This window comes from Leucopleurus acutus (genome assembly GCF_964270905.1).
Source record: "Leucopleurus acutus genome assembly, chromosome: 12".
NCBI classification, from domain to species: Eukaryota; Metazoa; Chordata; class Mammalia; order Artiodactyla; family Delphinidae; genus Leucopleurus; species Leucopleurus acutus.
Genome location: NC_139154.1, coordinates 42,375,900 through 42,520,078, shown reverse-complemented (window position 1 = coordinate 42,520,078; position 144,179 = coordinate 42,375,900). Strand labels below are relative to the sequence as shown.

The 144,179-nt window shown below is 38.8% G+C and overlaps 1 protein-coding gene across 10 annotated transcripts; it reads left to right on the top strand.

Moving 5' to 3' along the window:
* The first annotated feature begins 38,302 nt into the window (after positions 1-38,302).
* Positions 38,303-130,719, top strand: PUM2 (pumilio RNA binding family member 2). 10 transcript variants are annotated; one of them, XM_082851832.1, is made up of 21 exons: positions 38,303-38,414; positions 59,291-59,359; positions 67,215-67,323; positions 70,757-70,944; positions 71,508-71,677; positions 74,570-74,840; positions 75,086-75,179; positions 81,862-81,987; positions 84,700-84,842; positions 86,522-86,651; positions 96,898-97,041; positions 97,158-97,448; positions 101,557-101,793; positions 116,729-116,996; positions 118,233-118,362; positions 119,959-120,087; positions 123,539-123,676; positions 124,633-124,758; positions 124,985-125,106; positions 125,670-125,862; positions 127,529-130,719. In XM_082851832.1, exons 2-21 carry the CDS (start codon positions 59,309-59,311, stop codon positions 127,658-127,660), a joined length of 3,192 nt encoding a protein of 1,063 aa, XP_082707958.1. In that variant the 5' UTR covers positions 38,303-38,414; positions 59,291-59,308; the 3' UTR covers positions 127,661-130,719. The 10 variants fall into 10 exon arrangements, with proteins under 10 accessions (XP_082707958.1, XP_082707956.1, XP_082707954.1 ...); XM_082851830.1 differs by having other exon boundaries at positions 119,959-120,093; XM_082851828.1 differs by lacking the exon at positions 101,557-101,793.
* The last annotated feature ends 13,460 nt before the right edge of the window (positions 130,720-144,179 follow it).

Sequence of the window (144,179 nt, the reverse complement as noted above, 5' to 3'; positions counted from 1 at the left end):
AACGTGCCAACCCCACACCTGCACGAGCCAATTCCTCAAAATGAATCGCTTGCCCCCTCTCCATAAATATATCCTATTGGTTCTGTTTCTCTAGAGAACTCTGACTAATACAGGGCTGACCCCAGAGGCACCCTCTGCCTGGCACGTACCCAAATTCCAGACTCCTAGAAGGAAAGCAGGGGTTCAACATGAATCGTATTGGCTGTTTCTACAGACAGTTTAGGGACAGGGAGCCACTCTTCTCAGTTAATGTGTAGGAACCCCCCCGACTCAAAATCTCTGTTCCCAGATGCCAGACAAGGGCCAGCCTGGTAAGCAGGCTTTTTTACGGATAAGCAGCAGTCAGACCTAACTCCTTTCCGTATGGAAAGTAAGTAGTTTATACTGTGGACAATAAAAAGTCTTTGAATTTTTTTTTTTTTTTTTTTGGCCGTGCCATGTGGCTTGTGGGATCATAGTACCCTGACCAGGGGTTGAACCCATGCCCCCTGCATTGGAAGCATGGAGTCTTAACCACTGGACCGCCAGGGAAGTCCCTGAGTTTTTTTTTTTTTTTTAATGTAAATATGTTATTCCATTAGAGATTTTAAAGTGTGGGTGGCATGTTATGTTTCATGTCATAAGGCCATGCTAACTGCACATGGGAGCCAGCCCAAGTAGGGGAAGTAGAGAAGCAGGCTTTGGATGAGGAGGCCCCTCTGGTCATCCAGGCAGAGTAAGGATGGAGTGGAAGGGGGAGGTTTGGGAAAACAACAGGACCTGTGAGAGGTGTCACTTCCCAGTCTGTCACCTCCTCTCCCGGTCAGTGGGAGCCTTGGAGAAAGGCCTTCTGCAGGTGAGGTTGCCATGTGCACTCTGTCTAGTCCCTGGAGAGAGCTGGCCTGCCAGGCCCAGCAGGGGTTGGGTGTGTGTCTGTATCTATGTGTCTATGTCTATCTGTATATGTGTGTCTGTGTCTGTGTGTCTATTTGTGTCTGTGTCTGTGTGTGTCTGTGTATGTCTGTATCTGTTTGCATATGTGTGTCTATATCTGTGTGTCTGTGTGTATCTGTGTGTGTGTGTGTTTGTATGTGTCTGTGGTGTGTCTATGTGTGTGTCTATCTATGTATGAGTGTCTGTCTGTGTCTGTGTCTATCTGTGCCTGTGTGTCTTCTGTATCTGCGTGTCTATGTGTCTGTGTGTTGGGGCCAGCTCACCTCCCACGCCCACCCTCCTGGGAGAGGTATGCCCTAAACAGGTCACCTGCTGTGGCTATGAGAGGAGGGGAGGGGAAGGCTGGCTCTGTGTCCGTCTAGGAGGAGGGGGAGCCCACTCTCTGGAGACCTGATGCCCCAGGGCCCTTGCCCTGCTCTCTTCCCTCCCACCACAGTCCAGACAGGGCTCCAGCTCTCCTGAATGCCCACAGGGCCTGAGGGCACACATGATCCTTACAGCTGCGAAGGATTCTGTGGGCTTCAAGGCTTTTGCTACTCAAAGTGTGGTCAGCCACCAGTAACATTAGCATTTCTTGGAAGCTTGTTGGAAACAGAGAATCTCAGGCTCCAACCCAGCCCAGGCCCCTACAGACTCAGAATCCAGGGGTCAACACGATCTCCAGGTGACTTGTTTGAACATAAAGTCCGAGAAGCACTGCTTGTCCTCACCTTATGTTGGAGGAAGGATGGTGGCCATGGGTTGATGGAACGTGTGCTGTAGCCAGGTTGCAGCTTTCCCCGGCCTCTGCTGACCATCGTGTGGTCTGGGCAGCGTCTCCCTCTGCCTCAGTTTCTCATCTATGCATCGGGGCATTAGCACTGCCTCCGTCACTGGGCTATTGCGAGTTAAGTGAGCTGTCGCGTGTCAAGTGTTTACAACAGAACCTGGCACGTGGTAAGTGCCTGGAAACTCTTAGCTGTCATTCCTAAGTGAAGGGTCGTCCAGCCTCGCCTTGCCCCACCCCTCCCAGCAACACGCGTGCACGCAGGACGGGGGAACAGCATCCCATGCTGAGACTGTCCTGAGGGAGAGCGCCCTCTTGTGGCTCCTGGAAGCTGGGTCTGAGGTGACACAGGAGTCTCTCCCTTGTCACAGAACAGCCTTCAGTTCTTGGAAATTACTCTCTGACCAAGTTTTCCTGTATTCAGCCTGTTCTAGTCCCCAGAACCCCATAATTTCTGCAGGTCCCGGCTGCCTTCCTGGGAGCCGGCCTCTCAGCGCACACGGGTTTGCCTAAGCCCTTCTTAAGGGACACTCCCAAGGCCAGGACGCTGAGCCAGGGGTGGTCTTCAGACCTGCTGGTTCTGCGGCCAGGCCAGTCAGATGGCTGCAGGGTAAGGCCCTCTGCAGAGGTGCTGCCACCAAGGTGTCTCAGGTCCAATGGATGCTGAGCTGCCCAAGATGGTCCATACAGCATGGTGAGGGTGTAAAGCACCCTGGCATCCTGGCCAGCACGCGAGGGGAGACCAGGGGAAGGCAAAGCCCTTCAGTGGGCTCCCCAGAACCATGAGAGGGTGGCCCAGCAGACCCCTCGCATCTCCATGAACCAACTACAGCCAATGTCCCTGGTGACGGGTAGGAGAGGGCAGATGGTGGCGGCTCATCCCCAATGGAGAACGTTCCACAGCGTCTTGACTGCAATTGGATTTTTAAAACTTTTGGCTAAAGTTCTTGGAATTCAAGCAAAGTAAATAAGTCCTTAGAAATAATAATACCAATGACAGGGATTATAATAATAGGATTAATAAGTAACCGTTTGAGGACTTATGTGTTAGTTACTATTAAGTTCTTGACATGCATTACCTCATCTAATTCTCACAAAAAGCCTGAGCAAGGTGTGATTGCGGCGGAGACAAAAGGTGTCTGATACTGAGAGTCTTATCCAGCTGCCACCTCCCCTTCACCCCTTTCCAGAGCAATTCTGGGTTTGCCCACTGGACCGCAGACTCTTCTTTGTGATCATTAGTGGAGAGGAGAATTGAAAGGAGCCAAAAGGCTAAGTTGATTTACATTTTAAAAGGTCCTGGAGCTTCTCCCAGAAGAAAACAACTTGTCCAGAAGGACAGAGGAGAGGTCCAGAGAGAAGCGGGTATGAGAGGAGATTGAGAGAAGAGAGATTTGAGAGAGGAGCTACCGCGAGGACAGGGCTCTGGGGAATCTGCTGGGGAAAGAGGATCTTCAGGGAATTTGTCTTGTGTGTTTTGCACTATTGCTCCTTTTTGCCACCTCTTTGGGGGATTTATATACACATTGACATTTCTTTTCAAGATTTTTTTGAGCTGGAGTTATGCATCTTCTAGAGGCAACCCAGAACTGAGCTAGAAGTGAGTCGGCCCACTTTTGTTTGCATTACACTATGACTAGCTCCACCACTCAGAGATAAGGACACAGAGATTAGAGAGTTTAAGTAAAGGGCCTAGGGTGACACTGCCAGTAAATGTTGAAACCAGCATCTAGTGAACACTCTGTGCTGGAGACCGCAGCCACGTACCACACTGGCTCAGAGGAGCCTGAAAACTCGGTGCTATTTCCAGGGTCCTCCAGCGGAGGGTCTTCTAATTGCCCAGGTCACACAGAAGAGTGACTCCAGAACCCTTGGGCTGTGAATACTGTGTTGTCCACTCCCTTCCTTGAAGTGGGTTTCCCAAATTTTCCCCTCATCCCCTTGTCCCTCCTCAGTGGATCACCTGCTCCCTTCTAGAAGCAGGCCTCTGCGTGAGCTTCTCTAACCAGGCAGTGTCTGTCTTTAAAGCCAGCAGGTGCCTGCCGTGGCTAATGAGGGGCCAGCAGGCCTGGCAGAGCGCTGTCGGAACAGGAAGTACTGCCAAAATCGTTCACTCCCTCCGCAGTCATTTCTTGAGCTCGCGCTGGGAAGACAGCACTCCCTGGAGGCGACTTCCCTTTCCCTCTGAAACTCTCCGTGACTTAAAGTTCTAGTGTCATAAAATAAAACTAAGCAGGTCATTGACACCTTTATGTTTTTACTTTATCCCAAGTGGCAGAAGGTCTGCCAGCAAAGCAATATTGAAAACCTTGGACTGTAGGAAAGATGTACCTGACCAGAAAGAAGTGGGGGGGTGAGGCTGGGAGCTGGGTGCTTTATATTTTTTGTCACATAATGATTCAAACGTAAGAAAAATATAGAGAGAATAATATCTGCCACCAGCTTTGCCAATCTTTGAATATCCCGTGTTTAGTTCAAATTATTTTTGTTCAGATGAAACTCCTGTGTACCCCTCCCCAATCCTGTTCCCCACCCTCCCTCCCTCAGATATGATGTACTTACAAATTTACTACGTATGAATGTGTCCTAAAGAATAGTTGGTGGAGTTTTGCATGTTTTAAATTTTTACACGAATAGTATTATACTTTACATAACTTCAGCAACTTGCTATTCTCACTCAATGATATGTCTTTTGAGACATAGCTATTGATCATTCACTTTACCTGTATAATATTCCACTGTGTAAATATTTACCCGTTGTCCTGTTGTTGGGCATTTGGTTTATTTCAAGTTTTTTCTGATGCAAACCATGCTGCAGTGACAAGTGCTGCAATTGGACAGGCTGATGTGTTCACGTGGAAGGGTTTCTAGGATGTCCACCTGTGTCACGGGAAGGAGCTTTCCATATGACAAAAATCCTGGGTTTCATTTCAAGTTTCGAAATTGCAGCCAAGGGCAAATGAAGTGTGCACCGTGACTCTGCCTCCTGTTTCTGCCTGGGGAGTTCCATGTCCTAGGTGAGTGACTGTGGCCCCGTTTCCAAGAATATAGTCCTGACAACGCCCTACATCCAGACTCATATATGGACCCCACATATATAGAACCCAGTGTGAATCACTTATCTTGTCTGTTTTCCCTTTTGGATTTATAGTTGGAAATATTGACATTCTGGAGTGTTCTGATGATTCATACCTAGTGTGATGGTGAGAGAGTCCGGAGGGAGGGCACGACTGTTTAGAGAAGGAGAAATGGAATTATCAGGTGGAAGTCAGGAGGACTGACATTCCATTCAGCCATTTCTGGGTAATAAACTACCCAGCAAAGATTTATTATTCTCTCAATTCTGCGGGTTCCTCTGTTGGCTTCTCCTGGGCTTGCTCATGTGGGTAATTTCATCTGGAAGGTTCGCTGAGCAGAAAGAGCTTCTGGATTGCATGTCTAGAGGCTGGTGCCGGTTGTCGACTGGGTTGCCTTGATTCCCCTTCACTCGCTCTTTCACCCTCCAAGAGGCTAACCCAGCCACTTTGCATGGTGGTCCTGGGGCAGCATTCCAAGAGCGTGGAAGCAGATGCTGTAAGGACTATTGTGGGCGGGGCCAAAAACTCACGTAGCATCACTTCTGCCAAATTCTACTGGCCAAAGCAAGTCACGGGGCCAGTTCAGATTTAAGGAAAGGACTCGTTGTCACTCCCTCTTGTTAGAAGGAAGAGCAAGCCATGGGATATTGCAAAATCACATGGGACAAATTGCTTCAACCGTCTTCGAAAATGATCTTGCATGATTGAGCAACATGGGCAGATTAGAAATCTAACGTTGAGGTTTTAGCCAGAGTCTTCTGTGTAATTTCCAAAATAGGCCACGATGGTATAATTCTCATCACCCTGGCTTTCCTGACCAGAAAGAGGTTCACTGAGGGAGAGTTTTTAAATTATTGATGCTTCTGGCATTTCTCTTCACCTGAAAATCCAATAAAGAATCTACCTTCAACCTTTGTGAATTAATTATTTAAAGAATTTGTTTTTAAGGTCTCAGTGTGTATGGTGCATTATGCTAGATGCTGGGGATACAGCACTGGACAAAACAGATGTAGTCCCTAAGTATTTTGGAACTTTTATCCCCTGGAAGGGAGACAGGTATTAAACAGTTAATTATACAGTTAAAGATTTAATTACAATGGTCTTAAGTGTCATAAGAGAAGTAAGTCATGCGAGGAAGAAATATAAGTTGGGGGCCCTGGCCTGGTGTTGGAGTCATGGGAAACTTCCTTGAGTAAGACATGTGAGCTAATTTTTGAGGAATAAGTAGGCATTATATAGGCTAAGGGCATGGGGGAGGGTGGTAAAAAGGAATATTTCAAGCAGAAGAAACAGTGTACTAGGCCCTAGAAAGGGAAGAAGCCTGCATGTCTGAGGAACTGAGAAATAAATAGAAGACAGGGGAGAGTTGATCACATGAGACAGGAGAACAAACAAGAGCCAGGAGGTCATGCAGGACCTTGAAGACCATATAAAGGATTTTGGTCCATCCTGGACTGAATTGTGTCCCCTGCCAATTCATATACTGAAACCCTAATCCCCCCAATGTGACTGTATTTGGAAATAGGGCCTTTAAGTAGGTAATTACGGTTAAATGAGGTAATATGCGTGGGGCCCTAATCCAACGTGATTGGTGTTCTTATATAAGATGAGGAAGAGACACCAGGAGACAGCATGGGCTTGTACAAGGAAAGGCCAAGTGAGGACGCACAGCAAGAAGACAGCCACCTCCAGGTCAAGGAGAAAATCCTCACTAGGAGCCAAACCTGCCAACACCTTGATCTTGGACTTGCAGCCTCCAGGACTGTGAAAAAATTAATTTATGTTGTTTAAGCCCCCCAGTCTGTGGTATTTTGATATGGTAACCCTAGCAGACAAATAAAGCATATGAAATATGGAGATTTATGTTCTTAAAAGACCATCCTGATTGTTGTGTGTCTGATAGACCCAAGGAATACAGAACGTTATTTGGGGACGTCCCTGGCCATCCAATGGTTAAGACTCCGCACTGTCAACGCAGGGGATACGGGTTCAGTCCCTGGTCGGGGAAGTAAGATCCCGCGTGCAGCATGGTGCAGCAGTTAAGAATCCGCCTGCCAATGCAGGGAACATGGGTTCGATCCCTGGTCCAGGAAGATCCCACAAGCCGTGGAGCAACTAAGCCTATGCGCCACAACTACTGAGCCTGTGCTCTAGAGCCCACGAGCCACAACTACTGAGCCCGTATGCCACAACTACTGAAGGCCACGTGCCTAGAGCCCGTGCTCTGCAACAAGAGAAGCCACCACAATAAGAAGCCCACGCACCGCAACAAAGAGTAGCCCCCGCTCACCTCAACTAGAGAAAGCCCACGGGCAGCAACGAACACTCAACACAGCCAAAATAAATAATTAATTTTTTTAAAGAAAACTTAAAAAAAGAAGTTCAGCCATAAAGAGGAGAAGAGAGATGGGCAATAGACATAGAGGGAAAGGGGGTGAAGTTTTGTTTCTTTGGTCTTTTTTTTCCAAGAAAGTCTAAGTTTGGGGTTTTTAAAGTGAAAGAAACGTAAGCATTTTAAAACTCTGATGGAAAGGGTCCCACATAAAGGTAAGTGCTAGAGATGTGCTAGAAAGAAGACCTGAGTAAAAGCATCAGGTCCTACCGGAAGAGGCAGGAGGCACTGGGGCCAACCCACAGGTGCTTTATGAAAGAGAACGAATGGATGAAATTAATGTATAGATGAGAAAATGAATTAATGAAAATCAACACCCGTGATGCTCTAACCTACGTTATTCAGAGTCTGTAGGGTGGCTGCCATCCATTTCCAGCTCACACCCACATAACCAAGGGAATCTATCCAGAAAGCAAGCTTGTTTTTCATTCTCCTCCTTCTGCTGGTCACTTAGGGTCCTCCCTACAGCCACTGGTGCAACTGTGCTGGGAGCTGTGGGGTGTCTTTCTGGGCTACCCACTTGCTCTGCCCTCTGGTCCTGCTTGCACTCAGAGATGCCCCCTCCCATCTCACTGTGGAGTGCTGCTGGCCTGCTCAACCTTATGATCTGGTGATTCTGATAGGACTCAGTTCACGATGGGCAGTGTCAGCCACATCGTCACTTGATGTCCTGTGCTCAGAAATCCTGTCTGTGCCAGGGCCCAGAAACATACCAAAAGTTGTTTCTCAAAAGGCATTTAGTTCTCTGGCGCAGAGGGCATGGCCTCGCTCCAGAGCTGCAAGGATCTTCACTGTGATTCTCCCACTGGGATCAGCCACAACTCTACATGGCATGTTTTCCCACCACCGATACTTCCATCACCACGGGGCCTACTGGACCATATGGCCCAAGTGGCAGGAGGTGCTTGTGGCTGCAGCCGGGGCCCGCTGCAGAGCCCTTCATGTTATCCAGTGCACAGGCCTGGTGCAACCCGGCCAGTCTTTCCATCCCTCTGGTGACACATGATGCCCAATGTAAGTGGCCGCAAGAAGGGGGTGAACAGGGAATTTTAACAGCTCCCCCACCTCACGTGCTCAATCCTCAGAAGCTTGCTAAATCCTTACAACTTCCCTGTGAAGTAAGGCTCAACCTCCTTGTCTTACAGACGAGGAGACTGAGGCACACAGAGCTGAAGAAACTTGTTCAAAAATGCTCCACAGTGTGAGACAGAACCAACAAGAATACTGACCAGATGCCTCAGACCAGGCAAGAGAATCTTTTAGAAACAGGGTGAGTGGAGTAGAGAGGAGTAGAGAATGATCGTGGGTGCCTGTGATGGTTAATTTCATGTGTCAACTTGGCTGGACTGTGGGATGCCCAACAGCTGGTAAAGTATTATTTCTGGGTGTGTCTGTGAGGGTGTTTCTGGAAGAGATCTGCATCTGAATCTCAGTAGACTGAGTGAAGGAGGTCACCCTCACTAACGTGGCATCGTCCAATCTGTTGAGTGTCTAAATGGAATATACGTGTGTGTGTGTGTGTGTGTGTGTGTGTGTGTGTGTGTATACACACTATTGGGGGTCTAAATGGAATATATATACTATATATATAGAATATAGACTATATAGAAATATATAGAAATAATATATATAGTATATAGAATATATATACTATACTATATATATATATACTATTGAGGGTCTAAATGGAATATATATACATATGTGTGTATATATATATATATATATATATATATAGAGAGAGAGAGAGAGAGAGAGAGAGTTGGGTCACGTGATTATGAAGGCTGAGGATACATATAATAGATAGTCTAATTTGGGTTAGATGTATCACTACGCAGCTTTATCTTTTGAAGTATTTTCCTAACAGGACTCTGCTCAATGCTGTAAGCTTTAGATGTTACCACTGTGCAGCAGTTGCTATCTATGTGTGGTTTAGAGGTGACCTTAGTCCTGAGATCAGCAGCCAGCAGGCTGGAGACCCAGGAGAGCGATGATGTAATTCCAGTCTGAAGGTCAGCAGGCTTGATACCCAGGAAGAGCTAATATTTCAGTTTGAGTCCAAAGGCAGGACAAACGGATGTCCCAGCTCGAAAGCAGTCAGGCAGGAGGAGTTCCCCCTTATTTGCAGGAGGGTCAACCTTTTTGTTATATTCAGGCCTTCACCTGACTAGATGAGGCCCACCCCCATTGGGGAGGGCACTCTGCTTTACTCAGCCTAAGGATTGCAATGTTAATCTCATCCAGAAACAGCCTCACAGACACACCCAGAATAATATTTGACCAAATGTCTGGGCACCACGCGACACAGTCAAGTGGACACAGATGCTGATGCTACTGGTCCGTGACGAGGTTTTGAAACCACTGCTGCAGAGTATCTGCCTCCCTTTGAGGTGGGGTTAGACCATATCCCCTCTGCCAGCAGTATCCTCACAGTCTAGAGGGGAGCACCCATGACTCTGGGGCAGGTGCTACAGCAGTGACCAAGCTTGACCTGTTTGCAGACCATGGGGTGTAGAGAGCCCATGGCTGAGTGGCAGGAACCCTGCACGGCCAGGCACAGGGCCCATGCAGCCCACAGCACCTCCCTGGGCTTGAGCTCCTTCTAGAGTTCACAGATAAAGCATTGCACAACATTACACTGAAAAGTATTTGTTGCTTATCTGAAATTCAGATTTCACTAGGCATCCTCTTTTTTGTTGTATTTTATTTTCTGCTCAGTTTGGCAACCCTAGTTTCTTTGTGAAACGGGGTACCACCAAAGGGGGTGTGAGAAGGCTTCAGGTGGGCTGCACAGAGAGGGTAGGGCACTGCTGCTGCTGGTAGCATAATGACAGCTTCCAGGCCATGCCACCAAGGGGGAGCAGACCTGTTTCCCCGGGGCTGCAGGAAGCCCAGCCTCCAACCCTGGATGGGGACTGGGGTTGGGGTCGGGGGGTGAGTCAGCTTGAGAGGAGGCTGGGGGACATCACAGCTCACGCCAACTACAGAAGGATGTCACTCTCAGACCAGCCCTGACACCAGCAGTAAACAGGAAGTTCCCTCCACCCACAGGCTCACTGCTCTTCTTGCCAGGGTTAAGATGATTCTAAACCAGGATTCAGAATAGTCACTAGTGCTGGCGTTCAGCACCCCCAAGCGGGATGGCCAAGCCCCCAACCCAGAGGTGCCCCCAATTTTCCAGCTCCCAGCCAGAAGAGACCCTCACACCCACCCAGTCCCCTCCCTGTGCCAGGGCCCAGACCAGAGAGAGAACTCCAAACCCGGTTTGGCGAGAGGAAGAGCTTCTCCCAGGCTGTCAAGGTGTCCAGGAGTAGAGGACGGGCGCGGTGCAGGGTGAGTGGCGCCCCAGCCCCGGGTGCTCCGTTTGCTGGAGGTCTCACAGATGCTGTACTGTGTGTCGGCACCTCTCAGTCCTACGTGGCCCTGTGAGCTCCAAGGTCATGGGCAGCACAGGGTCCTGGAGTCAGCCGTCACCCACCCTGTGGCCCCACCCCCCGTAGGCCCCATGTCAAGAAACTAGAGGAATGAGGGGCTGCAAAGGCCGGGTCAAGGGCAAAGGCCACTAGTGCTGAGGGAGGTGCGGGGCCGAGACACCCTTTGCACCGGGCCCCCTGGGAGCACAGGCGGAAGAGGAGACAGAAGCCTGGCCCCAAGGGCAAACCACTGGCCACTTAGCCAGCTCCGCCCCTCACTTGGTGCTTGGCAAGTCACTTAGCTGCACCAAACCTCAGTTTCCCTTGTGTAAAATGGGGAGATGATACTACCCCGCCTGCCTCCTCAGGCTAGTGTAAGAACCAACTACTTGTGAAAGGATTTCATAAACTTTAAAACGCTGTGAGTTAGGGCTCTCTTAGTTTCAAGTGTGAGAAAACCAGACATAAACCAGATGAGGCAAAAGGAGAGTTTACTGGTTCAGAGTATCAGCAGCAGGACAGGGAAAGGTGGCGCTCTCCTCTCATCCCTGCTTCTCTCTGCAAATCAGCTTCTTTCTCTGGCAGACTGGCTTCTCCCACGAGCCTGGAGCATCTCCCAGCTTCACCTGCCACGAGGTGCTTCCCTCATCTATTTGTGCCAACATGAAAAATGCCAAGGAGGGCTCTCATCAGTCCCACCTGGGTCACGTGTCCACCCGTGGATGCAGGGTACTAGGTTTAGCACCCTCTTCTAGAACCATATATTTGGAGATCTGGGAGCCTTGGTTCCCCAAAAGAAAAGAGAAAGGGGGAATTCCTCAGAAAGGGAGACAATAATGCAAAGGTATCTACTATGAAGGTCATGTTTTATCAGTGGTATTATTATTATCGTTGGCATCAGCCACATAACCTGGCCACATTTTTCTAATTCCCCTTATCCTTGGGCAAAAGGTGGCTAAAGGCACAGGCTCTGGAATTCAGACTGCCTGGATTCCAATTTGGGGTCTACCACCTTCTACCTGTGCGACATTAGGCAAGTTGCTAAAACTCTCTGTACCCTCATTCATAAGTGTGTGAAGATTAAATGAGTTGATACATGCAGAATGTGAAGAGAAGTGGATGGTTTCTCCCAGGTGTTCGATAAACGCTACTCATTACTATTGTCAGAAAAAAAAAAAGTGGCTTAACCAGGAACATCGCTGCTCACTTACTTCCCAGCTTTCTTCCAGAGTGCTTACAACTTCAGGAACTGCAGCTCACTAAGGACTTCCTGAGCTGTGTGGTATCCCTGAGAATTTTACAAGATGATAGACAAAGTCTCTCTCCTTCAGAAGTTCACAGCCAAGTAAGGGGGCAGACATATAAAGAGAGCGCTTTCCTGCAAGTTGGCTTGTGCTCTTCAGAAGTGGATGCAAGGTTCTGTGGGAAACCACAGAGGGCGCTGGGTCCTGAGGAAGCTGCCAGGAGGAAGCCACACCTGAGCTGAGACCCAGAGGACGAGCAGGAGTTTGTGAAGAAATGCAGTGAGCAGGGCACTGTGCTGGTTAGTCCTCAAGCTGTGGTGTCTCCGCTCCAGCCCCACGTGGATCCTCTGCTTCGTGCCGCTGGGGCTGGAGCCCTGCAAATTCCACGCCTCCCTTGTCAGGGGTCCCTGGTATGTTCTGCCAGTAGGTGGCACCAGAAGCAGACTGGCAGGCAGAAGGAGGGAAGGCGCTCGCTCCTTGTTTGGTCACTGTCCTGCCAGCTTCTCCCCTGCACGAGCCCACGGGCTGGAAAGCAGCAGGGGAAGCCTCCAGGTCTCTGCCGCCTCCGCGGCTGAGCAATTGGCAAAAAGCAGGAGCCGAGAGGCTGTGCAGAGAGCACCCAGGTAAAGCAGTGGGGAGGGAGCGCCAGAAAGACTCCCAGGGCACAACAGCAAGGTCAAGGTGAGGGTGGCCCTCTTACATAGCACTCGATACCAGCAAGGGGCAGCTGGGGGCAGGAGCCAGCGCCGGAGCGGGTCAGAAGCAAACCCCAGACCCTGGGAAGTGGGGGCCGGAGGCAGGGCCTGGGTCAGGGAAGCTATGGTGCCAAGGAAGCCACTCTGCCTTCCCAGCGCTGGCGGTTTGTTCAGACATCCCCGAGGCCAGACCCGGGGCCAGGGCTCCGAGTGCGGCAGGTTACGGGAGGGGACCGCTCTAAGGACAGGGCGCCGCGACTGCCCGCAGACAACAAGGAGCTGGCTATCCGCTGAGTGCCCTGTTGCCCGCATGGACAGAGCCCTGAGCCCCTCCCCCATATTAAGGGGCTAGGTCTTTACGAGCTCCTCTCTGAGATGCACTTCAGAGAGGGGCGTGAGAGCTATGACCCGAACGCAGGAAACGTGCACGTGTGTATCTGTGATGAACAGTGGTGGGGGGTACTTTTAGAACAGGCCTGGTAGATTCCTATGAGGTTGGTCATTCCCTTAAAACAGCTTGTCCGTGGCGTTGAAAACGTCTGTCTTCAACACTCTTATTCACTCCCGTGGCTTCCATTTCCACCTTTATTTCTAAATATGCATCTCCAACCTTGACTTGGCTTTTGAGCTCCAGATACACAAACCCCCTATCTTCACAGGAACCACCTGCAGCACTTCAAACTGAACAAAGTAAAACACCTCCTTTTCCTTCAGACCTGCCCCTCCTCCCCCTTCCCTGTTTCCGTAAACCATCACACGTTCACCAAGTCACCCAGGGGCAAACCCCAAGTCCTGGCTTCCGTCCCCCCCTCCTCACCCACAAGCAAGAAGACCAGGCCAGTCCTCCTTGCCGTATGTCCCAGGTCCCTCCACGACACTCGCACCCACTGCTACCACCCCAGGTCCCCTCCGCAGATGCTCTCACCCTCAATTCCTTACAGCACAAGGAGCCAGATTCATCTTCCAAAGCACCACTCTCCTCCCCAACGCTGCAGTTTAACTCAAGCCCGGATGCCTCACTCAGGGGCCCCCATTGTCTGAGCCAAACTGCCCTCACAGCCTCTCCCTCTCTTGACCCCATACGTACTCAGCATGGCCCCACCACACTCCCAGAGCAGGCTAGCCAGGGGCACGCTCCCATGCTGGAGCGGGAAGCCGGGTGTTGCAGACTTTACAACTGACTGCTTGCCCATAGAGACGGGGTGGAATCTCTCCCTGTCTGGGTCTCCCTCGCAAGAGGCCTCCCTCTGGGCTGCGATGATTAACAGTCGTGAGCGGCGCCAGGATCAATGAATCTAAGAGAGAGATGGGCTCCTGGAGCAGGGTCAGCGCACAAAGGCAGTAACTCAGCTTCCCCCAGCCTCACACAGTGTGTCCCTCACACAGTCCCCAGGCGCGTGGGAGGGCCCGGGACATGCGTGCACCCAGTGAGAAGTGAGGATGAGGCCGGTGCTCTTCTCCGACAAGTGGCTATCTTTCTTTTTTCTCTTCTCATCATCTAGACTTTTTTTTGGTCTTATAGCACTGAACTATATAGAGTCAGGTTCTGTGGCACTGACTAGGTGATATATTGATCTTATTATCTCTTATGTGAAATCAAACCTATACGTGCCATTTACTCTTAGATTCAGGAATTTTTATTTCTTTCTATATTTTTGAAGGTTTTCTTTAGTTTCTAACTTTGGCAGGTATATAAAAATCGTTTTAACTTTTGCCCTTTATATTGTGTTTTTGAAAGAGCAATGTATTTGCTCTTTGCTCTGTAAGTTTTGAAATGGCATTTAGATAAAACTATAAAATTCTGCTTTTTAAAAATTAATAATGTACATTTTTACCTTCATAACTTATAAAAGCTTTTCGTTTTTAAATGAAAAAGGTGTGTATATACAAATCCAAACTTTACTTTCAAAAGAATACTTCATTTTGATGTGACTTTCAAGGAAATTGTGTGCCTCTTCCATTATTTATTTAATTCTTAATGTTGTTCCTAAATATTTTATCTTTGTTCCCAAGGAGTCTGTTTCCGTGTTAAAATTAGGGCTCAGAGTGATCTGCTTAAGAAACCCAGTTATATTCTTTCATTCTTCACCTAGAAAAGGCATCCTTTTAAAGGTCCTTTAAATCAGTTAGCAACCAGACCAATACTCAGCATGATCCCGTTTGTTTTACGCACACGTTCACACACACACATATGTTTGTGTATGTTTGGAAAATTTCAGAAAAGGTTAACTGTTGTTGCCTGTAAGGAGTGAGATTTGGAAGTGAGTACATGCTTCTGTGGCTGCTGGTGTTTCTGCTGGCAAGTATGGTCAAGGAGGTATTTGTTTCTTCTGTGGTTGCAAAAACAGAAACCTCCTTGGCTGGTCTAACTTTGTAGTTGCAAAGAGATAGAGTACAGGGCGTCCAATTTTTTTATGTGAATTGCAGTGGAGGTGGTATATCCCTAAGTCAGCAGCTGGGGCAATGATTTCCTTGGCAGGCCAGTTCTGTGGCATTGTTATAGGGGAGCCAGTCCTGGAAGCTCAGTGTCCAGTTTGGCCCTCCTGCCCTTCCAATAATTTTGTAATCACCTAACTCCCTGTGTTAACTCTCTTTCTACTTCAGTTGTCTGGAGTCATTTTCATTATCTGCAACCATACCCTGAACTGACACAGTGGGTAGAGAGGAGAGTTACAAATCTCAGAGGAACTCTTCATATGATATTACCAATGTTCTCCTTTGTATAATTTACCTCCCAAGAATGAACAAGACACCCTGACCCAGATCCTGTCTTTGCACTGCAATACTGGTCCCTTCCTTGTCCTAGTTTCTCTGCCTCTTCAACAAGATATCTGTGTTCATGTATTAGTCAGGACTATTTGGTTGCAAGTGACAGAAACTGTTAATTCAATCTACTATAGGCAAAAATATACATATATTGTGTTAGACACAACCAAACAGCAAGAAGGGTTGGGATGGATCCATCTTTTCCTCTCTCCCTCAACTCTCCTTCTTTCACTCTCTGTTTTTCTGTCTCTCTGTCATGCAAATCTCTCTCTGTTAGCTTTTTCTCTCTTAGGCCAGCTGTCCCCTACAAAAATGTCATTTCGACTGCTGGTAGCTCTTAGCTCATATCTTCATAATTTGTAAGAGAAAGGAGAGGGACTTTCCTCCCCCAACTTCAGTTTGAAAAAACCCTGGGGAATAATTCTGACTGAATTAGTTTGGTTCATGTGCTTGTCCTTTGGATAAAGCACTATGTCATGAGAGAGGCTTAGCTTGGTTCGAGCAGGGTCTGTTACTGGAAAAGATTAAAGGATGCTTTAAAAGAAGTAAATGACCACTATAATGTGAACTCTAGGCTGCTTGACACACATGCAATCCTATCTTTTATATATACAATTCTAATAATGGTCATGCTTAGAAACTGTGAGTCTCAAATATAAAAAAGACCATATTCATTAGATTGTTTCCAGAACAGCTGCTATAACTTCTCTCCATGTGCCCATGCCCTCATATAGATCTAGTGACATACTGTTAAATTGGTTCTCTGAAAAGAGAAGAAGAAAAAAAAAAAGCCCTGGTTTGTAGCATTTGCCAATTTCTATGGTATAAATATTCGCACCATGGCCAATTTCAAGCTACAAGCAGTTTAACCACTAGCTTGCAAAATTCATGCAAATTTAACTATCAGCTCTCAAGGTCTCATCATTCTGTCCCCTCCCATACTACCCCAGGGTTTGGTCTCATGTCACCTCAGGTGACAATAGCAAACTTGAAGCAAGCAGAGACTTAAAAAGTGCTTGCACGTTCAAGCTTACCCTCTCTTATTCCACTTGGAACCCTGACATCAATCATGTGCATGAGGTAGGTGAATGAGCTGAGTGGTGAGAGATACAAAACCAGTTGTCCTGTTCTTCAAGCCAACAGCCAGAAATGTGGTGAGGGAGTTATTGACCGAAGGCCTCCAAAACTGAAGGAAGGCCACAGAAGCTTGCATGGGCCCAGCCGAGACCCACGGAACTATCCACTGGACCCAGCCCAAATCGCTGACCTGCAGAATCATTGATTAATTAATGATGACTATATTAAGCCACTGTATGCTAAGGTAATTTGTTACACAGCAAAAGCTAACTGATACACTTATCTTATTCCCAAAGGGAAACAACCAAGGATTATATCCAGTTGTTACAGTCTGCTGTCCAGGATCTCTTAATTATCTCTGTTCTTCTCTGTAAGTTTAAGATATGATTGAGCAACCCACATATTAAGTGCAGAATTCAATTATCTCCAAAACACCTGGTAAACAATGCTGGAGAAAAACAAGATAACAAAGTTCCTTTCAGAAAACAGAAAAGAAAGGCAAAATATCTAGTATAATGACATTTGTCATTATTTTTGGGTGCCCAGCATTTGAACTTTTTTTTTTTACATATAAGGAGTCCCTCACCTTATGAAGCAGAACCTGTATACATCCCACTATAGAAGCTAAAAAATATTCCTCAGACTCCCTTCCAGCTTCTGTGTGGGCACATGGCCTTGGTTCTGCCACTCAGATGCATTTACCTTTTGAATCACAGAATTGTGATGTGAAGAGGCAGAAAACCCATTTGGTTTGTGAGTGGTGACAGTTCTAGGGACAGTGTCCAGTGGCAGCATCATTGTGTGGGCAAGGCAAGCCTCAGGGTTTCACCACATAATTTATATGTTATGATCTAGACTATTGTCCCTGCCTTCATATCCTTCCAGCCTAACACACACAATACTCCTATCACAAGTTCTACAGAGTGTCATGGGCAATGGAGAAGCTCTGGAGTCCAACTGCCTGGGTTTAAACCCTGGCTTTATTACCAATTGGCTGTGTGACCTTGAGAAAGTTCCTTAACTTCTCTATGCTATGTTCCCATCCAAAATGTGGGGTTAACCATAGTATCAGTGTCAGAGGTACTATTATTGTTATAAAGGTTGTGGTAAGGATTACAATGAGTTTCATACATGCAAAGAATTTCACATGATGGTTGGCAAAATGTAAGCGCTAAATAAATGTTAGTATTGCTTTATTACTTAGTATCACAGTAATAAACTCCTTTTTATGCATAAATCAGTCAGTGTCTGTTGTTTACAACTAAGAATGCTGCCAGATACAATTAGTCACCAATCCAGAGTTTATACCATATCTTGCTAAACAGGAGTTATAAGGTACAGCTACTTATTAAGTTTCAAATGAGCCACTAGGTTGCCAAAGGCTCTATAGACAGGGAGGATTCACTTTGTCCAGGTCCTCCACGGCCATTGTTGGGGTCTGCTCTACCTTAACAGCTGACCTGCTATTGCTGCAGGTGTAAGGAGCATGGGGAATGTTTTGATACTCTAGCGCCACTCTGGAGCCACAGAAGACCAGAGAGGCTATCTTGAGGCATTTTGCCTAAATGTGTCATGCCAACATTTCTACATTTCTATGCTGCATCATGTTGTCTTGTACAATGGGGGAATTCTATGACCTGACGTGCTTTCCTGGGTCTTCCCCGTGGAAGTAAGCAAAGGTTCCTCCACCCTCAGATCCCCAAACATATCTGGAGGTTCTCTTATCTCTACATGACTCTTGTCCCAATACGTGCACATATGTGTTACCACAGATCCTGCAAGGAACAGATACCAAGACAAGATTAAATGTACAGGAAATTTATCAGGGGAATCCTCAGTGAAGGAAAATGGGGAGGAAGTCAGGAAAGGCTGGAAGAGGTGTCAGCCCATGATATATGCCTGACCTGGAGTGAAGGAGAAAGGCAAGGAAGGATGGAAAGTTGGGAGGAAGTTTTCAGTGCAGTTAGAAGGAAAGCTGAGCAAGGACTTCTCAGGCTACAGTCACCCTCCCAGGAGTCCCCTGTCTCCCAGGAAAGGGCCTGCCATAGTATCCCCAGCTTACTCAGTAATTAGCTGGGAGTAGCTATGAGAAGCACAGGCTCCGTGGACCCGCAGAAAATGGATTTCAGAGGAAGAAAGGACTTTTCAATACATTATACTGGTACAATTCACTAGACACAATGAGAAAAAAAGCTAGTTCCCTTATTAATGTCATTTAAAAAAATCTAAATGGATTAAATAGATCATGCAAAAAAGTTATAACAGAATGTAAAGAAAATATGGAAGAATTAAAAGACAGAAATATATGGAAAAAGAAAGTCTGAATTCTAGAAGAAAGAAGACATAGCTATGAGAGTCGAAAGTGATTCTCTCTGGGATAGAAGCAAGAGGAGTGGGAAGGAATGGAACCGAGATCTGTAATATTTTGACTTTTTAAACAATTAAATACAAATAAAGTTAAGGAAAGAGAGTAAGAGAACATTACTACTACATTTTTGACAAATCTGAAAGTTAGGAAAAAATAGATAACTTGTATGCTAAATCATTAAATAAATTAAATCGGAAGTTAAAAAGTGGGCTTCCCTGGTGGCGCAGTGGTTGAGAGTCCGCCTGCCGATGCAGGGGACACGGGTTCGTGCCCCGGTTCGGGAAGATCCCACATGCCGCGGAGTGGCTGAGTCCGTGAGCCATGGCCACGTGGCCTGCGCATCCGGAGCCTGTGCTCCACGGCCGAAGGGGCCGCACCGCTGAGAGGCCCGCGTACCGCAAAAAAAAAAAAAAAAAAGAAGAAGTTAAAAAGTTTAGAAGAAAAACAACAGCAAAAAAAAAAAGGAAACAATCTGTCAAATTTCAAAGAACAGATCATTCTAATATTATGCAAATTATCAGAGAAAAGAAGAAAGTGAAAACATTGCCCAAATCATTTGATGAGGTTAGAATAGTCTTAACCACCACCAGACAAGAACAGATCAAGAAAGAAAAATTAAATGTTGAGAATTCCCTGACTGTCCAGTGGTTAGGGCTCCACACTTCCACTACAGGGGTTGCGGGTTCAATCCCTGGTCAGGGAACTAAGATCCTGCATGCCACACGCCATGGCCAAAAAAAAAAAAGAAAGAAAAATTAAAAGGTAACCCATTTATGAATATAGATGCAGAATTTCTGAACATAATATTAGAAAATTGAATCCAACAATTTTATTTTTAGTTTCTCATTATAAAATTGCTTTATCTCACCAACCCAAAGATGTCTAAATTTCAGAAAACCTATTAATATAACTTACTTACATATTAAAACATTAAGGGAGAAAAAATATTATCTCAACAGCTTCAGGAAACATATTTGCTAGAGTTTAATATTATAAACTGGGGTTTCTCACAACCGCCTCCTTGAGTTTGATAATTTGCTAGAATAGCTCACAGAATGCAGGGAAACACTTATGCTTGCCAGTTTATAATAAAGAACATAATAAAGGATACAGATGAACAGCCAGATGAAGAGGTACATAAGGCAAGGTCTGGAAGGGTCCCCAGTGCAGGAGTTTCTGTATCTGTGGAGCTGGGGTGCACCACCCTGTACCAACCCAGGAGCTACCTGAAGCCCATACCTTAGGGATTTTTATGGAGGCTTCATCACATAGGCATGATGGATAACTCACTCAATCTCTAGCTCCTATTCCGTCCCTGGAGAACAGGGTTTGGGGCTGAGAGTTACAAGCTTCTAATCATGCTTAGTTTTTCTGGTGACCAGCTCCCACCCAGGAGCCCACCCAGAGTCACTGCATTAGAACAAAAATGCTCCTATCACCCAGGAAATTCCAAGGGATTTAGGAGCTCTGCTAACTCTTATCACCCCCTCGTTACTCAGGAAATTGCAAGGATTTTAGGAGCTCTGTGTCAGGAATAGGGTCAGAGAACAAATATTAGTACAGAAGGTGCTCCACGCACCTTTATCACCGTGGGAATTACAAGGGGTTTAGAAAGTTTGTGGAACTGGGGTCAAAGACCAAATACTAGCAGAAGCTGGGGACAGAGACCAGTATATGTATTTCTTAGTATTTCACATATACCGTTCTCCTTTTGCCCTTTCAGTGGTTTTACGGACTTGACAATTCTCTATGTTAACTTTCTACTGCTAATAAAATGGCTGTGTGGTTTCTGTCACCTGATTGGAAGCTGACAAACCACCTGGGACTTGCAATTGGCATCTGATATGAGGGGCAATCGTGAACTGAGCCCTTAACCTGTGGGGTCTGTGCTAACTCCAGGCAGTTAGTGTCAGAATTAAACTGTAGGAAACCCAGTTGGTGTCTACTGAAAATTGGAGAATTGCTTGGTGTGGAAAATCCCTCACATCTGGTGTCAGAAGTAGTGTGAGTAGTAGCAAAGGAAACAGGAGTTTTCTTTAGCATAAATAATGGAAATAAATAGAAACTTCCTTTTCTGTCAAACTAGGAAACATACAACCCACAACTCAAAAATGCATAAATGCTACCGAAAGCTGCTAAGTTTACTTCATAATCTTTATGAAGGTAGTATGTTGTGAAAGCCCCTTGGAGTAGAGAAGGGAAATGAAATGCAAAACAGCCCAGAAGGAACAGATCCCAGAAACCCCTGCATGAAAACTTGCTTTTGGTAAAAGGCTCAACTTGAAGTAATAAATCAGTACCCCTTGCATACAATATAAGAGCTGTGATAGTTAGGAGGACAGGATAGAGACCTCTTTGGGGGGAAGTGAAACAACCTAGCAACAACCAATATGAGAAAAACATTAGCAAAACTTTGTCCCCTGAAGCAAACCCCAACAAATAGGTCAACTAGAGAAATTCAAAGGCAGCCAGCTTTAATTCAAAGAGGGGAAAATAAAAACAGGCAGGGAATTGCTGCAAGACTTACCAGCTACAAAGGATCACCAATCAAGTTGCCATGAAATAGGTGAAAATTTTGACCAAACATTTGGCCATTACTTTCAAAGACTTAATAAAGAAATAGCCTCAATAAGGAAGAATGAATTTAAAAAAATATGTAGTCCCAGAGAAGAAATGGTGAGAAGACAAGAGAAAACTTGATCTTACACATTTGCAGAACTCAGAAAAGAGGTACGAGAAAAAAAGAAACATCACAGAAATCAAAACAAAAGCAGAGGAGTACAGGGGAGAGGGTACAAATACAGTGGAAAATACAGTAAAATCTTTTGAGGATAGAAAAGAAAGCATTTTTAAATAAATCCTAAAGACATTGATACACAGAGAAGACAGACAGTGGAGCTGCAGCAAGCACAGAACTGGAGTCCCCAAAGAAGGAAAACAATACCATGGAACTGGACAAATCATGCAAGAATGTTCCTGAAATAAAAGGCAACTTGACAGACTGTGCACCGGGGGAAGTGAACACAAAGTGGTCAGTATGTGCCAAAACATATTAGATATTAAAAATAAAGACACAATCCCCCTTCCTCTTTTTCTCTTTCTTTTCCCTTTCCCTTCTAGTCAATTCCCTTCTAGTCAATTCAGTCCCAAAGACATTTGGTGGCAAGAAGCAAAACAGGCATGCATGGAGGGAGAGGAGGAAAGCAGTGATGTTGGAGCCTCAGCAGAGTAAGGAGGACATCTGGGTAAAAGAGTGCAGTGGACGGAACGTGTCCCCCCAAAATTGATATGTTGAAATCCCAACCCCCAATGTGATGGTATTAGGAGGTGGGGCCTTTGTGAGGTGATTAGGTCATAAGGGTGAAGCCTTCGTGAATGGGATTAGTGCCCTTGTAAACAAAAGGGTCCCCAGAGAGCTCCCTCACTCTCCTTCCACATGTGAGGACACAGCGAGAAGTCAGCAGTCTGCAAGCTGGAAGAGGGTCCTCACCAGAACCAACCCTGCCAGTACCCTGATCTCAGATGTCCAGTCTCCGGAACTGTGAGAGATACATGTCTGTTGTTTATACGCCACTTAGTCTAAGGCACTTTGTTATAGCAGCCTGAACTAAGACAAAGAGTGACCCGTCCTGTGAGGTTGGAGCCTAAGGAGGGTGCCACGTGGGGAACAGCTGGCTTGCAAAGGATGTCACAGCCTGAGTGGAGTGAGGTAAGTGTCCGGGCTGGAGCCTAAGTGGGTGAGGAGGGCTTCCGCATGGTGGGACAGCTCAGCACAGGATGTTGAGCCCAAGCAGCATGATAATGGCACAGGATGGGAGGCAGTCCAGCATGACATGTTGTGGCCTGACCAGGGCCTGGGGCCGTGCGTACTCAAGCAAAGCTCAGAGAGCTTTGGCAGGTTATCAGGGCCAATGTGTAGGTGATAAGAAAGGCAGACAAGGAGCCATGGGTAGGGGAGATGTAAATGTGGAACACTCCGCCCCTGGACTCAGGAACCAGGGTGCCCAGCGCGGTATAGCACACAGTGCCCAGCACGACCAGGAGACCGCAGGCTGCTCAGACCATGCAGCTGGCCCCAGGGCTGTCCCTGGGGACCAACACAACTGTGGAGACACAAAGGTGCCAGAGCTGATGAGGGACACTGCATTACAGGTCAATTTCCCTCCCTCCCCAGTGTCCCACCCCCAAGCTCTTGACTGCCACCCTCTCACCCATTTCTTCTCCCCAACTCAGGACTTCAACAGCAGCTGCCTCTAGTTGATGAGAGCAGATGCTCTGAGCCTCCTGCAAGAGTTAATGATTACAGCAGCCCAAGGGCGTCTGAACCAAAGGACAAGCAGGCGGCACCTTACTGACTCAGACTTGTGTAAATGCAGGACACATGTTCCCAGGACAACTCAGCCAAGTTCCAGAAAGGAGAGGTTTTCATGCAAGCTCCTAGGATTCACTCCCTAAAGCCGTTCTTGCTGAAGAGGATTCTGCACTTAAAATGTAAACTCCAAGCAATCGCAGATGGAAAGACAGAATTCTTTGTAATGAGCAGATCAGCAAAGATATCAAGAGTTTCTCCCTGTGGGTCAGAAAACATGGGATGAGGGTCACAGGTAAGAAAGCTTCAGAATTAATGATGAGGAACATATGGACAGGACTGGACAGGACTGTTTTCATTAGTCACAGCTGGATAAGGTTTTCAGCAATTTCAGAGATTGGGTGACTGTGGAACAGCATTGTAATATATTTTCTCTGCCATGGTAGAAATGTTCTCTATCTGCACTAATACAGCAGCACTAGCTACATGTGGCTATTGAGCACGTGAAATGTGACTAGTGCAACTGAGGGTCTGCATTTTTAATTTTACTTAATTTTCATTAATTAAAATATTTCAATAGGCCCGTGTAGCTAGTGGCTACCACAGCAGACAGCGCAGCTCTACAGAATTTGTGATCATCGTATAATTGACTGCCGGTGTACTGTGTGAGTTATTTTGGTTGTTTTCAATTGTCTCAGATAATCAAAAAAATATTTCTTGTATTAAATAAAAGTCTTAGTTAAAGAACCCTTCTTAATTCGTGTTAGTCAAGTCTGCAGGGCTCTGGAGTCGCATGTAGGCATGGTACGTGGGCTCAGCTGCTAATTGTTGTCCAGGCGGTGGTGTCCAGAGTGGGGGAAGCATATGAGAAAGTGCTCCCCAACGGGCATTACTGGAGCGCGATGATGACCAGTTGCTATCTCGTGTAATGAAGAAGCTTTGTGAATAGGTAAAGTGTCACGGAGACTTCTCAGTGGAGTAGAATTCCCCAGGGATCCCATTCCCACCTACACCTTCTCTACAAAGCCTATCAGACAGAGGCCAAAAGAAGAGGTGGCGTGGTTCTCTCCCCACCAGCACCCGTGGGGTCTTATGCAGGGGAAGTAATAGAGAGAGGGTAGCAAAGACTGGGAAAGAAGAAAATAGATGGGAAATGAGGGGTAGAATGCTGTCAGCAGGAAAGGGAAACTAGTGTCTGAGGTAAGAAGCCAGCAATTTGGGGGGACTTCCCTGGTGGCACAGTGGTTAAGAATCCGCCTGCCGATGCAGGGGACACGGATTCGAGCCCAGGTCTGGGAAGATCCCACATGCTGCGGAGCAGCTAAGCCCGTGCACCACAACTACTGAGCCTGTGCTCTAGAGCCCGCGAGCCACAACTACTGAAGCCCACACGCTTAGAGCAAATTCAATAAGTCAGATTCCTACTCTCCTTCCCACTTGCCCACTCTGGGCTCCAGGGCCCTGAAAACTTCTTAAGCATTTTGAGGAGCTCTCAGGAGGTGCCTCATGTGTGCTCACAGACCAGTCGGGCAGTTACAGGCAGCGTGGACCACCTTCCCCCTGTTCTCCCTCCTGCCGGCCCCTCCAAGTCCCCTCCCAGGATCCTGCAGGGAGGGCACTCTCCTCTGCCTCAGCACCAGTGCCCCTTATGCAAATGCCATGGTTCCCAAGAACACTCTCTCTCCTTCGCGTCCCAAGCTGCTGCCTGAGGTGCCAGAGGTGCTGGGCTCCAGGCAGGAATGTCCCAGATCTTGTGAAGTATTTTACCTCCCCAGCCCTGGAGCAACCCTGCTTATTTCACCCAAATGATCATATCTCAGCAACCTCTGGCCTCCAGATAAGGTCATTAAAAAAAAATCAAACTAATTTTTAACAATCATGAGATCCTCCTCGACCTCCCACCTCCCTCCCTCTTTCTGAGGTGGAAGCCCATTCGGTAGCACCTCCCTTCAGGTATTTTGAGGCCCTCGGGAATGCTTTGCTGTCTGTGGTTTACCCTTCCTGTCACTCACTAGCTTCCCTCGCCTGGAGAACTGAGGTTCAAGCACAACCCCAGTGCCCAGACTCTGCAAACGCCAACCTCTGGCCAGGCCACCAGTGGGTCTGGATTCTCTCGAAGAACCATGTATAAATATGCCCTGAAAAATACAAAGTGTTGTGCTCAGAGCTCAGAGTGTTCTTATAGAGAAACCGAAAAGTCTAAAAGCCCGGTAGAGGGACTTCCCTGGCCGTCCAGTGGTGAAGACTCCACACTTACACTGCAGGGGGCACAGGTTCGATCCCTGGTCGGGGAACTAAGATCTCACAGCTCGACCAAAAAAAAATTAAAAACAATAAATAAATAAAAATAAATAAATAAATAAAAGCTCAGTAGACACAGCTCTCTTCTCTTGAGTCAGAGAACAGCAGTGCTGAAAGCATCCCCAGAGGTGACCCAAAGTAATGCCATTGATCTACTCGTGAGGACAGCCCCGGCCCCACTGGGCTGGTCATCACAGGAACTCAGGATGGGTTTCACGGGCCAGGCAGGGAGTGCCAAATTTTGGAAACCAGATCACATCAGCCGTTGTGAGTTCTTAGCCTCACCTGCTGTTTCAGACATCCACCCAAGTGTTTACACCCCCTCCAGCTGCCAGGGAGAAAGACAGTTATCACAGAAGTCCTGCCACTCCCAAAGTCCTATAGAACCTGAGCTAGCGCCCAGGCCCCTGTGCCTGAGGGTGAATGGGTGAGGCCAGCCCGTAAGACCTCAGCGTCGTCATGCCCTGCTGGAGAGTCTGGATCTCCCATTGCCCTCCAGGTCTTGAGGCACCCAGAGGGGGAAACTTCTGCCTGAGTCAAGACTGGCTTCTGGGCGTCAGGCTCCATTCTAAACTCCCAACATGACTGACTGGTTTATAAGGTGGCCCTCTCCTGTCTCTCCTGAAGGGGATAGTCCGTCAGCAGGTGGAGCTCTGGGTCCAGAGCACAGGGCAGCAGGTGATGGAGATGACCCTCCATCCCTTAGGGAGTTAGGAGGAGGGGCCGAGGGACCCTCATGGTGAGGAGAAGGGGTAGGAAGCTTCAGAGGCTGCCCAATGCCTCCGTGGGTCACCAGCAGCCTCGGCGACCCAGGCAGTGTTGATCCCTGCTGGAGGTGGAAAGGCAGCACTGGATACCTCAGCTGCCTCTCCTACAGCGACAAGGGGAGACAGGAGGGGGTCTGGGACTTGAAGGGGATCTGGGCACTCTCCTGAGCCAACTTCAGTCCCTCCCTATGGCCCCGTGGTCCACATCCCAGAACCTTCAGCTCCGTCCTATAAGGCCTAAAATTGTGCTTAGCACATAGCACATACGCAGGAAATATTCACCGAATGAATGGATGACTCTAAAAGTAAGACTCTGCTTACCTGTAGCTGCTGGTTTCATGGCAAAACAGGTTGCAGCTTCTACCTCCTTTGTGTATAGGGATGATGCCCCATTCCTTCACTGTCTCAGTCCCTGGTCCCTGGCCCTTAGCAAGAACTCTGGGACTGTCACAGTGCCCTCTCTGCAAGTCTCACTTGGCACGGACAGAATCAGGACTTGGGAAGGCCCCGAGATTCTCTAGTTTGGGCAGAATTTTGACAAGTCTGGACAGAATCCCGCCCTTACTCCTGTCAGACAGGTTTAGATGGCTCCATTTCATGGGGCCTGCACTCCTAAAAAGTGGCATAAGCATCTCACTTTTCCAGCTCTCCCACACCTCAGCCTCACTTTCCCGGGACAGGTGCCAGCTGCGGTGAGGACGAAAGCAGAGCCAGACCTCCTTGACTGCTTCTCTTCAGAGGGTCTGGAGGAAATCCCTATAAAAGCTTTTTCCCCAGACATGCAAGTGTGAGTAGACACCTCCCACAAGGAGTTCATTCATTCACTCCACACATATTTCTCACATGCCTTCTCCGGGTCAAGCACTGTCCTAGGAGCTGGGGTCCGGCATTGAACACAACAAAGTCCCCGCCCTCATGGAGCTTACATCCTGGTATGGGAAGACAGATCGTAAATAAACAAATAATTCTTGAGACGGTGCTACGTGCCAAGAAGAAAACTCAATCAGAGTAAGAGGATACAAAATGGCTGCAAAGAACATGAGTGACTAGAGAAAGCCTGCGCGCAGCAATGAAGACCCAACACAGCCAAAATATAAATAAATAAATAAAATTTATTTATTTAAAAACACACACACACACAAAGACCCTGAAGCAAGAGTGTCTGATGTGTTTTAGGAACAGCCCAGCATCCAGTGTGGCTTATGTAAGGGTAAGAGGAGTAGATCTGAGAGATAGCTGGAAGCCAGATCATGAATGTCATGGTAAAGATTCGGGATTTATTCCAAGTGACACGGGCAGCTATTAAAGGGTTCTGAGCAGAGGAGAGACATGATCTGACTTGAGTTATAAAAGGGACACACTTGCTGCTGGGTGCAGAATAGACTAGAGCTGGGCAAGGGTGGGGGTAGGGTGACAAGGCTTTGCAATAATCCACCTGGGGGATGATGGTAGCCTAGACCACAGTGGTCGGCGGTTATGGTGGAAGTAGTAAGAAATGGGTGGAATCTGAGTATATTTCAAAGGCAGAGCCAACAGGATTTTCAGGTAGATTGCATGTGTGGTATTAGAGAAAGATAAAAGTCAAAGATGCCTCCGGTGATGACTCAGACTGTTGATCTGAGCAAAGAGGAAGAATGAAGCTACCACGAGTAAATGCTTTCCACCCTGGGATCTTGTATTTCTCTGAAAAGGAAACGAAAATCAGGACATGCCAAGGACCTGGACTTAGTAATATTAGCCCACTGACGATGGTGACCCTGCGAAGGTGTTGATGGGCATGTAGGTGCACAAGGGGCACAATGAAGATAGGACACTGATGGGGGGCATGTGGGTGCAGATGCAGGTTAGCACACGGCACACGTGGAGGGTGACGCTACAGGTGTGCATCACGAGATGCATGTACCATACGGTACTCTAAGACAGAATCTCATTAAAGCAGCACTGAAAGAGCAGTTACTCATCTTGTTTTGACAAATGTATGCCCTAGACTTTTGACTTGAATAGTGCAATAAGATTCTCCCAGCTCTGATATCATCTATAGCAAAATCTCGAGGTTTTATGTGGGACTACGTGTAGACACCAAAAGGATTAGTTGAGAACAAAGAGCACATGCGCTGGAATGAGAACCACAATCGGTTTACTCTAAATTCTCAAAGACAATGAATTATAAATGCTGGGCAGAAGGTTCTGATCTTGGCTCCAGTTTCTTCTCACTTAGAAACTGGTGAAAGTCTGTAACTGGTGTGACCAAGAGAATAGTTTCTTCCCCTCAGGTTTCCTCCATGTCCAGCTTTGTGGGGACCATGACAAGATTGTCCCACAGGGTGTAGTTTGCTCTAGGAGGTTTACCTCTTCCTTCAACCCATTTGTTACTATTCATGGCCAAGGATTCTCAGTTTTCACTTATGTCTGTATTTCAAAGGAGGATTTGCTTCTCTCTAACATGCTTTATAAAATGCTGAATGTTGGCTCTACTTGTTAATCCGAGAAGACTGTGCAACAGGGCAGTTCTGTTTTCCCTGCCACGCTGTTTTCTCTCTGGGATCAGCCCTCTCTGTGAGCGTCAGCGATGGGAGGGATATCTTAAAGCCCCTTGGACACATGCAGCATACAGGGGACCATGAACACAGAGGGCGAGGGAATAGGAAAATCTCTTTGATTCCTCCATGTACCAACTAATAGAAAAACTCTTTTCTCCCTCTGCTACTCTCCATACTTCACCTCTTGTCACCAAATATGTCATGGGTGGGGGAGGGCGGGTTCCCACACCAAACAATTCTCCAGTTCTCTGTGGACATTAACTGGGTGTCCTGTAATTCAATTCAATTCTGATGCTATCTACCCAGGGCTGGAGCAGACCCCAGTCCCGGAAGACCTGCCCACCCTCCCCTACTGCAGATGCCAATCACAAGTCCGGGTTGTCCCCTGTGCTTCTGACCTACTGGCTATAAATCAGAGGTTCCCAGGTTCCCACAATGACCTCCTTGGTTTTGATAATTTGCTAGAGAGGCTCACAGAAGTCAGGAAAGTAGTTTACTTACTAGATTACCAATTTATCATAATGGAATACCACTCAGAACAGCCAGATGGCAGAGACGCATAGGACAAGGCACAAGGAAAGGGGTGCAGGGTTTCCATGCCGTTTCCACGTGTGCCAACCTCCCATCACCCCCACATGTTTAGCAACCTGGAAGCTCTCCAAACTCCAGTTGTTTAGGGTTTTTGGAGGTTTCATTTGTAGACATGATTGTTTAAATCATTGGACTTGGTGGTGGAACTCAATCTCCAGCCCCTCCTTGCTCTGCTGGAGGTCAAGGGGTGGGGCTGAAAGTTCCAATCCTTTAATTACCCAATTAATTGGTTCCCCTGGCAACCGGTCCCCATCTTTAGAGGTTTTCCAAAAGTCACCTTCTTAATGTAAACTCAGGTGTGGTTGAAAGAGACTTGTTATGAATAGCAAAAGACACTTTTGTTTCTCTTTTCACATAGAAGATTCCAAGGGTTTTAGGAGCTCTGTGCCAGGAATGGGGCCTACAACCAAATATATATTTCTTAGTATAAATCACAATTTCACAGTGAGCCTGCTGCACTACTAGGAAGTTTCCAATAATATTTTTTATATATATTTTTTTCTCATGGGAATGCATCTCTAGTTTAATGACAAAATGAGAAAATATAATCTACTTTCAAAATCTCCATCCCTGGCAGTCTATAAAGCAGAAGATACTAGTAGATTTTCCTAGACATTATGGACTGATGGTGATTTAGTTTTTAATTTATGAACATAGTTTGACTCCTTGACTCACCTCACAGTCTCAGAAAGCACCCCGATGGCATGCAAGTCAGACTCTGGGAATTATGGAAGTGCGGTGTGTCTGAGATAGCATAGTCTCTTGTTCCAGTTTGGCCCTTGCCTTGGTCAGAGACATTGGACAAAGTCATAGATCTCCCGGTTTCTAGGACCGACCTTCCTTATTTCAAGCCAAGGAAGCTGTTACTCTCCACTACGCCCAAATGGCCAGGATTTTCCCTCTGAGAAACCATAAAAAGCTGGGAAAACCCACCCTATCCAGGCATGTTTATATTCAGGGAAACCCCTCTGGCTCTCCCTCTAATATTCATTTGGCCTCTCCTTCAGGGGCAATGGAATATATAAGATCACAGCAGCCCTGGCTTTATGCACAAACATTTAGAGAACACAAGCAAGTAAACCCACAGCCACCACAGCTTACCCAAGACCTGTTCCCCAAACCCAAAACATACCACAATCCAGATCCCGTTGTTTAACTGCCTGTCTTGGAAGGGCAATGATAGTCAAGGTTTAGCTAACAGCGGGGTTCTTTATTTTGTACAGGCTTTAGGGCAAGGGAGTGGAATCCAAGCCTTGTGTTTCTTAGAATGCCACCAAAATCACAGAAGGAAACAGTAGAAACCACTTTGAGATTGGAAATAAAAGCTTTGGAGAAATGCTATACTCGAGACTGGATGTTTCACTTTGAGAGCAAGGGATTATTCCATGTTACAGAAACTCACCAGACTAAGAACATCTAAGAAAAATTTCTCCTCATAATTTTGAAAATGGAAAATTGTTATAAACCAAGCCACTACAAATATACAATTCCTTAAATAATTGGGCTCTGTCCTGGAAGGGGAAGGAGGCGTATGGCAGCTCTGCACGGGCTGGTCAGGACTCTTGCTTCACTTTAGCAGTGAGATAGGATGCTAACAGATCAAGCTGCTACGATAGGGCAAGCCAGGAGGCAAAGTGGATGTCACCATAGTTTGCCACCTGCAGGACACTCTTAGTTGACACAACAAGCTGAAGCCCAGGGCAATGGAACAGACCTTTGACCGGGTGTCATGGACCTTGGCAAAGAACGTTTAAGAGAATCTCTACTGAGTGACCAGAATCTAGGTCATCCAGCAAGAAATCAACTTAGTGCTGACTGAGCTCTTTCCTTCTCCCACCACGGTTTCCTCAGCCTACAGAAAAGTGGCTTCAAACTATACCCAGTACTCAAACTAACGCTTTGAAGGGAAGACACATTGGTCCCAGATGAGTGAGAACGCTATCAGAGATTTCACTGGCAGTTGCTCAAAGCAAAAAGAAAGCATGCCAGGTTTGCCCAGGATGACCTTGAGTAGCAAGAAAATAAAAGGGGCCTTTCCATTAGGCAGATGTACTACAAGGGGGGAGGGGGTGGGGTGGGAGGAGAAGGAATACAACACACAAAAGACAGCAAACCCACTATGAGAGAAACCATAATCAAAGAACCAAAACACTCCTCACAAAAACTTGTACACAAATGTTCACAGCAGTGTATTCATAAAAGCCACAAGGTAGAAACAACCCAAATGTCTATCAGTTGAATGGATAAACAAAATGTGGCATATCTGTACAATGGAATATTATTCGGCCATAAAAAGGAATGAAGTATTGATACATGCTACCCCATAGATGAACCTTGAAACATTATGCTAAGTGAAAGAAGACAGTCACCAAAAACCCACATCTAATATGATTCCATTTATATAAAATGTCCAGAATAGGCAAATTATCTACACAGAAAAAAAGTGAATTAGTTGTTGCTTAGAACTAGGAGGTATCAGGGACAGTAGAGTGATAGCCTACGGTATGTTTTCTTTTTAAAGTGATGAAAATATTCTAAAATTGACTGTCTGATGGTTGCACATATCTGTGGATACGCTAAAACACACTGAATCGTACACGTTAAACAGGCAAACTGCATGGCCTGTAAATCTGTTTTAAAAATAAAAGCCAGCAAAGTTGTCTAAAAAGAGGGCTTCCCTGGTGGTGCAGTGGTTGAGAGTCCGCCTGCCGATGCAAGGGACACGGGTTTGTGCCCCGGTCCGGGAAGATCCCACATGCCGCGGAGCGGCGGGGCCTGTGAGCCATGGCCGCTGAGCCTGCGTGTCTGGAGCCTGTACTCCACAACGGGAGAGGCCACAACAGTGAGAGGCCCGCATACTGAAAAAAAAAAAAAAAGTTGTCTAAAAAGAGACTCATTTAAACAAAAAATAAGATGCAGAAAAAATTCACAATGAAGGCATGGAAAAAGAATTTAAAAAGAAAGAAAAGAAACAGCCACATTTTCTGCAAATATTTATGCTATAATAAACTTTAATAACATGACTTCAAAAAAATTAGTTCCAGGGACTTCTCTGGCAGTCCAGTAGTTAAGATTCCCAGCTTCTGCTGCAGGGGATGAGGGTTCGATCCCTGGTCAGGGAACTAAGATCCCACAAGCTGTGCAGCGCAGCCAAAAAAAATTCTTTTTAATAGTATCTTTACATTAGCTTTACAATGGTAGTTGCACAAAATGTTTCAAATAAGAATAATCATTGTCCCTGAAGTAAAGAATCTATCAAATGTCGAGAAAAAATATTCAGAGCTAGTACAGGAATCATGAATTATAACTTATTTTGGATTTGTAACAAGAAATGAATATATAAATGTACGAACAGAAAAATTTCCCTGAAATGATAAAAAAAAACCACTTAATTTCCAAATATCAAGGTTATATTTTAATACCAGGCAAATCTGTTAGAGACTGACAGTGAGACATATTGTGGTTAAGACACTGAAGTTCAAAAGTAGAGAAAAAATTCTTAAAATAGGTTAAAGTCAAATCAGCCTCGGGTTTTCCATAAGTCTTTTCCCTAAAAGCAATGTTCACAAAGTCCTGAGGGGAAAAACAGCAAGACCCAAGAATAGCTGTTGCTTGAGTTTAATTAAAACAGAAAGGCATTTTCAAGCATGAAATAACTTAGGGAATATGAAGCTATCATGAAAGATTGCAAATGGACACAAATACTTTGAAGTTTCTGTCATCAAAAGATAAAGTCTGGGGGCTTCCCTGGTGGCGCAGTGGTTGAGAGTCTGCCTGCCGATGCGGGGGACACAGGTTCGTGCCCCGGTCCGGGAAGATCCCACATGCCGCGGAGCGGCTGGGCCCGTGAGCCATGGCTGCTGAGCCTGCGCGTCCGCAGCCTGTGCTCCGCAACGGGAGAGGCCACGGCAGTGAGAGGCCCGCGTACCGCAAAAAAAAAAAAAAAAAAAAAAAAAGATAAAGTCTGTCTTCCTCTGTCAAATCCATGCTGGCCTTATGATTTGCTTTGGCCAGTGACTTGTAATGGATGGGACACTGTATGAGGTCCGAACCTAGGCCTCAGGGGACATTGCATCTTCCAGTCTCCCACTCTACCACCATGTGAACAGGCCTGAGCAAGCTTGCTGGAGGCGCTACAAAGGGCCTTGGCTGACCACCTGACCGGAGCCAAGGCTCCCTACCAAGCCACCAGCTGACTGCAGTTGCATAGGTGAACCCAGGAGAGACCAGCTGAAACCCCCAACTGAATGCAGCCCAGCTGACTAACCCACAGAATTGGGATGTAGGAAACGACAGTTGGGGGTGGTTTGCAACCCAGGTAGAGGCTGATGCATGACGAAATGCATATAACCAAATCAAAATGAAGACAGAAATGAAGAAGCAATGAACAATAAATACATTTAACTGGAGAGGGTGTGGAGAAAAGGGAACCCACCTACACTGTTGCTGGGAATGTAAACTGGGGCAGCCACTATGGAGAAGAGTATGGAGGTTCCTCAAAAAACTAAGAATAGAGTTACCATATGATCCAGCAATCCCACTCCTGGGCATATATCTGGAGAAAACTCTAATTCTAAAAGATATATGCACTGCAATGTTCATAGCAGCACTATTTACAATAGCCAGGACATGGAAGCAACCTAAATGTCCATCAACAGAGGAATGGATAAAGAAGATGTGGTACATATATATAATGGAATATTACTCAACATGAAAAAGAATAAAATAATGCCATTTGCAGCAACATGGATAGACCTAGAGATTACCATACTAAGTGAAGTCAAAGACAAATATCATATGATATCACTTATATGTGGAATCTAAAAAAAGATACAAATGAACTTATTTACAAAACAGAAATAGACTCACAGATATAGAAAACAAACTTACGGGTTACCAAAGGGGAAACAAATATGTGGGGGAGGGATAAATTAGGAGTTTGGAATTAGCAGATATGTGCTACTATATATAAAATAGATAAACAACAAGATTCTACTGCATAGCACAGGGAACTATATTCAGTATCTTTAAATATACTATAATGGAAAAGAATCTGAAAAGAATGTGTATATATATATATAACTGAATCTGCTGTACACCAGAAATAACACAATACTGTAAATTAACTATACTTCAATTAAAAAAATAAACATACATTTAAATACTGAAATTAAGACAAATCAATATGGAAATGATGGATTAAAATAGAATGCAAATGTTATAAACCCTGACAAAGTGAAAAATAATATGAGCAAAAAATTAGGAAGTACAGGAAGGAGGTAGAAGGAAGTGAAAGTGTGCAGATCTATCTTTCATAGCAGGGAACTCAGTACTGACCAATATTGAAGCATTTAGTTTGAAAAAGTTACTCTGTCCCATTAGTGATTTTTATAATTGTGTTTAACCTTTGAGAAACCCTTTACAAGTCAATTTCTCTTGCAGTGAAGAAACATGCATCTGAGTATTTCCTTCATTTACTTCTTTTGTTAAATTCAAGTAAGACTAAATTCAACGCTGTACTTTAAAAACAGCCTGTGCGAATTGAGCCTATTCCTGTTACACTCTATCTATGTAGCTCCCTATCCATCCTTCTATCTGTATTTATCTATTTAATAATGGTGTTCACCAACTGTGGATATTTGTGGTATTTCTGTGATATTAAAATTGGGATGATATGAGCTTTTATTTCTTGAAGCTTTTATAAAGTTTTTAATTATTTTCATAAAAATGACAAAGTTAGGGCTTCCCTGGTGGTGCAGTGGTTGAGAGTCCACCTGCCGATGCAGGGGACACGGGTTCGTGCCCCGGTCCAGGAAGATGCTGCCAAGCGGCTGGGCCTGTGAGCCATGGCTGCTGAACCTGCGCGTCCGGAGTCTGCGCTCCACAACGGGAGAGGCCACAACAGTGAGAGGCCGAAGTAACGCCAAAAAAAAAAAAAAAAAAAAAGACAAAGTTATAAAAGGAGTTTACAAGAAGTTCCTTGAGCTGTCCCAGTGGAAAGGGGGCATTTGCAAAGGGAATACTGAAATGGCATTATGCTGTAAGATGTGATCTATCTAAGCTGGTGGTTCTCAATGGCTACACAGTATAACCACTGAGGAGCTGCTTTTTTTTTTTTTTTTTTTTTTTTTTTTTTTTTTTTTTTTGCGGTACGCGGGCCTCTCACTGCTGTGGCCTCTCCCGTTGTGGAGCACAGGCTCCGGACGCACAGGCCCAGTGGGCATGGCTCACAGGCCTAGCCGCTCCGTGGCATGTGGGATCTTCCCGGACCGGGGCATGAACCCGTGTCCCCTGCATCGGCAGGTGGACTCTCAACCACTGCGCCACCAGGGAAGCCCTGAGGAGCTTTTTAAAAACATCAGTGTCCAGACTTCCGCCCACACCCATTAAATAAAAATCTCTGGGATGGGGCCTGGAAATTGATATCTTTAAAATGTTGCCCGGGTGATCCTGATATGCAACTCTGGTTGAGAACCACTTGTCTCAACAGGCTGTATAGACACATTCCTAAGATGCAATTTGTGTTGCTGGAAGGTCTAGGGCACTCATTCCATCTTATGCCTCCTCTGTCCCATGGGAATATCCACTGGACCTGTTTGTTACTCAAGAAGGGGAGAATGAATAATCTGGGTAGGTTACTTGGCCACAGTCTAGGTTCCCTTGTAGTCATAAGATGCCTGACAGCAGGAACTAAGACAACATGCTTTCTTGCTGTCTTTTTCACATCCAGAAGGAGAGAGAGACTGGATCCTGCTCCCCCCTTCCCAGATGCTCTGAGTTGGCATCTTCGTGTCTCACTGGCTCAAAATGGATAACCCACCCATTCCAGAAACAGTTCCTATTAAGTGAGATGGAATTATTGTGATTGGATCACCAATGCTTCCTAAACATTATTGTGTAGAGAAACTGCCTGGGAATCTTGTTAAAGTGCAGATTTGATTCATTAAGTCTGGAGTGGGGCCGAGATTCTGCATTTCTAATGAGCTCCCAGGTGATTAAAGTGGCTGTCAGGCCTCAATGTCAATGACATTTACAATGTCCACCTTAAATATCAAGCACACCTGATATTTATAGTAGCTGAGGCACTTGTTCTTTCCTTGCAGGTAAATCTACAAGAGAAGCCAATTATAATCATAAGGTGCTTAATGAGCAAGGCCAGATTGCAAAGCATACTGAAGGCACAGAAGCAAGAAACTGCTCACCATGCACAGGGAATCAGGAGCTGGAGATAGGCAGTCAAATCACTAAAGGGCTGGGCTTTGATCTGTGTTCTGCAGAGCACAAAACCTCTAACAGATTTACCATGGAAAAAAGTCTTATACAGTCAAATTTGTCTGGGAAATGTTGCATACCATGTCCCTCACTTGGATATTTGCAAAGCATATTTTGATTTTAAGGGTGCTAAGCAGTCTGGTAGTAAAGAAGCCTTTTGTTAAACAGCAATAATACCTCATAGACAGGACGGGCTGTATATAATTTGTGGAGCCCAGTACAAAATGAAAACGAGGGCCCTCTCTTTTCCAAAAACTAAGACTTTCTAGATGGCAACAACGAAGCATTAAACAAATTGAGGAACGCTTCTTTCTAAAGCTTGAGGCTTTGTGGGACTGCACAGGTCACATGCTAGTGAAGCACCCTGCTTATGAGTATATTAAATGGGACAACGAAAAAGCTATAGTGCTTGCATACTATAAGCACTAAATAAATAATAACTATGGTATACGCATGGCTTTTAGTTAGAACTCTTGGTTGTGACAGAAACTCTCTTTATCTAGCTGAAGCAAAAAAGCAGATTTCATTATCTGAATCGAGGCATTTGTTTCAGAACCCGAGAGGCCGCCAACAAGGTCCAGGAGCAAAGGGAAAGAGAAACGTCAGAACTCCCCTCTTCTCTCTCAACTCCACTCGTCTCCATGGGTTTCCTATCCACACGGTAGGACCAATCAGCCCAGAGATCCCAGGTTTAAGAGACTTCTTAGGGAGAGATTAGGGTCTCTTAGTCCCAGTTCCGAATTCTCAGGGGGGGCCTCTGATGGGTTCACCTCTTTTTACCCAGACTAAGCAACTGTACATAAACTCTTTTGCTGTTATCAGCTCAACGGCGGGAAAGGAGAAAGCAGGCAAAATATTTACATCCCAGTGTCTCCTATGCTTACTTGATTATAGGACATTTTTTTACAGGGACATCTATTAGCATTGAACAGAACACACTTGGGCGTAGGAGAACCACCTGAGTTTCCTTTGTGTTTACCGGGCCAAGCACGGGGGGGGGGGGGGGGGGAAGGGGGGCAGTAATCTGCTGAGCCGGCTCCACCTGCCCATGCAGTAAAAACTAGGAGAATGACAGTCCACTTAAAGGGTTCACTCTTCCACCCAAGTTGTGTCTCCACCGTCTTGCTTCGGGGAGTGGGTAAGGGTGAAACCTAAAGGCCTGGATTACTGTCCGGCTCTTGTGGGTGCCAGCACCACGAAAGCGAAGTGCGAGGAGTACACCGAGGTCGGGGGCGCTGATACCCGCACAGGCAGCTGGGGGAGAACAATGAGCTACGGGGCAGGAAGCCGAGGGTAAGCGAGTTCTGAAGACTAGGCCCCACGCGGGAAGACAGAGACGTAAGCTGACTTCGGAAACACCACGCCTGCGCCTCCAGACCCCGAAGCGCGCTCCCGAGCCCGGCGAGAACTCCCGCCTGGCGCCCCAGCCGAGCGCAGAACCGGCAGCTAGCCCGAAAGGTGAGGGCGGGGGAGCACACGCGGGAGGGAAGGCTGAAACGCGCGAGCGCAGAAGGCGTGCGCACGCGCAGAACTCCCGCCGGCCGGCGCCCGGAGCGCGGGAGAAGCGTCGGAAGCCACTGAGAGGAGCGGCACCTCGGTGAGTGCTCCCCTCCCTTATTTCCCGGAGTGCCTTGCGCGCGCCCGGTGGCCTGGGGGGAGGGGAGGGGAGGCGGCGGTGGCAGCCATGTTGTTGTGAGTCTCTGTGTCTCACCCTCGGTACTTCGGTGGTTCGGAGGAGGAGGGGGAGGAGAAGGAGGAGGTGGGGTGGGGGGGAGGGAGGTAGGTGGAGAAAGAAGATATTGCCACCACCGGAGGCGGAGGAGGGGAGGACGGCCAAGAGCGACGCCGCCGTGTGCCCAACGGTCGGTGTCCCCGGCTGAGGCAGCGCGGCCGCAGCAGCCCCGTAAGTCAGTCGCGCTTGCACCCTCTCCCCGTGCTCTGGCGCCGTGGGGTTGGCTCCCCGGGCTTTGTGTGGCGGCCTTGGCGGGGGCCGCCTGCCGGAGGGAGGGTGGATGGGGCCTGCGGGGTGCCCGGGACGGCTGCGGCCTTGGGCCCGCTCGCACAATGCCGGGGGAGGGGTGCCGGAAGGGGGTGTGGGCCCGGCGGGGGGTGCTCTCGGCTTTCCCGCTTCCTTTCCTCGCCGCGCCTCAGCCTCGCGGCGCTGGGTGGCCCACCCGGCTCTTCCTTTGGTTTCGGCGCGCTCGGGGTTAGAGACCGAGCTGTCCGCCCGCTCGCCCAGCCCTTGGGCCGGGAATGGGGGGGAGAGGCCGGGTGGATCCCGAGAAGCGTGCGAGTTGGAAGTGGGCGAAGAGGAAGGCGTGGGCTTATGAAAACAAGTGTGGGAATTCTCGAGGGCCCGAGTGTGTGCAGGAAAAGCTTCCGGTAGACAGGTGTGGGTTTGAAAGAAAAGGCGACTTGGGTTCGGTGTGTTAGGAATGTTGTGTTTTTGTTATCGGAACAGATTTCGATACTTAGGGAAATGTGTACATTAAAACCAAAGAAGAGATTAGGGACTTAAAACATTTTAGCAGTCGTTTTGTATCTGAACTGGGCCAAATTTGGGGAAGACAAATTGTTAAAAGTTGTATGCCCAAACACGCGTGTAAAAGTTACTGTTACTTCTGAGAACATAGCTAGGGGAAACCCGATTTTTCTTAGTTTTTCATTGTAACACATATTTAAACATTTGGGTAGGATGGGAATTGCGGACGTATTAGGTGTAATAAGACAGTCGTGTTAAAATCTGGATTTTAGTACTTTGTGAGATTTTAACTTAAGAAAACTGGTGACAGATTTTTTGGGGTGAAGTTTTTTGAGGAAAGCTTTATTAGATAAAGGCTTTTAAATGCTTGAGAGAAATGTAATACTTGTAAAGGTATTGTATACCAAGAAAATTTTAATAAAGGGTGTTACCTAAGGATTTTAAAAGCTTGTTTACTGCTTGGATTCATGTTTAATAGGTGACTCTTCACCATGTGACCTGGAGCATTGGAGGATGATTTAAGGATTTCTGGCTAGGAATCCGGTTAAAAACACAAAGATAAATAGTTTTAATTGGATACGTTTCTGTTCTTAGTTTTTTAATATCCTTTTAAAAAATGATTTGCTTTATCTGCACAGTCCTAAATAGTTGCTGGCATTTCCCTTATTTCAAGAATGTCTTTAAAAGTCCAATTTTTGGTGAAATTCAGTTATTTTAGAATTGTCTTTCGGTGTCCTTGAGGGCGGTTTTTGTATGAAGTAAGCTGTATTTTTTAAAAAATTAAAGTTATATTTCAGAATCCTGGTGTTTTTTTTTTAACATCTTTATTGGAGTATAATTGCTTTACAATGTTGTGTTACTTTCTGCTGTATAACAAAGTGAATCAGCTATACATACACATATACATATATCGCCATATCTCCTCCCTCTTGCGTCTCCCTCCCACCCTCCCTATCCCTCCCCTCTAGGTGGTCACAAAGCACCGAGCTGATCTCCCTGTGCTATGCGGCTGCTTCCCACTAGCTAGCTATTTCACATTTGGTAGTGTATATATGTCCATGCCACGCTCTCACTTCTAAAGTTCAGTTTTTTGTAAAGTTCATTTTTGTTATTTGCACAGGTCTCTTATCTTCGAGTCAGATTTGCGATTAACAAGCTTAAACATCTTCAAACAGTTTAAACTGTTTAATTTTAACACATGGTTTTCTTAATTTGAGTCTAAAGTTCTTTGATGTTTTGATATTAGTAAGATTTCAGCTTTTTTAAAAGTAAGTTAATTACTGCCGTATTAAAGTTGGTGTTACAAGGTTGTCACTTTAAATAGGCCAGTTTTTCTTAGGCATTACAAGTATGTAAACCAAATAATGCAGTCTTAACACAGATACGAATATGAGGATTTTGTTTCTTAAACCTTCCATACTTGTCTATAAACATTTCTGGTGTTGAAAGATAATTTATTTTCTTGTGCAGGTACTTATCCTATTTACAGAAGTAATTATCAGAGATTTGGGCCAGGTGTGACATCCAAAACCAATCTTCTCAGTGACCAGATGGTCCCCTTTTTATAGATACTGATAGGATCTTCATAATTTTAAGTGGAGGTTGGTTCTGTCTCCTGGACTCAAGTTCTTTGTAGTTTCTAATTTAACAACCTTTGAATTCGTTGCGTTTCTAAGATAGGAAAATATTCCGTATTTTCTCATGTTTTTAAGACTTGTGGATACATATTTTAGATATCTGAATGTTTGTACCACATATGGCTTCGTCTAGCTTGCATTCACAGTTTAAGGCCATTTTTACTGACAGGTGTGATTAAGATAATAATTGTACTTATAATAGTGTAAATTGGTTTGTGACATATTAGATTTTTTGCTGTTCTTAAGAAAGCATAGAAATAGTCTGACTTGCTCCTATTGTCCCACCTTCTCACTCTTCCCTTTGATGAGTTTGTAAGAAGGAACTGATCAAGTACGCTCAGCCCCTTTCCTCTTTCTCTTTGGGAGCCTGCCCCCTGCAGAAAGCACTTTGCTTTTTCTGGAGGCCACCAGGGATAGACACTGTCCCTTTCTGGAGGAGAACCATGGTTGTCCGGTGCTACCTGTGACTGCGTTAGGATAATTGTGGGGTGTGGTGTTAGGAAGCCCTCTTCCTCTAGGTTTAGATTATGCTTTCCAGTGTAGCTTTTCAGTAATAAAGGAGCTATTTAGATTACCATCAGCCTAACTCCTAATGTCTCTCACTCCTGAATTCTGATGTGGTGGGAAAAAGGTTTCTTCAAACACTATCATTTAGAAGCTAACGTTTAAATAGTGATTTTTATATTTAGCAATATAGATAGAAGACATTTTTTAAGTTGCTTTTGCAGTGGAAAAGTGAATTTACAGAGAAATATTATTTTCATGCTTTTCCAGTGATACATTGTATAGAATTATTGTATAGGTAGGTGCATGGCATATGCTTTTTCTTCTCAGATTTTCATGTAGCAGTATGCTTAGAGACATAAGCTTAGTAATATTTTTTCCCTAGTGACTTTTCCTTTCAGTAACTCAAAAGATCCAGCTTATTTATAAATGAGAAATTAAAGCTTGCCTAATTGAACACAAGTGTCAGCTTCCAAAGTGTCTTTTTTTTTTTGGCCATGCCGCGAGGTGTGCGGGGTCTTAGTTCCCCAACCAGGGATTGAATCCCGGCCCACAGCAGTGAAAGCGCTCAGTCCTAACCACTGGACTGCCAGGGAATTCCCACAGAGGGTCATTTTAATTCTTATTGAAATTGCAGAAGGTTTTGTTTCATTGACTTTTTAAATTTATTTTATTTTATCGTATTTATTTATTTATTTTTGGCTGCATTGGGTCTTCGTTGCTGTGCACAGGCTTTCTCTAGTTGCAGCGAGTGGGGGCTACTCTTCGTTGTGGTGCACATGCTTCTCATTGCAGTGGCTTCTCTTGTTGCGGAGCACGGGCTCTAGGCACGTAGTTGTGGCACACGGGCTTTAGAGCGCAGGCTCAGTAATTGTGGCGCAGGGCCTTAGTTGCTCCACGGCATGTGGGATCTTCCCAGACCAGGGATCGAACCCGTGTCCCTTGCATTGGCAGGCGGATTCTTAACCACTGCACCACCAGGGAAGTCCCTCATTGATTTTTCTTAAAATGAAAAGTTGTATTTGGCCCTTGCCTGACTCATTTTTCTAAAGTGCATTAAAGAATTAAAAAGGGATAAGAACCTGCTGTATAAATAAATAAATAAAATTCAAAAATTCAAAAAAAAGAAGTTAAAAGGGATGGTTATTCAAGCATGTTGGCAAAAAGATAGTTTCTTTAGTATATACCACCTCTGCAAATATAGCTTCTGTAATCCCATCCATTTTCAGTTTACATATCACAGATTTTCACTTCTTATTCTCTTATGGAGCGAGAAAAGATTATAGAGTACTAGAAAACATCTAGATTGTGTACACCTTATATATATATTCCAGAATTTCACTGTAGCTACCAAATACAAAAAGGGGGAAGAAGTGTGAAGGGAGAAGGGGTAGTTAGGGTGTCAGAATACTTTGACTGCAAATGGTACAGCAAAAGAAGGCAGCCATTTTCACCTCCCTAGGGTGATATGTATATTTGGGCCATAAAAATCTCCAAAAATCTGCTTCCTGGAAGGGATTTGGTGAAATTGACTGTAAAGTGACATTACAAAACCACGTATTCGATACCTGCCTAGGAAAATAAAACCGCCAGAATACATAAAAAATAGTTTGGGGGGGGGGTTTAACTTTTTTCTTTTTTTCCTTTAGTCCCCCAGAAAAAAAGTTTGTAGAGAGACTAGTTTTAGAGAAATCTTTGTGGTTTCAGTTTTACTGGACATTTTATGTCAAGAGTAGCAAGTTCTAGATCTCAAGGTGGTAATCTCTGATTTTAGGCACTGTTTCTGAAAGAGATCAGCAGGAGATAGTCTTCACTAATGTATAAGATGGTTTTATTCATTCTCACGTTAAAAAAAGGTAAATAAATGGCAGAGGCAGGCTGACTCTAAGTACAGGTCTTTTGCTAAGCAGTCAAATGAGGCACATTGTTGGTAGAGAAAAATATGGACTATGGTATGACTTTGTTACATACCAACAAAGAATTGTATACAGGAAGGAGCTACTTGTGTCTTCCATTTTGGTGACCAGGTCATTTATTTAACATCCATGTAGTATTAGCACTTTTAGCATGATTTAATGCAAAACGTTGTACTTTATGTGGCAAAACCTGAGTCATTTGAAACCAATTTAACACAAACAGAATTAAGATTTGGAGTTTAGAGAAGGTGATAGCTCCAGGTTTTGCCTACAGATGTTTTCTTAGACCACCTTGCAGTTGAAATATAATTGATTGCTTTTCATCCAAAGGTGCCTTCATTTAATCTCTAAATTATTTGGCTCCTACACTGGCAAGAATAGGAGTATTCAAGGATCTTGCCAAAGATAAATTGTTAATTTTTATGGTAAGTCTGGTTGAGAAGATACTTATGGAGTATTACCTGACTTTCAGCCCATTTGTTACTCTGGGTATTCTAAGTTGTATCATTTCATCAAGCTAGACTACCAGAAACTTGCATTCATTTTTTGAGGTTTGCAGGCCTATCATGTGCCAGATTGTCCTTAGATGTTAGTGGTACAGTGATCCCTGTTCTTATAGTTTTACTGTAACTATAAGCTTATGTTTACAGTGGAGAGGAAGATGATTAAACTCATGTTTACACAGTGCAGTACACTAAGTGCCACTGGAGGTGGTGTTGCAAAAGTGCTCTGGACTCACCTAGACACTGCAGGGGGTCAGGAAAAGCTTTCCAGAAGAGGTAAAGTTGACTATAAAAAGACTTAGAAAAGTTAATTTAGTCAAGAGATGGGTGAAGTAGTAGCATTTAGCCAGAGGGTTTAGTATGTGTAGTGACCCAGATGGGGAGAATGGCAGAGCTTAAAGTGGAGGTGAGGAGGAGAATTGAAAAGATTTGATTGGAGATACAGGTAGCAGCACACTAGATTAAAGGGCCTTTTTTTTTTTTAATGTATTTATTTATTTGGTTGCGTTGGGTCTTCGTTGCTGTGCACCGGCTTTCTCTAGTTGCTGTGAGCAGGGGCTACTCTTCATTGCGGTGTGTGGGCTTCTCACTGTCGTGGCTTCTCTTGTTGAGGAGCACGGGCTCTCGGCACGAGGACTTCAGTAGTTGTGGCACGTGGGCTCAGTAGTTTTGGTGCACCGGCTTAGTTGCTTCGCGGCATGTGGGATCTTCCCAGACCAGGGATCAAACCCGTGTCCTCTGCATTGGTAGGCGGATTCTTAACCACTGCGCCACCAGGGAAATCCAGGGCCTTTTTTAATTTGAATAATTCTGAAGAAGACTTTGGAGATCCAAGATTACATCTTGGGAAGATTCAGACTATATTTTCCAGCAACCCTTAACATAATTACTGTGAATCGCTTTCCCTGGATTGTGTTAGAGGAGTTAGACACATGACTTTCCTTCAGGGATTGACTCTAAAAAAATGAGATTCTGAAACCTTGCATCTGTGAAGAGAGTTGTTGAGCATATTTTCTATGTGTTCTCTGTTTCTATGTGAACTCTGTGTTCTCTATAATACCCCATATAAGAAATTTCTTTTAAAGCTTAGTGTTAGAAATAAGGATGTCTCCAAGGAATTGGATAATGAAAATTTTTTGTAATGTGCTGTGTCACCCCCCATCTTTGTGTCTTTCAGAAGTTAAAGTTCTTACTGTTTTTGTAATTTAGTATTTGCTTAGTTATTTTCCTAAGATTAGTTTTTGTTTTATTGTGTACATTTCCTATGAGTTACTTGGTGTGCCTTCTTCCAAAAATTTTTATTTAAATGAATATAGAGTAAATTTCATTTAGATTATACTCAAGACTATTTCTACCACAGACACTTTTTATGGCATATAACTTAGTACTCCCTGAAACTGACATAGATTTGTTTTCTCTTTTCAGACACTGCAGTCTAGGTGTTTGGTTTTTGGTTGTTTTCTAAGCAACAACTTAGAATTTTTTTTTTTTTAAACTTTTATGTCTTTAGGAAATTGGTTTGGTCATATCACTTTAAAGTCATTGGGAAACAGATCACCAATTCAAGGCTTGTTCTTGAATATTTGAGGAACTTTTTAAAAAATCACAATTCATATTCATCACCTAAAAAATTTCCTCATATTTGTTTAATTCAAAGATTTGTACAGCTAATATTTTTCTTAGACTATTATGCCTATCATGAACTAAACATTTTAAAACCTTTTAACCATCATAGGTTATGACTTTTCCTAGACAAAAGTTCAAGAAAGTTGAAATAGATAACTCATTCATTTTTTTCTTGGAAATGACTAGAAATAGCTGCTTCTCAAAATAATCAGCTTTGTGTTAACATGCTTACAGAAAGTTACAATAATACTGGGTTAAAGTTAAGCAGATTTATTTATGCATGCATGCATGCATGTCGCACTGTGCTGCTTGTAGGATCTTAGTTCCTCAACCAGGGATGGAACCCAGGCCTTCAGCAGTGTAAGCGCAGAGTCATAACCACTGGACTGCCAGGAAATTCCCAGTTAAACAGTTTTAATTGTGGGACTTCTCAGAGCCTTTACTATGCTGTTATCACAGAGAATGAATTCCAGAATGACCATGTACTCAGCTTGCAAAAGAACAAGTGGGTGCTGGGGAGCAGCATATCTTAAATGTATTGGACGAGAAACCTCTTATTTTAAAGAACACTGTGCATTGGTGATTAAGGAACACACTTTGGAAAATTTTTGTCGGAAGAAAAAATCTTTTAAAAACTGCACTAAAGTCTGCTGCTTAAAGTGGTTTTTATTTTTTCCAGTTGTCTCAGACCATGAACTCAAATGATTTCCTTTAGTCCTCTGTTACAACCTAATTAACATTTCTTCAGTTATTTCTCCTTGGTGCCATACTGATTCTATTGATACTGTGTAACAATTGAAAATTACTAGGTAGCCATTCTAGACAAGCCTTCTGTAGTTGGGCATTCAGCCTAGTACTAAACTGAACTGAAAATAGCACAAGATTGCTTGTACTCTATTGACTGTGATAAAGCTTCTAAATTATAATGTGTTTAAACTGTATTAATATAGGATCTTTTTTAAAAAAACTTTCATTTGCTAATATCAACAAGCCTTACAACACAGAAATATAAAAAGATAAAACCAACAGTACCCCCTCTCCTACCAAAGTTAGATGTTTATTTTTTTCATACTCCACACAAATATATACATTGCCCCTCTTTTGTTAAACAAAACTGGGATCAGGTTACACACCTTAGGCAACTTGGTGTTTTTATTTAATATCATGGATATTTTATTGTATTAGTACATATAACTTTAATAACTTGTAATACTTAGTGTATGGCTTTTTATTTTGCTGACGCATTTTTGTCGAGTTTAGGTTGTTCATTTTCTGTTTTTGAACCACTGCAGGCAGTGCTGCAGCAAATACCATTATTCAGTTCATCCTTTTATGTTATTGTTTATGTAAGTTAAATTACCAGAAGAGAAATTACTGTGTCAAAGGATTATATATTGAGTCTTAAACAGAAAAAAATATGTTCACTCATTATGATGAGTTAATATTCTAGAAAGGACTTATATTACAATTTCACATATTATCTATTTTAGTCTTCACAATAACCTTATGAGGAAGCATTGTTATTCTCATCTGTAAATGGGGAAACAGAACCAGAGAGTTCAAGTGGTCTGAGTTCATTCAGCTAGTTAGAGGCAAACATGGTACCATATTCTAGATCTTTTGGTTCTGGTTTCTGTTTCTGTTACACCATGATGAATGACACAAAATTTTTTAATTGGAAAACCATTAGGGTGCTTGTGAATATATCCCTTAGGTGTAGGTGGTATGGTGTATGTAAGGCTTTCAATCCTATCTGCACAGGGAAGCATTGCCTGGAGAGCTTAAAAATGCTAATAAAAATCTGTGCCTTTCTCCCTGCCCAGACTAATTCAAATAAGTCTTAGATAGGTGGGATCTTAGTGTTAGTAGTTTTCAAACCTTCTGTCTAGATTCTGATGTACTGTGAGGATTTGAGAACCAGTGACCTTAAAATTGAGGTGCTAATATCCCTGAGGAGTACATGAAGTGTTTCCAAAATGTTAGCACGTTTAGTTTCCTGAGGATCAATTTACAGATCCTCACTATGTGTACTGAGAAGGGCACATCTTTGATCCATCTCAGATTTTAATGTGGTGTATTTTACCCCGGATAATTAACCTTCAGGGCACCAGACTTGGAGTTAGCTTCCTCTAGTGATTAATTTTATGTATTCACATTGCTGTGTGAAACTGGAGTATTTTGGCTTCCATTGGGATTTTCTGAATTCGGGTCAGTGATAGTCTTGAGTGGTAGGGAGTAATGGTAAATTGTTTTTAAACCAGTTCACCTCTTCTCTCCTAACTTTTTGTCAAAGAATACTTACAAAGAACAATACTATGAAATACTTTGAAAGCTAGAAATACGTAAATCATGTTTGTTATAGCATACTGTCAAATATATTGTGTTTAAATGTATGATTTGGTTGGCTCCATTGTTTTTTTTAAACACTTTGCAGAAATATATCAAAGAGTAAGGTAGAACTAACTTAGATTTTAAAAAACTAAGTGCTGACCGCAGTGTAATTCCTTTAAATCAGGTGATGATAGAATATTTAGATCTACAAATTGGATGTTGATTTTTTTTAAACTCAAAGTCTCATGAAGGTGTTGCTAGAGATAGTTACTATAGTAGGTATTGGGTATATGTGTAAATTCCTTTATATCATCTTAAAAACCCTTAAAAGTTTACAGATAAGGGGTGGGATTGAACCTGGGCCCATGGCAGTGAGAGCACTGAGTCCTAACCACTGGACCGCCAGGGAATTCCAGAGAATATTTTTAAGTGATGCTTAATTTATTGAAAAGATGTTTTTCTGTTATGTTTGTTGATAAGTCATGATAACCTCTCTTATGTATAGGTGTATGTATATTTGAGTTCTACCATATAAGACTATTGATTTCCAAGTTAACTTGTTTATAGTGATTTTTAACATGTATATATTTTAAATATTTTAAAAATATAAGTAACAAATGGCAAATATTCAGAGTATAGAACTATAAAATGTAAAATAAAAATCATGCATACCCTTTTCCTGATGTGACCACTGTTAATGGTTGTGTCACTCTTTCTGATTGTTTTCTGTTTTACAAAAGTGGAATGATAGAAACACTGTTTTCACCTTGCCTTTTCACTTAGTATCCTAGAATTTTTTCCAGGTATGCGTAAATGTATCCATTTCATGCTTTTTAATGGGTGTATAGTTGATAATATTATCATTTTCCCTCTCTCCCTATTACAGTATTTAGTATCCTTCTTTTGGTCTCCTTCCTCATGACTGTTAACATTTCACAGAACACTGGCATAACCAGAAAGTGCAAAATTGTGGTTCATGTTTTTTCTATCATAATTCTGATTGAGAGAAGTTTTAAAGTCTAATGGATAAGATGATATTAATACATTGAAAAATACAAATTAAATGCCATGAGAATTGAGAAAAAGATGACTTGGGGGAGGTTTTAATGGAGAAAGTGGCATTTGAGCCAAACTTTAAGGGATTTGTAGGATCTGCGCATGAAGAGATAAATGGCAAAGAGCTGTCCAGGGGACTGGAATAGTTTAGCAAAAGGAAGGTTGGGGAACAGAGTGATGGTTTATGCTTGGTTGGTATAGAAAAGAGCATGGAGCCTTTGAAGTCTTGATGGTGTTGAATCCTCTGCCATTTTAGTAGCTTTGTCTATTACGGTAGGGAAATTGACCACAATTTCCTTATTTGTAAAGTAGGTATACAATACCTACTTTGCTGAATTGTAATGAGAATTAAATATAATGTTCCTAGTATCATCTCTGGCATAAAATCAAGTGCTCAGTACATTCTCTTGTTCTCTTTGGGGGATGGTGTCTGATAGAAATTAGTGCAAGGAGGTTTATGCTCATTTGGAAATCAGTTTTGTTTTGTTTTTTTAAATTTCATATACTACTTGTCAAAAATATGGTTGAAATAATAAGTGATGTTAGGTTTAAACAACAGCTTGGACCATAAGTCAGTTAACTTTCTGGAGAGTAACCCACTTTACAAGCTGCAGTTTATAAATGTTTTGTTTAAAAGTGTGTGTGTGTGCGCGTGTGTGTGGTGGGGGAGTGTCCAAATTGTACCTATCCTTCAGGGCCCGGCTTAAATACCACCTGCTTCACATGGCTGCTTGTCATATTGTTATTTTGTTAAACTTATGGAAATTTTCAAGCACAAGTAGAATAGTACAGTACACCCTTGGAGATCTATCATCCATATTCAACAGTGTGTGAAATCTTTATACCCATATTTTACTTTTTTGAATATTTCAAAGCAAATCCCAGACAGTAGCCAGTTTAAGCATAAATTCTCTTACTGATGAGAACTTATTAAAAAATGCAATCTTCTTGCTATTATCACAGCTAACAAAATTCCTTAATATCATCTAATACCCATTCTATATCTAGAATTCCCTGATTTTCTAAAAAGTTTTTTTATAGTTGGTTTGTTAGAATCAGGAGTCAAGCAAGGTTTATACAATGTATTTGACTTTTAAGTCTTTTAGTGTATATAATAGTCCTCCCTCTCCTCCTCTTTTAAAAATTTCATTGATAGTGAAAAGAGGTGAATTTTTTCTTTTTTCCGTATTCTAGATTGGGCGATTGCTTCCTTGTGTTATCTATTGACTTTGCTCTCTCTCTCTCTCATATTTCTGATAAATCAGTATTTAGATCTAGCAGCTTTATTATTAGATTGATGTTTACTGGGGGGTTTTTTTAGGCAGTAATTCTTCATTGGTGGTACTGTTTTGTATTACATTATGTTATGAGGCATATAATGTCTGCTTGTTCCATTTTTAGGGTGATGGCATATTAAATTACATATAAGAACATTAATTTAGAAATACTGCTTTTGGGGGACTCACTTCATGATATATCTTGGACATTTCACATGTATCTTGGACTCATTAGAGCCACTTTGCATTATCTAATAATAATCTTCATTTCCATCTAAGTTATTTGACCTACTTCTCTCAGGTGATATGTAAAAGCATGAAAAACTAGCATTGATTGAGGTTGTTTTAATGTGTAGATCTTCTCTAAACAGTATTTTGTTTTTCAAAGAAAAAAAAGAATTTCCATAAGCAGTATTTTATTTCTTAAACTAAACCAATTGAGAGAATGCCTTGTAATACAAGAGACTTTGTAAGGACTCAAATATATGGTGATTCGCCTTTGAGAGAATTCTAAGGAAAAAAAAATACCTTGTCTTATATTTGCATTAAGTAAGTATATATTTACCCTATTTAATCTCCTTGAGAAATATGGTATCTGAGATTGATCTCAAAGAGCTAAAGTATTCTTGCACATAAATATTTGGTTAACTTTTATTTAATGTCTTAATGCCGGTGCTGAAACAATCTTAATTTCTAATCTTAGTTAGAAGATTTGAGCTAGAGTCTTTGAAGATTTCTGGTTTCTGGGAGTCTGTATATTGATAACACATTTTTTTGGCCAAGTTTTATTCAAAATGTAAAATTTGACTTTTCCTTAATATAGTCAAGTCAGTTATACAGTACTGTTCTTAATGCTGGTAAAACAAGTATGTAATTCCCCCATGAAGTACATGGACAAATGAGTAGCAAATATCAAAAAAATATTTATGGTTCCTGGCTTAGTTACCACCTGAGTGACTTGTCCAACACCACTAGAAAAGTGTGTGATTCAATTTGTACCCCCAGATAAATAACAGATTACTAGGTGTTGATGGTGGTTCCTAGAGACTTCTAATATTAAGTCTGTGAAGGCTAATGGTCTGCCAGAAATACTTACACCTGGATTTACGTTTACCTTTGTCATATGGATAAGAAAAGGTATTGCTAAACAAATGAATTTTGTTGGAAAATTTGCGTAAGTGATTTACTATGCTGAAGAGACTAAGGTATTCTTAAGGACTTTAGTACCTGTTTTCAATGGATACCACTAATGCTCAATGATTATGTTCACTAAAAACAGTCCAAAGAGTATGACTACTAAGAATATTTTATAAGCAGCTTAAGTTACTCTTTGTGTGTATTGACTTATGTGAATCAATTAAGTTTTCATGTAATTTTTAAAAAAATATTTATTAGGGTGCGCCAGGTCTTTGTTGCTGCATGTGGGATCTTTTAGCTGGGACGTACAGGCTTCTTAGTTGCAGCATGCAGACTCTTCAGTTGTGGCACGCTTGAGGGATCTAGTTCCTGGACCAAGGATTGAACCCAGGCCCCCTGCATTGGGAGCATGGAGTCTTACCCAGTGGACCACCAGGGAAGTCCCAGTTTTCATGTAATTTTGTTGTTTTTGTAATGGATGCATGAGGTAGCAGCAGCCTCTAGGTATTAGAGGACCAGTTTGGAGAAGTAGCGCCAATGGGAAGTTGCACTCATTTTATGTTTGGTAAATGTTTTCAGTTGTACAAAAAGTCTGAGGAAAAGTCTTGTTTATGTCTCTATAAAATGAGCATTGTGTATTCATATATATGAAGGCATTTATAAACAGTCACTATCCAGATATTAGATGATTTCATGATCTGAATTTACATTTCATAAAATATAGAATGATTTTTTTCATTCAGTATATATTGAGCATTTTGGTGGCTAAGACACAGTTCCTAGCCCCTTTAACTCCAGAGTTTAATTACTACTATGGCTTTAAAATAGAACTAATTATAAAACTATAAAAATGTAATTGGTGTTATATGCTGGTGCTTTAATACCATTTATTGTAGCTTTAAATGGTTTTTGCCCCCCAACCTATTTTTTATGGTAGGCATATGGTAAGGAATTGGATCAGATGTTACCTAAGAAAATAACGCATATTCTTGGTTCATTACACCAACTATTTGTAAACCTTTTGGCTTACACATTAGTAAATATGAAAACCCACAAAACTTAACCAAGTTGTTATTCGAAGTACTTGATCTGTTTTTCTCACATAATTAGTAATGTTGTCTACAGAAAAATTAACTAATACTGTTAAATTTTAGAACTTAATAAGACACTCTTCTTTTGCTAGGAAACATCATAACCTCAAAAACTATTAACTTTTGTTTGTTTGTTTGTTTGTTTGCGGTACGCGGGCCTCTCACTGTTGTGGCCTCTCCCGTTGCGGACGCGCAGGCTCAGTGGCCATGGCTCACGGGCCCAACCGCTCCGCGGCATGTGGGATATTCCCGGACTGGTGCACGAACCCATGTCCCCTGCATCAGCAGGCGGACTCTCAACCACTGCGCCACCAGGGAAGCCCCAAAAACTATTAACTTTTTAATTTAAATTTACCTGAAGATTACACATGGTCTTGTCCATAGAAAAGTTTCTATTATGTATTTTCTATATTAGCAAATTCTAATTGTTTAAGGAAATAATATTGGAAAACTTCATGGCTTAATAATGCAGACTAAAAAAAAAAACAATGAAGACAGACTTTACACCCCCAAGCAGTATAGTATATACTATAATTCTGGGATACATTTTCTTCAAGGGAACTAGTCAGGTCAGTATTATATAACTGATAGCTAGATACTCCATTGCTTGCTGAAAGAAGAGATTGTTCTCTTTCTTCCTTAGGTCTAACCACGCAGGGGAAAGTTGTTAAATTATGTCCAGATTCTTTTCCCTTGCCATCAGGTGACACCAGCGCAAAAATTTTAAGAGTCCTTAGTGGCATATGTGTGACCCCCACCCCTGCAGTTTCATTATGGTTAATATGAAGGTCATTGCAGAGGAATCGAAAGTGTTTATTTCTTTGTATCTCATTGTTTTGCCTACTTTCTCCTCCATTTGCGTTCTCATAGTTGAAATAAATAACACCTTAAACTGAAAAGCTGAGCTAGAGTCTTGCTTTGTGAGTTTTGTTTTGTCTTTTTTTGTGTGTGTGTGGTACGCGGGCCTCTGTTGCGGCCTCTCCCGTTGCGGAGCACAGGCTCCGGATGCGCAGGCTCAGCGGCCATGGCTCATGGGCCTAGCCGCTCCGTGGGATGTGGGATCTTCCCGGACCGGGGCACGAACCCGTGTCCCCTGCATCAGCAGGCGGACTCTCAACCACTGTGCCACGAGGGAAGCCCCTATCTTGTTTTTAAAGTCTTTTCGCCATAACCCACCCTGGTCATTGAAAGAAAATAATAAAAGAACCTCCATTAAACGTAATATGAAATTCCTGTTCATTATTAAAATAAAAAATGTACATGGTGAGAGTATAAATGAAAAGGTTGAAAGCAAAGCCCTGATGCTTAACTTTGGGTCTGCTCGAGTTTGAGAGTGAATTATCTGCATTTGATTTTTTGTGGAACAGTCGAGAGTAAATGCACGAGAGCAGAGGTCAGCAAACTTGGCCTACAGGCCAGATCTGGCCCACCAACTGTTTTTGTTTGAACTGCTCTCTAGAATTGACTTTTAGAATTTTTAATGGTTGGGGGAAAAAATTAAAAGAAAAATAATATTTTGTGACACATGAAAAAATATGGAATTCAGACTTCACTGTTCATAAATAAAGTTTTATTAGGACACATTCATGCTCACTCATTTTCTTATTGTCTATGGCTGCTTTTGTGCTACAGATGCACAGTTGAGAAGTTGAGGGACCATATGGCCTGTAAAGTCTAAAATGTATACTGTCTGGCTCTTTACAGAATAAGTTTGTTGACCCCTGCACTAGGGCATGATTCACCACAAAAGTATGTGGATCCATATAGCTAAGAATCTACCTCTCGCATTTATCCAGAGTTTCTTTACCTTATTATCTGTTTGGACCACGGATGAAAATGTAGAAGTAAGCAAAGAAGGGGCTTTGGTAAAGCTCTGATGCTTTTATTCCTGAGAAGATTTCTTTTTTTTTTTTCGGTTTCTCGAATTTATTGTTCTGTCCCTCTCTTTGTCTCTCTTTGTACCAATACCATATTGTTTTGATCTCTTTAGTTTTATCATAATTTCAGTTCATGTTATACAGTCATCTTTTAAAACATCAACTTTATCGAGGTCTAATTTACATACACTAAAAAGTATATGGTTCACCAATACCAATCAATCTATACACTAATGTAACAACCCCAGAATTAATATACAGAAGTACTTCTTTTCAGGTAATCCTCTCTCTGCTTCCCAACCCCAAGCAACCACTGATTTGCTTTTTGATACTACTGATTCATTTTGGAATCACACAATACGCATTCTTTTGTGTGAAGGTTTTTATTCCACATTTGAAGATTCATCCCTGTTGTGGCACTGTTCGCTCCTTTTTATCAATGAGCAGTACACCATCGTATGGCATAACAGTGTGTTTATCCAGTCATCTGTGTAGAGGCGTTTCTGTCATTTCCATTATAAAGATGCTCTAAATAGGTACAGGACTTTATGTGGGCATAGTCTTCATTTCTCTTAGGTAAATGCCTTGGATGCACATAGCTTGATCACATGGTAAGTGCATGTTTAACTAAATAAGACACTGCCTGAGAAGATTTCTTAAGTCTACTTTTTTCCTAATAAAAATCTCCTTTCTTTCATTCATAGATTATACAGATTTATTGTAATAAACTAAAAATTATATTTTTAATAGCTACACTATACTTTATAGATGTGTTATATCACTTAAATATTGTGAGGCAGTTATGCAGCTTATAATTTCAGGATCTGCAAGCAACACTGCTACAAACATCTTTGTACATAAAACTTTTTTGTATTTAGGTTTTCTTTTTAGGATTGATTTTCAAAGTTAGGGAGATGGGCTCAAGATGTACGAACCTGTATATATGATGCCAAATTGCTTTCCTAAGAAAGGATTGTAACTTTAGAATGTGTTTTTGTGTTTGTTGGAGGTAGTTTCCTTCTTAGAGCTTGTTTACTCTTAAAGTCTACCACACTCATCTGAGGCTACAGATTACTACAAATTAAAAGCAACCTAATTAGAAAGGTCAGAAGGGATACTGTATGTTCAAGTCAAGTGATATTTAACCTGACAAGGCAGGAGGCTGAAATACTAACAGAAGCATACAAGAAACACAAAACATTGAGCACCCCAAGAGTCTCAGGAAGTATCAGTTCTTTCTCGAGTAGTATGTAATGATCTTAATAGTAACTAGTTATTTGTTTAGCACTTTTTATTAATTGCTCACAAAACACTTTTGGATACATTATCTAGTTTGATCTTCACAACAGATAAGTAAGATTTAGAGGTTGGACAACGGGCAAAAGTTAAAACTCGAACTCTTATATTCTGAATTAAAATCACATACTCTTTGTACTCTACCACATTATCTTAGATATAAAATTTGTCCATTATTCTTTCTTCAGGATTGCAGAATAATGAATCCATTTTAGAACTATTTCCATCCTAAATAATAAGAATCTTATGTTTTTGGCCCTAGTGGAATAATTCTTAATAAGGACAGTCTGTCCTCAGAGGATACGGGTAAATAAGATGTCACATGGGAGATTTTTTTTTTTAATGACTGTAATTGGTGTGATCTTTGTATGTTGAGCCCAGATTTCAGGGCTTAATATCATTTAGTGTGTGTTCATAAATTGAATTATGAACTCAAAATTGTATGGCTGCATTGTCAAGTTGGTAGGATTTACATTTGAAGCATTCTTAAGAAATTAGAACACCTCTTTAGGTGATTGAAAATATCAATACATGATTCCTGATAACATGTCAGCAGTGTCTCAAAGCTTTCAAAGGATTGGCCATTAGGTTTGGGAAGCAGCTGATGCTTGGAAGAAGTTGAGGCTGTAATGGGATGGGAAATCTAGAAAATACAAGGTCTATAAAATGTAAGGTTTAAAGAAAGTGAAATCACAAATGTAAATCATCTTAAGAAAAAGAATATAAAGGGCATCGAGTCTAGGGCAATATGGAGCCCCTAGGAATTATTTAAATAGAAAAATAAAATGGACGCTGCCCAAATTTAGGAAATTTTAAAGAAACAAGGGAAATCAAAGATGGTTTGAGCAGACCATACTAGACATTAGAATGAATTGTGTCATGTGAGATGTAGAACTCTGATTGCGTGACTGAGAAGTGTAGGACACATTTGGACTAAGATTCCTTTACTTAATCAGATAATTGGGGGCCCCTCCAAACTATATATGTATTTAAGGATGTACAGTTGTTCCTCAGTATCTGCAGGGTATTGGTTCCAGGTGCCTCCCCAGCCCAATACCAAAATCTGAGGATGTTCACGTTCCTTGTATAAAATGGTGTAGCATTTGCATATAACCTGTGTGCATACTAGGGTATACTTTAAATCATTTCTAGATTACTTATAATACCTAACACAATGTAAATGCTTTGTAAATAGTTGTAAATACAATGTCAGTGCTATGTATTGATAAATAATTACCAGCCCTCAGGGAATTTAATTCCCTGCTTTTTGGAACTTTCTGGAATTTTTTTTTTTAATACTTTTGATCCCTGATTGGTGAAACCTGCAAATGTGGAACTCATGGATATAGAGGGCCAACTGTATAATGTTGTGTGATAAACGAGTATTTTGATCTCAAACGGAGTTTTGTTTTAAATCACTAGGTGTCATGATGGTATGGCTAGAGATATTTTTTATAGTAGGTATTGGTCGTACATGTAAATTGGTTCATCTACATATGTTATCAAACTCATAATAAAATTTTTGCTTTACATGGGCTTATGTGTTTTGAAGAAATTGAGAGGAAAAACTAGTCCTTTGTACTTATGCACATACTTAGCATTTCTGGTGCTCTTAATTCCTTCCTGATTTGAGTTTCCATCTGGTACCCTTTTCCTTTAGCCTAAGAATTTTTTTAAGGGATTTTCTGAGGTGGAAGTCTGTTTTAACAAATTTTATTTTCCTTTTATCTAAAAATGTCTTTTAGCCTTTATTCTTGAAGGAGATTTCCATCAGATAAAAATTCTAGGTTAGCGTTTTTCTTCTTTCAGCCCTCTAAAGTCTGTCCTTTTTATTCTGGTCCCCATTGTTTCTAGTGCGAAGTCAGTGGTCACTCATCATTTTTCCCCTTTTTGTAATGTTTTTCCTCTCGCTGCTCTCAGGATTTTCTCTTTGATTTTCAGCACTTTTATTATGATGTGCGTGGATGTGGGGTCTCGTTTTTGTTTTTCCTGTTTATCTTGCCTGGGGTTCGCTGAGCATCTTTTTTTTGCGGTACGCGGGCCTCTCACTGTTCCGGCCTCTCCCGTTGCAGAGCACAGGCTCCGGACGCGCAGGCTCAGCGGCCATGGCTCATGGGCCTAGCCGCTCCGCGGCATGTGGGATCTTCCCGGACCGGGGCACGAACCCGTGTCCCCTGCATCGGCAGGTGGACTCTCAACCACTGCGCCACCAGGGAAGCCCCTCACTGAGCATCTTGAATCCGTAGATTTTGCTTTCATCAAGTTTAGGGGAATTTCTGGCCCTTGTTTTTATTAATTGATTGCGACGTTGGGTCTTCGTTGCTGCGCGCTGGCTTTCTCTAGTTGCGTCAAGCGGGAGCTACTCTTTGTTGCGTTGGCAGGCTTCTCATTGCGGTGGCTTCTCTTTGCCTAGAGCCTAGAGCTCCGCCTAGAGCTCCGCCGTTGCGGAGCACAGGCTCTAGGCACGCGGGCTTCGGTAGTTATGGCTCGCAGACTCTAGAGTGCAGGCTAAGGAGCTGTGGCGCACGGGCTTAGTTGCTCTGCAGCATTTGGGAATCTTCCTAGACCAGGGATCGAACCCTTGTCTCCTGCATTGGCAGGCAGATTCCCAACCACTGCACCACCATGGAAGTCCTGTATTATTTGTAGATTTTTTTGATGACAGCCATTCTGATAGTTGTGAGGTGATATCTCTGTTGTTTTGATTTGTATTTTTCTAATAATTAGTGATGTTGAGCATCTTTTCATGTGCCTGTTAGACATCTGTATTTCTTCTCTGGAAAAATGTCTATTCTGGTCTTCTGCCCATTTTTTGATTGGGGTGTGTGTTTTTTTTGGCTGGGAGTGGGTTTTTTTTTTTTAATTGAGTTGTATTGGCTGTTTATTTTGGATATTAACCCCTTGTTAGTCATATCATTTGCAATTATTTTTTCCCATTCTGTTGGTTGTCTTTTCAGTTTATTGATGATTTCTTTTGCTATGCAAAAGCTTTTAAGTTTAATTAGGTCCCGTTTGTTTATTTTTGCTTTTACTTTGTCTTAGGAGACAGATCCAAAAAATATTGCTGCGATTTATGTCAGAAGTGTTCTACTTCTGTTCTCTTCCAAGAGTTTTATGATTTCAAGTCTTACATTTAGGTCTTTAATCCATTTTGAGCTTTTTTTTTTTAATATGGCATGAGATAATGTTCTAATCTCATTGTTTTATAATACATGTAGCTGTCCAGTTTTCCCAGCACCACTTGCTGAAGAGACTGTCTTCTTTCCATGTATACTCTTGCCTCCTTTGTTATATAGATTAATTGACCGTAAGTGCATGGGTTTATTTCTGGGCTCTCTTCTGTTCCATTGATGTATGTGTTTGTGCCATTTCCATGCTGTTTTGATTATTGTAGGGAAAGGAATTATTCTTAAGGAAACCTCTGAATATTATAATTACTCTCACAGCAGATTATATGTTGCTTTGAGGTAGAACTGGATCCCCACTTTAAAAATTTTTTTTATCATTGTTATAAGACCCACAAATAATGAAATTCTGAGAAATTTTGAGAAATCTTGAAGAAGTAGTGCAAAGTAATAATTTTGTAATAGGAATTACAACATTTTTTTTTTAAAAGAAGATAACTGGGGATTTCCCTGGAGGTCCAGTGGTTAAGACTCCACGCTTCCACGGCAGGGGGCAGGCATCCAATCCCTAGTCCGGGAACTAAGATCCCGCGTGCGGCGCAGCATGGCCAAAAAAAAAAAAGGTAACTGTATTTTAGTACGTGAGCTCACTTCTTTTCTTTTGCGCAGGAAACTAGTAGGGGTTTCTTTTGGCACACAGAATAATCCAGGAACCGTTGACCCCAGGTTTCCCACAAATTTTAGTGTAGATTGCTGTGGTGCTCTATTTAGGAAAACCTGTCTTTATAGAGAAATGGATTCTTGTCCATCTCAGCTCATGCTGTAACATCAGTAATAGCAGCAGTGTAATATAAAAATAGTTGATGCAGTCTGTTGTTCAAATTTTTCTTTCTACTAATGTTTCTTTTTGTTATTTAACAGGTTTGATCTGTGGATGAAATGAATCATGATTTTCAAGCTCTTGCATTAGAATCTCGGGGAATGGGAGAGGTAAATATTTACGAATACTAAGAATGTATACCTCACTTTGATTATTTAAGCCATTGAGACTTGTTTTTTAACCATAAATCTCCTTGAAAATAGTGGTTATATCTTCCAAATGATGTGGGCTTTTAAAATCTGTGGTTGTGGGATTTTCAGCTTTTTTTTTTTAACTTTTAGCGGTAATTTTAGTGAGGTTATTTGTGTCTAGTTGATTTGATTGACCTGATAATGTCTTCTATTTTGGTAATGGACCATAATTACTTTGATCAGAAAAGAGCCTTCCTTGATCTTTGTCCTGCTGTTTTATATATGTATGCTATGTTTGCTTTAGCCACACTTAATTGTTCACTGTTCTTTCTTACAAAAATTTCTCCTTGTTCATTGTTTGCTTAATAAACTTCTAATCCTCTGCAGGACTCTACTGAAAAAGACTCTTTATTGTCCCATTGATATCTGCAGTAAAATTAATTACTTCTTCATCTGACTTCTCATGGATCTTTGTACATACTTTTATTATATTACTGGTTACAGTTTATTTGTTTGATAGTAGTCTCCTCTGTAGATTGTTAGCTTTGAATGACTAGGGCACAGTGGGCACTCTAAAATTTTGGCTTTTATCAGTCCTGTTAATCTGTGATTTTCATTGGGGCATCCCATTTAACCTCACCATTACATAATTTAAGACATCAAAACTACTTAGTTTTCCATATACCTAATGAATATTTAGAAAACTTTAATTGATTATGAAAACCTTGCGGTCACATTTTGTTTTGTCATGTTCTGTAGTACTAACATAGTGTGGACTTTGATAATAGAAAATAACCGTGAACAGACCTAAGATGTGTAATTAACCGCTTGCTCCTGGAGATTATTTTACTTTGGTAGACCTTCATGAGACTCACTCCATCCAATGCTGTGCTCTTCAGATGCAGAAAAAGAGTCCAGTCACTCTTCTGGGCCACAAGAGGGCACCCTGCAGCTAGCTAACCCTCCCCTTCTTCAGAACAGCGTTTTCCAAAGAGTTTGTCATTTTCAGAGGACTGATTTAAGGGTGAGTTAAGGTGCTTAAGCATAAGTATTGCCAAAGTAAACTTGTTAGTCCAGCGCTTAAGGTAAAACTCTGGGCCCTAAGAAAATTTGAGAGAGGGAATAATTTTTTAGTTAAAAAAGAACCTTGTAGCTTCACTGCGGTGCAGTGGCGGCTTAGGCATTATTTACACTATGGGTGAATAAAGAGAAGCAGTTGAAAAGGGCTTTTGTTTTTTTTCCCTGTTACTTGTTTTCTTTGGTCTTTAGAAAGCAGAATAACATATCTTAAAAGCAGGTTTGAACAGTGCTTCAGCCTAGTCTGTGACAAACTTGAACTTGATTTTCTTAAAGACCAGATAAAGTCACACCCTTACCTTGATTCTGTTTAGACCCCACGACGCTTTACTTTGCAGATCTACACTGTGTATGTATTTACAAATTGGCTCTTTTTTTTCCCCTCCCTTTTTAAGTAGTACTTGATAAACCCAAAGGCATGTTGGCAGTTTAAAAAAAAAATGTCATGATCAGAAACAGTAGTTGAGAGAGTTTAGGTATTTGGGGGGTGGAGGGAGGGGTATTTGAGGTTTTTGGAGAAGAGAGGCTGGTTTTAATAGCATGTTAAATGATCCAAGCTTAAATCTAGGCTTTTCTTAATGGGAATGTCAGATATGCAGAGTAAAAATGGCTAGGGTTAGGCTGTCTGGTTTTTTGGCAGGTAGCAGCAGGTCAGTGCTTCTGTGACCTTCATCTATTAAAAATGTATTTTTAAATAAGCTGTTATTCACTAATTAAATTTTTTTCTTAACAGTTTACCAACTAATTCTGTTACCTCTAAGAGATAGCTAAGAAACCTGTTGAGATTTCTGTCTCTGGGTTCTCTCTCCCACAAGCCTTTCTATCTTTCCTCATCTCGCAGGCAGCAGGGAACCTTCTGGGATTTCCTTCTTTGCCTGTCTCTCTCTCACCAGTCTTCTCCTCCTTTCCTGACAGGTGAGGTTTTTTGTTTTATCCCAGAATTCATTCATTTTAATAACCTAAAAGCAGCCTTGAGTTTCTGGCTCTTGAGTTTTCTAAAATTGCTTGTTTATTTTTTTTAATGCGACATCCTTTTCTTATATATTGCCCTATCTTGACTTTTTCTTTAAAGATAAAGCTTTACTTATTATGTCTTAAGTTGCTGTAAATCTATAATGTACAAAGCACTGTATTACATACAGGGTTATTTTCAAATGTACTGGGTTATGTAGATCATGATAGCTTTTACTGACTCATCATCAGAAGGGCGGTTTCTTCTAGTTGTTCATCCAGAGTAGGAACAGATTTGTATTCATCCATTTGTAAACTCATCCTTTCCAATTTTTTCCGTAGCACATTTTTGTCAAAAGGCCTAACAGTTTGTGTTATGTCACATGGCTTAAAAAGAACAAAGCTAACCCATAGGCGGTTGAACTCAGCTTCATTAGTGTGGTGTTTTAAAACTATACTGCAGAGACACATTCCTTTATTTTTATATATAAAAATTAAACAGGAACTTTGTGTGTGTGTGTGTGTGTGTGTGTATGGAAAAAGAGGCTCCTGCCTGAAATTCTTTAGGGAACCCAGAATTTAAATCACTGAGTTAATGTGTTTTGGGGGAGTATTTTCATAGCTTAGTATGATAAAGCTCCCTCCTTTCTTTTCTGACACAGTACTATTTAAAGAAAACATTAGAGAAAATTTATGTACTAAGATCCCAGGTAGTATGGTGAAGTGGAAAATGTACTGGAGAGAAGAGTAAGGAGACTTCTGTTTTCTCTCAGATCTGTCATTAGTGCTATGTATTTCTCTCAGATCTATCACTAGTGCTATAGCACTAGTGAGAAAGACTGACTTCTTTGAAGGTAGTAATAAGAATAGCTTTTTGTATGAGTCACATATACCTCCCAAATGCTCTAGCTCTGATCTGAGCTGTTAGGGATAACTGGAATGGAAATCAGCTGTTTTAAATAGCTGATTATCGCCAATGTCTATAAATCCCTATATTAGACATTCTATCATAAACTTTATCCACTCTAATGAATTCCCACATTATATAGTCTGAATATCCTGATAACATCTTGAACTGTTTTATTTTTTTCATTATGGCTAGTCATGGCCTAATAACTGAATATTTTTAGAAATATTGATGAGTTAGACTATGATTGGAAAGAACCATCTTCTGTGGTAGTTAAGTGTAAAGAAAATGGGCTTTAGAATTAAACAGTTATGGTTTCAGCTCCTAATGCTGCCACTTACTAGCTATATATGTAATCTTACATGTAATCTTGGATAGTTTAACTTCTGATTCTGTTTCCTTACGCAAAATGTGACTTTATTAGGCAACTTTTTTATTGATGTAAGTAGTGTAGTTTCATGATCCCCCAGGATACTCAAATTTAAAAAGAAGGCAAACAGCTATAGACAAGACTTTTGTAATGAATACTCTTATAATCATTTAAAATAATCAGCCAATTAAATGTTGCTGGCCAGCATGTTACTCATGTTTTAGAATCTTAAAGGATTCATACTTTTCGTAGTGAAGATACGTAATATGTATCTTTGCCATGTGCTAGATGCTGTTCTAAGTAGTTTACTTATATTATTTCATTATTGCCTCATAGAAAACTCTATAACAGTAGCTTTATTATTATCCTTACTTTACAGATGAAGAAACTGAGGCTCAGAACAGTTATTTAACTGGCCCAATACCAAGTAACAGTGCTTGAACAGCAGTTTGAACTCTTGAGTGCCTTGACTGTTTACAGTACTGCTTCCCATTGGGAGTGATGACATCTAATAATATTTGCTGCTGATATTAAGGGATATTGGGAATGTAGAAGATTTGGGGAAGTTGTATGATTTGAAAACATTAAGTATTGATATCTTTCATCAACGGAAAAGATTAAAGTCTGGAAAAGCACCATTCTGGAGTTCTCTTGTGGCTGTTGTTCTACACACTTGGTTATTCGCATCTATGCCTGCCTATCTTTTATGAACTTCCATTGTAAATAGAGTCACCTTACATCCTAATTTGCCCAGACTGTCCAGATACGTGTTTTCGTGGCATAATTGTTAATAGCACTCCCTTTCTCAGAAGTGTCCCAGTTTGGATGTTATATGAACACTATAATGTAGACATAGAGCCTTCAAGTTCTTTTAATTCTTAGAATTATATTAATTTGGTTGACTTGGTGATTTTACATAACAATTTTTTTTTTTTTTTGCGGTACGTGGGCCTCTCACTGTTGTAGCCTCTCCCGTTGCGGAGCACAGGCTCCGGACGCACAGGCCCAGCGGCCACGGCTCACGGGCCTAGCCGCTCCGCGGCACGTGGGATCTTCCTGGACCGGGGCACGAACCCGTGTCCCCTGCATCGGCAGGCGGACTCTCAACCACTGCACTACCAGGGAAGCCCTTACATAACAATTTGTATTAGAAAAATCTGAAGTGTAAATGCACCTCATAGTATAAATTCTAGCAGGAATTTTAATAATTATTTTGCGGTAGTATACCATCGTGTTGACTGATTTCTTCGGAGATGGAAAAGGGCAAGCCATAAGTGCTTCTTGAAGGAAAGAACTAATAAACTGGTGGATAATGGAGGGATGAATTTGTATGTCCACCCAATCATTTCTGAGTTGGAATGATGGAGGAGTAGGTTGATAAGAAATACTGAGTTGCTTGACCTTGGTTTAGAGCTTTTGTGAATTAGGGAACTAATTTGAAACAGTATTGGATAATATGTTTTACAGATCTCCAAGATCTCTTAGCCCTTGTTTGTGTGCTCTCCCATTTCTACTATAGTAAAAGAGTCTCCAGGGGCAAAACACTACTTTTATTGCTATTCCAACCTTTGTACCACTTAATCTTTTCTTTTTTTTTTTAACTGTTCTATCCTGGATATCCTGAATTGTTGCCTCCCCCTATATTTAGTCCATTTTAACTTAATTCTTGGTCACAAGCCAGTAGTTTCTCTAAAAATATTTGAAATCAGTGTCTATACTGTCACAGCTGTTTCTAGAATGGTGATAAGGGCCTTTGTTAGGAAAAGTGTTAATTTTATTAACTACTAAATTGTTTGCCAGTCCGTGATAACTTATAAATGTTTGCAAAATGAAGAGACATTCATAGCCCAGTGCCTGGCAGAAAGTAAGCACACTGGGTAAGTGCTTGACATAGACTCCCCCCCGCCCCCAGTTTTACAGTTTGGGTGTCAAAGCAGTGATCTGTGAACTACTACTGTACTGCATGGAATCTTATCCCAAAAGACTGGAATAGGCCCCTCAAAAAGATTCTATTATTTCTTTTATCTCAGAAGATTAGTTTGTTTCAGCCGCTTCTATGTCTGTAATAAATGCTTCTACTAAGTTGTTATAACTTCATTTCTGATTTCTTATTTGTTATCCTTATTTTGCTATTAAAACATTTTTCTTTATGAAGTATGGGATAAAAGCATTATTTGCTCAGGAGCCATTTCCTTCTGCCTGAAATGGCTTATTTATACAGTACTTCAAAGGGATTAACTTGGGTTTTACTATGAATAAATGTTCAATTATTTAAATATATCAAGTGCAGTGTTTTAGTACTGTATTATCAGATATACATTTTGTTTGAATATTTTCATGAAACTTTTATAGTGAGATTTTTAAAAATCGCAGTAACAGAAGTTGTATTTTACCGAGATCTTTATTAGAGCAGGTTATTGTTTTAAATGTCTGTACTTTAGGGAATTCCCTGATGGTCCAGTGGTTAAGGCTCCGCCCTTCCGCTACAGGGGCACAAGTTAGATCCCTGGTCATGGAACTAGGATCCCTCAAGCCATGCAACGTGGCCAAAATAAGTAAATAAAATCTTTGAAAATAATAAAAATAAGTAAATAAAATGTCTATAATACAAATCATTTGCAGCTCAGGAAGATCCTAACATGCAAAAAGTTTTCTTTCTTAAAATAGCAGTAAAATTAACAGTATTTAGTTTAGCAAAAGATCCTCGGGATATATGCCCAAATTGAATTTTCCCTCCTCCCTCTAAAGCTGCTTATCCTGTTTTTTTCTTTCTGTTTTGGTCAGTAGTATCATTTACCTCATTACCCACATTTTAAACTTTTATTCTTTTTATCAACCTCCCCTTATTTTTAAAAAATATTTATTTATTTGTTTGTTTATTTGGCTGTGTCGGGTCTTAGTTGCAGCATGCAGGATCTTCATTGCCGTGTGCAGGACTTTTTAGTTGCGGCATGCAAACTCTTAGTTGCGGCATGTGGGATCTAGTTCCCTGACCAGGGATCGAACCTAGGCCCCTTGCATTGGGATCTTGGAGCTGTAGCTGCTGGACCACCAGGGGAGTCCCAGACCTCCCCTTATTTTTATTCATATTCTGTTGACTCTCCTGAATGTTTCTGAAACCCATTTTATTTTCTCAGTTCTTTCTGCCAGTTGTTTCAGTTCTTGTCGTCTTGGCTTTGTTGTAATTCTCCTTAACGATTTCTTTGCCTCTAGTCTAGAATATCCATTATTCTTAGAACTTACAACTTGAATTGTTTTCTGAAACACAGTGTCACTCTTCTGCCATCCTCTCTTGAGTCCCTGTTGCTTCAATGTAATATACTATTGATATTTCTTTAGCGTGTCTTTGAGGTTCCTCATAGTCTGTCTAGATAGCTTTAACAACATCAGCTTCCACATCTGTTCCTCCATCTCACACCCTATTCTACAAACTGCATTTTCTCAAGTTGTGCCTCTGTTCATAATTTCTTGTGTCCTCCCCACCTTACATTCACACTTTAAACCCCCAACACACATACAGTCTTATCTCTCAGACCCAATTCAGGTTTCACCTAAGTTCATTTTATTATGGTTAGTTTATATTTGTGAGCTCTCTGAAGATAAGGTCACCAGGCCCTTAAGGAGGCAAACACAGGTAATTTAGTGTGATAAGTGTAGTAATAGAAGTATATACAGGTTTGATTATGAGGACCTAATTATGGGCTGAGAGGGATGGGTGTCTTACAAATGCTTATGTAAATGTCAAATGCATGTTTTAGAAACCAGTCTGTTCTTTTCAAACAAACATATCCTCAGTTTGCCTTCTCTGAGTGTCAGGAAAGGTAGAGAGGGGAGACCTGGATGAACGTTAAAGTCTCATTAGGAATTGGCCAAATGTACATTTTGAATTATCATTGAATGCTTATATCAACACAATTTTTATATGCTTGTGTATGTTAACAGTATAGGATAGGGCACAGGGCTTTGACATTGTTACCTCAAAAAGTATTTAAGGGTCTTTTCTATGTGTCTCTTCTGCCATCCCATAGCTTCCTGATTTGGGATCAATAGATTGTTAGTATTGAGGACCTAGGAAGAATTGTGAAGTTCACCTCCATTGCATTGTGAAGTAAGAATGAAAATTTTCTATCATTGAAGCTGTAGGATAGTAGGTGATCCAAGGGCAATACTTGGAAGTAAAGGAAAAATTTTAATCATTTGTTTAGATATTTTTATTGTATTACTGTATTAAGAAATTTAGTAAGTCTTTTGAAAAAAATTATAAAAAATATCACGTGACAGTAAAACGATTTGAAAAATGTAGAAAAGTCTGAAATCGACTTTTCAGGTCTAGAATTATTAGAGCCAGTATCTAAGCACTAGTGGGGAGTGATTGTTAACTGGACAAATTAAGAAATAGGTCATCTGAATTTTCGTTAGCATTGAAAACTAACTTGTGCCTATTGGTGGTAAGTTTACTTTCCTCTATGTTTTAGCTCTTTGTAATTAGAATAAAATTTAAATACAATATTTTTTTCCATTCCAAATAGCTTTTGCCTACCAAAAAATTTTGGGAACCTGATGATTCAACAAAAGATGGACAAAAAGGCATATTTCTTGGAGATGATGAATGGAGAGAGACTGCATGGGGAACTTCTCGTAAGTTATTGGTGTATGTGTGAGAGTTCTGAATTTGTTGCATACTTGAATTTTCTTTTAACCCTGCCCCCCAGACAGTATTTGGAGAAACTTTGCAATATCTGTGAGGATTTCATATATCCTTACAATGCACATTTTCTTATGTAAAGTAATTCATATCTAACAGTCCACTTATTGATTAGGAATGTTTGTCACAATAAGATTTTATTTGAGGTTAAACTGATTATAAAATTCTGAATTTCAGTTAAAATAGAGGACACATTAACCATAGGAATTTTTAAGCTTGAATTGTATTAATGGACAGTGACTGATTTATTTAATTGCAGCTCAGTCAAGCTTTATTAAACATCCGCCACACCCACAAAGGAAGTAAACCCCCTTAGTAAGGTAGAATTCCCAGAAAGGGAGCAGACTTTGAATGTTTTTGATATCCGTAAGTAGTGAAGAGAGACATAGGTCCAAGAAACTCTTAAGGGAAAAGGAACTGGGGTGTAAGGAGTATAACTCACAAGGGGTGACAGTATTTATTGGTAAATTAAAGAGCATAGTTATATTCTTAAAATAGTACTGATTATATTTTTAAATGTTTCTGACTAGTAAAATTTGAGATATACACATGGAACTTTGAACATGTATTTTACAAATAAGTTTTCTCTTTGTAACTAAGTTTAATGCAGCTTACTAAAGCTATAGAAAATGATCAAAGTAGTATAAAAACAAATTTCTGGATGATAATTATCAACTTAACCTTATATTTTGGGTGTAAATTACCAGGTACTTTTTTATTCTCCAAATTATTAAAAAGATTTTTAAGTCCTATATAGTCTTAAATATTGTTTTTAAGGGTAAAATAATTTTTTTTAAGTTAGGAAAAGCTGGAAAATTTTAGTGATTAATACTGTTTTATAGTCAAAACTGAAAAAGATTGAAAACTTTGCTAACTACTAAGTTAGACTAAAATACTGGGAATTTTCTTTGGTTTCAAACAATATGTAATATAATATGCCAGGTTTGGAGAATACGAAGATAGATGTATGATCCCCATCCTCAAGGAATTTCTTTTTCTGGATTTGTATTAACCTATATAGATTGCACTCATAAGGGCTAGGCTACATTTTCCCACAAAAGGCACTTTCTTTGCTAAAATAATGTGCTTGAAAACTTGGTTGATAGGCGTGTTTGGTTTATTTTGAAAGTTGAATGGTTAATTGCTCTATTTACCAGAACCAAAATTTTTTAAAGCATTCCAAAGCAAAACATCTTGACCACAACATGGTAATGAGAGATATTTTCAAGATGGATGATAGGGAAATATCTTTGGTATGTTATATTTGGAGGACAACTAGTACCAGCAATAAAACATTTAAGCAACTGTTTATATATTCCTGATGTATCTTTTTAGCATCAAGTTTATAATTTTAGTTAATTCCTTGTACCACTCCCTCTTGCAACTTAACTTTTTTACTTGTACAGATAAAATTTTGAAGATAAGTATTAGTCTTTACCAGGAGAAATGAGAAAAATAGAAATGAATGGATTATTTTGTTTACTGAACAGACATTTATTGAATGCCAAGCATGTACAAATACGAATAACACATTCCTTGTCCTAAAAGAATTTTCATTCTACGATTCTTTCCATGACTACAGGAGATTTTATCATACACATATTTCCTTCTCAGCTGAACTGAGTTACTTGTAATTGTTAATTACGTTGTGTTCTCCTGCACTTTTAGGCCTTAGAGAAACCAGGATGTTCAAACCGAGATGCTCTTTCCACCCCCCATTTTCACCTGTTTTTTGTTCTCTACTCTTCATATCACTTCCTTTGGGATTCACTCTAAGACTGGGAAGAATTGATAGATGCCCTTTCTTTCTGTTCCCTATAGTATCCTGGATTATTTTTATTGAAGTGCTTTTACTCTCTTATGATTGCCTCTTGTTACACCTATAATCTCTTTTGAAGTCAGGGACTGTTTGTTCTTGGATTCCCCATACATAGCACAGTGCCCACCATAGGAGAGACAGTAAATCAACATTTAAACCGTGCATGACTGAATGAAAAATATAATGACTAATCGCTCATGGATAAAGGTACTGACATGGAAGTGTTTTAATATGGTTTAACAAAAGTACCAGTCATTTTAAAATTACTGCAGTTAATAAAATGATGAGTGAGTATACCTCTATGATAGTTCAGCCCTTTAAGGATGATGCCTAATATTTAGTATGGTACGTGTTCACATATGAGCCAGATATAAATAGTGGCTTATTGGTTCCTTTTTAAAAATTTTTTCTGCAAATCTATGTGACTCTTACTCAAATGTTTTATTATGTTTGTATCTTCTTTGCTTTCAGATCTTAAGTATTGCTTTTTCTTTTTGTCACAGAAATATGTAGAAAATGTATTCGTACCATATGGATGAATTTTTTTTAAAAAAATAAATGGAAAACTTTTAGACTAGAAGGTGTTTTTTAAAAAATCTTAAGTGATACACCAAGAATAGAAAATTCTGGGCTTCCCTGGTGGCGCAGTGCTTGGGAGTCCGCCTGCCAATGCAGGAGACATGGGTTTGTGCCCCGGTCCGGGAGGATCCTCTGCGGCTGGGACCGGGAGCCATGGCCATTGGGCCTGCGCGTCCGGAGCCTGTGCTCCACAACGGGAGAGGCCACAGCAGTGAGAAGCCCACGTAACGAAAAAAAAAAAAAGAATAGAAAATTTTGTGATATTACTGGTTTTTCTAAACTTAGTCATTTGTGCTTATAGCAATACAGCCGTGTGTTCTGAATCTGTCCAGTACGTAACTGTGAGCTTGAGGAGGGCCTCTGCCAGTTTAGAAGTTACTTTTATTTCAGGTTTTATCTCTAAAGTTTTTTGTTTTGAATTGTTTAGAACTCTTTAATAAGATGCTTACAGGCAGTGGAGATGTCAAATTAGTTTCTGTCTCCATTGACCTTTGGGTTTGACTGTTCTTCACATAGGCTTTTACTTGCTTTTTAGCAAATGGCTTTCTTTTCTTTTTTTTTTTTTTTTTTGCGGTACGTGGGCCTCTCACAGTTGTGGCCTCTCCCCTTGTGGAGCACAGGCTCCGGACGCGCAAGCTCAGCTGCTATGGCTCACGGGCCTAGCCGCTCCGAGGCATGTGGGATCTTCCCGGCCCGGGGCACGAACACGCGTCCCCTGCAGCGGCAGGCGGACTCTCAACCACTGCGCCACCAGAGAAGCCCGCAAATGGCTTTCTTAATCTGTATTCTCAAGAAATGTGCCCAGGCCAGTGAGTCTCAACAGACTGAAGATCTTTTTATAAAGATTACAGTAATATTCAAAATAAAACAATATGCTGATTTTTCTTACTTTAGTATATAAATTCATGTAAATACATTTTGTTAGCTTAAAAGTACAAATTTGTAATTGTGTTCTTTCTTCCAAACAGACCATTCAATGTCCCAGCCTATTATGGTACAGAGAAGATCTGGACAGGGTTTTCATGGAAACAGTGAAGTAAATGCAATATTGTCTCCGCGATCAGAAAGTGGAGGCCTTGGTGTGAGCATGGTAGAATATGTATTAAGTTCTTCTCCTGCTGATAAATTGGATTCTCGATTTAGGAAGGGAACTTTTGTAAGTATTTTGAGTAAAGAAAGGTTTTTAAATTGCTTGATGGTTATTTGGTTGTCTTTAAGCCAGTTTCTTTTTCTGACCCTTCCTAGAACTAAAGGAAACTTCATAGCTATTGGTGCTCTTGTTTTCTTGTCTTGGCCACTTGAAATACATGAAGTGGTAGAACCACTGGGAATATTTCTAATCTTAACCATGTTACCAAAAAAACCCATATTAATTAAAAAACAAAATTTGTAAGATTAAAATTGCATATTCATGGTAGTACTTGATATGAAAATAAAAAAACAAAATCATCTATGCATTAAGTAGAAGTTTTATCTCATTTGTGGTGTTACTGCTTTTCCAGCACCGCTATAGTTAAGGTTGCCTTAGCCCTTCTGTTATAAATCACTGGTTTGTACTCAATTTTTTTGGCCTTTTGTAAATTAGTTGACTATGAAATTAAAATAAGATTCAATGTTTTTATTGTTTACATGCACTATAGTATAGTTTTAGGTCACCTCATGGTGCCTTTTTTTGTGTTCTATTAAATATTCAGAATCAAACAGATTCTTTTTCCTCAGGGCACTAGAGATGCTGAAACAGATGGACCTGAGAAAGGAGATCAAAAAGGCAAGGCTTCTCCATTTGAGGAGGACCAAAACAGAGATCTTAAACAAGGAGATGATGATGATTCTAAAATAAATGGCAGAGGTTTGCCAAATGGAATGGATGCCGATTGCAAAGATTTTAAGTAAGATTTTAACTTTCTCGAGAAGAAAAGCATATCTCTTTAGGGATTATTGCTACTAGGTGATGTGACTGATGTAGACATTTTTCCAATTTTGGTTTTTTTTATTTCCCTTTGTACATTGTATTAATCTGGAGGAAGATTTAAAATTTTTTGTAAGGAATATTAGTTAATGATTATGTGCCATTTTTTTAAGAAAACAATTCTTTAAAAGTCTCTAAAACAAATGCATTCCATTGAAGGAATAATGTTAGAAGCTGCCGTTACCTTTCTGCTAATATGGTAGTCTAAATTTTAACTGTTTTCTCCCTGCTAAAATTTAGTGAATTTTAGGTTTAATCTGTGATTTTTCTTGGCAAACTCTTCTTGGGTTTGCTCTTGAGCACCTTTCTGTAGAGTTTCCTCTTTCTTCTATCCCTGTATTGTATCTCCTATCCCCCCTTTTACTCTGAGTTTGTGCTAATACTTAATCTTGCTGAAATTAGGAAGGGGGGGAACATATTAGAGACTTCCAAAATTAGTTTTAAGTTCAGAATTTAAGTTCAGTTCCAGATTTTTTATTGTCTCTTTATGACAAATAATTGTTTCTTTTCTTCTAAGCTTTGGACTTGGATTAGACAGTGCACATTTATCTAAATATTAGGGTGTTGTTTCTTCATACAGGGAGTTGTTTCTTCATACTGATTTCCTATACTTTATACCTCAGTAGTCAGATGCTTTGGGGCCTATACCTGAAAATAAGCTGTTTCTTTGCGATCTTGTGAACCATGGAATATCAGTTAGTTGTAGGTACATGTTTACATTTATTGCCTTTAATTATCAAAAGCAGACTAACAATGCTTCTTAAAAACAGTGCCGTTTCTATCTGTTCTAAATGCAAAAAAGCATCCAAAACCAGTAAACCTCTTTTGACAAGAAATTAATGCTATTCAGTTTGTTTTAGGACCTAATTCTGATTTTGCGCTTCTGCTATTACTTAATCTATGTTTTAGTCAAGGATACGCATTTAAAACTGAGTTGACTATAAACCTGCAGAGTATACATTTATAATTGAAGTGTTAATACACCATTAACTATAGCAAGAAAATAGCACCACTCATAGCATAATGACTTTTTTCTATTGTATCCTCTACTTTTTGCTATTAGAGTTGTTTTGTATGAGAGGCTATACTTCTTCATATTAATATGAACTTTACATTCAATAGCATTCTAATTTTATTCTATGTAAGTTTGGGGTATGTATTTAAAATTGCTTATAAAATGTTTCAGATACAATATTGTCTTCAACAATATAAAACCATTTCAAACTAATAGCTGTGGTCATATGGTCATTATGGCAACACATTATTATGTACATTAACTGATACATCATCAACATATATATTATTGGAGTAGAACTGAAAGGAATGAACTATAGCAGGCTTTCTTTCTTTTTTTTAATTGGCTGATTTTAAAGAGGACCCTTTCAGTTTTATTTTTTTCTTCCCCTATATTCTGAATGAAAAACAAGCCTTGGGATTATTCATATGAAAAATTAGGTGCGGATAAAGGGGAAAGGAGTTTGAAATTTCTTCTGATGTTGCAAGGACAATGGTTAATTTTGAAATAAAATGTAAGTCTGCCTAAATATCTGGAAAACAATTCTTGTAATTAAGCAATTGCTTTGTGAAACGTTCTGTACAAGTTAGCAAATTTATCCCAATGTGAAGCACCTGAAGGTTGGGGTCAGTTACACAGCTGTAACAACTGACGTTGAAAGCCAGGTAAAATAGTTATTGCCATTTATTTAATGTACGTATATTTGAATATACTATGAACTGATGGTTCCAGAACAGACTTGTTTCTTGTGAGGGAAAGGATCTTATATAAAATATTTCTGTAGAAGGAAAGAGACTGTAAATGAGAATTATGTCAAGCAATAAAGTGAAAATAAAGTTTAGACTGTGAAGGATGTTGATAAAAAGAGAAGAGTCAGTGCTTAAAATTTAGTCCAATGTGAATAAATTTCTTCAGAAAATTAAGAAGGCTAGTCAGTGGGGAAAGTTGCTTTTTGTGTGTGTAGGATTATATTTTTCATTGATGTGCATACTTAATTTTTGATTAATATGTTATACATTTCTATTCTCATGATTTAAGCTGAAACAATTTGGTATGATAAAGATGGTTTTTGGAGCGCTCATAGAAGGTTTTCACAAATAGTCTTTTTGTTCTTGTTATTTGGAACCACAAGGTCACCTCTTCAGTCTCAGCAAGGAAACTGAGGCCTGGAAGATGAAATGATTTGCTCAAAATAATACTTAAAGATAGAATCAGGAGTCAGCTTTCTGTCTTGGTTCACTGCCCTTTTCTGTCGTATTGTATATTTTACACCCTTAAGTCATGGAGGCCATATGATTCTTTATGGCCAGTTTTTTTTTCTGAAATATTAAGCAAGATGTTAGGGAAATTATGTGCTGGTGGACAGGATGGGAGTATGGTAGGTGGGTTTTGGTTTTGAGCCTTCCCATATTTGTCACTTGATAGTCTGCTGTTCATACCTACGATTCACTTTGTCTGATTTGAGACAAAAGTTTTGGGTAGTCTAAGCTTAAATTTTGGTATTAGCAAATTTCCTTATCTGTAAAATTGAGTTATATCTTTATGCTATTCAAATCGGGGACAGTGGTCACTAATGATATTTAAATAATGAAACCATGTCAGCTCTTAAGAGGAAGCTAGATTATTGATAAGCTAGAAGCTAGAAAAAAATTGATAAAGTGGAATGGTTAGTGACCTAGGGTGCCTAATTTGCCCTCTGTGTTTTACAACCATTTGTTTTTTCATGATTTTCCTACTTTCCCATTTCACCTTTTGACATACTTGTTACTTTTACTCATTTCTGTTTTGTTTACATAGTCGTACTCCTGGAAGTCGTCAAGCCTCTCCAACTGAAGTAGTTGAGCGCCTGGGCCCCAATACTAATCCCCCAGAAGGATTGGGGCCTCTTCCTAATCCTACAGCTAATAAACCACTTGTTGAAGAATTTTCAAATCCTGAAACTCAGAATCTAGATGCCATGGAACAAGTTGGTCTGGATTCCTTACAGTTTGACTATCCTGGTAATCAGGTACCAATGGACTCTTCAGGAGCTACCGTAGGCCTTTTCGACTACAACTCCCAGCAGCAGGTAAAGCATGCCACTCCTTTAAAGAAGTTCCTCTTGACTATGTACTAGTATAGCCTGAAGTGCTATGAGACATTGACATAAATAATAGGGGTATTCTTGAACGTTCAGTGTTTTATTGAATAAAATGTCCTTGTAGTTGAAAAAGTGATTCAAATATGTTTTTGTAATATTCTATTCTTAGCTTTCTAAACAAAAATGAAATGCTCTGAGACTAATCTTTGTATTAAATATTTTTTTCTTAATAGCTCTTTCAGAGGACTAATGCACTGACAGTTCAGCAGTTAACTGCAGCTCAACAGCAGCAATATGCATTAGCCACAGCTCAGCAGCCACATATAGGTGAGTCTTTATAAGTTACCATTTTGATTACACTGTTAGAAAATCTTGTGTTAAAGTGTTTAGAATGTTCCTTTCGTATTTATTGAATGGTGTTATTTCATTACTTTTGAAACATCTCATTGAGATAAAACAGTAGTAGATTACATGGCAAGAGTAAAGATTAGGGAAGAACAGTTTGGCTTTTATTTGTGTCCTTGGTGAAATAAAAATCTATAACTTGATAAAAATTGTCAGCACATAAGTTTGTTTTTAAAGATTTTTTTTTTATGTGGACCATTTTTAAAGTATTTCTTGAATTAGTTACAATATTGCTTCTGTTTTATGTTTTGGGGTTTTTTTTGGCCATGAAGCATGTGGGATCTTAGCTCCCCGACCAGGGATTGAACCCACACCCCCGGCACTGGAAGGCAGAGTCCTAACCACTGGACCACCTGGGAAGTCGGAGCACATAAGTTTTTTTCTCAGTGTGAAGTCGAGAGCATCAAACACTTGGAAATTCAAGTGTAGTTATGGGTGTTCATATCAAGTTAGAATGTTTATTTTTAAAATGGGTTGGAAATAGGAATCCCAAGAAAATTTCTTTGAATATTTTCTTCCTTAATTCATTAAGCTATTTAGTCTTTGACCTTTATAGTCCTTACTATGATGTGAATTATTACAATTACATATGTGTTACTGGTAGAGTTCAGGCATTAGTATGTGTTTTTGTGTCTTGGGTTTTTTGTTGTTGTTGTTATTTTAAAATAATTACTGATTCACATGAGGTTGCAAGGAGAGTACAGAGAGGTTCCCCACCCAGTTTTCCCTAAATGACTACATCTTAACATAATTATAGTACAATACCAAAACCAGGTATATGACATTGGTAAATGTGTGTATATAGATTTATGTTATTTTATCATGTTCGTGGAACCGTTTTTACACCTGATTTTGGCTGACCTTGATTTATTTCCTGGTTGGAAAAGTTGTGAACACTCTCAGCATCAGTATGTTTGGGGGCAGTGGGTGGGATATACTAAGTTGGTTCTGTTCCCTTAATTGTGTATTGTTCTACGTCAATCCAAGAAGTCTTTCCAGGTCCAAAATTTTATTTTTGGTTTTAATCAAAGATGACCACACATTTCTAGATGACTTCTAATAGCAGCATGCACTCTGGACCTGTTTTTTCCAGTTTTCTTCAGCCTTCTGTATCCCTGTCCTTCAGTACTTCTTACTCATTGTTAGAAACGTACTGACTCCTGTCTACTCGTGGGCCAGTACAACACTTTTTATTTCTTGACGCTTTGTGGTATGATTTATATGTGGCAGGCTAAGATACCCATTATTGCTCTTCCTTTTGGGAGTTTTAAATTTTTGGTTCTTATTTGCTTTTTCATACGAACTTTAGAATCCTTTTATTTACTTCCAGATCAGGTTAAAATCTTAAACTTAGGAAGATCAACATCTTTATGACATTAAGTATTCTTATCCAGGACATTGTGTATCTTTAATTTTGTTCAAGTCTGCTTCTGTGTTGTTTATGATTGCTTTAAAGTTTTTCTCATGTAAGTTTGCATATTTCTCAATAAGTTTGTTCTTTGGTATTTTATCTTTTGCTATCATTGTAAATGCCTTCCTGTCTTTCATTATATCTTTAAATTGGTATCTATGAAAGCTCTTAATTAGTATTAATTAATTTTATGAATGATATTTTCTAATAATTGAAGCATTCCTGTGTTCTTAGGATTTGGAAGAATTGTATATAATTATTTTAATGAGCTCTTTTAATTTGCTGATGTTTTATTTAGGATTTTTTTTTAACTCAACATATAATGAAGTTAGTCTTTAAGTTTGTATGTGTGCATTTTTGCCTTTTTTGTTAGGTTTTGATATCAATATACTTCATAAAAACAATTTAGAAATGTTCCTTTTTTTAATGCCTTGGAGTATTTACATTCTTTCTTACGTGATCTTTAAAGATTTGGCACAACTTAGAACAACTTTGTGAAGCCATCTGGGAAACTATGCAAATAAATCTGAAAACCTGAATAAAATGGAAATTTCTAAGAAAGCATAACTTAGCAAAATTGATCCCATCTTTTCATCTTTGTTCCATAGTTAAATAGAAAGATAGAGAGAGAGAGTTGATCATAGTCCTTTTATCCAGGTTTGCTCAGTCATCTCTTAGATGGCTGATAGTTCATTTAGAACAGCACTGTCCCAAGAGAAATATAATATGTGCCACACAGAATTTAAAATTATTTAGTAGCTATATTTTAAAAAGTAAAAAGAAGTAAGTGAAATTAGTTTGAATAATATTTTATTTAATCCATTATATCCAAAATATTTCAAGTATAATCAATATACACTAATAAGAAATGTTAAATTCTCTTCTTCATATAAAGTCTTTGAAATCAGGTATGCATTTTCCCACTTTGAGCAGATCTCAGTTTAGACTAGTCACATTTTAAATGCTCAGTAGCTATATATGGTAATAACTACCATAACAGACAGTGCATATTCTAGAATGGGGTTGACAAACTTTTTCTATAAAGTCCCAGATAGTAAATATTTAAATTTTGCAAGCCATATGGTTTCAGTCACAGCTACTCAACCCTGCTGTTATAGCACAAAGCAGTCGTAGACAATACATAAATGAGTACAACCGTGTTCTATAAAACTTTACTATGGGCACTGTTATATGAATTTTGTATAATTTTCATTTTTACAAATTATTGTTTTCAACCATTTTAGAATGTTTATTCTTAGCTAATTCATACAAAAATAGGTAGCAGGCTAGAACTTGGCCCATGGACTGGGCCAGAAAGAGGTATAGATACAATACATTTTATGTTTTAAAATATAGAGCCACACTCAAAAGAGGGAGAGAGAGAGGGAAAAGAAAACGTGGGGTTGTTTTGCTGGCTGGGGAATTTCTGTAGGATAGGAAATGGAGAGGTGATCCATAGGAGTAAACTGGAAATACATCTATGAGGCCTGTAGCGGGCTGCAAGAGGGATAAATAAGCAGAAGGCCTGCACAGTGCCAGGATTGGGCTTGGAGGGTTAGACCCCCAAGTCACTAATAAAGACTTGGTTTGGAGACTTCACCTTATGGTGTGTAGTTAGCAATTGGGATGAGTAAGTGTAAGAGAATCTCATATAAGATAGTATCTAAAACAGAAATTACAGTGCAAACAAGAAAGAGCAGTCAGAAGGCAGTCATATAACATATAGTAGAATTTACACCCAAGATGTAGAAATAAGAGAACTTTAAAGTTCTGAAAAGAACTTTAAAATGTTTATTTAGAATATTAAGAGATCAAGGACTTAAGTCGTCAAAGATCGGAGGTCTTGAAACAACAAAATGATGTGAAAACAGACCATTTCAGAACCTTGTAAAAAAAATAAAAGACATAGGTGGGTTTCATAATTAACTAGCTATCACCTAGGAGGAAATGAACCAGAAGAGAAAACTTATGAACACTGAAATATAGCACATAGTAATCAGGATGTGGGGTGGAGTAGGGAGTAACTAAATCAGTTCAAGGTGTATGTAAAGAAAACTGTAAACTTTTTCTGAAGGCTTAAATAAATGGGGACACATGCCCTTTGGGGGAAACTCATTACTGTAAAGAGGTCAGTTCTCCTTAAATTAAGTTGTGAATTTAATATATTGATTGGAATCCCAACAGGATTTTTTTTTTGTTTTGAACTTGAAAGTTTGCTTTTGATGTTTATCTCAGAAAAGTGAAACCGGAAAATTAATAGAACACTAAAATGAGAGGTGGACGTACTCAACCATATTTCAAAACAATTATTATCCACAGTGATTAAAATGGTGTGGCACTGGCCTAGAAATATACAAGTCGATCAGTAAACAAGAACACTCTGAAATGGGTGTGTGTATGTTTGGGGTGCAGTTGTGGGGTAATTTTAACCTTGACATTACAAACTAATTATAAAAGAATATCTTTGGAGAATAAGTTGGAGATAACTGGGTCATATTCCTGATGGATTAAAAATTTTAATGAGAAAAAATAAAGGTATAAAAGATTTGATGTGTTTTTTCTCTTTGATAGCCAAAGAACTATAGATTAAAACCAAAAAATTTGAATGCTTTATTTTACTTCTGATGTTGACAACTTTTAAAAAGTTTGATAATATCCTATTTCAGCGGGAGTGTAAGTGGTATTCTCATATACTTATGGTAGTAATGTAAATTGGTACCACTTTCCTGGAGGGTAATCTGGAAATGTGGATCAAGAAATTATATATATTTGTCCATTTACGTGAATTTTCATGAGGATATGATGATGCTGTATTATACTTAAAGAATAATAGCACTATTTATAGCAAAAATTGTGACTCATCTAAATATATATCTGTAGTAGACTGGTTAAATCATGTTTCTTCTATGTAGTGGGATACAAAACTATGAAGCTATAAAAAAAAATGAACTAGGGAATTCCCTGGCGGTCTAGTGGTTAGGACTCGTGCTTTCACTGCCAAGGGCTAGGGTTCCATCCCTGGTTGGGGAACTAAGATCGACAAGCCACGCAGCACCCCCGCCTCACCCCCACCCCCCACCCCCCCAAAATGAATTAGATAGGTATCTGTTGACATAGAAAGGGATCTGTGGTTAATTGGCAAGTGAAAAAAGCATATTAAAGTACCGTTATACCCTGTAATATCAAATGTATGAGTGTGTGTTTATAAATATAAAAATTTAGAAGGGTATACATTTATACATATGTGCATATGTAAACACAGATTCAAAAACATGTATATATACATGCAAACATATACATATTTATATGTACACAAACAAGCATACGGTTTGATGTCTAATCTGTTGCAAATATTTCTAAGTGAATCGTGAGCTTAAACTAAGTTTTCTTCATTTTTTTTGGCAGAAGGTTCAATATATATCCGTTAGGTAACACTAATTCCTTGTTTTTCAAATATTTGAAACCTTCCTGCTTTTTATCTGCTTTGTAATATAAATATGGAGAGAGCTATGTTAAAATCATGTCTAAAATTGAAAAAAAAAGTTTTAGAAGACTATAAACCACCTGCCAGTAAAGGTTACACGAGGACTTTGGCTCTCCACGTTATATACTTAAATAGTATCTCATTTTTTAAAAGCAATCTTTTTTAATCATAAAAATATAGAATATAAAATTAGGCCCTGACTTTTCAATTTGTAGTTATAGGAGTAGAACATGGATATCAATACATCTTTATTCTTGTCATAAAGATAATCACAGTAGAGGAACCAGAAGTAAATCTTGAAACCTTCGACCTAGGACATAGCTAAGAATGCAACTTGGAGCAAATGATTTTTTAAATAGTGCAAGGATTTTGTTGAACCCTCTGTTTAATTCTTATTTTTTTTTACTAAAAGCAGATTTTTCAAATGGCCATGCTATGCCTGGGCTTGAAATCAGTATTGTAGCTTGTGGCCAGTATTTCTTAAAATTAAGTAATTTAGAAATCAATGAAGAGAAAAATTAAATAGAAAATAGAGTGCATTGGAACCTCATAAGGATAAATATCTTTTTGAGATTTTTGTTTGTGGCATGTGTGTGTATATGGACACTAGGGAAATGTATTTTACATTGTGGGTTACAGTCACAAAATGTGAAAGCCACTATAATATAATTAGAATTAGGTTTCTGAATCTTGATTTTAAGACCTAGATTTTAAGATAAATGTACCTTTTGAATTCTTTTTAAAAAATTGTTTTATGTCCACCTGCTTTATGCCCATATCTCCCCACCATCATCTTTTAACTTGAACCTTTTTGAGCTCCTTTAACTTTAAACACATTCTCTTTAATTATTTCCCTACCTTGTACTTGTCACAGTTAGTTTCCAGAAGAGGAAACTCTCGCAGTACATTTTCAAAGTAATTTTTTAGTACCTTATGATAAAAGGTCTACATACTGATTCCTGCTCAATACCAGCGGTTTTCTTCTTTCTTTAATAAGTACCGCAAATGAATATTTTAAAATCTTTCTTAGCCTTAACCAAATCTATATTGGCATATATTAGACTCAGAAGTGGGTTTACGCTCCTGCTTAAAACTCTTCATTGTTTTATTTTCAGGATAAAGTCCAAACTACTTAGCATGACCCAGGAAACTCTTCATGAGTCTTCATTCTGATTATAACTCCAGTTTTATCTTATACACTACAGCCCCACTCCATCCTACCAAAAGCTTCTTGGATAGCCCTACTTTCTGTGCTCATATAGCACTTACACTATATTCTAATTGCCAACTTACTTGTTTGTTTTTCTCACTAGATGGAGTGATTTGTGGGTGTAGATCATATCTGTCTCTCTCAGTGTTGAATCCCTAGCTCACAGTATGGCTTAATAAGGATTGAATGAAAAACCACTATTGAACAATAGCAATTCTAGCTCTAAACATTTATTGTGTGTATATGCTAGTACTATACAGTCATGTATATTTAATTCTAACAAAAATCACTGGTGATAAACCAGTTTCATAAACAAAGAACCCCAGAGTCAGGTTGTATTACATGCCCAAGGTCACTTAGTTAATAAGAATTAGAATCATTATACACCCTTTCCTCCCCCACCAACCCTGATTTCAGAAGAAATGTTTTTTTTTTTTAACCTGATGAAGAAAATCATACATATTTTTTTATTTATTATTTCTCCCCCTTTAAAATACAGCTGGTGTATTCTCAGCAGGCCTTGCTCCAGCTGCATTTGTGCCAAATCCATATATTATTAGTGCTGCTCCTCCAGGGACTGACCCGTATACTGCAGCAGGATTGGCTGCAGCAGCAACATTAGCAGGTAACTTACTGTTCATACTTGTTGCTTGTTATGGATTTAGTTTTAATTTGGGGATAAGCTTTATTTTTGTCTATTTGGGCAATTTGAAGTTTCTAGGAGAAAACTGAAACATTTATCCAGAATGAACTGAAGTTTCCAGAGAGTTAGTTTATTTTTCGACTGTAATGGCTACAGGAGAAAACCTAAGTCGGATAACTCGTTTCCTCCTGTACATAGTTGTTGTACATTTTAGTTTTATAGTCTCAGAAATCTTACATTAGCAGCCACAAATCTTTATTCTTGTGACTGATCCCATTACCCACAGAGACAGTGCAAATAAAGTTACTTCTCAGAAAATAAACTGGGGGTAGCTGCTATAAATACCCAGGTCAGGGATAGTACAAGGTAAAGAGGTTCAGTGATCTTAAGAGACTGAGTATCTAAAAAGTAAAGTTAAATTAGCAATGTTAAAATGTGCAGGCAAGCTGAGGGACAAAAAGGTGGGATTGAGGTGGAAAGAACTTATTAAGTGTCAAAGCCTGATAACCACCACTCAAAATCTGAAGTAAAAACCAAAAGTACACAATGTCACATGTCAGTTGTATGGCAGTAAAGCTGGGAAAAAAAATTTTTTAAACCAAACTGTATTTATGTCTTATTTAAGTAAGGGAGAGTTGTGTACCGGTTAGGCACAGTCTTACTGAGCAGAGTGATTTGCTGATCTTCTATAGGATTTTGGGGGAAGGTTGTTTTATGTTGAGTTAGTTACAGAGACAGGAATGAATTTGTCTTAAGCGTGATTTATGTTGGTTACCAAGGCAGGAAGAGGGAGATGTCAACCATAGAAGTGTGTTCCTTGGGTTGAGTCTGTTGATTGGCTAACTTTTCATAACTTTAAGCTGTCACTGATAAGTTCACTGAATTATCACTGATCAATTAATTTTAAATCCACTTCTGGTAGTTATTTATTATTGTGACTGCAGAACAGTTAGTCTTTTCATAGGCGTTTTTTTTATACTCAGGACTTTAAGACCTGAAAAAAATGTTAATTTCAAATTCTTGTTTGATATCTTAGCAGACTGAAACTAACCTGTCACATTCAGTAGATTTGGTATAGATCTGCATGTGATTCCATAAAGATGTGAGCTTTCCTGGTACTATTTAACTGGATGTTAGTATGTAAAGTGCTAGTATATCATACATACATAAAATCATTAATCTATGGAACTGAAGGAAGCAACTTTAAGAGGTCATTAGTTTTGAGATAAGGATTCCTGGCGTTCTGAACTTACTTAGGCTTTCTAAGATCAGCACTGTTCAGTAGAAATAGAACGTGAGCCAGATAATGTAACTTAGATTTTTCTAGTAACCACATTATAAAAGTAAACCACAGATGAAATTAATTTCAGTATGTTTGATTTAGCCCAGTATATCATGTAATCAATATTTTTTAAATTATTAATAGATATTTTATTTATTTTTAATGCTAAGTCTTCAAAATCCTGTGTGTATTACATACTTACAGCACATCTTAATTCAGGCTCTCCAGCTTTTAATTGTTTAGCCACAGATGACTTCCGGCTACTTTTGGACAGAGAGGTTCTAGATGGATGTCTGATTCTTTTGTTTTGTTTTGACAGTGTATCCTTTCTTCATAAATCCTTTTCTATATTTTAAGAGTCTTCATTGTAGATTGTGCTTAAACTATCTTTAGAAATATATTTTACCTTTAAACTGTTCAAAGCTTTTCATTTTAGTGATTGAGTCAGTTACACTGGGCTTTATTTTCTTCCAAAACAAAGTGAAACCAAGAGTTTGACTTTCTAAAGTATACACATTAGATATACTAAAATCATATCAGTGGAATTTAGGGACATGTATCAGTCAGGAAACATGACATCGTAATCATTAGTTTAATGGCAGGGCTTATTGTGTGATACTATTTACTGTCCAGAAATGAAATGTTATCTTGAATAAAGTAGAATAGAGCAAGAATTCATTCTGTTTTTCCTGGTTTGCTTTTTTATGTCTATGTCCATGATTATATTTCATAGTTCTTTCTTGTCTTAACTTACTAGTTCCATCTTCCTAACCATAAAGACACTGATGTTTCATTTGTTTTTACGTGATTTTCAATTGTTTTGTGAGAATTGTAACTAATTCTGTTTCAGATATGAAGAATATTTTAAAATTCACAGTTTACAATTAAAATACAGTTGTAGCAAGCTTAATACCAACATTTTCCCTAGTTTTATGTTATAGATTACGAATTAAAAGCCAAAAATGTTTTGTTTTCAATTTTAAAAATTCCTTTTTAAAGAAAATGCTGAGTTGAGTATAGGAAATCTTACAGTTCTATGGTGTTTAATGTTCCTATTTGCCAGTATCAAATGCATAAACTAGCATTCAATAATAGGTGTTGAAGAGATGGTTCAGTGTCCTGTCAGTTCATTGGTCTTCTTGAGTTTAGTTCACATCTTTTCATTAAGACGACTGCTGTCACCTCTGAATACTTTCTTTTTTAATAATCCATACCTCAGTGAGACTTTCTAGTAAAACTGGGAAAAAGAGAAAAGGGAAGACAGTTGTATGTGGGTAGAGGATTGTAAGGACATCTGCTCTAAGTCTTATGCACTGTCCCTTTTTTATGGTCTAATGGTAACTAACCTTATTTATCTATAAAATGTAGTGACTTTTTTTATTTTTTTTGGGGGGGTGGGATGTGGGGTTTAGGTCCGGCAGTGGTTCCACCTCAGTATTATGGTGTTCCGTGGGGGGTGTATCCAGCCAATTTATTTCAGCAGCAGGCTGCAGCTGCGGCAAACAACACAGCAAATCAGCAAGCAGCATCACAAGCTCAGCCTGGACAGCAACAGGTATAGGCCCGCCTTCATTAAATACTACCTGAAGAGTCTTGGAAATTTCATGAGCTCCCTGCATTCAAGATCTGTGTTTTTTTATTTTCCCCAATATGTAGCATAGTACTTATCATATAGTTGGCATACAAATATTGATTATGTGGTTTTGTTTCTCCAGTAGTCATATATATGAACTTAAAGATCTGGTTGTATTCCACTTCAACATTTCTATTATTGAAACTGTCTTGAAATCTCTAGCAGTTTTAAATTTTCTTTTCATCACTTCTTAAAGTGTGCTCATAATGTTTCTGTCAAAGTAATTGTCATTTCATTTTCTTCTGGGTATTTAAATTGCTATTTTAAATATTAATATATTTCTGACCAGAAAAAGGAGATTACTGGGTACTTTGTTTTTAAGCGAGGAAAGATGAAATATTTTCACTAAAGGTTAGATTTCTTAAAACAGAAAATGTTTATTTTTAAGGTTTTTTTTAAATTTCAGCCACTTTTCTGGAACTATTTTTATAAATAAATGTAAAAGAAAAATTCTGATAAAAATTCCAGAATTCTGTTTGTCAAATTTATCTTTTTTTTTTTTTTTGGTACGCGGTCCTCTCACTGTTGTGGCCTCTCCCGTTGCGGAGCACAGGCTCTGGATGCGCAGGCTCAGCGGCCATGGTTCACAGGCCTAGCCGCTCCGCGGCATGTGGAATCTTCCCGGACCGGGGCACAAACCCGTGTCCCCTGCATCGGCAGGTGGACTCTCAACCACTGTGCCACCAGGGAAACCCCAAATTTATCATATTTATACCAAAGAAGCAACTTAATGACAAGTATAGTGTTACTTGGCAGTTGAATTTTCTTTTAAACTATATTGATATTCTGTTAAAGCTGTCCTTTAGCTCAGTCCTTGTAGATTATACCACAGCACCATTTAATAAATTCTTTTTAAATCTGTGTCTTCTTTGGGCAGATAAAAATATCACATTGCCTAAACATCACATATACCTGTGCGTGATGCTTACTTACACGGATGGACTTAAGATGAATCCCCCTTGTCCTGAATTGTTTAAGTATTTACCTTTGTGAAATTAATGTGTATCATGCTTGTGTATATATTCACTGCAACAACTATGTATTACGAAGCAGTTTGACCAGCCTTAAGAGTTTTCACATTTTTTGATGAAATCTTTTGTTCCTTTTTTAACCCTAAGGTTTTACAGTAAAAAGCAGCTTTTTACTCACTTTAATTAAAGCTTCTGAATTCTGAAAACTTGGTTCAATTTGAAGTTTTCACTCTGCACCACAATCTCGTACCAGACTAATTGAATAATTATACTTAATTTAGAGTTTTCAGTCTTAGAAAATAATAAAATTTAAACTTTTGTCTTCATGTAAGATTTTGCCATTCCCTTCTCACCGCCCAAATATCTGTCTCTCATTTTAATACTACTTTGGTAGGTTAAAGAGCACAAATACTAGAAATAATTGTTCCTGAAGACCCTCTACCATGTTGCTTAATAGATTATGTTTTTGGTGTTACGTTATTTGTATTTTTTTATGGTAAACTGACATTTCATTGAATGTAAATATGTTCAAAGAATATCCAAAGGCTATCTGTGATATATACAGAGTTGTCTGAGATAAATTTGTTATTTTATAATTTCGTTTTTAAGGAAATTGTTTGTCCTTTGTAGGTTCTTCGTGCTGGAGCAGGTCAGCGCCCTCTTACTCCCAATCAGGGCCAGCAAGGGCAGCAAGCTGAATCACTTGCAGCAGCAAATCCAACTTTGGCTTTTGGTCAGGGTCTTGCTACCGGCATGCCAGGTATATAGTTGGTTAATTGTGGAAATTTGAGTAGACTTAAAATGTTAAATGTAGATTCTCACACTGAGGAGTGAGAAAAATCAAGAAATGTCTTTAAATCTTGCCTACCCTGCAATGCATTATTTACAACTCAGGTGCCAATAGTTGAAATCAGTATTGTTTGCGAGACAATGACAGGGATGGCAAATATGTGTTAGAATTCTCAAAAACCTTTTTTTCTTAAGTCTGTTTATGGTGTAAATCAAAGCATCTTTCCAGTGGAGTATAGCCCAGAATTCTTTTTTTTTTTTTTAAGATGTTGGGGGTAGGAGTTTATTTATAAATGTATTTATTTTTGCTGTGTTGGGTCTTCGTTTCTGTGCGAGGGCTTTTTCTAGTTGTGGCAAACGGGGGCCACTCTTCATCGCAGTGCGCGGGCCTCTCACTATCGCGGCCTCTCTTGTTGCGGAGCACAGGCTCCAGACGCGCAGGCTCAGTAGTTGTGGCTCACGGGCCTAGTTGCTCCGCGGCATGTGGGATCCTCCCAGACCAGGGCTCGAACCCGTGTCCCCTCCATTAGCAGGCAGGTTCTCAACCACTGCGCCACGAGGGAAGCCCTCAGCCCAGAATTCTTAATGCAGTGCTTTAAGAAATAAAACCATTAGGTGGTATGTCAAACAAAACCTATTTGCCATTTCTGCCTTACAAGGATAGTTAGTCATTTAATTAATTAATGTTGAAAAGTGTACAGCTAACATTTTCCACTTAGAACATTGCTCAGTCTTGTTTAGCACATTTATATAGTATTTTAACCTGTTGGTTTTTATAACCTAATGGCATCAGCATTTACTAAAGTTTTCTGCCTGTTACCACAGTACAACTTTTAGAAAAGGCCAACAAAGTACATTTTTTGTGAAGTAAATTTGTGAAACTAAATACAAAATTAGTACTTTAATATTAAACAGTGGAAGATGGAAGGAAGGTATTTTTTTTTTTTTTTTTTTTGCGGTACGCGGGCCTCTCACTGTTGTGGCCTCTCCCGTTGCGGAGCACAGGCTCCAGACGCGCAGGCTCAGCGGCCATGGCTCACGGGCCCAGCCGCTCCGCGGCATGTGGGATCCTCCCGGACCGGGGCACGAACCCGTGTCCCCTGCATCGGCAGGCGGACTCCCAACCACTGTGCCACCACGGAAGCCCAAGGTATTTTTCTTAAGCTAATGAAGCAGCACTTGTTATGTTTGGTTCTTTTGAATTTTATTTTATTTTATTTTTATACAGCAGGTTCTTATTAGTTATCTATTAGCACTTGTTATGTTTTTAAAGGCTACATTTGAATGTCCGTAGATAATGCATCACTTCCCATTCTATTCCTTCATTTCTCTTCATTCCTAAAGACTCACTTTCAAGCATGCCATTTTTTCACTTTCGGTATATGAGTAGTTACTCCTTCAGCTGTAGATTACAGCTAACCCTTGAACAACCATGGGTTTGAACTGCGTGGGTCCACTTATATGTGGATCTTTTTCAATAAATATGTACTATAGTACTACACAATCTGTGGTTGTTTCAATCCTGCGGGTGCAAAATAGTGGATATGGAGGGTTAACTGTAAAGTTATTTGCAGATTTTCAGTTGCACAGAGGGTTGGTGCCCCAACCCCTGCATTGTTTAAGAGTCAACTATACTGATTAATGAAATACGTGTTCCAGTTTTCATTAATTGTACTGTAGATAAATTTTCTATTCAGATCATATAGGAGATGTGTTTAATGCATTGGAAACGATCCTGACTTACATGATTGAGGGGTTTTTTTTACATGCTGCTAAATATTTCTGTATATTATTTTGAGGAGTTCTGTATCAATTACATTCATTCTGTTCTCTCTGAAATTCTAAGGTCTGAGTTTATCATCTTGTTTAGCCTACTGAATGAAAAAAAGGATGTTAATATTGCTGTCCCTGGAGTACAAATGATAATAGAATGGGGGCATTCTCATTATTTTCCTTTTTTACCCCAGCTGTATACTTGCTTCATGGAAGCTGCTCTCCCAGAGCTGCTGTAGATTAGAGACCCTGGCAAAAGCAGCCCTTAGTGAAATGGACTGTGAAGCAGAAGTTGTAGGCATGTGGAGAGACATGGAACAGGGCTAAAAGAACTGAGTTGGGAGTTTATGAAAGCCACTGCTAAGACCATTCTGGGTTCCTCTTGGGTTTTAGCTATAAATAGAAAAGGGAGAAGAGTCATGGAGTACAACAGTCCTGTCTTACTAGATTCTAAATAGGATTTTGATTTAAGAGAATGCTCCTGACCTGTGTTTATTTGCTTCTCCCTTTAACTTATTGCTTATTGTTTTAGACTTTTGGTGCTGGGCCTATTACCCATTTCTTATAAATGCCTTTGCTCCTCTTCCTCATATTCACCTCATGTTCTTATTTACTAAAAACATCAAGGTATTTTGCTATTAATTTTATCAGCTTTGGTCTTCTCAAAATTTATTTTTATGTTCACTTCTTTCCGTTCTATAAGAAAGCTCTTTATTGCTTTTTTTGTTTTGTTCTGTTCATCAGTGAACTCTATCTTGGTACTCCTAAAAGAAAACCACTTTTTACACGATATTTGTCTAAAAACCATTGACTGTCTTCGGAGTGATGAGAAAATTAAAAGCAATTAAATTTAGGAAAAAAAACCAAATTATTTTACCTAACCTTCTAAGCCACAACATTTAGTCCCTTTACAACTGTAAAATGTAAAAATCATTTTCACAAAAAGGGCTTTACTAGAAATAATATTTGTGTGCCTAAGTGACTTGTTGACTGTTCATATGATTCCCTCACTGTAAAACTTTTCTCTAATACCTTCTATACTTTATTCTGCCTAGGACTATGATGAAATAATTCTCCCTTATTCAAATAGTTACATAGATATAAAGTTTTATGTGTTATATCTTTATATGTTTGAAAGATATAAAACTAATACAAAAGCTTGCTTAGAAAATTGTTTATTTCTTCAAATCTCATGCAGTCCTTAGCTTTTCCACCTTCTGTCCTTCACTTCTCATCCATCAAATCCCTGTTCCTTGTACTGTATTGATTATAGACTTTCAATCCTTCTGCTTGATTATATATGCCATCATTGTTTTTTAGTCTTGTATTTTCAGTCTTTCTCCCTCTGCCACCTCCTTTTCCATAACCACGATGCTAGTCTGCCTCTTCATCCTAAAAAGCTTTATCTCTCTTGTGTTCCCCTCTTATACTACCTTTCAGAATTTACATTCTACCCCACACTTCTTTTAAGCCCCGCCTCCACGATTCCTTTTCATACGTAGCTCTAATGTAACTCAGTGCCAAAGTATGACTTCCTCTCCTCCATCCTTACTTTTCTCAATTCTTTGTTGTATTACACAACTTTGTTGTATGTCCAACTTTCTGCAGCTCCTCTCCACTACATTTGTGTGATATTTTACTCTCCTGGCTCTCCCATCTTTCTCATTGCTTTTTGTCAGTCTCCCTTTCCTCTGTATATCACTTAAATGTAAAAGACTTTCTGGCTTTAGTGACTAGATGCTTTGGAGTCAGATCTGCCATATTGCTCTGCCAATTAATTGTGTGACCTTGGCCATGTTACTTTCCTCTTTGAACCTTAGTTTCAATATTGGAAAAACAGAGATACTTTATATTTTTTCTGTGGAAGAGTCTTAACTACTTTCATCTTTTCACCTGTCTTTCCTATACCAGTAAACTAGTGAGTTTACGTCTGCATCTTGGATTCTTTTCTGAACACTTAACACATTTCTACATTTGTACAAGATATTACCGTGTATATGTTCCTGCCACTCCTTAAACTGATAATGTCCAAAAATGAACTCACCTCTCCCAAATTTGCTTATCTTATTGTTTACCCTATTTCACTATTAACCCCGCTATCCCCTCGAGCTAGAAATTTTTGGCTTCATTCTCAGAGTCATCTTTAACTCTTGGTTTTCTTTTGTGCTCCACATTCAGTGACTTGCCAGTTGTTGTTTATTCTCTCATGTTCACTTCTTTTCATCTCTGCTATTCTTGTTCAGCTTCTCCTATATCCTCCCACTAACTCTGTCTGCCTCCAATCTCTTCTGTTTATTTCATCTTTTTATTCTCCCCTCAGTTACCTTTCAAAAATACAGGTTAGTTCATACCATTCTGGTTCTTAACATTTTCATTAATATAGCTCCAAACTATTGATACCTTTTAACCTAATCAGTACTGTCCTGGTCCTGTGCTTTAACACACTAGACCACATACTGTTCCACAAATATCCTTTTATGCCTTTAGCCCTAGCTAATACTTTTAGTTTAGAATACACTTTTATAAATTTTAAGCAAAATTGGGATATATACTTTTACATTTTCCTTTTTAAAGCCTTGCTTTATACTTTGTGATTAACTTTCCTTCTCATCGTTTAATATGATCCTTTCCATGAAGTCTTCCCAAATCTTTCCCACTGCTTGTTCATTAATATTTATTCCTCCTGGGACTTCCCTGGCAGTCCAGTGGTTAAGACACAGCGCTCCCAGCGCAGGGGGTGTGGGTTCGATCCCTGGTCAGGGAACTAAGATCCCACAGGCCGCGTGGCGCAGCCAAAAAAAAGAAAAATAATAATAATCATTCTTTTTGCCATTCTTGTGGCACATAACTTGCTCCTTTCTTTACTACTTTTGTCTTCCTTGCATTTCATTTAGCTATTTGTGGTTTGTTTTCTTAATTATTTTACCATGTTTGGAGGTATAAAGTGTGTTAAAGTTAAAGTGGAAGAGTTATGTATTTCTCCCTAAGGAAAGTTATTTGATCAATGTCATGTCTGAAAATAAGTGGCATCTTAGAATTAAGAATATAGTACATTATTTTCGCTACAAATTGTATAATTCCTGAGTGTGGGGACCATGTCTTTTTTAATCTCTTGTGTCTTTTAGATAAGTAACAAAAAGATAATACAATAGAAATTAGAAACTTTTGAACTGAATGATTATGAAAATGCTACATATTTAGACTTGTGGACTACACTTGAAAACAAAACATAGAAGAGGGGTATATAGGCTTTTTTTTTTTTAATTGAAGTATAGTTGATTTACAGTGTTGTTAGTTTCATGTGTACAACAGAGTGATTCAGTTATATTTATATATATATATTATTTTTCAGGTTCTTTTTCCTTATAGGTTATTATAAAATATCGAGTATAGTTCCCTGTGCTATACAGTAGGTCCTTGTTGGTTATCTATTTTATATATAGTAGTGTGTATATGTTAATCCGAAACTTCTCTAATTTCTGCCCCCTCTTCCTTTTTAGTAACCATAAGTTTGTTTTCTATGTCCGTGGGTCTATTTCTGTTTTGTGCATAAGTTCATTTGTATCGTTTTTTTTTTTAGATTCCACATATAAGCAATATCATATGATAGTTGTCTTTCTCTGTGTGGCTTACTTCACTTAGTATGATAATCTCTAGGTCCATCCATGTTGCTGCAAATGGCAGGAGTATATAGGCTTCAATGTATACATTAGAAAATAAGTTTCTATCTGGGAACCATAAAAGGAAGAGAATAAACCCAAAGAATTGTAGAAGGAAGCCAAATAATAAAGATAGAAACTGATGTGGATGAAATAGATGACAAACATATAGTTAAAAGAGTCAGGTTATCCCAAAATTTACGTCTTTGAAAAGACTAATAAAATTGATAAACCTCTGAGAGGTTCATCAAAAAAAAAGGTAAAGAGAGAAGACATAATAACCAATATCAGAAAAATAAAATAATCATAAGAGGGTATTCGGAACCAATCTCATGTTAAGAAATTGGAAATTGTAGACAAAGTGGACAAATAACTAGAACAATGTAACCAAACACACTCAAGGATACATAGAAAATCTAAAGTTCATTACCATTAAATCAATTGAGTAATCAAAAATATTCCAAGAAAATTCCAGACCAGCACAACTTCAGTGGTGAATGATATCAGGCATTCAAGGAAGAAATAATTCCAACAATTCCAATTTTTAAAATTCCATAGAACAGAAAAAGAGGGTGTTCTTCCCATGCCATTTTATGGTACTAGCATTATCTTGATATTAAAACCCGTCAAACAGTGCAGAAAAGGAAAATTGTAGGCTCATCAGACTTATGAACATGGATTTAGAAATCCTCAAATATTAGCAAACCAGATGTAGCAATGTAAAGCAGGATAATATATCATGAACAAGTTGGTTTTATCCCAAGAATGCAAGATGAGCATCAGCAAATCACAGTGTAATTCGCCATATTAAAAGATAATAATCATAAGAACTTCTCAAAAGATGCAGGAAAAGCATAATAAATTTATATATTGACTTTAAAAAAAAAAACCTCTTTAACAGTTATGAACCAGAAGATAACGTCTTTAATATGCTGGGGAGTCGGGAGGGAATTAAACACCCTACCCCACTTCCCAAGGATGATAAACTTTGCTATTTATAGGAAATACTTGGAAGTGTTCCATCTAAGACTGGGAATAAGACAAGGATTTCTGCTAACGATACTTCTCTTCAACATTATATTAAAGAGCCTAGCCAGTATATAACATGAGAGAAATTCTAGTAAAATGAAAAAGTTCTGTAAATAGAAAAACACAACTGTCATTTGCAGAAAAATGATTGTATTAACTGAATCTGCAGATAAAGTATTAGAATTAATGTGTTTTTGTTAAGGTTTTTGGATATAAAAATCAGGTTAAAAATCTTTCTGTTAACCAACAGCCTTTTCTTTTTCTTTTTTTTTTTTTCCTGACATGCTGCGCTGCTTGCGGGGTCTTAGCTCTCCAACCAGGGATTGAACCCAGGCCCACGGCAGTAAAAGCGCTGAGTCCTAACCACTGGACTGCAAGGGAACTCCCAACACCATAATGTTTTGAAATGAAAAATTTGAAGGTTATTATTTACAGTAGTCAGAAGTACCTAGGAATAAGTCTAACAAAAAATGTGCCCAGTTTCTATGGGAAGCAGCTTTGTTTAGACATTAAAGGAGACCTAAATAAACAAACCATTGGGCAACTCAATATTTTAAACATGCCAGTTCTCCCCATATTAACCTGTAGTTTCAGTGCATTTCCAATCAAAAATCCCAATGGGTTCTTTTGGTTCTTTTTGACAGCTGATACTAAAATTTAATGAAAATGCAAAGAGTCAAGATTAGCCAAAACATTCTTAAAGAACAAAAGTAAGTAGAGGACTTGCTCTGTTCTAACTTACAGAGTAAGATTTACTCTAAAGCTGCAGTTGAATTACTGCATGGACAAACAGACCAGTGGAACAAAGTAGAGACCCCAAAAGTGAGATTCCCAAAAGAAATGGCCACCTAATTAATAGCAAAGAAAGCAGCAAAAAGCAGTAGGGAGGAATGAGTGACTTGTTTTATAAATAAGATGAAATAAAGAAAATTGATGATTTGGGCAACAAATTGAACTGCTGCCTTATCCTGTGTTCAGTACTCAGCTCCATTTGGATTTTAGACCTAAGTGTGGAAAAGTGGAATTTTAAAGCTATTAGAAGATAATATAGGGAAATTTTTTTATGAAAATAAAGGAAATAATAAATTTGAACCCATTACTTCAAAAGTCACCATAAAGAGAATCACAGGTCAGGCTAAGAATGGAAGAAGATATTTGCAATACATTAAAACAGTGAAACACCTGAATTCAGCATACATAAAGAATTATAAATCAATAAGAAAAGGCAGACCAATAGGAAAATGGGTGAAAGAGACTTGAACAGCTGTTTCCCCAGAGGAAATCCCAGTGCCTAATTAGCATATGAAAAGATGCTCAGCCTCCTTATGGGGAGAGAAAATCAAAACCAGAACAGAACGCTTCTGCCTGTCTTTCAGATTGGCCAGTTTTTAAAAGTCTGACATTATCAAGTATTACTGAAGTCATGGAGCAATGGGAACTCTAATACCAAGGTGGTAAGCATGTAAATTTGCACAACCACTTTGAAGGCAGCTTGGCATTATTTGCCAAAGTTTGAAAATACACATGCCCTTTGGCCCAGGGTGTCAACTACTAGATATATACCTTAGATTAGAGAAATATGTACATATAACACACCAGCATACATATACAAAAATGTTTATGGCAGTCCTGTCAGCAGTGGCCCCAAACTGGCAACCGTGTAAGTGTAGAATGGATAAATTCATTGTGGTGTTTGTCCAATGAGGTGCTATACAATAATGAAGATGGAAACTAGAAGGTCTCTGTATAACCACATGGATGAATCGTACCTAAAATTTTTTGAATAATTCAAACCAAATGATTGTTTAGAGAGAAGCATTTATGGGAAGTAGAATGTGTAACTCTAAGGGAAAGAGAAGACTGGTAGAGCAGGGACTTTCGAGAGGTGGGATGCTGGGCAATTTTCTGTTTCTTGGCTTGGATGGTAGTTATACTTTTTTGTGTTGTAGTCATTATGATGTACTGTTTTTTGTACTTTTAATGTGTTTTATTTCACAATAACAATAAAAATTTTTAAACACCTAAATATCATGCTCTGCTAATCAAGTACATTTTCTGGTTAAGAAAAAAATTACTCTCAGCCCCCTTTGTGCAGCTCGCCTCTGGTCCTTTTTTTACAGCAAAACTCCTCAAAAGCATTTCTGTACTTGTTTATTGTTCTTCCATTCTTTACTGAATTCACTACAGTTTGGCTTTTATCCTTACCAGAATGACTTCCATGTTGCTAAATTCATTGGTCAGGTTCTCAACCCTTAATGGCTTTTAGTAGCATTTGACATTGTTGATCACTCAGTCTTTGTTCAAATTCTTTTTTCTTTGGCCTCCAAGAGACCAAATTGTTTGAATTTTCTTTCTTTACTGGCTATTTCCTCTTAGTCTTTCCCTTGTTCCTGCTCTCTCCAACCTCTTAATGTAAAGTACCCTCAGGCCATAAGCCCTGCCCTTTTATTTTCTTGGTGATTTTGTTCTTTTTTAGCTTATACCATCCTTATGTTGACCACTCCCATATTTATAATTCCGGCCTGAACCGCTCTTCTGAACTCTAGACTTGCATATCCTATGTGACAGTTACAGTTGGATGTCTAATAATCTTCTCAAATTCATCATGTTCACTGCATGAGGAGAGGGCTTGAAAGCTTTACATTCCCTCCAAGGTTTTGCCCGACGCTTCTCTTCATTTGGCTGGACCTCCTAATTAATATCCATTGTATTAGTAAAATGGTAATTGCGAAGCAGAATTACTGTATTTAATTAAAACAGCCTTTGCATGTGAAAGTTTTGGTCTTAGTGGGAAAAGTAGTGTTTAAATTTAAAAGTATCCAAGGCTGCCAGTGCAGTTTTGCAAGTGGTCCTCAGACTTTTGAGCCTGAGTCTCTGTTACTGTATAAGACAGCCTTTCTCAACCTGCATTCTGGGAGAGAATAAGCCCTATTGCCTTGAAGTATCCATGGTATATATATATATAGTTAACTTCTCTCCCATGCATCTTGAGTGGTACTTACTATGCACCATCCTTGAGAGAATTGGCAAAAGAGTCAGTTTTCTGTTCGAAATAGTCATTTTCTATTCTGTGGTTCAGATGAGGAGTCCCTATTGAGAAGGTCTATGAAGAGATAAACTTCACTCACCTGTCGTTCTGAATAATGCAAATTGTCACCTGCCTTGTGGTCAAGGCTGTTATAAAACTAATGCCTATGTGATTTTCATTCAGATTGCAGCTTGAGAACCTTTACAAATTGACTGTTAAACCTTATGATTTTGAGTTATCTGTTTATATCATGATTTAATTTTTAAAGGGCTGCTTACAAATGAAAATCTAAGGGAATGCTGGTAATGAGGCACTTGGTTTAGAAATTTACTAAAATTGCATAATAAATCGTACAGCATTCTCCCTCACTTCCCCGTAGTCTTTCTATCCATTCTCCTCTCGGGACAACTGACTAAATGGTAATAACTTTCAAGCATCAGCCCTTGATTACCTATGGTTTCAATATCAAGGAATATATCTCATCATTTTGTTGTCCATAAGCGAGAGGCATCTCTGTTAAAATTTAGGGAAAAAATTTACTTGTGCTTTAGTACATTTTCATATATTTAGTAATACCTTCTCAGCTGTGTTTGCTTTTATATGGTGACTAACGTTTTTATATTAACAGTATAAATAGCTGTGTTGATAAAAACACAAATGCGGGGGAAAATAAATACATGTTTTCTATAATGTTTTCATTGGTAAACATTTATTTTGATATTATCTAGGCTATCAAGTACTAACTCCAACTGCCTATTATGATCAGACTGGTGCCTTAGTGGTTGGCCCTGGAGCAAGAACTGGCCTTGGAGCTCCAGTTCGATTAATGGCTCCAACACCTGTTTTAATTAGTTCAGCAGCAGCACAAGCTGGTAAGTGTAACTGACATTTTCAGGGATAATATTTTTCTGGTGTTGTTTGAGATGTTTCAAAAATAGAAAATGGTTTTCTGGGTAGTTTTAAGAAGTGTCTGAAATTTAATTTACAGCAGCAGCAGCAGCAGCTGGAGGAACTGCAAATAGTCTCACAGGCAGCACAAATGGTCTCTTCCGGCCACTTGGCACTCAGCCACCACCGCAGCAGCAGCAGCCGCAGCAGCCAAGCACTAATCTGCAGTCGAATTCATTTTATGGGAGCACTTCTTTGACTAATAGCTCCCAGAGCAGTTCTTTATTTTCTCACGGACCTGGCCAACCTGGAAGTACATCTCTTGGCTTTGGAAGCAGTAGCTCTTTGGGTGCTGCTATAGGCTCAGCCCTCAGTGGATTTGGCTCATCAGGTAAGTTTCTTTTTAAGATGAGTGTACTCTGCTAAGTGGACATGAGGTATATGTATTTGTTTTTAATATTAATATAAACAGTAATAGCTTGTGGTATAGAAAGGACAGGAATAAGATACTGGTTTATTGGTTTAGTTTTGTAGCTGAAAAACCACCTCCTGTAACATTTAGGAATGCTTAACTCATTTCAAGCAGTCCATGCTTTACTCAAATATAATACATTTTCCCCTGGCTTTAAGAACTATATTACTGTAATTTTTGTTTTAGTAAGGTTTGTTTGGGATAATATGTATTATGCTAATTACTAGCTCTTCCCTTTGCTCTATAATATTAATGTTCGAGGAAGTAAATATTTTTGCCATCTTAAGTTTCTGGTGTTTTAAAATAATTTTTGTGTGCTCATCAGATGATTTATTCTTATTAAATGCTAATGGTTGTTAATGATCTCTATTTGGTATAATATATAAAAATAAAATACGATGTAATGTTCTAAACAGAAACCCCTAAGATAAATATGCCTATCTTTATATTAAACAACTTAGCCTTTATCACTAGAAGTTCATTTAAAAGGACTTTTTTTCCCATATCCTAGTTTTATATATAATCCTTAAGAAATCCAAATTTTAAATAGCTTCACAAAATAAATAATTTACCCACACAAACTGATTTTGTAACTGAGGAAGAGCTGAAATCAGAAGAGGCCTGCACTGACACCCTGTTGACACACATTGTATTATCAGTCTCTGGTGTTTCCAGAGTATTCAGGAAACAGAGAAAAAACAGCTTACTCTCATTCTCTTGGTACAATTGACAGCCTTTTCTTTATGAGGGGCAGGGCCATTTATTCACACCTCAAGAGGTTTTTTATTCCTCTTGTGTCCTTGAGTCTTAAAATCTGGTTCTCATCTGTTTTCCCACCACATTAAATTATATTCTTTTCTGGTGTGAAAAATGGCAAAACTAACACATGCCAGTCATTACTAACTGTGTTTGCCAATTTTCTAAGACAGTATCTTCTGAACTTCTTGAACATTCATATTTATAAATATGATGGTCTAGAACAACTATAAACTTTTAGGTGCAGAATGCTTTTTTGTTACAATGAAATACAAAAGGGAAATATATTTGCCTAATACAAAATTACCTAAAGAAATGGGCATGGGAACTTCTGAGGAAAAGTCTAGTGAACATAAAGACTGTTTAGTCTTAATTTTCCTGTTTGATTTTTTTTCATTCCTCTTGGAGCTTAGTCTTTTTATCTCTCGCCCAAGTGCCCCCATAGACTCATTTTTTTGTTTCTAACACAATTGACAAGTATTTTCCCCAGATAATCCTAGATTGCTGGAGAAAATCAAAAGAACATATAACTTTATAAAAAAAAATTTTGTGTGGAAATAACTAGTTTCTATAGATTGTAGACCCTAAATAATCCAGGAAAAATAGAGAAAAGACTTGATAAATCTCGGTCTGGTATAGATTTGTAGGAACTCCAAATTCCCATTTGTCTCTTAGTTGTTAAGAGCCTTCCCCCTGCATTCAGGAACTGATGAGCCATCAACATTTTGTTCTCTACACATGTCCCCTGCAGATGCCTCTTTGCCAAAAACTAATCATCTTCATTCCTCCCTTATTTATGAGCATTGCTTACTCCATTCTGATTTCCAGTTTGGGGTACCTCTGTTTTACCTTGCTTCAGAGGACATTAACAGTTGCCACCCCTAAATACCAATAAATAACCTGTCATCTCCCTCCTCTTGGACATTTTATGAGCGTTCATTCAAGTGCTGCACTTAGGTACTCTTCGAAGTCCACCCCATTGCCTTTTTACATTATGGCAATTCCATACGTATATGAAATCTAAAATGTAATGTGTTTATGTGCTCATGTACACACACAGTAACATATACACATTCTTTTACCCATATGATGAAATTATTAATACTTAGTAGTGTTAAATACCCCAGTTTATAACTCAGCTCACCAGGAAGCTTAGCCATTGTAATAAAGTAATTAAATCACCATTTCTATGACCCATTAGAATGTTCTTTTACAACTGAAAGTTTGTAATTTAACATTTTGTCCACAGTTGATAAATGATTAGTGACTCCACTGTCTAGCCGCTTAGATATTTTAGGTATACTTTGTTTTATATTTTGTAGTCATACTGTTGCAGATAATTTAGGCATATAGTAAAATTTAAGGAGCCAGTTTGTTAGGTTTAAAGTAAAGCTATTTCTGAATTACTTTTAAATGTTCGGCTTGGCTTTTCCTTTTTAGAGGAAAATAATATCGCATGTGTCAAAACTATGGTTTCTTTGATTATTTGCCAGGGGAATGATAGTGCTGCTGCTCTCATTAGAGAGCTGTTGTCTTTTTCCTTGTCATATAAATTGTTTTCTGAAATAAATAGGAATTTTAAATGTAGCCATGTTTTAGAAAAATCACTTTGACAGTGTCCTTTTAAATTAGCATAGTTAATATAGCCATTGACAATTTTGCCAAAACCATTCTCACAATAGTGTTTATTTTTTGCTATTAAAAATGCATATAGTTACTAGTATTTCCCTGTAATATATCTTAAAAAGTGAGAATTTCAATAAAACATGATCAGTCTTCCAGAAACTGCACTCACTGGTTTAAAAGATTGAATACTGTTTATATAATATTTTGCTTAATACAGTAGTGTGAGCCTGGTATTTTTCCTTTATAGAATTTTAAATTTCGTAAAACCAATGTAATTAAGTTTCCTATCTGTATTAATAAGCTTAACTTGGTCTACCATCATGTGCTCTGCTTAATTTTTCTCTTTAATCTGTACCCTTATGATCTATTTATAATTGACTTGCTATTAGAAAACCACAACCTAATAGAAACTTTAAAATTCTCTTGAAAAGAATTACCATATTGGTCCGAATATAGAGCTTGTCCTTAAAAAACTTGATAGGTTAAGAAATGTATTATGAAATTATTTTGGATATAAAGGCTTCAGTTTAAAAAGGCTTAGGAACAGTAAAAAAACATACTTGAAAATATGGGCTCTAAGTGAGACTTATGAATTGGGAGTTTTGGACAACTCTTTTAAACACTTAGTAAAGAATTTGATTATCCAAATATATGTTGATTAACAGCCAGATCTTGTTGCTTTTCTGAGCATGCATAGCTACATGGTAATGTGAACCTACCATTTTTTTATGATTTTATGAAGTACAAAAGAAAAAAAACTAGAAGGTTAATAGTTGAATTGGAGATTAAGTGAAAAACAAAAAAAAATTGGTATGTAGAACAATAAGGGATGTGATATAATTGTATACCATATAAGAAAAGAAAGGCTGATCAGTCTTTACTTGAGTAAGGGGCTCATGAGGCCAGAAATAGAATCTAAGGAATGGAAGATCCTGAGGGGTAAGTGAACACATGTCTTTGGTTGATAACAGTAATGAGAGCTATCAGTTTTCTAAGAGAAAGTTTGATTTTTCCATATGTATTTTGTAATTTAGTTGCTGAAGGATAGGGAGAATGTGTAGTGTGAAAAGTACTGAGGAGTTAGCTGCCATCTATACTTCACAGCTGACTAATATTCGGGCCAATATGGACTTTAAAGGACTATGGTTTGAACACAAGCTGGAAGCCAAATCAAATGTGAATGGTGAGGGAAATGTATTAATATTCTGTTTATCAGTATAATCTTTTCTTGGCATTGGGTTGAAGTCTAAGAACTTGGTTCCAGAGATTAGGATACTACCAAAATTTAACCTTATTGGAATTTAATCTCTAGCATATCCTAAAGCAGACAACTTACAATTTCAGGGTTTATAAATCATACCAGGGTATTAAAGCACAGTAATCATATGTGTCAATGGTAAATATGTGTGAAATAATGAACATATGAGTGACTGCTCTTAAATATTTGGTTATTTTCTTGGGGTGCATTTATACCCTTTTATGATTAATAAGTTAGTATGTATAGTTATCACAGTAATTATCTTCTCTATAATGTTTCTAAAAATAATTATTGTGATCACTTCTGTTATTTCCCAGCAAGAGTTGGGGATAGGTTTTATTCAGTTAACACTGTATGTAATTAGGGTTTTTTTTATTTCTTCTTCAGTTGGCAGTTCTGCAAGTAGTAGTGCCACAAGGAGAGAGTCTCTATCTACTAGCTCTGACTTGTACAAAAGATCTAGTAGCAGCCTAGCACCCATAGGGCAACCATTTTACAATAGTCTGGGATTTTCCTCCTCTCCAAGTCCAATAGGCATGCCTCTGCCAAGCCAAACTCCAGGACATTCACTTACGCCACCGCCATCACTTTCATCACATGGATCCTCATCCAGTTTGCATTTAGGTAAAAAAAAAAAACCAAAACCCTTTTTATTTGTATGTATACATGTGAGTGTGTTTGTGTGTGTGTTTTATAATATGTGTAAAATATTTAATGTTGGATAAAACATGCCAAATTGCTTTTGCTTATAGATATTAGCCTTTTGAAAAAGTTCTACTTTTGTGAAAATTCAAAGTGAGGGTCTAATGTACAGTAAGGTAAAGACCCCTATTGTATCTTATGTTCCTTTTATGAAATACAGTGGTGTGTTTTTTTTCTCGTCTGTGCTTTTGATTTGTGTGTGTTTTAGATCATCTGAAAAGTCAATTATTTATACGTGATAGTGAAAGAAATTTCACGATCAAATGTTTGTGCACACCATATAAAATGGATAAGTAATAAGAACCTGCTGTATAAAAAAGTAAAATAAAATTCAAAAAAAAAGTTTGTGCACACCAAAAGCAATCATTAGTCACAAAGTTATTGAATTTAAATAATTTAGTTTAGTATGATGGTTTTTGCTTTGGCCTTTGAATGCCTGGCCATTTTACCACAGGGTTATATCAGGGTATATGAATTGAGTATGTTTGTGAGTTAGAGAATCTTATTATGTATGGGTTTGGTCCATGTAGTTCTCTTACTTTTGAACACATTGTTTAAGAAAAAAAATGTTCTAGGCTTGCTGTACCCTTGAAATCGGAACATTTAGAACTTTGGTTTATATCTGTATATTAAAATAGCCCCCACCCCAAGATTATTTGAATTGGTGGTTACCTTTTTCCCACTCCAGGAATTATTTAGCCATGTAGTTAACAGTATATTTTGAAGGGTTTTTGGATATCAGAGGCTGTGTATGAATCCATCCCTGTCTCTTCAAAGAAAGTATTTTATTAAAATTAGATTTTGGATTTTTGTAATTCTAGTCATTTCAGCTAAAACTGAGAGATTCTATTGCTGATTCTTATGTGCTTAGGAAGATTTAAATCAGCTTGTGATTTAAAAAGTAATGTTGCTTTTGTAAGCAGATATATTATAAATTAGTGATTATGTTTGACCCCGCCATCCCTATCATAAGGCTATAGTTATTTTTTCCTAAAGCTCAGTAATATAGTGAGTGTCCATGTAACAAAGGAATATTTTACAGTGATGATCATTTAGATTTATGTTATTACAAAGTGGGCTAGATTTCTTTTTTAAAGACTGGTCCTCCACCCCAAATTCTGGGCCTTTGCTCTTTTGGGGGATATTGACTGTATACAACCAATTAATTTATTTGAGTGAGGTCCTAAGATCTGCTTTGCAGCACTGTTTGTGTAAACTTACCAGTTTTTAGCCTACCACTTTCCTTCATTTATCTTTTCTTAGTCATAGGAGCTACTCAATTCCTGATTTTTATTATTTCTATTCAGACCCATTCCTACAACTCCCATATAAAACATGCCTTTGAGACTTTGAAATTGACACCAAAATTTGGAACAAAGCAAACCTAAAAATAGCCTTTCGTAATAGTTTTGTGTTTTATTTGTTAAGATTATATTTGTCGCGTCCTGTCATTTTTTTCATAGATAAGTTTCAGATCAGATTTCTGTCAACTGTTACTGCTTACATTGTGCTTTAGTGCCTGTGTAAATGGCATTAATTATTCTACATGGCTTGTTTAGAAATTGGTTTATAAATGACGTTTTAGATGTCTCTAATCAAATAGCAATCTAGATTTTTTTTTGACTATAAAGAACCCAGGCATATAGATGCTTCTAGAAGGAATTCTAGTCAGTTATGAGAAGTAATCATCGTGTGGGCCAGCAGTTCTACATTGTAGCCTGATACTTTTGTACCCATGGTTTAAGCTAAACTCCTTAGTTTAGCTTCACCTTGAAATCTAGTATTTCTAAATCTAGTATTTATTTAATCTAGTATTTAAACACACCTCTGATTGAAATTGTCTGTAGATTATTTTCTTTTGTGATTCCCCAGTTTCTTTTAGCTTTAGTCATATTATGACTAGCAACCTGTTTGTTAACAAGGAATAGACCCTGCCAAGTTGAAAATAATTAAGTAGATTTCATAAATTTGCTCTTTGTATAGTGTTCATGGAAATAATCTATCTTTCGTTTTCATGTCATTGAAACACGATGCAAGACTTACATGCTCTCTGGTCTAAAAAATATATATTTTAAATTGTATATCCCCGAAGTGGATTTCTTCATGAATCAAGTTATCAAGGCTGCTGATTGATAAAATACCTATGAAAATGAATTTGCATAGCCATTTAAAAAATAATCTTACTCTGCTCACATGTTAAGAATATAATATCATAAAATAGGGATAAATTCTCAGTTTCATTAGAATTGGTTGTAATTAATTAGTTCCAGCTGATTTTCTTATGAGATTTTTAAGACATATAGCCATTGTAGTTATTGGTAGGCCTGGATATCGATATTCTTAAAATATTGGATGAAACAGGTAACTTTTTGTTTTTTTTAAAACCACCTATGCCTTTGCTCATGCTAGTTACTTGATTCACAGAAAAAGTGAATAGCAACATTGTATGCTTCTGGCTTTCCAACAAAGATGTTTCATTTTTTAAAAAATAGTTGTCATTTGATCAACATAAGTATTTTTAGCAGGATGACCAGTAGTCACTTTGTGATTGAAGAACAAGTATTTCAACTGATGAATTTTGGTTGTTCATTTTTTTATAACCTAAAATATTTTTGTTAAGATTTGCAACCTTGTTGCTTTTTAAATATATTGAAGTCAGAAACATGAGAAGTAATTTTATCTTCCATATTCTAGTATGAAATTTCTAAGAGATAGAGATTCCTTTTTTAAAAACAATTATAGCCACAAAATCATTATCATACCTTTTAAAATTTATAAATTCTCATTACTCTAATTTCCCTAATTGACTTAAATGTCTTTTTACAGTTGTTGTGTTTCCATCAGGGTCCAAATAAGGTCCGTCATTTGTTTGATGTCTTTTAATATGGAACCATTTCCCCATCCTCTTTTTTTTTTCCTTCACATTTATTTGTTGAAGAAACTTTGTCCTGTTGAATATCCCACATTCTGGGCCTCGATGGTTTCTTCTCCATGGTGGTATTTAACATGTTCCTCTATTCTCTGAATTTCCTGTAAAGTGGAATTTAGGGGTTTGATCTGGTTGTTTGTTTGCTTTGCTGTTTGGTTCTGTATTTCTGCTGCACCGTATCAGGAGACACGTCTGGTTATTTCCTTTGTGAGGTTGTCTGCCAGATCCACCTAATAGCTTAGCAGCCTTTGATCATCACCTAAGTATTTCTTCAGAGGTTGCAAAATGGTGATGCTCTGTCATTCCTTTTACATTTTTTAGCTGGAATTTTTCTATGGAAAAGAACTTTCATCAATTGTGAGGTTACCCTAAAATATATAGTTCATATAGGAGTCAGGATAATGCTTGATTTCTTTTCCTTTATTTTCTGACCTTGGGAAATGAGAATTGAGAATGAGAATGAGTTGATGCCCTAGCAACTTCTAAAGGTGACTTGCAGGGTTTTTTTGTTTTTGTTTTTAAATCATCATTGTTCCCTATAGTGTAAATTGATGGATTTTAGGATAGTTATGTTTCAGTCCATTGCAGACTGGGAGATAACACTTTTTATACCTTTTCTTGATGCTAAAATATTACTATCTTTGGCCATTTGGAGTCCCTTCAGATTGGTTCCCACGTTGACTACAACTTGTTAAAAGCAGCACTTAAAATACTGATGAGAGAAACAAGTGGAAAAGAACAAGGAAGGAGAACAACTTTAAGATTAGTGGTTTTTATCTTGAAATGCAAAGAACTATGTCAAATTCTGGGCTTCAAGTTCAGCCTTGAATATTAAGTGAATTATTTTCTCATGTTATACTGATGTATAGAGTTGGGGGGAAAAAATCTTCTACCCGTAGTTGTTTTTTTAACTCTTTATGATAGAAGTCAGTCTCTTATTTTGAGATACGTTACTCCCAGTAAAAGAAGATTAAATATTTCAAGTATTATTTAATTCATCTACCTGGAGCTAGCTAACTAGTTCTTTCCTTCCTTGTTTCCTTTCTTTTTCTTCTTTGAGTAAACGTTTAAAATATGTTAGTGATTTCTTATTTACTCTAATCTTTATGCTCATAATAGATTGATATGGAACTTCTTGGGTATAAAGTAGCATTTTGTGTTTTTATTTGACTTAGGGTTTGACAAACTAATGGCTTCTTCCCTTGTACCTCTTCATTTTTGAACTGGCTTGTTTTTTCTTAAGAAAAGGGTGATAAAAAGTCTAATTCCAGCTTTGAATTCAGTGAAATTAGTTAATTCAAAGGTGACTGTCAGTTTTGAAGATTCCTTAATGTCATGTATTCAGTAGTCACATAGTGCTTTAACTTGCATTAGATTAAAAAACTTTATAAACTATCTTCTCTCCTAATCACAGAAAATTTTATATGAAACATAGACATGGTACTATTAACTGTTAGAGTCATTTTCCCTGTTCAGTAGTAGTTAATCTGTTGAAATTGCTGACCTTTGGCAGATTTGGTCATCCGCTTCTCTTAGAAAGAGATGTTTGAGAATTAAAACAAGTATGGCTTAATTGGTTGTAAGGCTATGTGCGGTTTTTCTGAGTTTCATATATGGTCTTAAAGCAGAAAACAATATAAATTATTTTGAAGTTTTCATTGAAAGTATTATTATCCTTTAAGTAGCAAGTTCCCTGTAACTGAATAGCATTTGATAGTTTTGTAAAGCACTTTCATATTCATTATTTCATTTCATCCTAATTGTTAACATGAACTGGCTGAGTGATCTGCCCATTAAAGATGAGACAGTTATAGGTCATATGAGCCCAAGAGACTTGCCCAAACCAGTAAATGGCAGAACTGAAGCTAGAACACTGTTCTGACTCCTGATACTATCTTTTCTTTTTCTGTTCTGCTATTCTATAATGAATTGAACAATTTTACAAAGTATATCAATAACAATATTCTACTCAGCCTCTCAAATTTAACCTCACAATGGTTATGTGTTTTTAAAATGTGTATATAAGATTACTAGACTTCTAGATCCCTTTCTCAGTTATTCTTGAGATTTATAGAAAAGCTCTTATCTACTGTATGAAATAAGAATATGTGTTACTCATAAGGCAGACCACTCAGGGACTGAATATATGTTGGACAACAGGACTGAATAGATAGGACAACATACTCAGCTCTCAACAGAATATTATTTACAGGTTCTCGTGGTGTAAATGAAATCACTGCTTCAACCCATTGGTGCATCGAAAAGTCATTTATTTGTTGAAAAGTATGAAATATGTTGTGGAAAAGTTCTAAAATTATTACTTGTGTGGAAGAATTTATTATTTTATGTTTCATTTCTGTGTACAAATTCATTAGTCTTAGTTCTGGTTTGGGGTCACAATGATTAATTTTTGCCCTTATGTTTTATCCATTATCCTCTAATAATGTTATCTATGACTTTGTGCTTCTAATGACTGAGAATGTTTTTACCAGCTAATTCAGTTAAGGTAATCTCAGATTTGAGACTAAAAAATACCTGATGATTCGATTCAGTGGTTTACCATACCAGAATCACTTGTAGTGCTTGTTTAAAATACCTAGAATGAGGAGGTGAACGATTTGGAAATTTGTGGCAACAGTTTTTGCTTGTCATCATGATTGTGGGGATTCTGTGGACATTAAATACCCAGCAGCCAGATGCTAAGCTTTTCATTTAAAAAGGATTATCCCACTGAAATTTCCAGTAGCACTCAGGTGAAGAGAGACACCTTGGGACAATTCATAGTTTATAGAAGGCGTTACTCCAGTTCACACTTCTTTGTAACTCATAATTCCTGGATCTATATGAGCCTTTGATCTTGTCCCCCATCATCTCCCTAATGGATTTCTTTCTTCCTGCCTTGTTTCCTTCTATTGACCTGAAGTCTGCTTGTGCCATTGCATTTTTGAAAAAAAGCTTATGGGATGAGAGAAAATAGAGAAGTCTGGTCTCTTACTGAATATGTTTTTAAATATTTTTTTCCTTGATATGTATTTTGCAAATGGGAGGCATTTATTTAATGTTGTTGACTATAATTCTGTATATCATTATTTACTATCATTTGGTTGTTTTACATTTTATTCACTGGCTCTACCTTTCCTTCATATTTGCATTTCAGCTCCTCCCTCAATTGTTTCTCTACCTTTCCTTTTTACTGATATCAAATAAGTCTTCATGTGCCTTAAAAACAATCAAGAATTCACCAAGAACTTACATCATTGCACTGTTTATACACTAAATAATGTGCATTAAGTAAACATAGGATCAAAAAACTAACTCTTAAAATATAGGCAGATGTGCTTCATGAGAGATCTACAGCTTTAGCCAAATAACCTTTAAAAATGAATGCAGCATAGGTCTCATGGGGTAATACTGAAAATTGACTTATGTTTAGAATATTTTTACATGAGACTGTTTCCTTAACCAGGAATAAGTCCATTGGAGGAAGGGCAAAATCTTTACACTGTAAACCATAAAAGCACTGACTGAAGTTAAAGAAGGCAAATAAATGAAAGGACATATCATGTTTGTGGCTTGAAAGACTCAGTATTATAAAGATACCAACTGTCTTCTAATTGATGTATAGATTTAGCACAATCTCAATAAGAATTTTTCAGGCTTTTTTAAAGAAATTGATAAGCTGATTTATTTAATATGAATGGGAAAACAGAGCCAAGAGTAGTCAAGACAGTCTTGAAGAACAAATTTAGAATTTAATAACTTGGCCAGATATCAAACTTATTAAAACTGCAGTGGTAGTTTTACTAAACTTGTGGTATTGGCACAAGGGTTAGAGAAATAGATTGGTGGAATAGAGGATCCAGAAATAGACCTGCTCGTTTAGTTACCTGATTTGTGGCCACTGGTGCCACTCTGGTGTATTTAGGAAGGATGGTCTTTTCAGTAAGTTGAACTGGAGCAATTGAATATCCAAATGGGGAGAAATTAACTTTGACTCCTCTTTCACAACACACACACACACACACACACACACACACACACACACACACACACACACACACACACACACACACACACACACACACACACACACAGTCATGAAGTTAGTAAGGAACAAAAATTTTGAGTCCAGGTCTACCTGGTTCATTCCAAGGTGTCACACTGCTTCTCAAAGAATGCTTTTATTTCTGTCTACTGTCGCTCTAAATAAATAAAGGATCTTTTCCTATTCCCTAAGTTTAGAATTTTTGTGAACTTTTTATAAAATTGTGGTAAAATATAATTTAGCCTATTGTGAGTTGGTGGGGAAAGTGAGTTTGAATGTCAGTATATTGGCATTTTTCACTTGCCTGCAATTGACTTTTTTTTTTGGCTCCTTTGGGTCTTCATTGTTTCGCGTGGGCTTTCTCTGGTTGTGGCGAGCGGGGGCTCCTCTTCCTTGTGGTGCGCGGGCTTCTTACTGTGGTGGCTTCACTGTTGTGGAGCACGGGCTCTAGGCGCACAGGCTTCAGTAGTTGTAGCACACAGGCTCAGCAGTTGTGGCTCGCACGCTCTAGAGTGCAGGCCCAGTAGTTATGGCACACGGGCTTAGCTGCTCCGTGGCATGTGGGATCTTCCTGGCCCAGGGCTTGAACCCGTGTCCCCTGCATTGATTCTTAATCACTGCACCACTAGGGAAGTCCCCCTGCAATTGACTTTTAATCTAAATTAAATACTTTTTACTTCAAGGATCTCATAATATTTTATTGCTAATTTTTAAATTAAAACTGATCAGATAAGGGTCTTTATATGATATTCTAAATAGGATAGTAATAAGCTTAATTTATACTGAAACTAATCCCTATTTTATGTTTATCTTTTATGTGTAGTTTTATTGGCCCCCGTTTAAGAATTCTGGGGTCTCATGAAAATTTTTATTTAATTAATTTATTTTGCTTAATTAATTCACTTAATTTATTTAACCAATGTCAGATCCCTATATGCCAGACTGTGCTTGACTTGAGAGACACTTGAAGAAAACATTATTCTACCCACCATCATCAAGTTTGATTTTTTTGTGGTGAATACAGATGAGTAAACCAGTAATTACAGTATAATGATTGTAATGCTATTGCCTTATTGCACTTTATTTAACACAGTGATTCTCTCCATTAGAATTATTATCTTTCCTTTCTGGTCTTTTTGTACCAAATTAACCACAGGCTAGATTATATTAGAGTTGTTTCTGTGTTTTTTCTCCCTACTAGATTAGAAACAAGAAAGCTGAAACCATTCTCTACAGCTTTAACAGTACAGTTGACCCTTGAACAACACAGGTTTGAACGGCCCAGGTCCACTTATACATGGATTGTTTTCCCCCAAAAAAAATGGGGAAAACTGGGAAATTTTTTCGGAGATTTGCAACAACTTGAAAAAAATCGCAGACTGCATAGAAATATCAAAAAAAAATTAAAAGTTAGGTATTTCATGAATGCATAAAATTATAATTATATATATAGCATATAACGTGTTAATAGACTGTATGTTACTGGTAAGGCTTCTGGTCAACAGTAGGCTGGCTACTACTAGTTAAGTTTGGGGGAGTCACAACTTATATGTATACTTTGATGGGGTGGGAGTCGATGCTCCTAACCTCCGTGTTGTTCAAGGGTCAACTGTATTCAGATCTCAACAAAATGGTTGGAGTAATTTAAGTGGCTTTGTTTCTTTCTGTTTTATCAATGAATTTATTTTTGGACACTGGCTACTTGTTTAAAAAAATTATTTCACATCCTATATAGATTTCTACATTAAAGCATTGTTTAACTGGTAGTGTGTTCTCTGATCAGTGTGTTAAGATCATACTCTGTAGAGTACTGCACTTTGAGAAGTTTTATGATGGTTGTGAGTTTTTATTTTTGCCTGTGTGTGGTGTTCTTTGGTTTGGGGTAGGGGTAGGTTTTTAGAGTGTCCTCATGTTCAGTAATCACAGAAGTAGTTTAGTTTTCAATAAAGATGTAAGATTCAGACAGTTCTTGAAATCATACAAGCCTTTTTTGATGGAATAATGGAAACTGGCAAGGTGAGTAGAGGTAGAAGTGAGATATAATACTAGTCTGAACTACATAGTTCATATGTTAAAAACTCAGTCTGTTTAAATGCTCTTTGATGAATGAGGGAAGATTATTAATATTAAGTATCTTCTGTGAAGATGGCCTCTCTCTTACCTTTATATTTTTAAAAAGTTGAAGCACTAGATGCTAAAAGGTAGATTAATTACTTAGTTGCTTTTAGAAAAGAATTACAAGCAATAGAAATGGAAACAACAGATTTTTATTTTGGTTTGCACCTGATATTGTTTGCTTACAGATGGTCATAAAATGTACAAATTTAAGATAGCACACTTGACATATTTATGCTTTTTGCTTTTTATATTAGTCTTTTAAGATGATGTGGAAGATTATACTTTTAACTAGAATTATGTAGGTTTTTTAATTCATTGAAGCCTTGGTTTTTCCCGAGTAAAAATTTTGTGTCTTTATATGGCAAATATATAGTTAAAAAATTTACATGGTTTACTCTCCCATGTAACCTCAAGCATATCCCAGATTTAAGTATGGTATATGGCATTAAATGTTCTTCATGAGGTGTAGCAGAGTATAACCGAAAGGGAATTATTCAGATATAATAGTTAAAAAAAAACCTCAGTCTAGTTATTAGCTATGCATCCTTGAATAAGGATTTATTAAGGATTTAGCTTCTCTAAGCCTATTGTGTCACAAGTAAAATGGAGATAATATCCTTGTCTCAGAGTGTTGTTAAGATAGCATTATATATTAGTGTTCTAAGGCTGCTGTTACAAATTACAACTAAGTGGCTTAAAACAGATTTATTGTCTCACAGTTCTGAAGGTTAGAAGTCAAATTAAGGTGTCAACAGGGCCATACTCCCCTTGAAGGCTGTAGGCACAATCCTTCCTTGCCTCTTTCTGGCTTCTGATGGTTGCTGATAACACGTTCTTTGGCTTGTAGACACAGCACGCCAGTCACCGCCTCCATCGTTACCTGGCATTCTCCTTATGTGTCTGTCCTAATTTTCCTTCTCTTATAAGGACACCAGTCATTGGATAAGAGCCCAACCTACTCCAGCATGACACCTCATTTTAACTTGATTATATTTGCAAAGATCCTATTTCCAAATAAAGTCAAATCCACAAGTACCAGGAGTTAAGACTTGAACATATCTTTTGGGGAAGCCCAGTTCAGCCCAGTACCATGTAAACTCTGGTCCCCCCAAATTCACGTTCAGCCCACATGCAAAATACATTCACCCCATTCCAGCATCCCCAAGAGTCTTGAACCATTCCAAAAATCTCAAATCTTATTTTCTAAATCAGGTGAGATTCTGAATGTGGTCCACCCTGCGGCAAAATTCCTCTCCATCTTTGGGTCTATGAAACCTAGGAAACAAGTTATCTGCCTCCAAAATACAGTCATGGGACAGGCATAGGTTAGACAGTTCCATTTGCAAAAGGCAGAAATTGGAAGGAAGAAAGGAGTTACATGGCTGTTACAGTCTACTCTGAATGTTTCATATATTTCTTTTGAAAAGTAATCAGAGAAAAAAAAATAGCGAACTGAAAGTACTAAGTGTATGGGCTCTGGGTTAGAACTAACTGAAGGTAATAGCTTAAAGTGGAATTAGGTCATCCTCATTTTAGACTTTTTCTAACTATGCATTCTTTATCATTTATTCTTTGCCCACTCCAACTAACTAGTCATCTTTCATTATCATCTTATCATTCTTGAGCTTTCCAGAGCCTCGCCTTCTGAAAGGGACTCTGCCTAGTAGCCTATATGTAGTTGTACCCTTTTCGGGACCCTGAATCTACTTGGATTACCATTTTTATTTGAAATTAGTAGTTGAAAACTTGCTCTAAAATGAAACCTTAATTTATCTTGATTCTAATTTATTAGCCTCCAAACCTCTATCAGAATAATCTTCAGGTAGACTTTTTTTTGTTTTTAAATAGAAACTATCCACTGGGAAAGATTTGAGAATCTTTATTTTTTAAAAAGTAGAAAAAGTAGGGGCTTCCCTGGTGGCGCGGTGGTTGGGGGTCCGCCTGCTGATGCGGGTTCATGCCCCGGTCCGGGGGTATCCGGCGTGCCGCGGAGTGGCTGGGCCCATGAGCTGTGGCCGCTGGGCCTGTGCGTCTGGAGCCTGTGCTCCGCAGCGGGAGAGGCCGCAGCGGTGAGAGGCCCGCGTACCGCAAAAAAAAAAAATAGAAAAGGTAAATAAATAAAAGAATAGGCTCAGGAGTTGTTATTCCAGATCCCAGGGAGGTGGAAAATAATGAAAAGAAAAAACTTTTGAGATTTATTTTGTGGTGGTTTCAGTTGTTTTATATTTTTCTCCCCTGTGTTTTTCACAGTATTAAGATCTTTTTGATTTCTGGTATTAAATAGGGAAGGATTCTAAAACAATGGACTTCTCAAGGAAATTAATGAAAACTTATAAAATCATATTATTTCTACTAGGATAGTTGTGAGGTGTTTGCCTTCATTCAGTTATCATGAATGAACTTGATAGATGCCTATGTAAATAGCATATAAGGGGCAGCACACTACTGTGTGATGAGCTCTGGCCTAAGACTCCTAGTTGCCTAGCTGCATGTCACATCACTTTTGGATTATAGTGACTTCATCTGTGAAATTATAGTACAGATCTCCATGTCCCATACACTCTTATTAAGCTAGTGATTAAGCAGTGATAAATGATAGGGGTGAGGTCAGTGATACATTGAAGGGACTTACCGTTTAACACATTTGGTGCAGAACACATCTTTTAGATGACCAGTAGCAATGGTATGAATATAGATGACCAATTTGTATGTTTGTTTTTAACTAATTTTGAAATAATTTCAGACTTAAGAGGAAATCATTAACAATTAAAAAAAAAAAAACCTAGCCAAATTCTCCAAATGTTATTTAACTGAATTTGCTTTATTGTTGTTTCCCTCTCCTCGCTTCCCCTCTCTGCATTTGCCTGTCCCTTCACACCCATCTTTTTTCCCTGATAACTTTTGAAAGGAAGTTGCAGACACAGTGTCTCTTACTCATGAACATATCAGTGTGTGTGTGTGTCCTGAAAGTAAGGACATTCTTTTGTCAAAGTCAGGAACTTAACAATACTACTATCAAATCAGCCGACTTTATTCACTTTGCCAGTTGACTCATTGAAATCCTTTATAAGAAAGGCGGGGGGGGGGCATTGGGGCGGAGAGGGCGATTGATGGATTTGGGGGCTCACACATGACATTTATTTGTCATGACTCTTATTAATCTTGAATTATTTCTCAGTCTTTTATGACCTCAACATTTTTGAAACGTATAGGCCAATTTTGTAAAATATTCCTCAATCCCAAAATAGTTTTGGATGACATGCTTTCAGTGTTTAAAAACAACCAGTTTTGGTTTTTTTTTCCCCCCACGTGGCTTGTAGGGATCTTAGTTTCCTGACCCGGGATTGAACCCAGGCCCTCAGCAGTGAAAGTGAGGAGTCCTAACCACTGGACCACCAGGCAATTCCCTAAAAAACCAAATTTTAAATGTTTAATGAATATTTTAAATTGAGTTGAAATGCTTATTTAATTAATTTGTAAGGAAACGAAGGTATCCTGGGCCTTTGTGAAATTAATTTTTCAACTTTATAAATGAAAGTGCTAATTAGTCTTCTAGAACTGAAATTCCAAGATTTTTTAAAACTCAAGGCAGTTTGGCATCATTAGACATTTTAAGTTGTCAAAGTGCATCAGGAGTTTGGTATATTAGGAGCTGATAGAATATAATCAAGAAATATCTAGACACAGGAGGAATTCCTGTTGGATATTGATAGGACTACTTGGAAGGTACCAAATAAAATTGTCTTTTCTGGGGTAAGTATGTATTTTGAATTTGGTGTTGAAACCTTTAGTGCATTAAGAATAAGGAGGTAGGATTAGGCCTTGTTTCAAGTAGTGATAAGCAGTGGTACAGAGATAGTAATGAATAAGAAGGAGAGAAGTGAACAATTAGGGTACTATTAGGAAATTCATGTGAAAAGTAGGTTTGGAGTAATGACTTGAAAAGTAAGCTGAAGAATATAGAGAAGGTACTCTAGCAGGATGCTGTAGGTTTTTAGTATAAAATGACATCATCAAAGTGACCTTTGAATGGGAAGATATAATTGTTATTTATGAAAACAGATTGGAATGATAAGCAGAGCACCCCTACCCTACAAAAAGGTTAAAGAATTGTTATCGAGACTCGAATGGGCTAATGATCAGTTATTGTTGTGAACGGTTGATGGTACTATAAACAGAAATAAAAATAGGGGACTAGAAGGATTAATAGTGAAGAGATCGAGACAGTATTAAAAAATGAATTCTTTTACTTTTTAGACTTTTCATATATGAGCACGAGTTTATGTAGAACTGCAATGAACATGAGAATTTGATGTCAGTGACTTTGGTGTATAAAACAGCTTGTTAAAGTTACACACTTTCAGGAAAGATATTACAGAACCAGACCTTAGGCAGTTGATATTACATTAAATATGTATAAATATTTGTGTACTCACTGTGTATGAGGCATCGTTTTAGGTACCACGTATCTAGCACGTAGGCGAATGTAATTCTATGGCACTTACATTGGAAATGGGGCTGAGGATTCAAATAAATAATAAATATGTATAATATACTGGATGATGGGAAATTTAATGAAGCAAAATAAAGCTAGGGCAGTGGGGACTGAAAGTAAAAGAGGGATATTCTAACCCGCTTCACTCTCCAGGATTATAACTCTTTTACTGCTCCTTGTCCCTGTAACTCTTTTTGGCCCTTAATGCCTCTCTATAACTTTGCACTGACAGTGTGTCCTTGGCACCATCTATACTTTGTGGCCTGGATTGTACATACAGCACTATTCTAAATAGAAGTGATATACAATAGTGAAAGCTGGCGGTGGGTTTTGTTTATCTGAACTACTAAATCTGCATTTTATAATTTTCTATACATTTTTCTTTTTTAAAAGGACACTGTCAAGTACTTTTAAATGGTTATATGTAATAAGAACAATTACCTGCTTCTATTTATTTTTGTTTTTATCAACTGCCCTTTAGTAGTATTCTTTGGAATGGGATATAAGTTAAGGCTTTTTATTCATTTGTTTTAAATGGTCAACATTAAAGCTCTAGGAATAATAAATATGTTTACTGCTACTATTTCTTGTCTGTAAAACAGTAGTATTTTTATGGAGAGTAATTTTTAAATAAAAAATTTAAATAGTGTGTAATTTGGCTTTATTATCTGATATTGTGGGTTTTTTAAGTTTGAAATTTAATCGGGTTAACTAAGAAATCATTTTTCTTTACATACAAGTATATATGACTTAATGAATTTTTATATATTCCAAAAAAGTACAGATTTAGTTGGTGTTCTGTTAACACTGTGAGTAAATTTCAATTAAACTTTTAGTGGCTTAAAATCTGAGTTTGCTAGCTGTTTGTAACTTGCTTGTTAATGTAATTGAAAATTTTGTTGGTGGTTTCAGTATTCTGGTATTGATACTAGTATGTATGACATTAGTTGTTATAATTATCTTTTAAACTAAGCTTCCATGAACGAATACAGGTTTTGTGTATGACATCAGACGTTTTTAAACTAAACTGCCAGGAACAAATACAGGTTTATTTTTCTCATGTTTTCTAGTCTCTTTTTTCCCCCATATTATAGCCAGACACATTAAGTAAATGTGTGAGATTTCTCCTTCAACTTTAATTTTCTGTTATACCATATAGGAATTAGTGGGGTGAATATTTCTATATTGACTGACTTCTTGGTTTAAATGACTTTTATTTGAGGAATGACTTTGTCAAAAATATTTGCTGACCACAGCTGCTTTGTTGTAGGAGGACTGACAAATGGTAGTGGTCGATATATCTCTGCAGCACCTGGAGCAGAAGCAAAATATCGAAGTGCTTCAGGCACTTCCAGTCTGTTTAGCTCCAGCAGCCAGCTCTTTCCTCCTTCTCGGCTTCGGTATAATAGGTCTGATATTATGCCTTCTGGCCGAAGTAGATTGTTGGAAGATTTCAGAAACAACCGCTTCCCAAACCTTCAACTTAGAGACTTGATTGGACACATAGTTGAGTTTTCTCAAGACCAGCATGGTTCTAGGTAGGTGATTATTATTTATGATACTTTCTATTGAATTTTTGCTTTGAAAGAGCCAAAGTTTCTCTTGACTAGAATGATTTAACCTTTATAAAAGTTAGAATTGTTTAAAAAATAAATATCCAATATGGATTTTTCTTTCCTGTTAGGATGAACTATAAAAATACAGGTTTTTAATTTATTTTCTGTGGTTCTTCAGTTTTCTATAATAAAAATAGAGCAATGTCGTTTTATCCTTTTATTGGATTATCTTTATTACATTGACAGAATACATTTAATTCCTTCAAATTTCCTTTTGAAAATAATGCTCCAAATTACATTTATGGACTTGTGTCCCTGATATATACTTTGTCTAAAAAAATGTTTAAAACAAAGTTTACATTAAACAGACCACGTGTACTGTAATGCTTGAGGTACATGCAAATTAGTGTTCTCAAGATAATACACAGAAAGGAAAATAGTAGTAGAATTCTAACACATTTATTAAATTTGAGGTATCTTTTTAAAGTAAATCTAAAATTTTTTAAAGTAATTTTTGATTATATAGTTGCATACAGATTTTATCTCCCTATGGTTGAAAGTTCTTAAAGTTCCTTAAGAGTAGCAAATTGTGTCACTCACAATGGCTAGCGTTTTTTTTGGCCGTGGCATGCGGGATCTTCCCCAACCAGGGATCGAACCCATGCCCCCTACATTGGGAGCACGGAGTCTTAACCACTGGACCACCAAGGAAGTCCACAGTGGCTAGCTTAGTTAGGAATCAAGTTGTGTCTCATGAATTTTATTTCTAAAGGTTTCTTTTATTATGTTCTAAAAATATTTAGTAATAATATGATTATTAAAAATAAATGAATACCAGTAATATCTTTGTAGTTTTTCATTGATTCTAATAGAACCAGAACTAACTTAAGAGGCATTAAACATCTTCACATCCAGATTTTTTGCCAGTCTAACTAGAAGTTATTTTAAATTAAGGTGTTAACAAAGAAATGCTCCATAACTTTTGTTCTTTTTATTTTAAATTGAATAAAATGTTTTAGTACTATTTCTGGAAATGATTTTATTTATGTGGATATGTATACACACACACACACACACACACACACACACACACACACACACACACACACACACACATATCCAATATATATCAGGGTGTATAATACTCGAGTCAGATTCAGATATTGCCAGAGCTTATTATCAATATACTGTCATGGCATTAAAATTTTTCCCACATAGATTCATACAGCAAAAGCTAGAGAGAGCTACTCCAGCTGAGCGACAGATGGTATTTAATGAAATTCTACAAGCAGCCTATCAATTAATGACAGATGTTTTTGGCAACTATGTTATACAGAAATTTTTTGAGGTAAGCACACATACATGTTTGTATATGCTTAATGCTTAGAAAAGCTCTGAAAGTTGGGTGAGTTTATTTTCATATAAAAATATGTGAGCTTGGGAGAAAATATTTACAGATCATATGTCTGATAAAGATTTTATATCCAGAATATATGAAGAATTCCTGAAACTCAACAACGGAAAGACACCTCAGTTAAAAAATGGACAAAGGGCTTGAATAGACGTTTCCCCGTAGGAGATATTCAGATGTGCAGTAAGCACATGAAAAGAAGCTCAGCACCCTTAATCATTAGGGAAATGCAAATCAAAACCACAAGGAGAGTCTATTTTACATCTAGTGGGATGGCTGTAATTTAAAACACAGAAAATAACGAATGTTGATGAAGATGTGGAGAAATGAGAACCCTTGTACATTGTTGATGGGAATGTAAAATGGTGCAGCCACTGTGGAAAAGTTTGGCAATTCCTCAAAAAACTAAACATAAAATTACCATATAACCCAGCAATTCCATCCTAGGTGTATACCCAAAAGGATTGAAAACAAGGACTTAAACACCAATGTTCATTTCAGCATTGTTTATAATAGCCCAAAGGTGGAAACAGTCCAGCAGATGAATGTATAAACAGAATGTGGTATATACATGCAGTAGAATATTGTTCAGCCATAAGAAGGAATGAAGCTTTGATACATGCTTACACATGGATGGAACTAAGTGAAATAAGCCAGGTACAAAAGAACAAACATTACAGGGCTCGATTTATGTGAAATACCTAGAATAAGCAAATTCATAGAGACATAAAGTCGACTAGGGTTTCCTAGTCTTACTAGTAGACCGGTTGGGGTAAGAGGGGGAATAGGGGGTTATTGCTTAAAGAGTACAGTGTTTCTGTTTGGGGCAATGGAAGAGATTTGGAATCAGATTGTGGTGGTGATTGCACATGGTGAGAATATAGTCAATGCCACTGAAATAAAAATGGTTAAAATGTCATATTTTATGGTATATATTTTTTAAGTGTATGGTCTTACATTAAATGAGAAGTTTAATACCAATCCTGATTAATATTTGAAATATATTTGAAAATATAAAGCATTAGGAGTAAGTCTTATGTGAAGCCATTAATGAATAGTAGTACAGTCTTTATGTGGATTTGTTAGGTGTCATTTATTTTGTAATTCAGAAAATTTTTTAGTTTATAACTAAACATCTATGTTGTAGCTTGACTTAACAGATTTTCTCCACAGTCAGAATATAGTTGAGAATTATCTGGTCTGAATGTATGCCTCAGAAATTCATTTTATTAGAAGACAGTGGGGGTGTTTATTTGAAATGAAGAGTGAAGATGTTTACTTTAAAAGAATAACAGGTGGTTAATATGTTAGTAAAAAGGAAATAGTAGATAGAATGACTTACCCTCTAAAAAGTGATATTATTTCAAGCATCTCTGGGTCTATCTTAATTCGCTTTTACCTAAATGCCTTCTCCCTACATAATTGCCAAATGTGATATTTTATAAATAGATTAAATAGACTGCAAACAGTGGGTTATTCAAGTTTAACAAAGTAATATTATAGTCATTTTTATTAATTTTTTTTTTCTGTCAGTTTGGGAGTTTGGATCAAAAATTAGCCCTGGCTACTCGTATTCGTGGTCATGTTCTACCCTTAGCATTGCAGATGTATGGCTGCCGTGTTATTCAGAAAGCATTAGAGTCTATTTCATCTGACCAGCAGGTAATTGTAAGTTAAGACAAAATTTTTGTATTATTTTATCCAATTTTTAAATTTTTATCTTACAGTAATCTTGGAGTGAAATGTTAAATATTTCCACAGACTAAAATATTTTTTAAAATGTATCTCAAACAGTATGTAATTAATTGAAAGTTACACAACACATCTTTGATCTGTCCTTTGTTCATTTTCTTCATCTTTTCATTTCTAAGTGAAAGTGAGTACCTACTCTATGTCAAGCAGAGTGCTAGATGGTAGGTGTTTCTGCTACCACTACTCACTTGATTTTCTGTAGTATCAGGAATACATTTTACTATTTCCAGTGTTTATTTGGATTACACTTAAACTTCTATCATAAGAATAAATATTTTAAAACCAATTGTATTCCTATATGCCAGTTAAAAATGTATATACAGGGAATTCCCTGGTGGTCCAGTGGTTAGGACTCCGTGCTTTCACTGCTGAGGGAGTGGTTCAGTTCCTTGTCAGGGAACTAAGATCCAACAAGCTGCGCAACGTGGCCCAAAAAAAAAAAAAAAGTATATACAAAGTTTTAAAAATTTCATTCAACAGGAAAAGTAGCCTCAAACATCCTCTTAACAAGATTTACAGTTCTTTAAGAGAAAAGAGAGCACATATAAATTAATTGGGAAGTATACCATGTTCTTGGATGGAAAGGTCTAAGTATTTTAAGTAAAAAAGGGATTAGTACAATTCCAATTATGTACTCCTAGGAATTTTCTTGTAAATGATCAAAATAAATTTTTAAATTATTTTAAATAGACAGGGATATTAAGGAGAGTAGGGGATGAGGAAAATTGCTTATCCACTAGATTTTTTAAAGAAACTGTAGCATCACTAATTAATAAGCATGGTTTGCGCATGAGGTAAACAGACTTTTAAAGTGAAATTCATAACCTCCCATAGATACTGTATATAAGTGGTTTATGTATTACAATGAAATGTAGTAAGAGTAAAGAAAATAATTATTTCTTAAAAGGTATTGGTAATTAGTAAGTTTGGAAAGAGATTGGCTCTGACTTTCAACCTACATTCATATGATAAATTCCAGAATTAAAGGCAATAATATATATGGATGGATAGATGGATGGATGGATGGATATGTATGTGTTATGTATATACATTAATCACAGCAGTGAACATCTGTGAGAAAATAGCATTGTTCCTCTTGAGGAAATCCTGAGTTTTAGAGTCATTGAAGATGTGTCATAATGGAGAGAGATTAGATTAACAGTTTGACTGTATTGGTACTTAGAACTTCTCTGCTCTTAACTCTCAGACTGGTATAGATACTTTAAAGATATTTTGGGAACAGTTCTCAGAGCTTTCTGAGATGCCCTTCCCAGGTTATAATCCTCAAGTTTGGCTTGAGTAAAATTTTCCAATTCTTTCTCTTAAAAAAAACCCGATATTTTACGTGTCTTTAATATTTGAAAATATAAAACATTGGGAGTAAGCTTCAGATGATTAATGGTATTACATTTCCTCTTTGGATTCTTCCCCCACCCGGCTCTGCATGGCTTATGGGATTTTAGTTCCTTGACAAGGGATCGAACCCAGGCCCTCAGCAGTGAGAGTGCAGGGTCCTAACCTCTGGACCACCAGGGAATTCCCTCCTGTTTGGATTCTTAAGTACATTTGATTTTGTAATTTAGTCCATATTTTTAGTTTATAACTAACATTTGTGAGATATCTTGACTTCAAGGATTCCTCTAGTTATGTCAGAATACAGTTGAGAGTTTTTTGGGTGAGAGAGTTTTGGGGATTTTTTTTGGCTGTGTTGGGTCTTCGTTCCTGCGCGTGGGCTTTCTCTAGTTGCAGCAAGCAGGTGCTACTCTTTGTTGTGGTGCGCGGCTTCTCGTTGCAGTGGCTTCCTTTGTTGCCGAGCATGGGCTTTAGGCGTGCGGGCTTCGGTAGTTGCAGCATGCAGGCCCTGGAGCATGTGGACTTCAGTAGTCGTGGCGTGCGGGCTCCGTATTTGTGTCTGGTGGGCTCTAGAGCGCAGGCTCCGTAGTTGTGGCGCACAGGCTTAGTTGCTCCATGGCATGTGGGATCTTCCCGGACCAGGGATCAAACCCGTGTCCCCTGCATTGGCAGGTGGATTCTTAACCTCTGCGCTACCAGGGAAGTCCCTGGGTGAGAGAAATTTTAAATATGAATACCGGGAATTCCCTAGTGGTCCAGTGGTTAGGGCTCTGCACTTCCACTGCGGAGGACATGGGTTCGATCCCTGGTCAGGGAACTAAAACCCTGCATGCTGCACGGCGCAGCCAAAAAAAAAAAAGTGAATATGTTTACACTAGGTGTACTCCATTTCTTCACAATACTATTTCCTGTGGCACTAAAAAGGCACGCAGGTTATTGTGTGGCTACCTATATTTTCCCCTAAGGATTAAGATGTTTATTTAATGAAGTCTTACAAACTTATGAGAAAAATATTAAGATTGTTAGTTAAAAGAAAATGCACTTAGTAAATAAACCTTACTGTAAATAAGTTTAACCTTATTAGTAATCAAATATAAAATTGAAAGTTGTCATTTTTGCCCATTAAATGAGCAAAAATCTAAAATCTCCTGAGAATCTGTCCCTGAAGAAGGTATCAAATGATAAAGGAAAGTTATATTGAGTCAGGTTCTTATTTTGTTTTTTGGCCACACCAAGCTGGGATCTTATTTCCCCGACCAGGGATCAAACACAGGCCCCAGCAATGGAAGCTCAGAGTCCTAACGCCTCGACTGCCAAGGAATTCCCTGAATCAAGTTCTTTGTTATAAGATTATTAAAAAGAAGAGTAAAAGTGCTCAACAATAATTTCTTCTCATAATTGAGATATTACATGAAAATCACATAGCCCATCAGTGCTCACTCAGCTCCTTACCCTTTTCCGGTCACTTGATAAACTCAAGGAGCCATCAAAAATAATTACTTGGGGGAATTCCCTGGCAGTCCAGTAGTTAGGACTCCTCGCTTCCACTGCAGGGGGCACAGGTTCAATCCCTGGTTGGGGAACTAAGATCCCGCATGCTGTGCGGCACAGCCAAAAAATGATAATAATAATTATTATTTAGGGGAAGGGGTATGCTAAGTGGATAAAAAAACGTAGAATTCTAAAATCATTATCTTAGTTGTCAGCTGAGAAAGATAAGTGGAAGGTGTACACAGTGAAGATAGTAGTATATAGCAAATTGAGTACCACTAAGTTATATTTCAGCAGGTATCATTTACATTATAATCCTGTAAAATGTTTTAGTAATTCTCACCTTCAGTGGCTTCTGCTTATTACACTTTGGGGGATGGGGTGGGAATTTTAAACTTTGACGTATAAAAAATTGCAAACAAATTTTTGAGTATACTTTTGTTCCTATCTCAGTACTTTTATGTAAAATCCTTCTATGCTGTTTGGTGAGGTAATTTAAATGTCTTCTCTTTTGCAGAGTGAAATGGTAAAGGAGCTAGATGGTCATGTACTGAAATGTGTGAAAGATCAAAATGGAAACCATGTTGTACAAAAATGTATTGAATGTGTTCAACCACAGTCACTACAGTTCATCATTGATGCTTTCAAAGGACAAGTAAGATTGATTTTTGGCTTCTAATTAGTTAGAATTTGAGTGTTAATTGACATGTTTTTTATAAATCAAAAGATAATACCCAGTACTTTCATACAAAAATAGGAGATAAATACTGAATGTGCATTAATTTCTGCCTCTTTTATAGAGTGAGTCAATAGATAGCTTCATTTTTTGCAGCTGAAAAATGTAGAAATATGAGTTTAATTTATATTACTCTAAGAAGTAAAGGAAGACAACTACTGTTAGAATTGTAAACCCAACCGTGTTTTCCAAATTTTCTGGGAGAGGGAGAGGAGGGAAGAAGACTTAGGACTGTATAATAAAAGGCAAAATAAATATCAGTTAGTAATTAATAACATAATAATTAATAGCTTCTAATTACAACATGCACTACCCCTACTGCACAATCCATTCCTTGTCATTATCACATGCCTTCCATCTTCTGATTAGGTTCCTTTTGATCAAAATATCCGTTAGTGAACTTATGGTTACCGGCAGTGAGGGAAGGGATAGTTAGGGAGCGTGGGATTGACATGTACACACTGCTGTATATCAAATGGATAACCAACGAGGACCTACTGTATAACGCAGGGAACTCTGCTTAATGTTATGTGGCAGCGTGGATAGGAGGGGAGTTTGGGGGAGAATGGATACATGTATATGTATGGCTGAATCGCTTTGCTGTGTACCTGAAAGTATTACAACATTGTTAATCGGCTATACTCCAATATAAAACAAAAAGTTTTTTAAAAATCAGTATAAAAACAAACAAAAAGGATGTCCATTAGCTCCTAAATTCAGTACCCTGCTTCCCAGCCTTTGTCACATGACAGTTGGCATATTATCAATAAATGTGAATTCCCCATTCTATTTTAAATTAATTCAGCATGTTATCAAAAACCTGTCCTTCCAAAAATGTCACAAAATGGAAATTTATTTCTTCTAATTGTTTTAAGGTGTTTGTACTTTCAACTCATCCTTATGGCTGCAGAGTAATCCAGCGCATCCTAGAGCACTGCACTGCAGAACAGACCTTACCTATCTTAGAAGAACTTCACCAACATACAGAGCAGTTGGTACAGGTATAAACTCCCTAATATTTTGAAATGTTTATATGTTTTTGAAAATATTCTGATTTTTTAAAAAGGAAATATAATTTATTGTTAACACATTATAGAAAGACTCAGTGAGACAAAACCTGTGGTATTCTCCTGATTGTACTATTGGATTTTTAGAAAATTGATGAATATCTTTTTAAAGAATTACCATTATTCTTAAGGAAAGTAATTTTTTAATATCTGCACTTAGGATCAGTATGGCAATTATGTTATTCAGCATGTATTGGAACATGGTCGACCTGAAGACAAGAGCAAAATTGTTTCTGAAATCAGAGGAAAGGTCTTAGCCCTGAGTCAACACAAATTTGCCAGGTATTGCGTTATTTTCTAATTCCAGGGGTCAAGTCTTTCAACTCTCTGGCTTTTATTGGTAAGCACAGAAATGCATATAGAATATAGCATTGGAATATAGTCTTTTTTAGTAGAGGCAAAAGGTACATAATAGAATGTTGCTTTTGTTCTTATAGAATTTACACGACAAATTGGTTTGCCCTCATATATTCCATTTTTGAAATCTGTATTTGGAAAATTATTTCTCCCCAAGATGTGTAAATAAATGCAAATCTAATTTATTTAGTGCATGTTCATGAAAGCCTTAGACCTTATTAATGATCTACTCCCCCCCCCTTGAATTACAATTTTATTTATTATTTAATTATAATTTTGAGGCCTGTAATTAAACTTACAGATATCCAATATGGGTTCTTCTATGATATTAATTTCTGTTTTGAAAGTAACTGTAAGAGAATTACAAGAGAATCCTATTTTGACTCTTCTGTCTTCCAGTGTGTTGAGCAGGTACTTTCAAAAACCAAGGAAATTTTTCTATTAAATATAACAAAATAACTTTTTGTGTATGTCCTTTAAATTTTTAGCAATGTAGTAGAAAAGTGTGTTACTCATGCCTCCCGTGCTGAGAGAGCATTACTGATTGATGAAGTTTGCTGCCAGAATGATGGTCCTCACAGTGCCTTATACACCATGATGAAGGACCAGTATGCCAACTATGTAGTTCAGAAGATGATTGATATGGCTGAACCTGCTCAGAGAAAGATAATCATGCACAAGGTAATACAGTTTGTAGCACTTAAAATAGATGATTCAATTTGTGTGACTTCAGGCTACTCATTTAACTTCCCTAGGCTTTAATTTCCTCAGAATTGTTACAACTGCAGAAAAAAAATTTTTTTTTTTACATCTTTATTGGGGTATAATTGCTTTACAATGGTGTGTTAGTTTCTGCTTTATAACAAACTGAATCAGTTATACATATACATATGATCCCATATCTCTTCCCTCTTGCGTCTCCCTCCCTCCCACCCTCCCTATCCCACCCCTCTAGGTGGTCACAAAGCACCTAGCTGATCTCCCTGTGCTATGCGGCTGCTTCCCACTAGCTATCTATTTTACGTTTGGTAGTGTATATATGTCCATGCCTCTCTCTCGCTTTGTCACAGCTCACCCTTCCCCCTCCCCATATCCTCAAGTCCAGAAAAACATTTAAAATCAGTGGGAAACCGTTGGCAGATGTAGGTATGGAATACCCCTTTATTAAATTCTTAAGGTAATCAACTCAGTAAAATCACATTCTTTTCTCATCTATTTACCTACCGTTAGTTAGCATTGTTTTTCCCTTCACCGTCTTATTTAGGTATATTTGATTTGCCATAATACATTGGCTGAACATTGATTTTAAAATCTGATTAGATTTTCTCACTAACCTAGTAAATTTTCTTAAAGAGAAAATTTATATCGGTTTGATTTTTTTTTAATCAATTAAGCTGTTTTCTCTCTCTGTCCTGCTAGAATCAAATGATTCTTTAAGAAATCATTAATTTCCACAGGAAAACTTACTGTTAAAAAGAACACTGGTAGTATTTTTGCCCTCTTGATTTTCTGTGTTTTTAAAAATTTAGTATTTCTGCTTAAGAATATATAACTATAACATTTTTTTCAGTCTTATTTTTAACAACTACATTATTTAATCAATATCATATTTAGGGCATTTTGATTATTTAATAACTTCTTAGCAGTGTTTATATAAACAACTTTGCATAATTAAGTGTTTTTGTAAGGTAAATCCCTAGATGTGGAATTGCTGGCACAGAGTATGTGAACATGTTACATTTTAGTAGATTTCTGCCAAGTAGCTCTCCAGAAATCTTGTACAAGTTTGTAGATCTATGTAGTATTTGAGAAGAGTGCCTGTTTTACTGTTATCTTATCAATACCAGTTATTATTTATAAAATCTTTGCCAGTCTGGATGGAAAGATAATGATATGATTCTTCTCATTTGCATTTTTAAAACAATTAAGGAGATACTGAACGTGTTAAATGTATTAGCTATCACACGTCTGATTGCTTGTTCATGTCTTTTGCTCCATTTTATATTGAATTTTTGTCCAGTTGCTTAGAGTTATAGAATTTTGCCCTCGTAAACCTTAGAATATAATAGCTCATTAGTGATACTTCTCTGCTATGTTTGGAGCCCCTCTACTGTTTGCATGTGTAGTAGTTTATAGGAATAGTGGTTTGTTTATTCACTGAACAATTTTGAGAGTAGAAGTTGGGAGAGATTGAGTGGAACAGAACTGCTTTTGCAAACAACTTTCTTTGGATTTGAATTTTAAAATTTCAGTTATTCTTCCAAATCACCCAAATTTGGGGGCACTTTTTTAAGGAATCAGAAACTAAAATAACTTAGATTTCCTAAGCAGATCATTTATTTTTCAGATTCGACCTCACATTACTACTTTGCGCAAATACACATATGGGAAGCATATACTGGCCAAGTTGGAAAAATATTATTTGAAAAATAGCCCAGATCTGGGGCCTATTGGAGGACCACCAAATGGAATGCTGTAAAGGAAAAAGAGAAGATAATGTAACCATGTGAGAGGAACGTTTCTTTTGTGAATTATCAAAACACAACTCAACTATGAATCTTCAAATTTTTTTTAAAGTGAAACTATTTATTGACTTTATTCATCCATTTGTAAATTTTTAAGGTTCTTGTGTATATTTGGGGGTGGGGGGTGGTGAATTATAAATTATATTCAGCCCTGAGTGGAGACCTATCAGATTGGATTGCTGGCAAAGCACAGAATGCCTGTATATGATGTAACTGTATCAAAAAATGCTGTCACATATTTTGTAAATTTTTACCTTGTAAAGTCACAAAAATAGTTTTTAAAGGAAAAAGTACAGTATTCTTTTAATAAACTGGCTTGCAGTCTGGTAGGTCTACGGACCCCATAGCACAACAGGTTTATAGAAATGTATATAGAAATATAGTCCTTATGGGTTTTTTTTTTTTGTCCTTTGTGTGAAGCCTTTTATAACAGATTAACAGTCAACTGCATAAATATTATTAATATTTTTAAAAGAAAGTTAAGTTGTATTTTGGTAATTCACAAACTATCATGCAAATAAAAACTCGGCAAGTAAGACAAGAATTAAATGATTTGAAATGAACTTACATTATTTACAGTAGATGTGGTTTTAATACAAATACTGCCCCAAAATGTCTCTGGCAATGTACAGAAGTATTGTATATACTTACATATGTAATTGTTGTAAGAGGTAGAAAAAACAAAATCATGGTGACACTTCCATCCAGTTAAGTACGCTAAACGAAAAGTTAAGTTCCATTTTAACTTTTCAGTTTGGTTTGCGATGAGAAAGAGTGGAGATTTGTATATTGTTTTGCTTATAGAATTACAAGGACATGTTGAAAAAGTGTTGAGATTTATTTTGCTTTTTCATAGTAGATTCAGAAAGTAGGAACAAGATAGAGGTGAAAAGGGGCCACTGAAAAGTGAATTTGATAGCTCAACATTTAAGCATGATTACATATTCAAATAGCTTTTTTTGCTTCCTATAAATATATGCATTGTGTGTGTGTAGTAATAGATGTAAGTTTACACTTTGAAAGCAAATCTTGTTTCAATGTTTATTATAAAAAGCCTTGCTAATTTAGTAATGATGTTTTCTTTGGTTGTACAGGTGTACATTTGTAAACCTTAATGCTGTAAATGGAATTTGTTTTATCTCTTTGGGAAACATTTGCATTTTAGTGTACATTTATGTCCCTGCCCTCTGACCTGGCATATAGTGTTGTATAATGTAAATTTATTTCTCCAAATCAAGAGTGATTTTTTAAAAATTTTTTATCTTTATATGGTTTCAGAAGTATGAACCAGCTTTCTTTTTATTATTGTGAAAAACATTTTGTTTTATAACATAGTTGTTGACTCTGTTAATATGGACATGCTAGGATTTGGATCACTTTCAAGAAGTCAGGGTATTGTGCATAATAGAAAGTATTGGACTGAGATATTTGGTTACCATGGAGGCCAATGCTTTTTCCATCTTATTAAATGTGATGTGACTTTTTTCTTTGTACAGAAGAGTACTGTATTTTTGAATAGCCTACTCCCAAGTAATAGCAAATCTGTATGATAACATTTTTTCTCTGGACATAAGACATAACAGTAACATGATGTACATTTACAAGCGGCCTTATGTACATTTCCCAACAATCTTTTTAAGGCAAAATTGTGACCATATATGTATAATTAAAATCGTTTTTAATCCTTTGCCTATGAAAATATTTTGGAAAAAAAAACTTGCTTTGTATATTCAGTTTCTGAAAGATAAAGAAAGTGCTTTGTATTTTGTTGAAGTCAGTATTTTGTATAAAACTTTTATGTTGACCCACTTATGTTTAAAGCTAAAAACTAATGAACCATGCTGTCTCTTTCAATTGAACATGTAAGGGATTTTTTTATTAGAAGTCTGCAGAAGAAAAGCAATCTTCTGAGCACAATATTGAATATAAAGGTTTTTTCACATAGCTGTTCATATCATGAACCTAAGAATAACGGCATGAAGTTTGGGGTGCCAGGCATACTTTTTCATGTTTGATGTTGAGTTATTCTAGTTTACTAATAACCCAACATTTCGTGTTGAGGCCATAAAATTTAACCACTTGTCAGTGTCACGGTCCCTTCTCATAGTCACACTAGTTCATCAGCATGTCCCAGGCACAGTAACAGAGCTTTTTTCCCTCCATACAGAACTGCTCTCTGCCACTCTTCCCCACTTTGTTTTGCCAGCCTCAGAATGTCTTGGACCTGTGTTGAACTTTTGTTCCCAGTATCAGCTCATGGTTTCAGGATCAAAGTTGTCCTTGTTGCAGATTGGTGGTGACTTTCCTGGATTTGCACAGTTGAATTCCCGGTTTTCCTTTATCCTTATCTTCTGTTCACACAGGCAAATTATTTCTGCAAATTTAGAAAGTCCTAGAGAATGGCACATTGGGAAACTGAACAGTTGTCTTGGGTTCCTGATGTTCCCATGTATCCCAGTGTTGACAACCAATCTTCCCAGTATTTTAGGGTTTATTGTATTTTCTAGAAATTTTGCGGTCTGATATTTTTGGTGCCCACCTCTCTAATTCCACCTTTTAATAAATTGGCGTGGAGTTTTGGTATAATCTGAAAATGACATTTCAGAATAAACTTAATTAGGCAGAACCACTTAGGCTTTGCTCTTGGGTGTCTTGATATGGATTGTTTCTGGACCAGTTTGTCTTAAGTCCTGGCTCTTATTGGTTCATATGAAATAATGTTATCTTCACTTCTTTGTATATTATGTATAAATTAGAAAATGAAAAATGTGTGAATAACATTGTATGAAATAAATCTGGTCTTGTGTTTTTCTCTAGATAAAATACCCCTCTGTACCTCAATTACAGTTCCATTGACCATTCAGATTTACTCTGATTGAAGGAAAACAAAAATATCTTTATCACATGGATGCTAGTCTAGGGCCACTGATGATTACACTGATGGTATTAATTCTGTCTTTTAATATTCATAATCTAATTACATAGCGTGATTACACACCTCGTATGATGAAACTTTAAGCCTGTTTCCTTACTGGTAAAATGATACTGATAAAATGATGGTTTTTGAGGATCAAATTAAATCACATATCTTTACCCACACGTGTTTGTTTCCTTTCCACATGCACTTCAGGAGACTAAGTACAGTTTGGGTTCAGGCACGGATTTAAAGTTAACCTTACTGTTTACAAACCTTGTGAACTTGGGTGTGTTAGCCTCAGAGCCTTCATCTTTACTATGAGATGGAACTATTTTTAAATCCATGGTTTTAAGAATTGAGAATATATATAAAAAGATACCTAGAACCTAATTCTCAACCGCTGCTAATACTGTTTCCATTTTCCTGTCCCTTCTATAGCTAATTTTTTTTAATCTATACAGATAATTCAGTAGAATCCAAAATGGTGATCTTATAAAACTAAATGGGAAAAGGAGTTTTCATCATACACATTGTTTATCCTCCATTTTAATTTTATCCTGGTTTCCTTCTGTTACAAACTGAAAGCCCCTCTGGAGTTGTTTACTTGTGCCACTTGCAGTGATGAAATTAAGGATCCTAAAAAGGAAATAAATGTCATGTCCTCCCACCCTAGCTTATCAACTTCAAAAAAGTAGTTTCCTCAAGTGACCTGGGTAGTGTTCTATAATATTTGCCCTAATGACAGTGGTTTCTCAGAAGGGGGTGGGCGAGTAGGGGAGGAAGGCAGAGGAAGCCCTGAGGAGCAGCATTCAGTGTCTGTCTTACCCATCTGACTTGAAAGGACTGGATTAACATATGTGATGGGATTTGGATGCTACAGACATTTAGTAAATTCATCTCTAGACAGAGGTGAGAAGGAATAGTGCCCACTTGGAAGAGGCTGCAGTGGGCCTCTGGAAGGCACTGCTGAGGGAAAAGGAGTGGGTTAGGCCTAGGTTGGGCCCTGAGGCGTGTGGTCTGTGTGGTAACCCTTTAGGCCTTTAAGTTATCTATCTGCACAGTAGGAATAATATCCTGACTTCCCACAGAACCTCAGATCTGAGAGGACTTTTGATGCTAAGAACCTTACAACTACAGGATGGATCCTGTGGGAAGCTCAAAATTAAGTTGAATATTTGTTGAACTTTATTACCTCCACATCCTGTAGATAATTTCTTGTTTATGTTCCAGTCATACAACTTTCTTTTCTAAATATTTACCAGGAACTTAAATGAAATAGCTCTGTACTCTATTTGATAGTTTAAGAAAGAAATTGGCTACCTTAAGATTCAAATTTTTCTGGGCATTAGCATGTAATGGTTCAGTTTGGATTCTGGAACTAGACTGCCCAGGTTCCTTTAGTTTTACATTGTTAGGCAAGCACTTTCATCTTTTAAGCTTTAATTTCCTCATGTGTAGGCAAGGGAAGAAATACCCACCTCCTAAAATTGTGAGGATTAAATGAAAATATGTGTGACATGCAGGGGCAGTGAGTACTCAGTGCCTCCTGTTACAGTTAACTTTTGAAAAGGGGTTTTTTGTTTTTAATTTGCCTACATACAGCCTCAAAACATTTGGCTTGGAGCTCGTGTTTCTGCAAATGAGCTCTCGATTCAAGCTGCAGGTAAATCACTAAGTAGGAAAACTACTGAAGATATGAGTAAGGAACTTTACAGCATTTTAATTCTTTTTCTTTGTACAGTTAGTCTTTTTTTCTTGGTACTAATATAGGTAACAGTAGCTTTGCCCTGATGTGTATGGCTGCCAGGATGGAGGCAACGCGAGGAAATCAAAGGCAATGTGGTGGGAAAATCTCTCACAAACACACACACCTAGGAAAGCATATTAGAGGCTCAGAAGCCACTGAGGTTTTTGGTCTCTGCCATTCCTCACAGCCATCCCTTGCATCATTTTCACTGAGTAGTTTGGGAGCCCTTGGTTCTGGGATTATGCTTCAGTAAAAAGAGTGGTCTGCCAATATATTGATTTCTTTTTTTAATTTATTTATTTTACTTATTAATTTTTGGCTGTGTTGTGTCTTCGTTGCTGCATGCGGGCTTTCTCTAGTTGCAGCGAGCGGGGGCTACTCTTCATTGCCGTGCGCAGGCCTCTCACTGCGGTGGCTTTTCTTGTTGCGCAGCACGGTCTCTAGGTGCGCGGGCTTCAGTAGCTGTGGCTTGAAGGCTCTAGAGCGCAGGCTCAGTAGTTGTGGCTCACGGGCTCTAGAGCACAGGCTCAGTAGTTGTGGTGCACGGGCTTAGTTGCTCCGCGGCATGTGGGATCTTCCTGGACCAGGGCTCAAACCCGTGTCCCCTGCATTGGCAGGCAGATTCTCAACCACTGCGCCACCAGGGAAGCCCTATATTGATGTTTTGCTGAGTGTAAGATTGAAGAGTCGCCTTGGATATTTTATGGGTATCTGCTTGCTTTGAGAGGTGAGCTCTAGTGATAGCCAAGTGAGGAAAAGCGTTCTGTATGGGTCCATCCGACTGATGTGACTTGAAGCCACAGTAACACTCCTCAGTAATTTCTGCCAACTTGGCTTATTATAGCAAGGGAAGCATTTAATTGAGACAGATAATGCCTGTTGGCCTTCTAAATCAATCCTTCTGGCATCTGCGTGCACAACAATGTTAAGACAAGCTGAAGTCTCCTCAAAGTAGGTATTTAGAAATCAGAAACCCAGAGGGTCTCACCCAACTCCTGATACCACTCACAGAATTCAGCCTGAGTCTGCCCGATAACTCCTCATGGACATGGCCGTCTGACTTCCTAGGCAAGACAAGTGCTGCTTGAGAAGATTGTGGTTTTCCCACCTCAGCAGACATTTTAGGAGCAGTGCTGGTGCCCCTGCAGTTGAGTAGGAGATTCCCTTCAAGTTCAGGACCAGGTCTTTATTGTGTATCCAGAACCTAGGTCACGGCCAGACAGGGCTTATGGAAAGAATGGTAAACAGTGGAGAAGAATACACCACCATGGATCTATTCCATGATCAAGTAAGATCATGCTGAGAAAACATGTCCCATTTATTGTTTGGAAAGAGAGTAAGCCTGAGAAAAAATTAGTTTCTATCTCAGTAGCTTTAAATCAGGACGGAAATCAAGATTTCAAAGATAAATACTGGTGAAAAGCACAGCACTGGATGCAGTGCCTTGGGCTGGTAAGGGGAAGGAGAGGTGAATAGACTTACACTAGGATGAGTAGGAGGGCCTGGGAGATTGGGGCTGAGGCTGTGGCATCAGCTACCATGTTTTCTTACAGTTGTATTTGATGAGCACCTCAAAGAATGAGGTCCTTGAAGCAATGCTGTGGTTAACAATAGGAAATCGTCATGAATTCTTGAGCAGGGAGTGACAAGTGCAGTGCTGGAAAGGATCCACCTACATGATGGGCAAAGCATCAGAAGTAGGGAGAAACTGGAGGGAGGGTGAAGTTAGCTCTGTGAGTTACAGAGCTAAAGAATTCCCATTACAACTGCCAACTCCCATCTCTCGCCTCAGTCTCACCCAGGCCTTTCATGAGAAGGAGCCTTGAAAAGTCAAGGGGTCTCAACATCTGGTGGAACCATCTTACACCAAAGGTTGGGAGGAAAGCATGTGGATCACCCAGAGGAGAGGAGGGATGTTTGGGAGCCCTCCCTGCCCCTACTTCTTTGAAGCTCAGTTCTGAAATCATACAGGGCACATTCATTGAATGGAATGCAGTAGGATTCACTGAATAGAATTTAAAAAGGAGGCTGAAAGTACATCTTAGAAATATATCTATTACTAGAAATATATCTTAGGAATCTTTGAAATACTGTTCATTTTTAATAACTCCTAGGTAAAAGACCTAATCTAATCTGGAATAAACTATTTGGGCTAACTTCAAAATTAATTACAGTGAGAGTGCTATGCAAAACCTGGGGGACTCGAGCCAATGCCTATTCAGAGAAAATGCTTAGCAAAAAAGTCTGAAGATAATTTAATAATTTAGTAAAATAAAATAATTACAAAAAAAATAAGTAGAAGGAATTAATAATAAACCCCACATAAAAGAACAGAGTCAGTTAAAAACAAGAATGAATTAGACATGCTTTTGGCAAATTTGAGTTATGAAAAAAGATGGAAGATGCAAACAGTAATCAGATATAAAATTATTTTTTTAATTATAGGAGACCATTTATATTAAGAGTCTACCTGTAAATTAAAAATCAAATGAAATGGATAATTCTCTAGGGCAATATAAAGTTCAAGAATTGATTCAAGAGAAAGACAAATATTATATAATACCACTTATATGTAGAATCTAAAAAATAATGCAAATGAATTGAGATACAAAACAGACATAGGAAACAAACTTATGGTTACCAAAGGGGAAAGGGAGCAGGGGAGGGATAAATTAGGAGTATGGGATTAACAGATACAAAGTACTATGCATAAAATAGATAAGCAATAAGGATTTACTGTATAGCACAGGAAACAGTATCTTGTAATAACCTATAATGGGAAAGAATCTGAAATATATATGTATGTATATGTGTATATGTGTGTGTATATATATACATATATATATATCTGAATCACTTTGCTAACTAACACAATATTGTAAATCAACTATACTTCAATAAAAAAAAATTGATTCAAGAAGAGTAGAAAACTTGAACAGATCAATAATCATAAAAGAAATTAAGGTAGTCAAAAGAACAAAGTTGAAGGAAGGTCTCACATGTCCTGATATCAAAACTTTTTATAAAGCTACAGCAATCAAAAAACAGTGTTTGGATGTTAACTAGAATTATTGTGGTGATCATTTTGCAATACATACAAATACCATATCATTATGTTGTACACCTGAAACTAATATGTCAATTATATCTTAAAAAATCAAAACAAGACAAAACAAACAGAAACAGTGTGGGACTAGCATAAAGACAAACATATAAACCAACAGAATAGAAGAGAGAGTGCAGAAATAAACCCTCACGTATATGGCCAAATTATCTTCAACACGAGTGCCAAGAACGTTCAATAGAGGAAAGAACAGTCTTTTCAACAAATGGTGCTGGGAAAACATGATATCCTCATGCTAAATAATGAAGTTGGACCTTACCTTACAGCATGTACAAAAATTAACTCAACATGGATTAAAGACCTAAATGCAAGACCTAAAACTATAAAACTCCTAGAAGAAAACATGGGAAAAGCTTCATGACATTGGATTTGGCAATGATTCCTTGCATGTAATGCCATAAGTACATGCAACAAAAGCAAAAGTAGTTAAATGGGACTGTATCAAACTTTAAAATGCCTGCATCAAAGGGAACAATCAGCAGAGTGAAAAAGCAACCTACAGGATGGGAGAAAATATTTGCAAGCCATGTATCTGATAAGGGGTTAATATCCAAGATACATGGGACTTCCCTGGCGGTCCAGTGGTTAAGACTTTGCCTTCCAATGCAGGGGCTGCGGGTTCCATCCCTGGTCGGGGAGCTAAGATCCCACCTGCCTCTTGGCCAAAAAAATCAAAGCATAAAACAGAAACAATGTTGTAACAAATTCAATAAAGACTTTAAAAATGGTGCACATCAAAAAAAATCTTAAAATATATATATATATATAAAGAACTACAACTCAAGAAGAAAAAACACAACCCTATTAAAAAATGGGTAAAGGACTGAAGAAACATTTCTCCAAAGATGATATACACATGGCCAACAAGCATATGAAAAAATGCTCAACATCACTAACCATTAGGTAACTGCAAATCAAAACCACAATGAGATATTACCCCTTGCCCATGAGAATGGCTATTATCAAACAGAAAATAGCAAGTGTTAGTGAGGATGTACAAAAACTGGAGCCCTGTGCACCGCTGGTGGGACTGTAAAATGGTGCAGCTGCTATGGAAAACAGTATGGCGGTTCCTCAAAAAATTAAAAATAGAATTACCATATGATCCAGCAATCCCACTTCTGGGTATATATCCAAAAGAAAGTAGGATCTCAAAGAGGTATTTGCACACCCATGTTTATAGCAGCATTATTCACAATAGCCAAAAGGCAGAAACAATCCAAGTGTCCATTGATGGATGAATGGATAAAAAAATGTGGTATATACATACAATGGAATATTATTCAGCCTTAATAAAGAAGGAAATTTTGACACAAGCTACAACATGAATTAACCTTGAGGACATTATGCTAAGTGAAATAGCTAGTCACAAAAAGACATGCTGTATGATTCCACTTAAATGAGGAATTTTAAATAGTTAAATTCATGGAAACAGAATAGTGGTTGCCAGGAACTGGGGGGGTGAGGGGGAAATGGAGAGTCGCTGTTAAATGAATATAGAATTTTAGTTTTGCAAGATGAAAAAGTTCTAGAGATCTGTTGCACAACAATGTGAGTATACGTAACACTACTGAGCTGTACACTTAAAAATGTTTAAGAAGGAAGGAAAGAAAGAAAAAAGGAGGTAACAAAGATACACCCTTAAAATAAAGGCACAAGCCCAGACTGTCTGGGCGGTGAGCCTACTGTAAATCTTCAAGGAGCATGTAATTCCTAGTTTATATAAACTTTACAGACCATGGAGAATAATGAAAGTTTCCCAGCTTATTCTACAAAGCTGTGATAACCTGGAAAACAACACAGAATGATAGTACGCACACAAACAATAACCGTGGGCTATTTTCATTTACGTGTATAGGTACAAAACTCTTAGGTAATACGTAAGCCAATCACATCCAGCAGTCATATTTCATGACCACGCAGAATTTTATCACAGGAATTCAGGATAGTTGAACATTAGAAATTGTATTAATGTAATTTAGTACATTAATACATAAGGGAAAACAAATCATATCAAACAGTAAGAAAAGCAACTGATAAATTTCAATACCCATTTCTTTTAAGTTTTTATTGAAGTATAGTTGATTTACAATGTTGTGTTAGTTTCAGGTGTCTAGCTCAATACTCATTGCTGATAAAAACTCATAACAAGCTAACAATGTTGAGAAACTTCCTTAACCTAAAAAGTAATATCTATCAAAAATTTAAAGCAAATAGCGGGGCTTCCCTGGTGACACAGTGGTTAAGAATCCGTCTGCCAATGCAGGGGACACAGGTTCGAGCCCTGGTCCAGGAAGATCCCAAATGCCTGGAGCAACTAAGCCTGTGCGCCACAACTACTGAGCCCATGTGCCACAACTACTGAAGCCCGTGTGCCTAGCGCCTGTGCTCCACAACAAGAGACGCCACCGCAATGAGAAGCCTGTGCACTGCAATGAAGAGTAGCCCCTGCTCGCTGCAACTAGAGAAAGCCCACATGCAGCAGTGAAGACCCAATGCAGCCAAAAATTAATTAATTAATTAATTTAAAAAATAAAATAAAATGGCTTGGTGTTTGTATTATAAATAAATAAAGCAAACAGCAAGCTTAATGTTGAAACATTAGAAGTAATCCCATTAAAGACAGAAGCAAATAAGGATGTCCACAATCTCCACCGTTATTCAACATAAAGCAGGGGGCCCTAGACAATGCTTTAAGAAAAGCATTAGAGGGACTTCCCTGGTGGTCCAGTGGTTAAGACTCTGTGCTCCCAATGCAGGGGGCCTGGGTTTGATCCCTGGTCAGGGAACTAGATTCCACATGCTGCAACTAAAGATCCTGCATGCCGCAACTAAGACCCGGCACAGCCAAATAAATAAATATTTAAAATAAGAAAGAAAGAAAGAAAGAAAAGCGTAAGAGGTATAAGTTTTAGAAAGGAAAAAAATGATAGAATGGTTTACCTAAAAAATCCAAGAGAATCAACTGAAAAAGTTTTAGAACTATTAAGAGTTCAAGCAGTTGGCCAGATACGAGATTAATATACAACTAGTAATAGCTATAGCTTTTCTATCCACCAAAAAGAGCTAAATTTTTAAAAAATTCATGATAGTACCTAAAGCTCTGAAGTAACCATGCAAAAAGCAAATAAGAAATTTTCAATGTGAAGAAAATAATTTTCATTGAAAGATGGTAAAGAAGAATGGATGAAAATAGCGACAGCATATTCCTGGATAAGAAGATTTGATGTTGCAAATTGTTATTTTCCCTCAAATTAATCTATAAATTCAATTCACCCAAAAAGTTCAGACTATGCTCTTCAAGTGCCATTTCTCATTGTCTAATTACAGGTCTAGGGTAGGAAGTGTCCAAGATGAGCCTGCAATATTCTGTCATATTCTAATACATTTTGCTTTATTTTTGCTGTGAAATAAACCACCCTCAAATCCAGCAGCTTAAAACGACAGCAATTCTTCTCCTTCTTCTTCTTCTTTTTTTTAATTCATAGATTAGTTGGGGAATTCCCTGGTGGTCCAGTGGTTAGGACTCCACGCTTTCACAGCCAAGGCCCGGTTCAATCCCTGGTCAGGGAACTAAGTTCCCACAAGCTGAGTGGACCAGAATCAGCAGGGCAGCATGTCTGCTGCATTTGGTGTCAGCTGGGGCAGGCTGAAGGCTGGGGGCTAGAATCATAAGACAGTGAATTCTCTCACATGTCTGGCAGTTGACGCCAGCTGCCAGCTGTCAGCCACACACGGAGGCCTCTTCCCATAGCCTGGTTCTCTCACTTTGTGATGACTGGGTTCTGAAGGGGAGGGGAAGGGGGTAAGCAAAGCCCCCCACCTCCATCACCCTCACACCTGCAGTCAGGCCAGCACCCTTGACTCTCTTCCAACGGCCTGCAGGGCAATGTTTGTTCCACAGCTTACTGGTGTGGACTCCAGAACAAGTCACTTACATCCCAGGGACACGCTTTCCTCATTTGTAAAATAAGGTAAGCACAGGATTAGGGCTGGGGCCAAGGTGCAACCTTCATGTTATATATAGTATTGTTCGATTTTTTTATGATTTTTTTATTATGTGACTGTATTTGTTATTATGAAAATAAAGTCTTACCACATGACCCAGCAATGGTGCTCCTAAGTATTTACCCAAATGAGCTGAAAATTTATGTCCATGCAAAAAACTGCACACAGATGTTGATAGCAGCTTGACCTCATAATTGCCAAAACTTGGAAGCAACAAAGATATCCTTCAGTAGGTGAATGGATACACAAATGAATGCATCCAGACAATGGAATATTATTGAGATAAAGAGAAATGAGCCATCAAGTTATGAAAAGACAGGGAGGAACCTGAAATGCATGTTACTTGGTGAAAGAAGCCAATATGAAAAGGCTACGTCCTCTGCGTGCGGCACTGTGTGAGCCAGTGACACCGGACGAAGCAGAAAGGGGGGAAAAGCTGTGCACTAAACATCTACCATGGTTCTGCGGAGACGGCCGTGAGCAAGGGGCAACGCACCGGTGCCCCGGCTCCTTCATTGAGTGGAAAGTAAGCTAGAAAACCACGAAGGTCCACACGACAAAGCCCACATCATTCACAGCCGAACTTGGCTTCCCCTTCCGGAACGTTGGAGCGTGGATGCGCTCGACGGGCACTGGCTGCTCCAGGGGATCAGGGCGTTCAGACGCCTGAATGGCATCAGGATGTCCCTGTGAGCGCTGGGTTTTTGTGGAGGCAGAGTTCAGCAGACCTCACAACATCCCAGCGGCTCCAGGAGAAGCAGCAGCTGTGACATCCAGGACTTGAGGTGGGATGCAAGGCCCATGGCGCCTTTCGTGGATTCTCAGCACCTGGTGTGCGCGGGCACTCAGCCGGCGGCTGCCGTGTGTGCATCCAGGCCTTCACGCGTGCACTCGTGCATTCCCTTGTTTGCGACGTTCGGCCCGGTTACCTGTCATGAGCCCTGGCCTCGCCCCTCCCAGCACTGTGCGCAAGTTAGTCCCAAAGTGCTGTGAGCTCAGTGCCCTCATTGGTAAAACACAGACGGTAACTGTCCCTTTTTTGCAAGATGATTGTGGGTTAAACAAATTAAGGCAGTAAAACTGCAAGAACAGAGCAAGGCCTATAGGAGACCCTTAGCAAATGCAAAGACACAGGTCTCTGCAGGTGTATGAGCATCAATTCACTTAAAAAGGAGGCCAATGGCATCTCCAGGAGACGCGTGAGTTTTCAGATGAGACCCAGTTGGGTTGGGACAGAAAACAGAAGGAATTTTTCCACCCTCATCTTTATATTCACTTTATTTTCTAAAAAAAAGTGTGCTGTCTAATGAGAAAAGCGGAATGGGGTGCCTTGGTGTTAATTTTGGAGATTTCTCTTATTCGTTAATCTTTCACGAACAAGTGTAGCCCAGGGCAAATCTCTAACAATTCTGGGATTTGGGAAGAAAAGACAAAGCCGTTTGTGGGCAATTCTGTCTCTTCTGCAAAGATTCTCAAGCCAGAGCAGCAGGGCAGGGTGGTGCGGGGAGAATCCTGCCTTTGGTAGAAAATGTGGAAACCCAGGGTCATGTATGGAGCCAGGATGAGAATATTTGATGCTGGTAAGTGCACAAGTTGTCCTAGGGTGGGCTTGGGGGTGGGTTCTGGTCTTTTCCAACAAGGAAGAGAATATTTGCCTTCATCTGGGTGTGGGTGAGTGGCTAAAGGGGCTAGGCTTGGAGTTACCCGCCAAAGAACAATCTCGACGTGCACATTTCTCCAAGCATTGGCCAAATCCATCACGATGGACATCATTCATTCATCCATCCCTTTGTTCATTTATGACATTTATTATAGAATAAGTGGGAAGATCAGATAAAGTGTCTGATCACCTTATTTCACAAAGAAATCCCTTGTGGTTCTACCACAAATTTTTAAAATTTTATTTTATTTTTAATTTTTAAAAAATTGAAGTACAGTTGATTTACAACGTTTCAGGTGTACAGCAAAGACTGACTCAGTTATTCTTTTTCATATTCTTTTCCATGATAGATTATTACAAGATATTAAATATAGTTCCCTGTGCTATACATTAAACCTTTGTTGTTTATCCATTTTATATACAGTAATGTATGTCTGTTAATCCCAAATTCCTAATTTATCCCTCTATCCCCTGTTCCCCTTTGGTAACCATAAGTTTGTTTTCTATGTCTGTGAGTCTGTTTCTGTTTTGTAAATAAGTTCATTTGTATCACTTTTTAAGATTCCACGTAGGAGCGTTATCACGACTTCACTTAGTATGATAATCTCTAGGTCCATCCATGTTGCTGCAAATGGCATTATTTCATGCTTTTCAGTGGCTTGAGTAATATCCATTGTATAGATGTACCACATCTTCTTTGTCCATTCATCTGTCGATGGACATTTAGGTTGCTTCCATGTCTTGGCTATTGTAAATAATGCTGCTATGAAAAAAAAAAAAAAAGGCTATGTGCTGTGTGATTCCAACAATATGACATTCTAGAAAAACTCAATCTATGGAGACAGTAAGAAGCTCAGGGTTTACTAGGGGTTGTGTGGTGGGGAGGGATGAATAGGTGGGGCAGAGGGGATTTTTAGGGCAGTGAAACTACCCTGTGTGATATGATAATGGTGGGTCCATGACCGTATATATTCGTCAGAACTCATAGAATGTACACCACCAAGAATGAATCCTAATGTAAACTGTGAACTTTAGTTAATAATAATGTATCAATATTGGTTCATCAATTGTAACAGATGTAACCCCCCCAGCCCAGTAATGCAGGGTGTTAGTAATGGGGAAACTATGGGGGGCTTGTATATGGGAACTCTCTGTACTCTCTCCTCAATTTTTCTGTAAACCTAAAACTGCTCTTAAAAAGTCTATTAATTAGACAAAAGAAAAGAAGGAGGGCAGGAAAGAAGGAAGGAGGGAGGGGGGACAAAAGAAAACCCCTCTTCACACAGGGCCTGCTTCACTGTGGGCTCTTAGCAGACGGGAGTTTCCTGCCTCTTTCCCTTCCCACTCTCCTGGGTCGGGCTTGACCATGTGCTTGGGCGTGAAAGGCGTGGGTGGGGGAGAAAGGGGGATGAAGCGTCTCTGCCCCTCTGTGACCTTCCTCGGTGACCTTCACACTCCCTAGCTTGGCTCCACCTCTGCCCCTCCCCCCCTCCGTGGTCCTGAACACTAAGGGGACAGCGATACTCACCAGGGCACGGATGGCCCTGGCCCTTCCAGGCCTGGCAGGCAAGCCCTTGTCCACCTGGAACAGACTTTCCCACTTGCTGCTCTGCCTGGCAAAACTCTACTCTTGGGAAGCCTTCCCTGTTCAGTTCTGGGCCCCCATGGCCCCTGAATCACCCCATCATAGGACCCTAAGACTGTATCACTGCCAAGAGCTCTGCCAGGACCTGGGTCAGGACAGGTGTTCGATGCCATTTTAACAGCCCTGGGAAGGGATGCGGAAGCCCAGCCCGCAGGGGGACCAATTCAGCAGAGTTCTCAGAGTCTCCTTCCATGCCGCCCATCCACTGCCATCCTAGGAAGGTTGACTCCCTGCATGAAGAAGCCCATGTGAGGATATTCGGCAGCATTTTTTGACAGCAAAGTCTTAACAACACCACCCATCAGAAGGGAGATGGTGAAAGACCAACATAGAGCCAAACCAGGGAATCGCCGCAAGACTGAGCCTGGTTATAGATACCGACATGTCTAAGACATGTTAAGTCAAAAAAGCGAGTTGCAGATGTCTGTATAAGTACCATTTACGTGTGTAAATGCAGAGGAAAAGGTCTGAATAAACCCCACCCTTCTCGTAGCGTTTGAATTTGTTTGAATTTTTGATAGCCTGAATATATACTTGGGTTACTTGTATTTTTAAAAAATGGGATGGATCTATATATGTTGACTTGGAAATAGGCCCAATATATATAGTTAACCTAAATATTAACACACACATGCAACTGTGTATACATGGGAAAAAAACTGGAAGGATTCATAACAAACTTTTAACAGTGGTTACCTCGAGGAGTGGGCTAAAGGAACTTTTCAAGTTTGGTTGTTTGCTTTGACACTGTTTGAATTTATTATGACCAGCAAACTTTAAAATAACAATAAAGCCCATTTTCTAAGGAAGGGTTTGATGAATGAATAACTGAACTATTGAATGGATCAAGATGGGTAAATTAAGAGACCCTTTGGCAGGAAGTTGAAGCTCTCACTCCTAGCCTGTCTCCTCCCCAAAGAGGGCTCATCTAGAGGACTGGAGGGTGGCCCAGACCCTCCCCCTCAGGCCAGGAGAAATGTGGGAAAATTGCCTTCTCATCAGAGGGCTCTCCACCATATGCGGGTGCAGGACCACCACCCAGCGTTGGCGTTCACAGCCCTCCACGACCCCAGCCCACTGCACCTTCCCAGCATAAGCCCAGTGATCTGGTTTCCAGTAAAACAAGGCACTTTCCAGCCCCTCCCACTTTGCTCACTCTGTGTCCTCTGCCTGGAGGGCCCTTCCCTTTCTGCTCTGCAGAGACAAGGCCTACTTGTCATTAGAAGCTCCCACCATCTCACGGGCCTCCTCTGAACTCGCCTGGCCTCACTGCCTGGCTCCTATTGGGCCGAGGTCCTGAATAAGTGTCTGTCTGCCTGCATGTCCATGGAGTATAATTGCTTTACAATGGTGTGTTAGTATAATTGCTTTA

Coding starts and splice junctions, on each gene's coding strand:
- PUM2 (XM_082851830.1), top strand. CDS start 59,309: ATGAATCATGATTTTCAAGCTCTTGCATTAGAATCTCGGGGAATGGGA. Junction 123,677..124,632: donor TTGATGCTTTCAAAGGACAA/GTAAGATTGATT, acceptor AATTGTTTTAAG/GTGTTTGTACTTTCAACTCA. Junction 125,863..127,528: donor GAAAGATAATCATGCACAAG/GTAATACAGTTT, acceptor TTTATTTTTCAG/ATTCGACCTCACATTACTAC.